Source organism: Xiphias gladius, chromosome 18 (genome assembly GCF_016859285.1).
Source record: "Xiphias gladius isolate SHS-SW01 ecotype Sanya breed wild chromosome 18, ASM1685928v1, whole genome shotgun sequence".
Lineage (NCBI taxonomy): Eukaryota > Metazoa > Chordata > Actinopteri > Istiophoriformes > Xiphiidae > Xiphias > Xiphias gladius.
The window spans coordinates 1,027,674-1,129,049 of NC_053417.1; the positions used below are offsets into that span (position 1 = coordinate 1,027,674).

Below are 101,376 nucleotides of genomic sequence, written 5' to 3' on the forward strand. Positions count from 1 at the left end.
ACAGACTGGGTTCATAATAATACTTACTCATTTTGGCTGGATATCGAAGCTATTCTGTCTAATTGTAATCTCCCAAATCTACTCTTTCTAGGAAATCTGAAATCAGTAAAATACTGTTGAAATAATCCAGTAACAATTAATACAGTTAAGGCTTAAAGGGAAGTATAAGCTATTGAAGGATGATCTGGGTTAACATCCACTTTTACTCCAGTCATTACTAACCCTGACTTTCTGCCAGGTTTCTTAGTCTCAAGGTTCAAGCCTTGGGATTTGAAGGGTATCTCTACTTAGTCTTCATGACATTTAATCAGATAGTAAAAAAAATAATATATATCTGGAAATTACCTCTTTCGTTTCTTTCAGATAAGAGATTATATTAAGAAAAAAATCTCTTTGGTTGCTGATTTTAATGGCTGATATTGAAAAGCAGATGTTTTTTACTGGATGAGATACATCAATCAGTGGCTTATATAATATTCTGAGAAATTGTTCTGGCATTGGTCCAAGACAGACCTGGGAGGGGGAACTGGGTGTAGAGATTACAAGAGATATGTGGGAGGATATCTGGAACAATGTTTAACCGAAATAGGGCATTACAACTTAAAATATTACACATAGCATTTATCATCTGACCAACTCTCCAAATTTAAGCCCCTCCCCCAATAAATACTGGCATTCTTACACGTTGTCTTTGGTCCTGCCCCAAATTACAAAAATAATGGGAAGCTGTCCTGTATGAAATGCAGAATATTGGAATTGAGCTTGAACTGGATCCAGTATCACTTCTCCTTTGTCTCCCTAGTGTGCACATTACTAATGTACATCACAGAAAACTGTTTAATGTCCTGACATTCTATGCACAGAAAAACATATTACTTCAGTGGATTTCCTGTAAGGCTCCCACGATCTCTGGCTGGAATAGGATAATAATGGTGCATATCCAGCTCGACCTTCAACTTGCCCAAACTTTAGATTGTTATTATCCCTTTCTATCTTTTGTATGTTCATTGGATAATGAGAAAGTCAATAAAACATATTTTTAATAAGGGGAAGATGTGAGGGAAAATTCATAAGGACTTAGGAAAAAACAACCGCGGCCTAACTGCACTTACACATAAGTATGCAACGATGTTATTGAAATGCACCATTTTAAATCTCCTTTCCTTTTGTAAAGAGTGGTCCGGTGTATCCTATGCTTAAGGAGATAAGATAGGAAGCAGTGAAGCTCCTTTCCTTAGCATTTAGAGAATTCAACCAGCTCTTATCATGGCTGTCACTTAGATACTTCTGGGTCATTTCACTCAGTTAGGAACCTTCCTAAGTAAAAAGGACTTTTTGACAGCAGCCTTGGTTGGGATACTGTCAGATGTGTGATACTGTACTCCAGTTGATCTCATTTCCTTCTCAAGTGACACTAACGTTCTTTGTATGAACCTGGAAAAGAAACCCTATAAAACACAGAAGCATACAGAGTGTTGCCCAAACAAGCTGTATTTTATGTACATTTGCTTTTGGTTTGCTTTTATTTGCACATTCCCTTTTTCATTTCCTTTTGTATTTTTTTATTTCATGTCGTCACTTGATTACACTTTTCTGAATTTCTATGGTATGTATATTGCCTTTATGAATTTGAGAGGGTTCATCCTCTGAGGTGAATCAATAATTGTAAAGTCACATAAACCAACATCACCATCTTTAAAGCAGGGGCAGGGGGCAGTTGTGACAGTCATTTTGGCATGGCGCTTGTTATGAATGCCCTCAAAGATCTTTTTGGATTACAGGTTTACATTGATGATATCTTATTCAAAAAGGAGATCAATGTCACGGTTCTGTCTCCCTGATGAATATCTAATAGTCATAGATTAGAAAAATAACAACCAGACTGTTCCAGGCAGAGTAATTATCCATAAACATTTATGTGTGTGTCGACAAAGATACTGTCTTAACACCCAGGACATGAGAGTAAGCTACTGAATAGCAACTTTTTAGTGCAAAAATTACATTTAAGAAAAGTCAGTAGTTTTTCAAATTTTCCAATTTATTGTCTCTTTTTGTTTTCTGTTGACTTTTCAGCAAGTTTGAGATTTCACCACTATCCATCCAACCATCCACTTTTTCCAGTCCACACTAGGCAAGAGACAGGGTACATGCAAGACAGGTGGCCAATCTATCACAAGCCTGTGTATATTTACAGTTTCACTTTTATTTTCTTCTCCCTGATAGCTGGTCTTAAACAGGACATTAAATGCTGGGACATGATGTCCCTTTCTCTGAGTGGAAGGATCATTTACCATCAAGATGAATGTATTACTTACGCTCCTTTATCTGTTTCAAAATATTCCTATATTTCTGACCAAATTCTTCTTTAGCTCCATAGATAAGCTTAAATCATCCTTTATCTGGAACAAGATCCCCCACACACACACACACACATACTGCAGAAGCTTTGTCTCCAAGGTGGTATGGCACTCCCCAATTTTTTGTTTTATTATTGGGTGGCCAAGATCAGGGCACTGATGTGCTGGGTGAGTGACATACTATAGATAACTCTGATACCTCTAAATGGTTAATCGTAGAGAATACATCCTGTGGGCTCACCACCGTGGGCTGTCCATCTATTGTGCTCTGAGCTCCCACAAGTAAAGCCCATTTCTTATTATACCATTAACCCCATTGGGGCACATTTGGTGAGAATTTGAAACCAGTTTAGACGCTCATTTGCTCTCTGCAGCCTCTCTCTCATTGCTCCAATAGTTAAAATTCACATGTTTGCCCCTTCAATATTAGACTGAGCCTTTGGTATCTGGCTTAAGACTTATGTTATAGCCTCACACTCCAATTGCTTCCCTTTATATCCCCCCACATCTCTGTTAGACTCTATTTTCAAGCTATGAAAAGATTTAAGGCAGATTATAGGTAGGATATATAACCTCAATCTGTATAAAGTTTGACAACTTTAGACCATCTCAAAAACAAATGGGAAGATGATTTAAATGAACAACTCCCAAATGCATTTTGGCAGAAAATTATACAAAGGATTTACTCATAATCCATTTGTCAACGGCATGCTGTTGAAGAATTCAAAATAGTACACCAACTTCACTGGTCAAAGGACCTTACATGTGACAGATGCAAGCAAGGTCCTGCATGTCTGTTATAAATGTTCTGGACATGTCCAAGACTAAATCAATTCTGGCAGTCAATTTTCAATACTCTATTTAAAATACTATACCAAAGGAGCTATCCCCTCTTGCCTTTTTTGGTGCTCCACCACAGGGTGTGCATCTAAGCAATTATGAGTGCAACAAGCTGGCTCTCTGCACTTTATTGGCCAGGTGACTCACTGTTAAGATGGAAAGACCCTCTCCCCCCAACATATACTCATTGAATCAAAGAGAGGACGCAATATCTCAAGATAGAGAAGATAAAATACTCTCTCCAAGGGTCTGTTTTCAGATTCCATGCAACTTGGTTGGAAGTAGAGAATGCTATAATAATACGTATAAATGTCTGACTTGCTCTGTTACCGTGTGTTCGTCTGTCTGTTTGTTTTTGTTTTGTTTGTTCAGTTGTATCTCCGCTCTGGCGAGTATGTAAAATGACTGACTTTAATTCAGTGGTTCAGGTCTGGTGGGTGGGTCAGTGGTTGGGTTGGTGGATGGGTAGGGGGCAGGCTGGGCGGATACTTTGGATTAGATTGGATACAGTGTACTGTTTGCATTTTGAATATTGTGAAAATCTTCAATTAGCAGACCTTGATCAATTTTCTTTTCTTTTGACACCCATAATGAATCTGGAAAATTCAGTATTAAATGAACTTAACAACTCTGTTTTGACACAGGAATTTAAACGATGATAGAAAAACTACAGCAGCAGTGATGTTGACATTATGTTGTGTATATATCTAACGATAAAAATACACATTTCTGGGCCCTCTATTTTGGTAGCAGCTTACAACTTCATTTCCAAACGTTGACGGCAGGTTTTAAAGGGGACCTCAACAAATGAAGTTCAGTTTACTAGTCGCAAGAGTACTTTTCTGGATGTGAAAACTTTCCCGTCTTCTGTGGCTCTGGAAGACTTTTGTCAGGTCCAAGAAAATAACCCAGATAATATCATCAGGGTTGCACATGGAGACTATACATTTTTAACAGAAAGCCTGCATCTAACAAAGTGCTGCTGTTGGATGTATTGTGGGAAATGTAGGATTCCGTGTTTTTGGCTTTTGACCCATACCAGGGACTGAAAGTCATGATATCTCAGTCTCTCCTGGTTTGACTTGGACCTTTCTTTCTTTCTTTCTTTCTTTCTTTCTTTCTTTCTTTCTTTTCTTCTTTCTGTTTTTCTTTCCTTCTTTCTTTCTTTCTTTTCTGTAAGCTGTCTCTAGTGAGTCCTCCAACTTTCTGGAACTAAAGCACAAATGTTAAATGAAATGCATTTTGTAATTACAAAGCAAAAGGCTTTGCATAGCTCAGTAAAATTAACTGACAACAATGGCTGTCTTGGAAGTAAAAAATAATTCTAAAAACGTGGAAAATGATCAGCAGTGATATAAAGCACTAGCTACTGGTATTTGTGTTATGTACGGTGGAAAGTAACTAAGTAAATTTACTCAAGTATTGTACTAATACAATTTTGAGATTTTGAGATCAGATTACATTTAAAAAAAAAACATAGATCAGTTTATAATGGATTGTTGTAGATTAAACTACCCAACAGTATGGGCATGAGTTAAAATGACACTGGCTGTGCACCGGTATGGCCCTTTGAGGTTTAATGAGGTCATGATAAAGGTGTATCCAGTAGATGGCGGTAATGCAGCTGTAAACCCTCTAAAATCAAAGCAGAAGAAGAATCGCGAACTAGAGGAACTCGAACAGTGCTTTCCCCCATCATGTTATTTATCACCATGTCGGCGTAGAAGGAAAACAAAACTCAGAACAATCATTCTGTTCCGACACGGAGTCTTTAAAATGGCAAGCGAGGAGGAGAGGGGGGTGGTTCGTGTCAAAGTCAAGGTAGGATGATCAAGGTGTGAGCAACTAATAGTCTGCCAACGTCAGCTAGTTAGCTAGCAACCTTGTTGCCCTGTTTATTGGATTGTCTGCTTTAATGTTTGCTGGCTGGCTGTCAAACACACATTCTAGTGTTACAAATCGACATAATCACCCGAAACACTGTCTGTAGAACAGTGTGTTCGACGGGAACGAGGCCACCTGCGAATTTATCGTTTTGTTTATCACCAGCATTGTGTGTTTCGCTGAATTTTGGGACAGCTTGGGGTGCTAATCACTTCTTACTATCATGTTATTTGAACCTACTGCAAGACCTACTTATAATTGACACTTATCAATCAAAACATTACTAATATTCAACCTAATGCTAAATCCAAATCGGTGAACCCTCACAGAGTTGAGCTGACGTCACCCGCCTGCTCAGCAAATCCTTGTGTGTATACACGGACAGCACTTCGTGACGTCAAACGTTACCTAGAGTGGAGGCATTTTGTGGTTAATAAAAAGAGGCTCATAATTGCTATTTATTTGTTTCACTATATGTTGCAAAATGGCAGAACAGAGCGTCAAACCAGATGAGAATATTTTTTTAACTTATCATAAGACGAACTACATACAGCGCTTTCTAAATAGCTATGTGTATTGCATACTGTACACTAGATTTGGGCAGTGACTATGAGCTGTCTCGTGCAATGGATAACCGTAGAACACAGATAATTACTCCGAACATTTGTTCGGTGATTTCATATGTAGTTTTGTATATGTTTACCATATCCTGATATATATTGATATACCCTGATATATATCTTTCTTAATATAATAATAACTATTATTTCAACCAAATAACCCAGCCTTACTATAAAAAGCATTAAGCATGTGGGTCATTCCATGTCAAATCAATAGATTTTAGAAAATTTTCCTGACTGACCACCCTGGATTTGCTTAATACTTAAATAATAAAAAATAAATAAATAATGTCATTGTACCCAACAATTAGTGAGCAAAATTTTCTTCTTGTATCCTCTTAGTTTCTGAGATATGGAGGCTTGATCCTGAAGATCATTGATGCCCCACTTACAACAGCTGGCAGGCAGTTCTCACTTCCACCGGGTTTGGAAAAGGACGTCATTGCATTGTTCAGAATATTAAAGTAGACACTATTTCCTCAAAGCTTTTAATTTCCTGATATTGCCTTAGTTACATAGTGGAACTGTTTTTTGCAGAATGTCCATTTGTAGTACACCATGGTGTGTTTGATACCTCAATAAATATAGTTGGGTTCAAGTTACACACTTCATATTTTCTGCATTGTGCTCTTTACAGTGGTATGATTGTTTTCTGTCTTGCATGGGCAACATGCTCTTGAAATACAGGTGTGAAATCATTTTTTCATTTTAAATGCCTCATAAACCAGAATTTTTTATTTTGATTTTTGAGAAAAATTTAAAAGATCTGAAGTGGTTGAGTGTGAAGAAATGGTGGGCTCCAAATCTCACAAGAGTTTTTGAATACAGTAAGCCATAACTTGGCAAATATGCAACTTTAGGCCAACCGTTTTTGAAGTTAAAGACATGTAATAGTGTAGAACCATCCCTGAAAATTTCAAGCATGTGGCATGAATAGTTCAAAAGTAATGACTCATGGAACTTTGCAGTTTTTTTAGCAACACTCGTTTATTAGGGCCATGACCCCTTTTATTAAATCCTCCATATCTCAGAAATTAAAGAAGATATAAGCAGAAGGTTTTGCACACTAGTTGTTGGTACAATGACATTATTTACATAAAGTATGACGTAAATCCAAGATGGTCAGTCGTGAAAATTTTCTAAAGTCTTGATTTGACATGGAATGACCCAATTGAGACTCTGTTGAGACGCTGATACAACAGTATCAGGTTTTTTTGTTTTTTGTTTTGTTTTTAAAAAAAATTGTCATTGATAATATTTTAGAGATTGTGATGTAATGCATTTCAGAAATGTGATGGGGTGCTTCCTGTGGAGTTTCGCTCCTTTGCTGTTGATCCCCAGATAACATCACTGGAGGTTCTGCAGCACATACTTATCAAAGCCTTTGATTTGAACGGGTAGGAGTGATCATCCTGGCTAAACTGTTGTAATGACACAGAAATTATCAGAGTTTTTCCTAACAAGAGTTGTAATATGTGTGTCAGCATTTCCTTTTGTTTCTCTTTCAAAATAGGAAGCGGAATTTTGGGATCAGTTACCTGTCTCGGGATCGGAGTGGTGCTGAAATATATTTGTCTCTGATGTCTGACTGGGATTTGGATGTTGCATTTGTCAGTGCAGCCAAACCATATCTACAGCTCAAGATGGACATAAAACCTTCAGAAGACAGTGAGAACAACAGTGTATCTTTATACCAACTAACAAAACCTAAAAGTTTAAAGGAAAAAATGCAAAACTTTGAAGGTCTTAATATATTAAAGAGAAGTGTGGCGCCTGCAGACACTTATAGCAAAATGTGACATCTGCAGACAATTTTTATTATGTACACCATGTATTAACTTAAACTGTAAAAGACTTTCATATATGAGTGAAATCAAATGTCCCTTAAAGGGTTCACATTTAAAGAAGACAACACATAGTTAAGACAATAGTTAAGCAGGAAAATTGGGAGATAAAGTGGTAATACACCACCTGATAAGACATCGTGGCATATATGCCATGGCATATACGAAAGACCAGGGGAACGTATAGTAGATCTTTTTTTATATACTGGAGTGAAGCTAGAGCAGCTTAGAGCTTAAAGTGTTATTGAAAGTTTTTAAGAGAGGAAGGAACCACTGAATTGTCAGTGTATTGGGGGTGTTTTAGAATAGGAGAATGTATTGCCATAAAGAGGGATCAGGAACAGGAAAGGGGACTCTAGATAGCATCAAGAGACATTTGGATTGTGGATCCAGGAGAATTGTATCTGAATATTAGCTGCTCAATAGCTGCTCAATAGATGCTCAAAATGATATTTTTTGTAATGCAAACCCTCCAGCAAGTTTACATTTTCCAACTGGGATTTACACTGTTTAGAATGAAAAACAAACTGTGAGGACTGTGACGGCAAATCCAAAAGCTTTAGTCTGTATTTAATTAAGTAGTTTATGGTGGATTATGAGGTTTGCACAAAAGAAGGAGTGTGGATTATGTTCCCCATCACTTCCACAGGAAGTGCATTAGCAAGAGATCTTTTAATGAACAGGAGGAATGATTACAGCGAGCAAAACCTGTTTCATTGTACTTATGGACACCTGACCATTGTTTTAAAACAGATTCGAAAAATTGTGAACCTGTCCTGTAAGTCGGGAGTATAAAATAGAGGTAGAACGAAAAGAGATGATTAAGTCTCTTGGTCAACTGCAGGTCCTGTTATGGAGGACTGGGACATCATAAGCCCCAAAGATGTGATTGGCTCTGAGCAGCTCCTTGCAGAGAGGACTAGGTCTTTGGCATCTGCAGCTCTTCCCTTCACCCAGTCTCTACTGTCCCAGGTTCCTTCACCTTCTTTAACCTTCCTCATATAGTCTCTTTTACAAGCTACCCTTTATGAGTCAGGGTCTTTGCTTATGTGCTTGTTTCACTTGTGTTCAGGTGGGCCGGACCTTGTCTAGAGTCCAGCAAGCCTTCAGCTGGTCTTATGGGGAGGAGATCAAGCCTTTCAAGCCTCCTCTGAGCGACGCTGAGTTTCACAGTTACCTCAATGGACAGGGCCAGTTAACACGACCTGAGGAACTCAGACTGCGAATCTACCATGGTGGTGTGGAGCCTTCACTGCGCAAGGTGTAGCCCCTGAGTTTTATTAGAATTACATACCATTCCCATTTACTGCCGACTTTCCCAAATAATCAGGGTTGCGCGTCAGTTAAATTTAATTGATTATGATTCTGATTCCGCTTGTCAATTCAGGTTCTTACTGAATCCTAGTTGTGACTCTTGATATAGTATATCAGCAAGAAAAGAAACCAACATATTTTGTAAGCAGAAATCACCTTTATTTTCCGCTAATTAAGGCCACTATAACTAGTCATCTATCATAAATGATTATGTAGTTTGCGATTATTCACAGGGTTTCCCTCTCTATCACCCAAAGAACAAAAACAGTACTGTTTTCTGCCTGTGTCTCATGCACACGTAAAATGTGCAAATTGAAATTATATAATGAAATGAAAAATCATGCATTCATATATTAAATGACATAATTAGTATTTTATGACTGTGAATCAATTAAGAATTAAGTTATGCATTGTCTGCTGTTGTGTTAGGTTGTTTGGCGGTACCTCTTGAATGTCTACCCTGATGGACTGAGTGGCCAGGAAAGAATGGACTACATGAAGAGGAAGACGAGGGAGTATGACCAGTTGAAGAGAGAGTGGACAGCTCGGGTCAGTAACGACGACCTTGAATTTATCCGTGGGAATGTTCTCAAAGACGTCCTGAGGACGGACCGGGCTCATCCATACTATGCAGGCTCAGAAGACAGTCCACATTTGACTGCCCTTACAGACCTGCTCACCACATTTGCCATCACACATCCACAGGTTTGTAGAGATGTTACAATCAGTTGGCTTGTATCTGTGTTAGGGTTGGGATCGGGCAGGCACACTTCTCTTGATTTTGTCTTGGGAGGGCCCACAGTGTGCAACATTAAAAACCCCTGCCTTAACCTTCAACATTTACAAAAGATAAGTTTAAAATTACATTGTTATTGTAGGTGTTTGATAACATTATGGAAAGGATTCCTACAGAGATAGACGTGTGTCTAACACATAACAGAAGTCTCACTTAAGGAGAAGTCTCGCACTGAAATATCACGGGAGGTGATTCGACAGTGTAAACGTGAGAGAGAGTTAGAAAGAGGCGTCTGGAGTACAGAAAGCGTAGCTTACTGTTATCTAAAATATTTTAAAAAACAGTGGTTCATGTTCGCGCATTTCCAATTGTGGCAACAAAATGTTGCGCCACACTTTGCAAAGCTTTCATTGAATACCTTTGGGGGACAGGGAAACGCTGAAGTTGTGGCTAGTTTTGCTACAAATTGATGAAAACACTCCTGTCAGTACAGTGCGCCTTGCAGACCATTGTGTTTGCAGTGACCATTTTGACCAAGATGACTACTGCCAGACAAATAGGATGATTAATCCTACACCAAAGCACTGTTTCCGGAAGATAAGTGCTGTCCCAGGAGCAGAGGGACCTGCTGCAGACAGAGTGCAGGTAATTATTAGTAGCTAAAGTTATAGTGTTAACCTGGCCTCAGTACAAATGAGAGCATGTCAGGATAACAGCAAAAACAATCACTCAATAAGTCAGTAGTTTGTACAAAATATCCATTGAGTCATGACTAATTAGAAAGTAATTGTATAGATTAATTATAAGTGATATAAGATTAATAAATGATATGAACAAGCTTACATGATCAGGGTAATATTGTTGCCAAAGTATGTGTACATTGTTTAAAAAAAAGTCATATTTATGCTTACCTATTAAATGACCTGACCGTTTTTATGCCAACTTGCTGGCAATGAATGATGATGGTAGTTATTACTGATAATTATTATGATTATTATTGATAAGATGCGGTGTAACTTCTCCTTTTTTAAACATTAGAAAACACATTCCCCTGCACAAATAATGTAGGCACTGGGAATTTTACAACAGAGACCATAAGAAGCGACACGTTAACAAAAAGGTCTGTCTTTGTAGGGATCCTATCCATAATGTCCGACATTTATAATAATGATCCTAGCCTGTCAGTGGCAAAAACAAGCACCTTTAGTAGACATACTTTGGCACAGACAAATGCCCCTTTGGATTACATTGCAGCCATTTCACAGTTGCCAGTTATAGCGTTCTCGCTCAATATTGGACCAATTCCAAAGATTTTGTCCCTGTTATTATTCATTTAGACCCAACAAGATGGGGAAATAAGGCCCAGGTTTAAAAATACCTGAATTATCCTTTAAAGGTTTGATAAGAGATTCATCGGCCTCAGACCTTAGTGATTCTAGGTATTTTGCCATCTAGGAACCAGATCCAAAATGGAACCGGCAATTTGAACCTAACACAAAAAAGACACTGGCCGACAGCAGGGCACACAGCTAAAATCCCTGGGCCTCATTTAACAAATGATGTGCGGAGAAAGTTCTCAATGTGTGTGTAGGAACTGTCTGTAGAAACTGTCTGTAGGAACACAAAAGCCAGTATTATCGAACATGTGCATACACAGCTTCTCACAATGAGCAACGATAAACCTTGCCTTGCCTTCCTGTGACTAACCAGCACCTGATTGCTAATGCTGGCTGCGCATGGGGAGTTCTGTTCACTGATAAATCTTACCTGTTCTGCATCCATCTGTTTTTGCACATACATGCTCATTTAATGCAGATGCCCTCAGAATGCCAAATATGGTCAACACTTCCGTTTGAAAGTCCTAGTAGTCTATATGCAGTTACTTGTTGTGGACAAAAGCAGCAAACACGAAAGATAAAGACAAAAATTATCACAGACAATGATATTAAGATACTGTAGCATTAAAGATCCTTTTTTAAGGATAATCCTTGGACCAGGCGTGTGGGAAAACTTTCCAGCATGCATGGGGGCAACAGAGTTATGGACATAAGTCTCATTCTACATGTGTTCCTGTGTTGTTATTGGTGTTACTTTATTTCACAGTATGTTCCACAATGTTTTCAGCATTTTTACACTTTATTTCTCACATTACAATTAGTTATTACAAGTGAATGTGGTGAGACCACCAGTGGTTGTCTGATAAATAGGATTCTCTTTGAAGAGATGAGTCTATGGATGATAAATGAGCCCCTGGTTTACCCTTGAACTAAAAGACTGAATAATGAATACTGTTTCTTTGAATCTTCCTGTAATCTACAATCTAATTTTATTCATAAAAGCATATGTATACCTACATGATTTAAATTCTGTCTTTGTTTGTAAACTGTAGACTTTTGTAACTTTGTGTGGATTTGTTGTTTTTCAGATATCATACTGTCAAGGCATGAGTGATATTGCCTCCCCTATACTTGCAGTAATGGACAATGAGGCACATGCCTTCATTTGCTTTTGTGGTATCATGAAACGTTTGGAGGGGAACTTCCGGCCAGATGGGCAACTCATGTCTGTTAAGTTTCAGCATCTAAAGCTGCTTCTGCAGTACTCTGATCCTGAATTCTACTCTTACCTGGTGTCCAGAGGAGCTGACGACCTTTTCTTCTGTTACCGCTGGCTGCTTCTGGAGCTCAAGCGAGAATTTGCGTTTGACGATGCTTTGAGGATGCTTGAGGTCACCTGGAGCTCCCTACCCCCGGATCCTCCTGAAACAGAAGTGGAGCTTCTTGGACCACCACTGGAGACCGATGAAACAATGACCTACAGAGACAAAGACAAGACACTTGAGAACTGCTTCAAAGATGATAAGGAACAAAAGGAGAAGCAACGTAGGCGACATATGCTGAGGCCGTCAAGAGAAGAACCAGATGTGAGCAGGAATGCCGTCGTAGAAGAAAAAGACAGGCAAAATCCAGGTGCTGGAAAGGGAAGTCAGGGCTGTGATTGTGATATTCATAAAGTGAGCATGGAAAAGGCAGATTTGCAGACTCCTCCTTTTGAGAGGCAAACTAGTTTTGGAGAGTTTAAATACTATACTGCCCGAAATGAAGATAGTTTGGATATGGAAGCTGCTGAGCAACCAAAGGGTTTGGTGGCTTCAAAGTCAGTACCAAGCATCCCAAAGCGCCAGTCCACAGTTGACAGTGAGGAGGACCCAGGAGAGAGAACACCTCTCATAAAAAACTGTGACAACAGTTTCTCTCTAATATCATCACCTCCCCTCTTTCCTAGTCGCCTACCAATCTGGAAAAGTGGCTCCTCTGTCTCTCCCACATCTTCAGCTTCACCCTCCAGCTGGCCAGGAGCTTCTCCAGACTCTCCTTCAAAATCCACATCCCCATCCACAACCAATGGAAGAGAGGCCTTACCAATAACTGTCCCAAAAGTATTGACTTCTTCTGCCCAAGTGCTCAGCAGTACAGGGATCAACTCACCCACAACTCCCACTGTAAAATCATCAGTTGTGTCTCCCTCCCACACTCAAAATCAATCCCTACACTCTTCACCTATTTTGTCCTTTGGACGAGGCACCTTGCTGTCTGGCAGCAGGTCTTCCTCCAACAATCTCCCTTCACCTGGCAACAAATCCCCCAGCACCACAGCTATTATGGCCAGTACTTTGAAAGCTGAGACCACCAGCATCAAACCGTGTTCCCTACCGCCGCCTCAAGAGTTCGGCAAAGGCAATCCTTTCATGCTGTTTCTGTGCCTGTCCATCCTGCTGGAGCACCGAGACCACATCATCAAGAACAGCTTGGATTACAATGAGCTAGCCATGCACTTTGATCGCCTTGTGCGGCGTCACAACCTGAGCAGGGTGCTGCAGCGAGCAAAGGCCTTATTTGCAGACTACTTGCAGAGTGAAGTGTGGGACTCAGAAGAAGGGGATGAGGTTAGCTCGGACTCCCCGACAACAGTTACAGCTGCTCAACACTCACCTTCTTCAGCCATCTCCGCCAGGCCTGTTTATAGCCCTTTAGCATCGCCTCAGTCATCATCTCTGAACTCAACCTATAACCTCGCAACCACCATTCCCTCCCCAGCAGCTCAAGTTTCCCTTTCCCCCACTTCCTGATCCAATCATGCACCATTGGCTTCCCATCCTCAGTGAACAGAAGAATAACTGTGGCCCGTTGGAGGTGTCAATCTTTTTTAGTCAGCTACCACATTTGGCTGTTAATAGTCTTCTCATTCTGTATATGCTAAAATATATAGTTATATTCCTTATGTCAGTTGTTGTTATGTCATTGTAATGTTTTATTTTTTCATCAACCTTCCAGTTGATGGAACGGTCCTTGAATAGGGTATTGAAGAGCTTAATTTCTCGTCGTGTCCTGAGGTTGCTGATGCATGACATGTTAAACCCTGTGATTCAGGCATTTGACAGTCAGGCTGTCTGAGTTTTGTCAAAGCCAAAAACAGTTCAGCCAATTGGTGCATTTAGCCTGTGTTGCCCTCTTTATTAACTTTGTTTACAAGTTCATGTTATGTCCAATAAGCCACAAACGTGTCTTAACTAAAGCACTCAAATTATATTTGTTAAAAACATAAGGGAAAATCCAGACTCTGATTTGTTGAAACTCAAAGCTTAAATGGCTCTTGTTCATACCGACTTTTACAGAAATAACTGAACTTGTTAACCAAGATCTAAGCAGTTAGTCAGTCACAAAATAAACTGATGACAAAGCCAGCACACATACTGACATAATCTTCCTGACCTAGCCTTTCACCCTTTCACCTTAAAGGGTAATTCAACAATAATTTTTAATTGAGTAAAAAACTGCTGCTGCGGTGCTGTCTAAAAGTGTGTTCAGACAGAACACAAGTTGAATTTTAGATGTGGCACAGTTGCATACAGATTTGATTAAAAGATGCATGAGGGTTAGAATTCATGTGAAAAATTAGTGCTTATTCTGGGGCTTTATGAATCAACTTCATAAACATAAAAGCTGCAATGAAAAAAACAAGAAACTGGAGCTCCTGGTGAGTTCTGAGATCAGTCAAAGGCTGAACTGTCACATAAACACAGTCCAGACACACTATTGCTGCAGACTTTCCCAAATAATGTTGCTATCCAGCTAAAGCTAACATCTGTAACATAACTGTCTTATTGAGACCAATAAACACAGACTGCACAGTCTAGTGTTCAAGTTCCTGTGAACAATATGAGGAAAAAATGTTGCTTTGCCTTCGGTCAAAACACACTTTAAAGGCCCAATTACACCAGCATTTGTAACATTTTAATTTTAGAACAAAATCAGTTGATTTCAAAGGGATGAGTGGATTTGATTTGGAGGGGAGCTTTTGTGTAGTTTATCTTTGGTGAATTTGATACACAAATTCACAATGTTAACCAATTCAAACTGCCTTTATATTGCTGACTTTGGAGAAAACAGAGAGCTGGAGATTCTGAAATAGAGGAAGCTATCATGTAAGCAGTATCTTGCCATCCAGCTTTGTGTAACCATGTTTAGCTAGAGTATAAGCTGCACCACTAAAGAGATACAGTCATTCGTTGCCAACCATGAACCTCAATGTCCCTATTTTGAGTCCAGCCAGGAAGCCTTGTTGCATGTCATTCCCCTTCCCTCTCTCCACTGATATCCAGTTCTTCTATAGGCATAAAATGGCCAAAAACATATTATTTTAAGAATCCAAGATGTCCAAGGCCCTGCCCAGGCATGCCGAAGATAGCACAGCTGAGTAAAAGAGCAGAGCACGAGAGTCTGTGGAAATTTTGGATTTAAAATGTAGGTGTCATCATTTTATCACTCTGGGCAGACTGTAGACCTTTATGATATCATAAAAATACCTTTTTCAGACTTAACAAGCTGCAAGACAAATTTGTTTTGCCCAAAATAGCAAAAATTCCTGTTTATCCCAGTTCTATAAATCTGCTTTATAAACATACAGAGTTGAGAGGAAAAAGGAAAGTGGAAGGCAATAAAAGAAATAATGAGTCCCTGCTGAGGTCTGAGTTCAGTCAGAGGCTCAGTCCCACACACAAGGGTGGTGCGTCTGTTGTTACCTTCCAGGTAACATTTGTGCCATCTGCACAGTGGCTGTTTGGGGAGTATAAGCACACGCTGCACAAATGGCCCATCACCCGAATTCATGCGAATGACTTGAGGCAAAATTTTGGTTTTCTTTCTGTCTGAACACATTTTTGAGAAAATAACCCTGATGATGTCAGAGTGATGTCATCAGGGTGATCTCAGCTTTGGCTTGGAGTATACAAATTTGTAATAGAGAGCCTTCATCACACCCTTGGGTCCACAGTTTGAAAGACATGGGCATTTACCAGGCAAAGAGGGTCTAACAAAGAGATTCTATTGAATTGCATTATGGGAAATGGAGGATACATTGTTTTTGGAGTGTAACACAATATGTGGCTAATAGTCACAGCTGCCTCTGCTGCTTTAACTTTGACCATTCTTTTTTAATGTTTCTCACAGGTCCCTCAACTTTATGAAAGTGTGACACTAAATCAGTAGAGTACTCTTTTTAGCCCACAAATTCAAGACACGTTGCTGTTGTCTGTTGGATTTTTCCTTTTACTCTTCAGAATTGCTGTTGCATCTGGATCTGAACTTGATGGCATAGTAAGACACCCAGAGACCTGGGTCTAAACAAAATAATGTTGCGGGGGCCCATACATTCCACCACTTAAAGATTCCCATTCATACCATATATTTTTTATGCTGTAGATGAGCCAAAATTAATTGTCTTTTTTTAGCCTGTCATCTTGTTGCCATGAGCTTGATGTTTTTTTCCATTTCTGATATGGACAAAAACTAAACTTTCTAAAGGTTTAATGTTACTTACATGGCTTACTGCTTCAGTTTAAAAAAAGAAACAAAACAAAAAAACAAAGATTGACATTTTTCCCCAAGTGCAGTATAGGTAAAGTGAAGTAAAGTGGAAATGTCTGACCAATGTTTTCAAAGATTTTGGATTAGTGCAATGAGTATGTATCAGTGACGTGTTCCGAAGGGGGTTTAACATTAGCTTAACAATTCTTACACAGTCACAGGTGTGTTTTTGTTAGTTTTTCATTGTTTTTTGTTTTGGTTTTTACAATTAGAATGTCACTCAGCCAATCACAAAGTCTCAAATGCGACTTTGTTACATAGCTGGGGTCTCTGTAGTTAGAGCAGGACACAGCGCCTGATCCTTTTTGTACTGATCACATCACACAAAATAGTGACATCCTGTCACGTGGTCATGTTACACTATGAAGATATGTGGATGCAGTACTGTAGGGAGCAGTCGGGTGTTGATCTACATGTACAAATACCATTATGTTGATACACCGTATGTGCTGGACTCATACAAAACTACAAACTACAATAGTGAAGTAAGTACTGTACATTATTTAATGCTTTGGTGGATCATTTTTCAGAGATGTATCATTTTAGCACTTTGGTTATTGCTGTTTCCCAAAGACTGTCTTTTTGCTCTGTTTATTATGATTTCGACAAAACCATCGAAATATTTGTCTAAATAAGGATAATTTAATGCACGATTGCAGGTATCACATATGACAGTCTTTGCTTTTTGTAGTTGCTGAAGGTAGAGAGAAAGTATTAACTTAGTCCCGGCTGTATATTCAATATCTTTACAACTGATTCTTCAGTGTCATAGACATTATAAAGGGGAATATGATGTGATGCCACTTGTCATGGCCAATGGCAAAAATATTAGTTTGTGTGCAGCCTTCTGACAGAGAAGTGCCTCACTTGTTTGAATCAGTAACCTTGATTTATCTTTTGTGGTCTCAACAACTGTCTACATTGTGTCATCATCCTATATACTGATGTAAAACCTAGTTTCAAGGCTGAGGGATATTTAAATTAAATGATGTCACTGGATTGTATCAATGATTGCTTTCATGCATGGTGTTCACTACAGAAGAAAAGTCAGTTTTAACCATTTAAAATCTACATTACAACAGTATCTAACCATATTTCACTGACTCTACATATTTCTACATGATCCTTATCTTAATGTGTCATTGACTTTTTCTGGAAGCCCATTTCTACCAGGACAAGAGAAGTTTGTATGCATATTTTTATTTTTTAAATGTCTTTGTCAAAAAATAAAGTACATGACGACATTAGGTGACTAGTAGAGTAAAAATTATGATATACTAAATCTAAATTAAACATTTTTACATTGTCTAAATTTGGACTTGAATCAAAATTATAAGATAGTCAAAAATACAATGCATAAGGTCAAGAAGAACTAAATTAAAAATTATTTTTAAGTCAAAACTGAGACACAAAGTCTATATTTTGTCTTAGTATTTGAATTTGGACCTGTAAGTATTTTTATTCTTGTAATTCCTATCTTTTCATCTTCTTTGTGTGAAAGGAATGTGCTCCCATACTTGAAAATGTCTCTTACATCGTAACTTGAAGGAGCTGGAGATGTTCCAAGCACCTCAGGAATATATTTAAAATTATTTTATTCCAAACAAAGTAGATCTGTAAAAAGATTTTTCAGTACAGTGAGATGTAAGGCAAGATGTAATTGAACTCGCCACTGTAGTGGACATCATCCATCCAAAGGGTTGATCCTGTGTTTCAATTTGGTCCAAAAATGGACCAAATGCAACTAAAACTGTGATGTAATTTTTCATTTGCATAATTGAAAGGGCTGAGGAGCTATTTTAAATGTTAAAATTCCTAGATATTCAAATTGTAACACAAGAAAGCCACCAGTCAGCAACACTATGCTAATGTGTCATGGAATCATAATATTAGTTTGTGTTTGACTATTTGTGACAAGATACGAAAATGCTTACAAGGCTCAGCCTTGGTGTGCACTTTGATGTGGATTCAATTAATGCCACAATGGCTTTAGCATCACAGAGAGAATGGGAAATCAGTCAAAGAGAGTTATGGGTTAACACATCCTAAGAAGTGCCCGTCCTGATTTTGTGGTAAATCCCCAAAATCTTCTCCCAGTTCATTATTAATATTTTGGACCTCAACATAATTCAGTATTGAGGAAAGTGGAGATATATACACACCAGAACAAAGTCAGGAAGTGTATATCTCCAAATTGTCTTGAATTGTCTGTTCTCAGCATTGTTTACCTTTAATACTTTATTCTTGGTTTTAAGTGGCCTATATTATGTATTCTCAGTAGTCTGTAATGCCGAAGGCCGAACAGGAAGTGTGATGGCTCCACCTGCTAAAGGGAAATCCCTCTCTGACGAATGCTTCAGTTTTAAGCAGAAACTAAAGTAATTTCATGTCTCTAGACAGACCCTTGTGATTATTGTGATTATTACTCTTACACTTGGTTTGGCCTCCTTTTGTATATCAGTATTTAATAGAATATTCAAAAAGAACTGAAGTAACTGGACTAGCTGGACTATGGGCTAGCAATATGTGCATTTGTTACAAAAAAAAAAAAAAGATTTGTTTATCTCATTAAATAATATATGTGCACAAAGATAAACTTTTTAATCATACAACACACAACAGTGTTACTGATTGTATACTGGACACAAATAAATAATAATCAGTGCAACTGATTGGGTGAAGGATGGTTGTGTTTTTGAGTTGATTGAAAATTCCTACGAATGCCTGAAAGGTCAACTAAAATGTATACATTTGGAGTATAATACTTTGTTGCTAGAAATCCTCTTTATTCACACAGGTTGAAAATACCTGGAATTCTTTGGTGATTGCAGTAGTGATCAGACAGCACATCAGCAGCATGTGCTAAGTACTCTTTAGAGCTGAACATTTAGTAATGTTTGTTACGTTGTCCTTATACAAGACTTCCTGTAAGGCTCACAAAACAATATGTAAAGTGAGACTGTAACTTGTGAAGGAAGAATTACAACAAAAAAAGTTGAATCAATGAGCAATAAAAAACACTTGTTCAGTTCAGTACATTCAGAGTTTCCTGCTGCAGTCTTACTTGGCCTGGTCTGACCTGTAGCTTCTGGAGTCTAATATTAACTAATGGTAGCAAAACTTCAATAGATATTGCTGTGCAACTAATATTACTGAGTCAGTTCATGACGTTATGTCTTTACTTGTTCCACTACTTAACTAGATTTTAACATTTCCCATAATCCAATATTTATCATTTGTAGCCACAGTGGCAGCTGTTCATCCAAAGATACACATGCTCTCTAAATCCCCTCAAATGCTTCCAAAAGGCTGCAGTGTTCACTATACCCCACAATATAAGCTTGTTAAGATGGCACTAATGATGATTTTATTGTTCTTAGAGCCATGCAAGTGGTGAGGGTGAAAATGTAGTTTGTCCTGTGGGTTGTGCTAGAGGAAAGGCCATGGAGTCATTAAAATCACAAGGCTTCTTCCTCTGGGGAGCCCGAATGTGTTCAGTACATTTCAGGACAGTCTACCCCTTCCTCCCCAAAATTAGGGATCATCCTCTGGGGACCATGAATATCCTCAGCAAATTTTATGGCAATTTGCCAGTCCTTCTTAAGATAATTTTGCTCTGAACCAAAGTTAAAAACATTACAGCATGATACAGTCACGAAAGAGCACATCGCACTGTCATTAATTTATAATAGAGAAGACCTTAAATATGTGTAATGCTGTCAAAACACTAGATGATTTAAAATTACACAGCTGAGACAGTTAGGTCTGTTCACACAGACTAAAAATCAGTACCTGGACTTGTGCAGTCCTCTACTGATCAACAAGGAGGACATTAAAAACCTGACTCAAGACAGGATTTTCGTTTGTAGCCTACTGTACACATATACACTATAATATGTGGACTTGATTTCACCACATGTACAACAAATTTAAATGGCACAAAGGAGGCCTTACTTAGCAAACTTAGAATACATGAATGATACAACACAGACCAGTTACTTGTATTACAGGGTTTGCAACCGCACACGTGCTGCTGTATCATCAGGTGCATTACCATCGTTTAACTTGTGGTGGCGATCATGCCGCCTTTAACCTCAAGGAAATTAAGAAGAAGAAGTGGTAAATGGTCCTGTCTCCAGTTCCGGTTCCAGGTCAACAATTTCTTTTCCAAGCAGTCGAAATGTTGACTCGACTGTCACGGTTCGGGCCCGCTTTGCCTCGGTTACTCTCTCATCCACCGTCCCGGTTCGTCTCCCAGTCAAAACCGACTGGTGCCGCTGGTTCGACCGCTGTGACGGAGCTGCACCCCGCTGCGGACAAGGCTGGACACGGTGAGGTCAGCCAGTATGTCAAGGTGAGTTCCTCTCCATGATACGGTAACGTTACGCTTTACAAACGTCTACTAACCAAACAAACGTTTGGTTTCAAATACGCAGACATACAGACAGTGGTTTCCTAGTTGACAATCAACATTTGCTGAAATACAGTTCAAAGCGGGTCTATGCATCAGCTAGGTAAAGTTAGCTAACTAAAGCTACAGACACTGGAGTGTATTCTGGTTATTGACAAGTTCAGCTTTGGTTGGTTTACAACAGTCACAGTGGTTGTGTCTGTGCTTTTTGACACTGATCAGCATAAGACTCAGAAAGCAATATTAAATATTTACTAAGGGTTGTAAATGGAAACACACAGTCTTGTCCAGGTGCTGAGGAACCTGAAACCTGCTTTTCTTAATATAACAAAAAGACTTTTTGAATGGATCAGATGACAGTGACATTACCAAACGGAGTACACACATTAAGTTAAGTACAAACATAATAGTATTCACTGTCTCCCTGTCAATATGTAGTTCAGGTACAGTTTGCAGCAGTTACAGCCTCCAGTCTGTATCAGCTGGTGCTGATGGTGCTGTCTTGTTTCTGCACTGCCATAGTGTACAGAGTGCCAATGACTTTTGTCTGCAAAACGGCATACTTTCCACTATGAGCAACTTAAACGCACATAACAATACATCTTACGCAACCAAGGCCATACAAGTTCGTTAAATGTAGATGAAACTGCATACTCTGTATGTGTACAATATCAAACTACATCACTACATCTTAGGCCTGCAACCAATGACTATTTGAATTATTGATTATTTTCTCGGTTAATTAAATGGTTGTTTGGCCTATAAAACGTCACATAACTGTGAAAAATGCCCGGTGGAGTTTCCCGAAGGCTGGGAATCAATGAATCGATTAATCGTTTCAGCTCTACTACTTCTATAAATGTATATATCAAGAAAGGAAAACAAATAGAGGTATTTCTGCTATTACTATTGCTATTATTGTTAATTAGTTCCTTTTACTTTGTCACATCAATGTCGCTGTAAATTATGTGTAGTCTGCACTCCAAGTGGTCTCTGGAACTTTGCAGAAAGTCTGCTTGAGGCCCATTATGGACTTGGTGAATTTGGAATATGGGACAGCCTTTGGCACTCTCAAGAATGGACTTGTTTGAGTCAAAGAGGGTGTAACTGCGGGAAAGTCTTTTGGATCAAGGCACTATGTTCCATCTCTGCCTTAGAAAATTGTAGCTCCTTCAAAGTATCCTCGGGGCTCTGGATGGACTGCCTCACTACTGCTTCTCTCATACAGGCACACTGCCTGCACTGTACTACTCTGAGGATATTCAGCGCATTGGAAATGTTCTTGTCTCCTTCTGTAAATGGTACTTCTCAATAAACTAGTTTGGAATATTCCTTTGTTGCGGTAAGTAGGTATTGCCGGGAAATTGACTGACTAGCTGTTGGATTTTCTAGATACAGCTGTGTATTAGATAGCACACAGATGAACTTTGTTCAAATTATGATGTCACTTCTGAGGACAAGTGACTTTGCTTTGGAGTAAAAGGGGTGACTTCTTAAGCAATAATTTCTTATTGTCTTCCATCATAGACTGGAAGGGAGGTCAGGAGGAAGCGGAGTGAAAGAGTCAGCCTATTGGAGAGCATATCTCATTTTATTATTCAATCAAGGGATTCAAATGTTGCTGTTTAAAGCACAGTTGTAATAGTTTATTTTGTCTGAGCCTGAAAAAATTTCCATGTCCCGTTTTGATCCAAGGTGACATAACCAATAAAAACTGAAGACTTAAAAACATGTCAGTGAAACCAGTTGAAGGTCTGTACTGTGTCTGATGAATCATGTATATAATTTGTTCCTCTTTGTGTTTTATCAGAATCCAGATTATCATGGCTTCTCCAGTGATCCTGTGGTGGATGAGTGGAACATGAGAGTGGGCTTCTTCTTTGGCATCTCATTGGCTCTTGTTCTCGGAGCAACATTTATCCACTACTTACCAGACCATGGGTGAGGTCCCAGTTCCTTATATTCTCATATCTGCTGTCAAATATGAGATGACAGTGGTCAAGACATCTTGTCTAATGCCATAGTGAAGGTTCTACCTAGCCATGGTTTTATCTCAAGGGACAGAGTAAAAGTCTCATGCTTTTCTTTGTGATATTTTTTGCTTTTCTTTATAAAGAAAATACTTGACTACATCACCTAACTACATATTTCAAAGCCGACTTGTATTACTTTCTTGACCAAAATAAAGTTAAAAAACATTAGTCATGTGGCGAAGATTCAGTATCATACCCAATTTATAGCAGTGAGGATAGAATAAATATTAGAAACATGAAATACAATTTGACATCAGCACAGACTGCAGCCTCCAAATTGACCTTAGATTCAAATCAACCCATCTCTAAAACAGCTCATTATTCAATCATTTTAAAACCCAAACAATCTGATGCTTGACAGTCTCTTAGACCGCACTCACTTTACTAGACAGAAACAAGGGTTGCTATTTCTTGAGACAAATTTAATAAGAGATCCAGTTTCACATTAGCAAAACAATATAGGTGTGCCAGTTAAACAAATATAAGGCAGAGTTATCCACTTGTTGGGGCTTAACAATTCAAACACACATTTTCATTCAATTACTGCTTAAATCTGCTCATTGAGGAGAGCTTTGGTAGCTGAATGGTCACAGCGTATGCTGCACCCACAGCGTCCATGTTTTGAGTCCAGCCTGTTGCATGTCATACCCCTCTCTCCTCCCTTGTGGCCTGCCTTCCACTTTACTATCAAAGGCAAAAAATAATCTTAAAAAACAAATAAACAACTGAAGGATCAATGACTGTATAATGTGAAAGGTGTCACTCATTACCCCATTTCTGTTCTGTTGCTGCTGCCCCTTTTGTGGGCACAAAAAGAAAAAGGGAATCTTTTGGGACTTCATGGGCTCCATACTGCTCATCTTAGTTTTTTTTACTTTGATTGTTGTTTGTTTATTCATGAATATCTGATTTTATAGAGAAATACTTTTATATTTCTTTTATTTATATTTGAAGGCAAGTTTCGAGGGACTTGGTGACCCCTTGATCAGCAAGTGTGATTGGCTGGCCAGCAAATGATTTGGCTGGACATACAAATTAGGGAGAATTACATGTTCTGAAAGTTTTTGTGGTCTATTATTAATGTTAAGTATTAAATGTTTATTTTGCTGTCTTTCTCTCTGACTCCTTCTCTCTCTCCTACTCTGTCTTCTCTCGTGTGTGTGTGTGTGTTTTTGTTTTTGTGTTTTTGTGTTTGTGTTTTTGCGTTTGTGTTTTTGTGTTTGCGTTCGTGTTCGTGTTCCAGTATGCGGCAGTGGGCCAGGAGGGAGGCGGAGCATATGATCCAGCAGAGAGAGAAGGAGGGTCTTCCTCTCATAGAGGAAAGCTACTACGACCCAAACAAGATTGTTCTGCCCTCAGCTGCACAGGAATAGGATGTCCAACATCCACTTACTGTAGTTCATGATTATTATATTCCACTGTAATAGAATAACATATGTACTTGTTGGATTGTGTAACTGTTATGTGTGGACAATGACTCCTTGAAACAGAAATTTGATTGTCTCCTAATCATTAAATAAAAGGAAATCTGCAGTGACATTTTTTTGGACCCTTTTGATGCCAACTTTCTGTGTTTGACAGTTCCCAGTGCTCAGAGCTACAGACACATTTTGATCAGTACCAAAAAAGAACTGAGGTTTGATACCCAGCCCTACAAATAACTAACAGTCAAATTTCTTATCGATCCCACTCATTGTTTAACATTCATGATGTTCAATTCAATTTTATTTATATAGTGCCAAATCATAACAGAAATTATCTCAGGGCACTTTTCATATAGAGCAGGTCTAGACCATACTCTTCATAGTTATTTTTACAGAGTCCCAACATTCCCCCATGTGCAAGCGCGTGGGGACAGTGGCAATTAAAAACTGCCTTTTAACAGGTAGAAACCTTGAACAGAACCCAGATCACGGAGGGCTGCCGTCTGCCCTGACTGGCTGGGTTGAGAGAGGGAGAGAGAAGTTCCACATAAAGATGTATGATAACAATAATGAGACTAATTATAAAACTAATTATAATAGGGTGAGTAATAATACTAATAAAACTAAATATAATAATAGTAATGATATTCATAATAACCGAAGCAGTGGGTGTTGAGCAGGATCATGGTGGTTTGCAGTCACAGATCCAGAGGAGGAGAGAGGAGCTCGGTGCATCATGGGAAGTCCCCTGGCAGTCTAGGCCTATAGCAACATAACTAGGAGATTGGTTCAAGACAAGCCTGAGCCAACCCTAACTATAAGCTTTATCAAAACGGAAGGTTTTAAGCCTACTCTTAAACGTGGAGAGGGTGTCTGCCTGGACCCGAACTGGAAGATGGTTCCACAGTAGAGGAGCCCGATAACTGAAGGCTCTGCCTCCTATTCTACTTTTGGAGAGTCTAGGAACCACAAGCAAGCCTGTGTTCTGGGAGCGCAGTGTTCTACTGGGGTAATAGGGTACTATGAGTTCTTTCAGATATGATGGTGCCTGACCATTGAGGACTTTGTAGGTGAGGAGGAAGATTTTAAATTTATTCTGGATTTTATAGGGAGCCAATGCCGAGAAGCTAACAAAGGATAAATATGATCTCTTGTCCTAGTTCCTGTCAGTACTCGTGCTGCAGCATTCTGGATCAGCTGGAGAGTATTAAAAGATTTATCGGGACAGCCTGATAATAAGGAATTACGATAATCTAGCCTAGAAGTAACAAAAGCATGGACTAGTTTTTCTGAGTCTTTTTGAGAAAGGATGTGCCTGAATTTTGCAATGTATGTAGGCGAAAAAAGGCAGTCCTTAAAGTTTGTTTTATGTGGGAGTTAAAGGACATATCCTGATCAAAGATAACTCAGAGATCCCTAACAGTGGTGCTGGAGGCCAGGGCAAAGCCATCCAGAGTAACTTTATCATTCGATAATGTGTTTCTGTGGTGTTTGGGGCCAAGTACAATAACTTCAGTTTTGTCTGAGTTCAACAGCAGAAAGTTGCTGGTCATCCACGTCTTTATGTCCTTAAGGCATGCTTGAAGTTTAGCTAACTGATTGGTTTCATTGAGCTTCATTGACAAGTACAACTTGGTATCATCAGCATAGCAATGGAAGTTTATGGAGTGTTTCCTAATAATGTTGCCTAAAGGAAGCATATATAAGGTGAATAGAACTGGTCCAGGCACAGAACCTTGTGGAATTCCATGACTAACTTTTGAATATATAGAGGATTTATCATTAACGTGCACAAACTGAAATCGATCTCATAAATAGGATTTAAACCAGTTTAGAGCGATTCCTTTAATCCCAATCAAATGTTCCAGTCTCTGTAATAGGATATGATGGTCAGTGGTATCAAATGCAGCACTAAGGTCTAACAAGACAAGTATAGAGACAAGTCCTTTGTCTGATGCAGTTAGAAGGTCATTTGTAACTTTCTCCAGTGCTGACTGTGCTGTGATGCACTCTAAATCCTGACTAAAAATCCTCAAATAAACTATTATCATAGTAAAAAGTCACACAACTCTTTGGCGACAGATTTTTCTCAAGGAGCTCAGAGAGAAAGGGAAGGTTAGATATGGGTCTATAGTTGGTTAAAACATCTGGATCAAGAGTAAAAGAGGTTTAATTACAGCTATTTTAAAGGACTATGGCACAAAGCCTGTTAATAAAGACAGATTGATTATATCTAGTAAAGAGGCGCTAACTAAGGGTAAAACTTCCTTAAGCAGCCTAGTTGGGAAGGGGTCTAAGAGAGAGGTTGGTGGTTTAGATGAAGACATTATATAAGTTAGTTGGCGAAGGTCGATGAGAGAAAAACTGTCTAAATATATATCAGGTTTTACAGCTGTTTCTAAGGTTCCTGGGTTTGAAGATAAATCGTTGCCTGTTTTGGGCAGGAGGTGGTGAATTTTGTCTCTAATAGTTAGAATTTTATCATTAAAGAAGCTCATGAAATCGTCACTACTGAGAACTATAAGAATAAATGGATCAGTAGAGCTATGACTCTCTGTCAGCCTGGCTACATTGCTGAAACGAAAGTTGTTTCTATTTTTTTCTTTTAAAGATGAGTATTAGGCTGCTCTGGCATTACAGAGGGCCTTCCTATATGTTTTAAGACTATCATGCCAGGCTAAGTGGGATTCTTCAGTTTGGCAGAATGCCATATCCTTTCAAGTTTTCATGTAGTTTCCTTTAGTATATGCGGGTGTGAGAGTTAAACCATGGAGCTAACCTCCTTTGTTTTATTATCTTCTTCTTTTTTAGAGGGGCTATAGAGTCAAGTGTCATTCTCATTGAGCCTACCGCACTATCAACAAGATGGTCAATTTAGGAGGGACTAAAGTTAGCATAGGAAGTGCGATGGAATCACTTCCTTAAATTTAGCTAGAGCACTATCAGATAGACATCTAGCAAAGACATTTTGACCTAATGGTGTGTTGTTCAGTAATAGGAATTCAATTCAAAGTTTCCAAACAATGGTCCGATAAAAGAAGATTCTGTGGAAAGACTATAAAATTTTCCATTTCTATGCCATAAGTCAGAACAAGGTCCAGGGTGTGGTTAAAACAGTGAGATGGTTTATTTACACCCTGAGCGAAGACAATTGAGTCTAATAATGAGAGAAACGCAGTGCTAAGGCTATCATTATCAACGTCCACATGAATATTGAAATCACCTATTAAAATTACTTAATCTGCACTAAGGACTAAACTTGATAAAAACTCTGAGAATTCAGACAAAAATTCAGAGTATGGTTCCACTAATAAATATTAAGCAATGATAAATAAGTGACACACTGATACCCTAACTCTTCTGAATGTGAAATCCAACCTAATAATATAATTTTCAGAAATGTGATTTTGCTCTGTCACATGTCCAAGTCCAAGAAGCCAGTACTGTAAAGAATTCTGATCAATTGATTTGTAAAATGCATTAATTAAGCAATAAATTATAATTAACCACTAAGAAACCTTGCAATTATTACAGTGGTACAATATTAACACTGTCAATCCAGTAGAATAAAAGAGGAGGGGAAGTAAATACATGAGCCTGAATGGAAAAATGGACATTAAACACAACCCATACCATGTTTCATATATACTGTGTCTAAATCATGTTACCATTTGCAGTCACAGGATACTTGAACCTTCAGAGGATTATAATATCACTGTGTGTTTTTCTGTTCAGGTATTCTCTGTGTGAACCTAAAGGAAGTGTCTGTGTAAGAGCTTTTGGGGCCTGTTGGCCTTTTTGCAAAGTTGATTAATCCATCCTTGCCACAGTGAAACACAGTTGAAGTAAGGATTGGTTTAAACAGCTAGCAAAAATTATACATTTTGAAGTGAAGAAATCTTCACAAACTGACTTCAGTTAATCATCTATAAAATGAAAATAATTGCACAAGTATTCTTTTTATATTACTATGCTGACCTACAAAGCCAAAACACACTCATATTAAGCACATATTTGGTCAAAATTGAGTTAAGACCAGAATCTGACTTTTTTGTTACTCCTAAGTTACTCCTAAATAAACAAATCCACAGCTTTGCCCCAGAAAGACAGCTTAAACAAGAGAGCTAGCTTTGATCAAATGTAGTTTTTCCCCAAGGCCTTCTCAAATAAAACATATCTGATTTGATGAACAGACATCTTGGTAATAAAGTTTGTTATCCTACGCAACTAATGGGACAGACGCTAAATATCAGAATTAATTATAAAAAACAGTTAAACCATGGCTCCTAACCTCCTAGGGGGGCCCACACTGTACATGGCAGTTTCATTATTTACCCAGGCACCCAGACTCCGACCAGTGCTCTAGACCTGAAAGGATCAGTTGATAAATCAGCTAATCGACTGACAGAAAATTAATTTGCAACAATTGTTAAAGAGAATAATTGTAAGATGTAATGATAATGAAAGCAGTTGTTTGCTGCAGCCTTACAGAACTTCTATGTAGGGGTTAAAGTGGGCCGACACGAACTGGAGCGGTGTCCCATTAATAGGTAAATTAATCTGATTGACAGTTTCATACATATTATTCTCCAGTGGAAATAATGTGATTTCGTGTGGTTAAGCTGCTTTAAAGTGCATAAAATGAAGGTGTTACAGCCTTTCTATCTGCTACATGGGCTGTTGGCTAGAGTGAAAGTTGTAAAACACTTTTTTCTCATATGCACTATTTCTGCACTAACTGCTCTTTGCCATTGTGTGGCAGTGTGCGTATAATCTGCGGGTGTTTTATAAATGTTATACCTTTTCCATCACTTTCACCACCACTTATCTGCATTTTAGAGCGTTAGAGACGGCCAACAGAAGCCCACCCTCTGCAGTCACGCTGGTATTTACGCTTGATGTGTTCACTATTCCGTGTGCACATGAACGCAGCAGATGTACGTCATCCTGTGCATGAGCACGGGGCTGGAAGTGGAAAGCTGGCGCCAAACGCAGACATGTTGAAAGTAGTTCTGAATCTGCTGTAACTACTGTTCACTGCGGCTAAAGCAGTCTGTATTAAATGTTAACTTTACCGCTGTTCACCCATTCAAAGTGTCTGACAGTGGAATCGGAGCTAAGAGGAATTTTCTCCAGTGTGCATTTTTAACACCGCGCTAGTTAATGTTGCTAACTTGAGTTAGCGGAAACATAATGCCTTCACTGAGTCTGCATGGAGTGACGGTGAATTTCCCTTTTCCTCCATATGACTGTCAGAAAGACTACATGGTCAAAGTGATTGAATGTCTTCAGAAGGTAAGTAGTTAGTTAACGTTACTAATGAAAACAAACTGCAACAAAACCGTAACACGGTAGCCAACTGAGCTGCCATAGGTTATCAGTTTTTGTAATGTTTCATACCTGAACAGTCAGTATACAGTTATTAAAAAAACTTAATTCTTCTCTATCAGAAAACAGCGCCCCATCATCTTTTACAGTCCACTGTGTGATAGACGTTCGATGATGTGTGTAAACCTCAGTGTTTACTACCATAATGATTTTCCACCAAATCACACTTCAAAACACAAGAGCTGCTTGACCTATATGCGAGGCTTGGGATTTTATATTAATAACAGCTGCTTGGTGGATCATCAGATACTGAAAGGAGCGGAATAATGAATTTGAGAAAAATCATATTCCTCATTCTGTCACGAGTAAACATCTGCTGATTATACAGAAAACATCACAGAGTTCGGCAGAAGCTCCCTCCAAAGATGCAAACAGTGTACATGTCTGCCTGTCTGTTCCAGAAGGTGAATGGGGTTCTTGAGAGTCCAACGGGCACTGGTAAAACCCTGTGCCTGCTGTGTGCCACCTTGGCCTGGAGGGAGCACTTCAAGGACACCATTTCTGCCCGCAAGATAGCAGAGAGGCTGGGCAGGGAGGAGATGTTCCCAAACACACCACTGTCATCCTGGGGAACAGCTGCTACAGAGGGTGACACACCAAGTATGTTCATATCATATCACCAGACGGCTCGGTGCAATTTAAGGTGTTTGAGTGGCTTTGTTCTGCAGGACACTGTATTAGGTTAAAACTAGAGCGTGACCCATACAAGATTTTTAAGGCTGATGCTGATATCAACATTTGAAGGTTTAAAAATATCTTTTAGCCATGTATTGGCTGAATTTTTTATTTATTTAGTTTTTAACAGAATACATAACAAAGATTTTTGATAAGGATCCCCTATATTTATAAATGAGGGGGGCATAAGGAGTGTCTGAATCAGCTTTCAGCGTCATTTACTTCTCTGAATGTACACACTCTTATATCTAGTGTTTTTCTACTCAGCTTTAAACTTTTGAGAAAAACTACTGGTATGATACCTTTTAGTGAAAATCCGATATTCAGATATGTTTCCAATGCACCAGCTGCAATGGTACTGACATGGAGTTTCAAATTCATTTACCATTACGTCATTTAGCTAGAATGAGTATAATGCTATACAGTAATGGCTCTGTCTTCCACTGACAAGCAATGGCATTAGCTAGTTTTGTGGCTACAATTTAGCAACAATGTTTTATGACGAGGGAGAAAATGATCAGGCTGTTGTACATTTACTCGCTAGAACTGCTTCACTGACTGTTTCACAAATAAAGGTAAAATCAAGTTTGTCAAAACACTATAGCCTGCATGGCTGACAGACAGCTGTCAGGTTTATTTAGGTTATACTAAAGGAGAAGCGAGGGGGCATGGTTTATTATAATTCAAGTAATGTATTACATGTGAAAATGAGCGCCTTACCATGAAAACACAGATTAACAACCACTGACTCCGTTCTGCTCTGCAGCAGTCAGTTGAGTTGTGGGATTAGAGTGTTGCCAACAAGGGAGTTGCATTGCTCTCATGTGGACAAACTACATAATATCAACGCTGGTAATAAAATAGCTCAAACACCAATCTTTGGCTTTCTATTACTTTAATTTCCTTTTACTTATCAGCCGTCATAAACGTCAGTACTGATTTATTTGCAGTTATCTTAAATTGGCCAGTAAAATTGGTCTGCTGATGTATCAGTCTGGCCATCACCTGACACCCTCAGCGCACAGTAATATCAACTCTAAGTGCAAATGACACATACAGAGAGCGGATGCTAGTACCAGCTAGTACAACAGCACTGCATAAATACTACCTGTGAAGATAAAATTTATTTTACAGAGACTGTCTGGGAGGTGTTCTTCAAAGGTCATTGTTTTCTGAGCACTTAACTGTATAATGCAATACAGTACAACAATACTTAAAACTATAGTGTCTCTCAGACCTGCAGCTCGTTACATAAATGTTCTACCCATTCAACATGTCAGTCTCATGTCTGAGTAAGCACCCTAGTCACAACTGTGATGTTGCAGCTCCTCAGTCTGAAAGAAATGTAAAATCTATTTTACATTAGATTTTTAAGTTATTTTACTTATTTTAATTTAAGTTTAATTTGAATTTAATTTGAATGTATAATTGAATTTGATTTAATAGTCTCTCACAAAGGTAATAAAATCAGTTTAACAAACCAGGAAACACTGAAAGTGAGCCCTTTTGAAGTTGTTGAGACAATTCCTCTCCTGTCAGATCAGCCTATAGAAATAATTTTCTCCCTACATGGTGCAGGGGACGAAGTTTTTAAAAAAACAAAAACAGAAACCTCCGACTACAGTAATATTCTGACCAGCAACTCCCTCTCTGTATTTTCAGTTTCATATTAGGCAGAAGAATTATTATTTGAGTTGTCAGTGGCAAAATAGGTTTTGATATCCATCCGACTCACTGCTGCACCAGGTACCAAATATATCCAGTTATTTTAAACAATCTGTCTGCAAATGTTGATACGCTGTCATGTCTGAGTAAAGCAATAATGAACATCTGTGTAACAGACACCTGTTTCTGGCAAAAACATGTTTCAGAAATGTGAAGCCAGTGATGTTACATCATCCCAAGTCATTTTTGAATTCCATAATAAATCGGAGTGTATGCTTAAAAATCAAATGAAGCAGCTGGTCTGTAGGAGATGCAGTTAAATGGAAAAGTCAATAACCATGTATCAGCCTATCCCTGTTTCATAGGAACGGAATTGGTTATTCTCTTATACTCTTTGGAGAGAAACAGTAACTGACCAACTACAACATTGCTTCAATATTTTAAATGACATCTAACTGTATGAAATATAATGTAAGTATTGTGTGTTCTCATTGTCTTCCAGCCTACTATACTGATGTCCCAAAGATCATATATGCATCCAGGACACACTCTCAGCTTGCACAGGTTATCAGTGAGTTAAAGAACACTTCATACAGGTAAATAATTGTATCTAATCAGTAGGAGATGTTAGAAATATTCTTCTATGTATGATGAATACTGATGTGTATGGCAGATGGGATCACACATGTTTCTCATGGAATTTTACTGTTGTCAGCGTCAGATCGGATAACGTCAGAAAATTTGAGACATTTAAAAATTGAAAATCAGGATACCAATACTGCTGTTATTTGGATGTTCTAGTGATCTTTAAAAACCTTTTAAAATGTCAGACATTAACATACAGTCTTTAAAGTGTTTCTGCAGATTCTGCTAAATATTCAAAGGCCTTTTCTCAGTGCAGTATATTTCTCTGATCTCGTCACAGATAAGCTGAGCTCTCTGTATGATGTCTTTTCTGGTAAATACATACAGCTCCGGAAAAAATTAAGAGACCACTGCAAAATTATCAGTTTCTCTGATTTTACTATTTATAGGTATGTGTTTGAGTAAAATGACCATTTTTGTTTTATTCTATAAACTACTGACAACATTTCTCCCAAATTCCAAATAAAAATATTGTTATTTGCAGAAAATGACAAATGGTCAAAATAACAAAAAAGATGCAGTGTTTTCAGACCTCAAATAATGCAAAGAAAACAAGTTCATATTCATTTTAAACAACACAATACTAATGTTTTAACTAAGGAAGCGTTCAGAAATCAATATTTGGAGGAATAAGCCTGATTTTCAATCACAGCTTTCATGCGTCTTGGCATGCTCTCCACCAATCTAGAATAACCTTGTACGTGGCTTGATTCATGAGTCCTTCGCAAAGACGCATCTGCCCGATTCCAGCCTTGCTGAAGCACCCCCAGATCATCACCGATCCTCCACCAGATTTCACAGTGGGTGCGAGAAACTGTGGCTTGTAGGCCTCTCCAGGTCTCCATCGAACCATTAGACGACCAGGTGTTGGGCAAAGCTGAAAATTGGACTCATCAGAGAAGATGACCTTACTCCAGTCCTCTATGGTCCAATCCTCATGGTCTTTTGCAAACCACAGCCTGGCTCTTCTTTGCTTCTCATGATAAGGGGCTTTTTTTCTAGCTTAACAAGACTTGAGCCCTGCTCCTAGGAGCCTGTTTCCAACCGTTCTCGCCGTGCACTTCGCCCCAGCTGCCATTTGTTTTTGTAGGTCACTTGATGTCATCTTACGGTTGCTGAGTGACATTCGAATGAGTTGACGGTCCTCCTGGTCAGTGATTTTCGCCCTCTGCCGGTCTGTAGCTTTGTTGTCCCCAATGTCTGCTGCTTGACCTTGTCCTTATGAACCGACGTCTTAGAAATTTTAAGGATGAAAGCAAGCTGATGCTCACTGTATCCCTCTGCCAGTAAAGCCAGAATTGAACCCTTCTTTTCCCAACTCAAAACTTTTCTTTTGGCATGGTCAATAGTTATATTTTGATTCCAATTACTTTTGAGGTACTACTAGCACTGTTTTTGCCATCCAGCTGGTCCTATTGCAAGAGGATAGTGATGACCACAGCAGTGGTTTTTATACTTTTCCTCGTTAAATAAGATTTGGTTCAGGTGATCACATAATCAGTACCTCATTAAGTAGAATGAGGTGTGCTTGTGTTTGGAATTCAACAGACACTGGAATGGAAGGGCTGTTATTACATGTAGAGATGCTGATTTCAGAAAAATTTGCAGTGGTCTCTTAATTTTTTCCAGAGCTGTATATCAATGTAGCCCTTATGTCTCTGGTGATTCAGGCCAAAGGTGTGTGTGCTGGGGTCAAGAGAACAACTGTGTATCAACCAGGAAGTGATGCGTCAGGAGAGCAACCACGTCAAGGTAAGCAAACTACACTGTTGCTTTGTTCATACTGTAAATTCTCAGGAGAATGTTTCTGTTCCCATGTCAGATGAATTGTCTAACAAATGCAGATACACCCCTAGGAAGTAGTTGGGGTCTGTAACAAAATCACACAGTCCATACTGGGTGAGTTATGTGTTGCTACTTCTCATTAAAGAAGCAGCAGATAAGACAAAAAAAGTTGTAGTTCTGGTGCTGGAGATGGAAAGATGGTACTGAACCAGTGTTCACAGATTTCAATATAATTTGCCGTGGATTCCATGGAATCACCTGTTTTTCAGGTCCATATGTGCAGAGGAAAAGTTTCCACCAGGTCATGTGTCTACTACAATAATGTTGAAGGTAATGGTTCAACACTTGGAAGAGCTACATACAGTACTTATCAATGACTTTTAAAAGGGTAGTGCAAAATGAGTCTATTTAGCAAAAGTTTTATGTTTTCTTCTTTAGAGAAGAGCACTGACAGAGACTTGGTGAACTCTATCCTTGACGTGGAAGACCTAGTCAAATTCGGCAACAAACAGAGGTGGGATTTATGTATTCATTTTCACCTTCTTGTCTGTTATATTAGCAGATTTCTGTTCTGCTTCATTTTAAGTCTGGTGAGAGAGCTGCTGTTTGCCAAATAGTTAAGTGTGGAGTGTAGGGCTACAGGTAATGATTATTTTCATTATTGCTTAATGCGACGATTATGTTCTCAACCAGTTGTCAGAAAATACTTCAAGTGTAACAGTTCTTCACAATCACAGTTTCCGAAAGCAAATGATAACGACATCATTAAATCCCTTGTTTTATCCAACCAACACCCTAAAACCCAAAGATATTCAGTTTATCACATAAGATAAAGAAAAGCAGCAAAGCTTCAAAGCTGAGGAGCAGGAACCAGAAAATATTTGTCATTTTTGCATGAAAAATTACTGAACCAATTATTGATTATCACAATAGTTGCTGACAAATTTTCTGTCATTTGACTAATTGATTATAAGACCAAATGTTTCAGCCCTAGTGGAATGGCAACACAAAGTGAAAGCAGGAGAGCAGCTCTTATTCTTAAAACAGTACTCCTAGATCTGTTTTATAGAGCCCGACCGGCTGATAGTGGTTTATAACCGATTTATCAATGTTGGCACTAATGTTGGCCTCTAAGTTATATTTGCAAGAATTAGAGATGTGTTGACATGACAGGTTTATTTTTACACAGTGAAATGTCATGCTAAGTACATGTGTCAGTGTCATGATTCTTTAATAACCAAACTAAGGGACCTTAATCCAAAATGTTTGTTTTAAAAGAAGAAAAAAAAAAACCTAATATGAACCCTATGACGTTATCAGATTTTTTTTAAACTCTCAAAAATCCAGTACCAATTGGGCTATACATGTGTACACAAACTGCATTTTAAAGAGGTGATCATTCTCTGGAAGGAAAAAAAGAATATATTTTGAAATGTAACAGAAAAGCCCTTTAACCTGAGAGGGTGGGAAGCTGTACATGTTTGCCTGACAGCTGAGCCACTGAGTTACCGCAGTGCATTAACCACTAACAATATTGTCAATACAGACACTTTGTTTGTGTTGGTATTGAAAGGAAACCTGAAAAAAAGTATGTGTATTTGTGTAAAGACCTGTTCATGGTCAGGCTTTGGAAACCAGACCAGACCACCAAACCAAACCAGAAAATTAAAAAAAAAAAAAAAGATAATTAATTGCCACTTTTAGTTCCATAGCTAACTATTTAATTAGCTGTCTTACCGGTAATATGAGATGCAAAAATCATCATGGCAATCACCTTTCACACCCTAGCAACCACCTAGCAATACCCCATCAATCACCCCAGATACCTTTGTAGTCATCTAGCATATCCCTAGCTACCAGCAACGACACATGAGCTATGGCAGCAACCTAAACACTGTAGCAATCATTTAGCAAACCTTATTAACCTCTGTGAATGACTTAGTAACCACTCCACAAACACACAAACGACTTAGTTCTGAATTGGAGCTGGTTCTAAATTATTAAGAACCTGGGATATTTTTAAGGTGTTTTTCGTTCGTTTGTTTGTTTTTTAGTCAACTCTTGAAGAAACCAGAGAATGACATGACCAGATCAGTAAAAATGATTTTGGTGTCATTTGTGGTCATGGGTGCAGCCCTGTCTTTCTCTCCTCTGCACTTTGTGTTGGTGTTTGTCCAAGGGTAGGGCTGAGTTCCTCCACACACAGAGTGGACAGCAGAGCAGAGGCCAATGAGGAGAGGATGAACCCTTGTGAAGGGACAGATACTTTTTGAGTTAATGACAACTACAGTATGATTGGTACTGTAAGTGCAGTAGAAAGCCAATGAAACCTATCAAAACATGTGTTCAACAAACATAAACATGCAAAAAAGCCGTTTCAATTGTTTTGTCCACCGTCTCCCATTCAATGCTCGTATGTCTTAGCCATAGCACATTCATTAGGCTAATAGGTAATGGTTATGAACAAGCTTCAACCAAAGCTGACTGTATTTAGCTGAACTGTTTAACCTAATTAGCCACATATCTTAAAATTGAGCGAATTCGTGTAGACTTTCAGCTGAGACAGCAGCCCCTCCTCCCTCTGCCAGCAGTACATGCCAGGCAGTGACTCCCCATCAGCAGTAAGAAAAAGGACAGAGGACAGGATGAATGAATGATAGTGACTGATTTCTATGTTTTCCATTCTTTTAAACTTCACTCAATGTTTTGATATCAGGAATGTTATTTTTTATTTTTTTTATATTTAGATTTTACATTTATTCCCTATGAGATTTTGAGTTAATATAGTGACTTTGCTGCTAGAAATATTACTGTTGCTGCTCTAGACACAATATCTTGGTATTATGTCCTTTGTGCTGCAGGTTTCTTTTAAAGACCAGTTTCCCTTCAAGGATAATAAGATTAATCTTTTTTAATCTTGTCCTTTTTTCAAAATATTTTCTTCAGGGTCTGTCCTTACTACCTTTCCCGTTCCTTGAAGCAGCAAGCAGATGTCATTTTTATGCCGTACAACTACCTGCTGGATCCAAAGGTGAGCTGACTCAAAAAAACAAACATTTTCTCAGTTACATCTGTTGGTACCTCAGTTATTCAATGCCTCTCCATGTTTACTTCTTTTGGGAAGGGGACATTTTGGAGCATAGTGAATTTATTTCAACAATGAGTTGATTTTCTTAAGAGGGTCGAGAAAATTTGTACAAATCTTTCATGTTCAGTTCAACTTTGATACACAAAGCTCCGCTGATAACCAAAAAAGTCCAAAACAGAGGAAGCTGTCATAGCCTATTAGCTCTATGGCACCTTCCACTTTTATATAACCCTGCTCTCCTGGAGTATAAACTGTTCCACGAAAGAGGCATGGTTCATACACAGTTAGGAGATGGATGTCCATGGTACAAATATAGTATGTATCTTGAATAAGCTATGTTACAGTAACTTATTGTCTAGATAGTGACCAGGCTAAGTATCAGTGACAATCATTTCTAATTAGACCACCTTTTTAGCACCACCTTTTTTACAAGGATAACGAATTAACTTTACTCTAAGTGTCCCAAACTGGAACTTGTAGTGCTATCTATCAGCACTAAACCGCAAGAATTAGAAGGGTTTGCTTAAAAATGCTTTGTATTGCATTATACACTCAGGGAGCACTTTATTAGGAAATCCATATTAATACTGGGTAGAGCCTTCCTTTGCTCTCAAACAGCCTCAGTTCTTCGTGTCATGGATCCACAAGATGTTGAGACTGTGGTCCATGTTAACATGATTGCATCAAATCATTACTGCAGATTTGTCAGCTGCACATTCATGCTGCCAATCTCCCTTTCTACCGCATCCCAGAGGTGTTCTACCGGATTCCGATCTGGTGACTGGGGAGGCCGCTGAAATTCACTGAACTCACTGTCATGTTCATGAAACCAGTTTGAGACGACTTTTGCTTTGTGACATGAAGCATTATCATGCTGAAAGTAGCATTACAAGGTGGTAAACTGTGGCCATAAAGGGAAGCACATGGTCAGCAACAATACTCACATAGGCTGTGGCTTTCAAACGATGATTGATTGGTATTAAGAGGCCCAAAGTGTGTATCAAATGCAGAACTCAAATCAAGCAGAATTAAAATTGAGCAAGCCCCAGAATCAGCGGCGAGCAGTAAATTATTTGTAACCTTAATTAGAGCTGTTTCTGTACTGAGCACAGAATCCTGATTAATTGCTCAAAAATATTGTTATTCACGTGAGAGATTAATTGAGAGGCAACAGACTTTTCCAAAATTTTAGATAAAAAAGGAAAGTTTGAAATATGTCTACAATGGTTTAAAACAAGAGGGTCAAGTGTAGGTTTTTTTATTATTTTTTTAAAACTGGAAGGAACGGGGCAGTAGACAAAGAGGATTTGATAATAGAGAGGATATGTGGTCCAACAGTGTGAAATACCTCTTTCAGAAATCTAGCGGGGATAATGTGTAGTTGACAGGTGGAGGAATTTAAGAGGGAGAAACCCCTTTATTCTAGCTTTGAGGTCTGCTTTAAGTGAGTGAGTACAGATGAAAAGATTTCTGGTCATAGGTGTGATCTGGAGCCTAATGTAATGTATTTTATTTAAGTTGTGGTGGAGAAATTGCTCACATACCTCAGTGGGTGCTCATATGCTGGCTAGGAGGAGGATTAACCACTGAGTTGATTGCCTGAAATAAAACCCTGTGATTGTGGCAGCTATTAGCAATCAAATTGGAAAGATAAGAATACTTGGCTTCTTTAACTGCTCGCTGATAGGCCAACATCAAGCTTTTTAGGATATCAAGAGATACCTTGAGTTTTTCTTTCTTCCATTCATGCCCAGCTCTTCCACATTGCCTCTTTAAATCCCTTGTATGGTCATTAAGCCCGGGAAGGGGGTTATGTTTTGCAAATATCATGTTGATAGTTGTGATGTCATCAAGAATAGTCTGACATGTTCTATCAGAATTATCCAGCAGATCATTGACAGAGAGGCCCTTCTGATTAAGGGTATTACAGGTGGAGGCAGCTAAGAACTTTTCACAGAAACTGCTAGCTGACTTAGAAGTTAAAAGACTAAGGGGATACAGGTACGTGGCCTATAAGCAGGCGGTGGGAGCAAGGTATGGAAAATCATAGCCTTGTGATCAGACACAATAAAATCTAGCAATTCAATATTATTTAGAGAAACACCATAGGAGAGCACAAGGTCAAGGCTATGTCCCTTATTATGAGTTGGGTTTTTAAAAGACTGTTCAAGATTAAAGGCTCAAAGAGCTTAATAAAATCAGCTGTAAAAGAGGACATGGAGGGGCAACAAAAGTGTATATTAAATCACCAAGGATAAGAACTCTATCATATTTGGCCATAATAAATGAGAGAAGCACAGAAATTTTTTTAATAAAAAGTGTTAGCCCTAGGTGGCTTATAAATTAAAAATCACAGTATCGGATGCCGGATGCTATTTAAAAGAAAACCCAGACACTCAAAAGAAGAAAAATTATTAAGAGAGACATGGGAACATTTGCAGTTGTTAAAAATGATAGTCCTGACAGCCGAGGTTTATTAAAACACGAGTAGTTAGAGGGACGTACCTCAGTCCATGGGACAGAGTATCCAGGGCTTAACCATGACTCAGTGATGAATAGGAAATCAGTATTGTTAGTTATAATAATATCTTGGCACATAAAAGAATTGTTTGCAAGGGACCCCCCCCCCCCCCCATTTAGTAGACTAAACACAGCTGAAATACTGGAGATGCAATCAGCAACAGTGACGCAATTTTCTTAATTTTGCCTCCGTACACCACAATGATGAATTTGAAACGAAGCCCTCATGTTGTGATTGAAGTGTAGACTTTCAGCTTTAATTCAAGGGGTTTAATGAAAATATCGCATTAACCGTTTAGGAATGACATTTTTATACATAGTCCCTTGGGGACTATTACGTGTTGAATTTGCATTTGGTAGCTGTTCATGGGAACTCTCAATATGCAGTCCAAAGAGGTGTTGATGCAAATGAAGGGGGCCATGATTTGCTGAACAAACAAAACAAACTTTAGGAGTGGCCAAATCAACAATTTGGTACATTATTAAAAAGCAAGGATGCACTGGCGAGCTCAGCAAAACCAAAAGGCCTGGAAGACCACAGAAGACAACTAAAGTGGAGGATCGAACAATTCTTTCCTTGGTGAAGAAAAAACCCTTCACAACATCTAGCCAGGTCAAGAACACTCTTGAGGAGGTAGGCGTATCATTGTCAAAGTTTACAATCAAGAGACTCCTTCCACAAGGTTTACCACAAGGTGCAAACCACTGGTAACACTCAAAAACAGAGACCAGATTCGACTTGGCCAGAAAACATCTAAAAAAGCCGGCTCAGTTCTCGAACAAGATTCTTTGGACAGATGAAACCAAGATTAACTTGTACCAGAATGATAGGAAGAGAAAACAACGGAGAAGTAAAGGAACGGCTCATGATCCAAAGCGTACCACGAGATCATCTGTCAAACATGGTGGAATGCTGCAACACTGACAGGACGGTGCTTCACATTACAGATGGATAATGACCCAAAACATACAGCGAAAGCAACCCAAGAGTTACTCAAGTCAAAGAAATTGAATATTCTTCAATGGCCCAGTCAGTCACCTGACCTTAACTCAACTGAGCATGTTTCTCACTTACTGAAGACAAAACTGAAGGCAGAAAGACCCACAAACAAGCAGTAACTGAAGGCACCTGCAGTAAAGGCCTGGCAAAGCATCTCAAGAGAGGAAACCCTTGAGGAAACATTTGGTGATGTCCATGGGTTCCAGACTTCAGGCAGTCATTGTTTGCAAAGGATTGTCATCCAAGTATTTATCACAATCCTTATATTTATAATTATGTTAGTTTGTCCAGTTACTCTCTGAAAATGAGGGACTATGTATAGAAATGGCTGTAATTCCTAAACGGTTAATGTGATATTTTTGTTAAACCCTTTAAAGCTGAAAGTCTACACTTCAATAACATCTTGATGGCTTTGTATCAAATCCATTGTGGTGGTGTACAGAGACAAAATTATGAAAATTGTGTCACTGTCCAAATACATATGGACCTAACTGTACATTTGAGGGGTGTAATTGATGTTGAATTGTTGTTGGAGTAGGTGGAATGAGATTGCTCTTATTGTAAACTTAGCACAGCAGCTGGGTCTATAGGTGGCACCGTTTATGTGAACCGATAAGGTATAGTGTTTGTGGAGTGTTCAACAGGGACCCGGTTCTGGAAATTCTAAGAATAAAGACTTAGAAAAGAGAAGTTGTCTTTCTGAACGTTTATTGCAAACTCTTACATATGCATATGGGTCAGTCTATTCAGATAGAGACAAGAGATGCACATGGTCTGCATCAACAGAAGACAATTCAGCAAAGTCAGGTGGCAGCTTTTCTAGAGCAATATCATTGTTGTTTGAACCAGTTCTACAAGTACATCATGTTCCCATGGCTTGGCCTCTTCTTACAAATAGTAAGTTTTCTTTGTATTGTTCCTATCTCGCGTGAGCAGTGTCAGCAATCATTAGACAACCCCAGCATTTTTAAACCTAAGTTTCAGAAAAATAATATTGTGTTATATTAGGGCCAATATGGTAACCTTTCTCCCAAGAGTGGTAGAGAACTCTCAGCATAGTTTTTTTTTCTGTTCATTCAGTTTAGGCACTGAGCAAAAATGCTTAGATGCTGCGCCTAAGTCTTACAAGGGTAGGAAAAACCCTGTGCATGATTTTATACATTGCACTGCTGCCATGTGATTGGCTAATTGGTTAACTGCATGAATAAGCATGTGTACAGGTTTTTCTTATAAAGTGCGTGGTGAGGGTTAAGTGCATTAACATTGACTTTAGTATAATGATTGGCCCTCTCAAATAAATGCAGGTATTCTTTTCTCTCCTTTTTTTCCTTAGAGTCGCAGGGCGCACAATATTGAGCTGCATGGAGCTGTGGTCATTTTTGATGAAGCTCATAATGTGGTAAGACTCTGCTCTGGAAGTATTTACTCTCTGTGAATGTCATAATTGATTAATTTACACTTCACTTAAGATTGCATTGTAGTGCCAATATTGATTGGTTGGTTGGTTGTTGGTTCTTAACCATGAGCTGTTGAAACTGAGTGATTGTTTTTAGCTGCCCCTTCCTTGATGCATCTCACTGCCTCCCTGATCTCTCACTAACAACTACGTCTTTAACATGTCTTTGTGGTCTGGACATGATGAATCGTACAAATTTGAGATAACAGCACACACTTTCATACAGTCTCAAAGTCATGCATTATGTTGCACTCAATTGTACACGCAAAAAGTGAAAGAATTAGTTTATGTGGAGAATGGAAAAAAGAGCGCTTGAGTCAAAAGTTTAAAGCTCGCCTACTTTCACATCTGGCCCAATCACCATGTGAAGTGGGCCTAATAGTCAGATTGTCTGTTTGAAAAGTTACAAATTATGTGTGATGCTTCCATCATTGGAAAGGGAGATTCAGACACTGTTAGACAATCAAACAAGCACTTTGTTTGAAGCACACAAGAGTCTGCACACTTGCATTCCAGTCAAAGTCTGCAACAGCAAATTTGACTTAAGTGCATACCGACCAGAGTCGTGGTGCAGACTAAAAAAATCAGATAATCATAATCAGATAATCATAATGTTTAATTTTACTGAAAGTTTGCGACTCTTGAACCCCTATTTGACTAGTGATTCAGGATCATGAAGACGGACATGACTGCTGTCTTTTCTGTGGTAAAAGAGTCCTCATAGAGGGCAGAATATCCCACAAGATGATGTTTCTGTTGTCTCCAGGAAAAGACATGTGAAGAGTCAACATCATTTGACCTGACCCCCTATGATGTAGCCTCAGCCATTAATGCTGTAGACAGGCTGCTGGTGGAGCAGGCTAAAGAAGCCAGCCATGGAGACTCTGTCACTGAAGACTTCAATGTAGAGTCCATCAACTCTGGTCAGAATGCTTATTTGTCTCAACCATTGAGGTTACATACATAGAGGGTGGGATTTATGGCATTTGATTGACAAAAAATTGAAAACATATTTAAATGTTACAAGCATATCTATCCATACAATATATGTTATTTAATTTCAGCTGGTAACTTTTTTTTGTTTCAGGTTTAAAAATAGAAATAGCCACCATTGCTAAAATCAAACGTAAGTATTCTTTAAGGTAAAAATATAAGTAGTTCTAAGCATAATTATCTTATTAACTACATTTGGCCATTCATCAGTGCTCTGCAGTGTGGGATTTCTCAAAACTGCTTTTGCCCACTTTGACAGAGATTCTACTGGATCTGGAAGCCGTCATTGATTCCTATGATGTTCCAAGTGACAAAGGAATCACAAAACCTGGAATGTACGTGCAAGTGTGGTACTAGATAGTAAGCAGATCGTAACATTTTTGCGGTACTAACAGCTTCAAGTACAGCAATGTCTGTCAATGGATCAGTCCTTTTATCTAGCACTTGCTCTCATCTACTGGTCAGATTGCCATAACATCTAATATGGAGATCCACACACACCTTTCTATTTCTATTTTGACACCACTTCCCAGGTGTGAGATTCTGTATATCCGCATGTTCACATCTTGATTTATGACTCTAATGACTCTCACATGACTGGCATGTAAGCTAGATTAGTCTCAATTAATTGTCACATTTACCTCAGTAACAATTAATGAAACAGTGTGTTATTAAATACAGCTTCGCACAAGATTCTCTGTCCTCACAGTGTAGCCTGCCTCCTATTAATTCTTTGTACTGTACAATAAACAGAAAGTTATGGATTATGATGTGAAATAAGGACATAAAATGAATTAAAGAAAGGCTCTATAAAAAGTTGTATATTAAAAGTTATATTGTAATAAGATTTGAATAACACATTTATGGTGTCCCATTCCATCTGTGGGATATTAGGGCATGGAGTGACATCATTTTACATAGTTGTTTAAGAGACTGCTAGGTGTGAAACAAGCTGCTTCAGGCTCGAAATTGTGGTCTGGAAGCACGGGAGACTCACTGACTGGTCCAGGTCCAAGTTGTAGCTCTTGACTCTTGTCACTGGACTCAGCTGCCTGTAAAAGCAAAAAACAACAAAAGAGAAAAATGGAATCAGAATCAACAAAAATCTAAGTAATAGACAACAGTGAGAGAAACATATTAACCATTACAATAACACTCCAGTGGATATCTTCCTTTTGACTTTTCACTGATTTTTAGTTGAATATGAATTTTGAAATGAAGTGTCTTCTGTCCATCTTCTCTGCCGGTCTCAGCTTCATCTATGAGATGTTAGAGAGAGCACACCTGACCTACAACAGCAAGACGGCTGTCTATGAAGCTCTGGAGCAGATCAATGGATACTTAGCAGGGCGTCAGTATGGCTTGATTTCTTAATATTATTGTTTATAAAACAACATATCACTTGATTTATGATCTGGGGGGCTGTGGCTCAGGAGGTACAGCGGGTCATCCATTAACCAGAAGGTCAGTGGTTCGATCCCGGGCTCCTCCAGTCCGCATGTTCTTGGGCAAGATACTGAACTGATACTGAACACCAAATTGCCTCCTAACATTGGTATGTGAATGTGTAATAGCGCTGTTCGTTTAGAGAATCGCTGTGTGTGTGTGTGTGTGTGAATGGGTGAATGTGGCAGTAGTGTAAAGACCTTTGAGTGGTTGATAACTATTAAAACGCTGTATAAGTGCAGTCCATTTAGCATCTGTTACATTTTCTGCTTACCACGTAGAGATGCGTCTTTTGCCCATGGAGTCTTATTCCCCTCATACCTACATTTAAGTAAGAACTGTGTAAACCAATAGCTGTATTATGCTTTGGTCCTGGTCCTTACTCATGTCATACAGGGGCTCGCTGACAGCTGGATATATCATACACACAATGTTTCAGTACAAAATCGTATGTTATTAATATAATTTGTTAATTTATATAATTAACAAATGAGTTGTCTGACCTGTTTTGTCATCAGAGACAGGAATATTCCTGAACACAAGTGGACTGCAGAAGCTGGCTGATATCATACAGGTATGCTACATGGTGAAGTTAAAGGAATGGTTGTACATTTTTGGAATGCATTTATTCTCTTTTTTCACAGAGTAAGATGTTAAGATGATCTCAACCTTAAGTCTGTTGTCTGTTAAGCACAGACAACAGACATAACTGGATATCCTGGAGTCAGGATGTGGTTAGCCTAGATTTGCTTGAAGACTTGATGCAGAGGGAAACAGCTGGCCTGGCTCTGCCCAAAGTTCAAAACTACATCTACTAAAACCTCTAAAGCGCACTGAATAAAATGCTGTATTTTGTTTGTTTTAATCTGCAAAGATACAGATACAGTCGAGTTCACCTACTGTGTCTGGTAACCTGCACTATAGCCAGAGATGCTGCACAAAGGTGCTGGGTGGATGAATACATTGTTGTTTCTTTAGATATAGCGCCAGTTTGCACAGTAACTCCTGCTAAAACCACAAAGCATTGTTCTTACAAGATTAATTCATGAGATTGATATTGCCTTCTCATCTCACTTTTTGGGAGAAAGCAAATAAATTTTCTAATAAGTATATTGCCAGGTTTGCTGCTGTACATTGCATTGGACAAATTTGATCAATATGGTACAACACATCATTGATCTATTGCATATACAGCAATTAGTTTTCTGTCGAATGCGGCAAGAATAATTCTTCCTTTCTTTCCTTGTCTTGTAGCTGGTGTTCTGTGGTGAACCATCAGAAAAGGACAGACAACAGCAGATGCAGTCCAACACAGCTTGTTTTAAGGTGTGTGTTCATCAAAAGCCATGAACAGCCATATGATGGTGATTATACATCTCCAGACACTTGTTAGCTATGAATACAATGGCATCAGCTATTAGATCCATCTGTTTGGTTCAGGTCCATATCCACAGAGACACCGGCTTTCACAGGAAAAAACAGAGCACCGATGTGTGGGCTTCATCCTCATCAAAGAAACAAGGTGATGCTTTTGAGATGCTGGATTATAGTATTCACACAGTTACAGCTGTGGAAGCATTTAGCCTTATGCAACACTTATTAAACACTGAATTAGAAAAGTTAGATACTAAATGTCTTTATTTTTATTAGCTGTGTAGTCTAAGTTCAGAATGGCAAGTTCAAATAATGTCAAATTTGGTGAAGCAGTGAGGAGTTTTAGCTTCATGCCTCAAAAGCACTCAAACTTCAAAATCTACCCTGAGCCTAGACCAGGTTTTCCATAGTTGCCTCTCTTTAACTTATTTCAAAATTAATTAATGGCCATATTGTTATGAAATTTTCTGTGTGGATATCCAACCCAGAGGATAACCCCTGTTGAAAGTTTTCATTTAGTTAGTCATTAGTTTGTTTGACTGACCTGTCTCTACTCTGAGTAAACTTGGTAAAATTTATTTTATGTGTTTCTTGGCACCTTGTAGGCAACATTCTGAGTTACTGGTGCTTCTCTCCTGGCTTCAGCATGCAGGATCTGGTGAATCAAGGTGTTCGCTGCATCATTCTGACCAGTGGTACCCTCTCTCCCCTGTCCTCATTCACCTCTGAGATGAGGATGTAAGTTACCTGTTGCTCCTCAAAATTCTTTTTGCACACAGAGATGCACAATTGTGCAATTAACACTATGGACTGAGGCCTGAATCAACAGCCAGTATAATAAGGGGAATGTGCATATAATTTACAAACGCAACAAAGTGGATTTAGTGTTAAATTACTCATGCCAACTACAGATCATTGTAGTTTTTAGCTCTGCTAACTCTTGGTATGGTGATGTTGGTCTGCCCAGCTGTCCTCCTGTCTGTTTGTTTGGCAGTCCATCATATTGGTCTAGACTGACATAACTCAGGAGACAGTAGACATGGAACTGTCTACAAGCACTTTATTTGTCAAACCCCGGTCATTATTCCTTTTTTTATATTACCAGCAGGTAAACCTTGATCTTGATCCCAATGTGTTTTTGTCCTTGCTGTTGGTGTAGAGAATTCCCAGTATGTCTGGAGAACAGCCATGTGATTGAGCGGGACCAGATCTTTGTTAGCATTATTGAACGAGGCCCAGATGGAGTGCATTTGAGTTCAGCGTTTGATAGAAGGTTAGTATTCTATTCTACAGACAAGCTTCTACACTTTAATCAGGTTTTTTAAGTTATTGTGTTGGTGTGTCTGCCCAAATACAAGGAACATCACATGACTGACACCTGGCTCATTTATTGCACAGAGTCCCACATGGTTTTGTAATCAGTCCTCTTATGAAGTTTGACATTCTGGTATGAAAAGTCCACATAACAATTTTCTTCTCATCTTTTGCTGAGCTTTCTAAATTCAAGCTGTTTTTGCATAGAAATATTCATCTCTTTATATAGCAGCCGTATCTTATGTGTTGGGTTTATCTTATTTCCTCATGGTTTATTCTTACATCTGACATAATTGCCTGATGTGACTCGGCCTTTGGAGCACTTAGTTTAATACTAAAACAGTTTACCTTTGACTTGTTCTGATGATGCAAATAAAACTTAAAATCTTTCCTTCTGTGACAGGTTTGTTCCTGAAAACATGGCATCTTTAGGCAACACTGTTGGTAAGATCAAATAGTATATGCATTGTATAGAATTTTTTTTTTTTTAATTTAGCTGACAGGAGCACGTCATTGTATGTAGGTAAATAAGTAGCGTACATTATTATTATGAGATTTTTTTTATAATTTCTGTCATTATTATCTCATGAATGTGTCTCTTGTTGTGTTCTCTCCTCAGCCAACCTGAGCCGTGTGGTTCCTCATGGTCTGTTAGTGTTTTTTCCCTCCTTCCCTTTAATGGAAAAAACTCTGGACTTCTGGAGAGTAAGTGGAAATTGGGTGAAAAGGAAAACATATTGCTGCATTAAATTGTATTTTTGTTGATTTATTTATTTTGGGATGTTCCAAATGATTTATGAATTGAATGTTGTCATATAGAATCGGCTACACTGTGTGTTCTCTTGTCAGGCTAATGGACATGCAGATCGTATTGACAACATGAAGCCCATGTTTGTTGAACCTAAAGGCAAGGGCACCTTTACTGAGGCGAGTGTGGTTTTAATAAATATCTGTATGCATGGCTATGAAACCTCCCTTTAGACAATTTCCAGGTTTCTATAAAGGTCTCTCACTATTTCATAAGCCGAACATGGTGTGAGTTGGTAACATTTCCTTAAAGGACTTGTCAGTAGCCATGTTTCCATCAACATATTTTTATGGGCATTCTGAATTATCGCATTAGAAATGGCAAAATTCAAGATAAGTTCTCACATAGCGAACATTTAACTCTCATGACTTGATCAGCTGTTTCCGCTTCTAGAGGAGGAGAAGAGGAAAGGAATAAGACAAAGCTGTTTCCGGCGTCTTTTTTTTTTTTTTTTTTTTTTTGTGACATTTCAAAAGTTTACTTCAAATTCGCTTGACAGTTATAAAGAAACATGACTAGTGTGATGACAACAACTGATCTTGTCTCTTTGGATGTTCTTAGGTTATTGACAGCTACTACAACAAAGTCAGTGATCCAGCATCCAAAGGGGGAACCTTCTTTGCTGTGTGTCGAGGGAAGGTGAGATTACTGTGTGTCCTTTGAGTCTGGAAAAGTCCTAAAATGTTTCACAGTATACTCTTTTTACCTTGGCAGCTCAGTCTCCAAAACGGTCAGATGGAACATTTTACATAAATAGAGCATATTGCTGTGAAATGTATTATGGATTTTTACTATATCCATAGGAAATATCATATCTGTAGTGGCCCCATCACCTTTCCTCTAGTGTCACCATCAGGCTAAACATTTCTATTTTTGCTTCATTACTTGAAAGTTTTCAAGCCTTTCCAGCCAGATTTCACTGTGATTTTTTTCATCCAACAATGAAAAATTGTTGGGTGTCATGGTGATCGTTATGGTTAGGGAATGCTATTGTTTGTGTAAAATTGTTTTTGGCTACACCACAAAGCATTAAATACAATAGAGGACAAAGATAAGGATAAACCGAAACAGTATCAGTTATATGATTTTAAAATGCATAAATACATTCAAAATAAAACATATAGTAAATTAAAATCAAAATTGGGAGAAAGGCAAGATAAAAGTAGACAATACATTTGGTATCATAATTGCATTTAGCAAGTAATTTTTGGTGGCTCTTATTTGTCTCTAGCACCTCCCTAAGGGTAAAAGCTCAAAGTGCAAGGGTGAGAAGGGTCACTTGTGAACTGAAAAGCTTTAATATTTATATATAATTCATATTTCTCATTTGGGTACAAATGGGGCTTTCCTATAATTTTACTAGCTATATTTAATATTCTCTGCAACTTCAAATTTTTTTAGCATTCAGATTTCCACACCACATGATTATATAGAAGAACAAAATACTTACCACCACATTCTTATACACCATATCCAGATTTTGTTTACTAACATTAAAATCATTTTGAGCATAAATGTACATTACTGCCTACAGTGCTTCAGATATTTCGTTTTATTGTTCTAAGGTAGGAAAATGCTTGAAAGCTGCACACTAAGCTCTTTGTGTCCATCTTTTTCCTCGTTCATGCCATTTAGCTTTAAGTACTCCTTAGACTTTTCAGCTTGTCCTGTGTATTATTCTTTTTTTGTCTTTGGGCATCTCTTGCCAGATTGGTTTATCAGGGTGGTCTTTGCACTTTATCAATTACAGATTACAAAGCTGTAATCTCTTAGCTAGTCTACTAGTGTGAATGATACGGTTCAGTCAGTTATTCAACTTAATTTAAAAAATCTAAAATCTTAAAAGCATGCTACTGTCCCATCTAATCTTTCCACTGCCAGATGTTTTGTATGTTACAATAACAACATCTAAATGTAATATGATTATTAAGGTAGTCATAGATTTCAGCGTAATGACATGAAGTTGTAATTTCTTTCATATTAAATGTAACGTTACACAGACGCGTCCCTTTCACAGTATTTCTATAAATGTATTCCTGTGTCAGGCTAGCGAGGGTCTGGATTTTGCAGACACCTTTGGTCGGGGTGTCATCATCACTGGCCTTCCCTTCCCTCCAAAGATGGACCCTCGAGTCCTCCTGAAGATGCAGTTCTTGGATGAGATGAGCTGGAAGAAAGCTCCTGGGCAAAAGGTGAGGGGAAACTGCTTACTGAGTTTTACTGAAAAGACTTAAGGATGTTTTAGTGGTTCAGTCTTATCATGGTTGTTGTTATATTTCCTCTGTGTTTTTGCGCGTGCGTGTGTGTGGACAGTACCTGTCTGGGCAGGAGTGGTACAGACAGCAGGCTTTCAGAGCTGTGAACCAGGCCATCGGTAGAGTCATTCGCCATAAAGAGGACTATGGAGCCATCTTCCTGTGTGATCAAAGGTCAGACATGGAACTGTCAGTCATTAGTAACAAGTCATATCATTGCTTATTCTGAAACACTTCATAGAACTTTGAACCTCATGCAAGAGCCAGTAGTACAAACATTCATCCTTAAAGGAAGAGTAAGTGATTCTGGAGAAAGACTGTTGATAGTTGAACTCAACAGCAAAACAAATACTCCCCTCCCTTAAGTGCTCCTTAAGAAGTGCCACCCCTCAAATTAACAGATGTGCATTGCCAAGGCATTTACACAATGGTGGAATACAGAGCATTTTATACGGCGTGGAAGTGGATACTCTTTCTCATAGCTGAAGCAAAACAAACCTTATAAAATGTCATCAAACGAAACGCAGACAAACACAGCATATAAAACACAACAGTAAAAACTAGCGAGAGTTAGTTGTTTAAGTGGATTTTACAAAACTACAGTGACAGAGGACAGTAGGTTTGTAGCTAAACTAACAAAGAAAGTAAGGTTACTTGGAATAGCTTTTCGAATTATACATCAATCCAAATAATCCCACTTTTCCTGCAAACTTCTGTTTTTAGGTCATCATGGCTATGAAAGCCTTCACATGTTTATGGACAAATATCATGATTATAGAGCAAACAACGAGACAGCAAGCAGTTTTTACTGGCCCCCTCAACCTCTTTACCGGCCCTCTGTTTGTGCCTGTCATTTGGGGTGTGGGCTGGTCCCAGCAGATAAATCCAGGGCTGAATTTCTTTCCCCAGTCTGACCGTGCAGTCTCCAACCGTTGGAAAGCCTCACCAATGTTAACACACGTCTTCCCCTTGCCTGATCAAAGCCCTTCTTTTCAACTTTTGTTCCTCAGACATTGTCTTCTCAGGCTGTTTCTTGGCCATCTCTCCTTATCTGTTGTGTAGCACGTTAGCATGCGCCGGAATTACCGTCTTTCTCACTTCCCACTGCCCCCTTCTATCCCCTTCCCCCTCCTGTGCACGAGCATGATTGTCCCCAGGGTACTGATTGGCTGGAATTGTCAGTCTGACCCACTTTGTTTATACCCAATATACAGAACCAGGACTGTGTAGAACCACCAGATTTTTTTCAGCATACACAAGACAGACAGCTAGCAGACCATGAGGAGATATTTTCTGAATTTGACAAAAAATGTGTTACATTTGTAACACAGAGAAGATGTGGCATTCACCAGTTTTCTCAAACATGGAATTTTCTTTTAGGTACAAATTAAATTTACGAGTGGTCCTGTTGTACAAGTCATGCACAGCTTTTCAGTCTTTCTCCACAGGATAAAAAAAACACATGATGCCTTAATCTAAATGACTTTTTAGTTTAAATAACCTATATTAGAGAAATCAATCAAAATAAACTACATAACTATAAAAAAAAAAATATTCTGTTCACCATATCATCATTATCACAGAGTGCCAATTTATTGAGAGGTTTGAAATCATTTTTCTTTCCTTTTTTTAATTTTATGATTTTTTTTTTTGGCACATTAGTGTCTAACTTCATGTTAAATCATTCCCTCCTTATGTCTATCGCAGTACACCTCTGCTCTGTTGGCCTGTCGTTTATGCTGTACTATTAATATTTTGTAATTGTTTTAGGCCCTCTAATATGAAGCCCATTGTCTGGATTGGGATGGTGCTGCAGTGTTATTAAGAGATGTCATAGTCATTACAAGCCCCCAAAATGAATCTTTCTCCCACAACAGCTTGCAGCTGAATGTAGGGCTGTGTTTGGAGATGCTTTAATATTTTAAATCCTACAAAAGCTGCAGTTTTTACAGTAACAGTTTTTAACATTTTGAATATCCTGGAATAATGACGTCAAGTGAAACATCATAAACAAAACAGCTTGTTGCAACTGTATGTACGGTAACTTATTGAAAAACAGGTCACTTCTTGAAAACAAAGTGTGAATCATGTTTTTTATTACACCAGTTCTGGCACAGTCTCACCTAACACAGTTCTGATTGAAGCATTCTTCAGCTTTAAATCCATTTTTACTGATGCTTTTATAGCCACAAAGACCAACAGGTTTTGCTGCCCACATCCAAGTTCCTTTTAAAAAAAAAAAAATCCATAACAGAAGTAGTACTTGCCCATACATTTCCAATTAAAGGCAGAATTGAAAATTTCCCAAAAATTAAAACTATGAAAATCATCTGTGAAATGAAAAATCAAAACTGAAATAAAGTAATCAGTCTCAAGGAATACTGATGTTGAAAGATACATCCTAGTATGCACTGGAACACATCATCAGTGATGTTTCCTGAGGTGATTGGGTGTTTGGGGTCTTTAAACATCATACACCCTTGCTCAGGCAATACAGCCAGGGATTGTGTCCCATCAGCATTGGCCCACGGATCATTCTTCCTGATCCAAAGTAATCTGGAGGCCCTCTCTGCAGCTCCAGTGATGCCAAGTAGGGTGAAGGCCTTGCACAGTCTGCGGCCAGCAAAGCCTCTACATCCCACTTCGACCGGCTCACAGTGAGCATCTCAACCGCAATGCTCCACCAGCTCCTGGTACTTGGACCACTACTGCTCATTTGCCTCCTCTATGAGGCCCTCCCAGGGAACTGTCAGATCTATCAGAAGCACCTGCTTTGTAGAGGCTGACGTTAGCACCACGTCTGGCCTCAGCAAAGTTGTTATAATGTGGTCTGAGAGCTTGAGCTGCCTCCCCAAGTCCACTCGCAGCTCCCAGTCTGATAAAGAGGTGAGCAGATTGACTGCTGAACTGGGCTGTGCCTTGGCTGCTCTCCAGCCCTGACAAAGGCGATGTTCCTCTGGCTGCGCACATGCTTGATGTTAGCCACGGCTTTGGAGATGGCCTCTGCAACCGGCTTCAGCATTTGGTCATGTCTCCAGTGGTAGCGGCCCTCCCCGAGGGCTGTTGGGCAGCTGCTGAGGATGTGCTCCAGGGAACCTTTTCCGGGGCACAGAGGACATGCTGGGGTATCACTCTTGCTCCAGACGTGGAGATTTGCTGGGCTGGGTAGGAAATCATACACAGCTTTAGACCATGAACTTGATTCGCTGGGGTTCTGCCTACCAGGTTATCTTCCGCTCCAGCTCACCCTCCCACCTAGTCCATGCTGCCTGCTGCCGCATGCCCACCATCTGGCTGGTCTTTTCCTCTTCAACTTCTGCCCACACCTCTTTCAGGACCAGAAAGCGTCTGTCCTTGCCATGGGCCTTGTCATAGCGAGACTCAGCCGAGACTCAGTGATCTTCAGGCCTTCATGGGCACTCCACTTCCTGCCTGTTTGCACAACAATGCCTGCTAAAGACACTCTGGAGTCCCTGGAATCCCGATAAAGCAGTGCCTCTCTTGTGCATGAAACCCTGAAGTCCTCGTCAGGGCTTCTGATCGGGAGCTGGACTTGATTGGTCCTCCCATACAGTGCTGCACTGCTGAAGCTACGTGGCAGACCCAGCCATCTGCAGAGGTAGCTGCTGGTCTTCCTATCCAGGGTCTCGACTGTTGACAGTGTTACTTCATAAACCAGCAGAGGCCAGAGGACTTGAAGTAGGATGCCATGTTGGTAGAGACACACCTTGAACCTGCCAGGTAAGCCAGACTTGCCAAGTCTCCAAGCTCCTTTATGGTTGCTTGGACTGCAGTTGCATCCCTGAGGCTACAGTCAAAGTCACCTTGCCTAGGCTCTTGACTCGTCTCTTGGTGATGGATGGGATTGCAACGCTATCCAAAAAGAAGCAAAATTTACCAACCACTTTCCCTTTCTTCAACACCAAGGCCCTGGATTTGATTGCATGAAACTCATCTTTGCCCACGATAGAGCTTTTCCAGGCCGTGGAGGATCCACCTACCACCTGGCACTGATGTTGTGGTAACAGTAAGGTTGTCCATGAAAACTCTGATGGGGGGCTGCCAAATGCCAGACTTGGACAGGGGGCCTCTACACTCCAATTCAGCTGCCTTGACCACCATATTAGGGGCAAGGGCGAAGAGAGTAACTGAGATGGCGCATCCCGTTATCATCCCCTTTTCAAGCAGGGGACAGTCTGATGTTATGTCCCCAGAAGTGACTCTGAGCCTGAGGTTCCCGTAGTAGTTCAGGATGAGGTCCTTGATCTTGCTGGGCACATGGTGTCGGTCCAGACTAGTCTCCAACAGAGCTAGCTCTGGCTGCAGTAACCACCTCTTGGAATTCCTTCAAGGTGGGGTCTCTCGTGTTGAATTCCACAGTAGGAGGTGGTATGTCCAAGAGGGCTTTGAGGGGCACTAGCTACTGCTTTCTATTAGGGTCACTCAGGGTGTTGTGCAGGAAGTGGTTAATCTCATCTTTGGAGCAGGCAAGACAGAAAATGCGATTCTTCCATAGCAGCTGCTAAGTGAATCCGAATGGATTGGCTTTAAAGGCAGTTTGTTTCCATGCTCTCTTTCTTCCTTCTCCTGTGCCATTCTGCTCTGCGCAGGGTCGTGAGTTTCTTCCTGATGATGTTCCGGAGCTCGGCCAGTGGTGGTTTCTCCTCCTCTGTTGCTACCTTGAACTGTCTTGCCAGAGTATGAAGCTCTTGCCACAGTTGGTGGATCTTGTCTGCCCTTCGGTTAATGGTGTAGTTGGCTCTGGTGCTCTTGCACTCTTCAACGCCGAACCTCTCTGCCGCAAAACTGGAAATGATGGTGGTCATTGCCGGAAGCCGTTTGTCTGCGTCTCCCCTTGCTGTGGATTTGATGATTCTGGCTGCATCCTCATCGAACTGGTGCCACACTCTATGTTGGCTTGCTGGAGGCCACTTGATCCGACGCTGCTGAACTACTATGCTCGGAGCTGGAGAGTTTAGCGCTTGGAGGTTCTGGGCTCTGTGGGGTGTCTCTGGGCCGGGCTCCTGTGTCTTACCAGAAATGGATCCTGTGCGCTGCGCTGGTCTCACATGCACCAAGCATTTCATTTGGGTCTGATGGATATTAAGGCCATGCTTGTTCTTGTAGACCTTGCAGCAAATGCATCTCTCTGTTGTCATCATTAGTAATCTGTTTGCCAAGGTTGTCACCCTTAAATCCATCCTATTGGGGTCCCCCCCGCCGGGGTTCCCTGAGGGTATGTTTCTTTAGATCGATCAGTAGCTTAGTTTGGTTCTTCCTCACAGAAGATGCAGGTTGGGCTGCTACCCCTTCCTGCCCGAGTTGCCGTCTTTCTGAACTGTCTACTGTCACTCCAGTTGTCACCAAACTGTTCTCGGTTGTCACCCAACCTATTTCTGGGCGTCATTGTCTAAGGCAGTCTCAGTGATTGAAAGATACATCCTAAGACGCACTGGAACACATCATCAGTGAAGTTTTCCTGAGGTCATCAGGTATTTCGGGTCTTTCAACATTGTACACCCTCGCTCAGGCGACCCAACGAAGGGCTGATAAGACCCCAGCGTGTGTCCCAGCAGCATTGGACCACAGATCGTTCCTCCTGTTCCAAAGCAATCTGGAGGCCCACTTTGCAGCTTCCATGGTGGACTTGATGGCCTTCCTCTTTGCAGCTCCAGTGATGCCAAGTAGGGTGAAGACCTTGCACAGTGAGCGCAGTGTTAAGGAATATGGAAACAGCAGAAAATGACTTGAATCAATACGTCATGTTCAGTAAATATTACAGATATATTTAAATCAAAAAAGGAATGCCAGGACACCCCGTGGCCAAACTGAGGTAACCCTGATGACATTATTGTGACTACTTTATTAGACTTTGGAATGCTTCTCCAGAGCCATTTAAGATACTGTACAATAGTTTTCATAGGCTGATGGTACTGTGACAAGTTAACTCAACTTCATATGAAAAATCTGTCGAGATCCTCCTTAATAAGTAAACCAACTTTTAAAATAGTGTGTGACTGTTTCAACAGGTTTAAGAACTCTGAGGCCCGGGCTCAGCTTCCATCGTGGGTTAGGCCTTATGTGCGCCTGTATGATGGCTTCGGGAATGTGGTCCGTGACGTCTCTCAGTTCTTCAGGGTTGCACAGAAAATGGTGGGTCCTAGCATGCACACAGTTCACAAAAATGCTATGATTCTTTGCATGTATAAATTGAATCACTGTTCTGGTGTAATTTGGGTCAGTTGGCCAAAACCATAAAACAAGCTGATAGTTTTGGCGTGATTTGGCAAGGGTTGGTTATGTATGCTGTGACACAAGTGCACTTTGGTTAAATTATGTTTGGTTTTTGGTGCTATATATTTTAAACTATATATTTGGAAAGAATCAGCAACAACATCAATTCCCAAAAATCATGATATTGTTACAGTAGTATGCAGACTACAATGTTCTAAGTTTTTTTTTGTCAAAGTACACCCATCAAATGTCTTATCTCTCTACACAAAAATACATGTGCTAGTTACTCCAACTCAGGCCTCAAGTTCTTGAGGGCAAGTTGAAGAACAAGTCTCTGGTCTTTATATGCAATTGCAATTTGAGATACAAGTCTGTAATTTATCTGAATGCTGACAATGGGCACGAGGGTCCTAGATGTGACCTGAAGTGACATATGTTTCATATTTTTCTTGAACAGGACAAATACCCCTTAAATGAAGTATAGACCTCTCCCACTGGAGACGTCTGTCCTGCAGATAAGTTTAACCATAGCAACCATAACAGATATCGAAAATCAGTGCTTCATTATACATTGAGGGCCAGATTCACTAAATTCAATTCAATTCAATTCAATTCAATTCAATTTTATTTATATAGTGCCAAATCATAACAGAGGTTATCTCAGGCCACTTTTAATATAGAGCAGGTCTAGACCGTACTCTTTATAGTTAAATTTACAGAGACCCAACATTCCCCCATGGGCAAGCACTTGGCGACAGTGGCAAGGAAAAACTCACTGTTAACAGGTAGAAACCTCGAGCAGAACCCGGCTCATGGTGGGCGGCTGTCTGCCCTGACTGCCTGGGTTGAGGGAGAAAGGGGGGGGCACAGTAGATGTATAACACAAAGATGTGTAACAATAATGAGACTAATAATAAAAGTATTAATTATAATAACAGGGTGAATAATGGTACTAATAAAGCTAAATATAATAATAGATGATAATCATAATATTTGAAGCAGTAGTTGTTGAGCAGGATCATTGGAGAGAGGAGCTTGGTGCATCATGGGAAGTCACCCGGCAGTCTAGGCCTATAGCAAATAACTAAGGGATGGTTATAGACAATCCTGAGCCAGCCCTAACTGTAAGCTTTGTCAAAAAGGAAGGTTTTAAGCCTACTCTTAAATGTGGAGAGGGTTTCTGCCTCCTGGACCAAAACTGGAAGATGTAGAGGAGCCTGATAACTGAAGGCTCTGCCTCCTATTCTACTTTTGGAGAATCTAGGAACCACAAGCAAGCCTGAGTTCTGGGAGCACAGTGTTCTAATGGGTAGTAAGGTACTATGAGCTCTTTAAGATATGATGGTGCCTGACCATTAAGGACTTTGTAGGTGATGAGAAGTATTTTAAATTCTATTCTGCATTTTACAGGGAGCCAATGCAGAGAAGCTAACACCGGAGAAATATGATCTCTTTTCTTAGTTACTCTCAGTACTCGCGCTGCAGCATTCTGGATGAGCTGGAGAGTATTTACAGATTTGTTGGGGCAGCCTGATAATAAGGAATTACAATAATCCAGCCTAAAGGTAACAAAAGCATGAACTACTTTTTCTGCATCTTTTTGAGAAAGGATGTGCCTGATTTTTGCAGGTGGTGAAAAAAAGTAGGTGAAAACAAGCAGCCCAGTAAAGTTGTTTTATATGAGAGTTAAAGGACATATCTTGATCACGGAGAACTCAGAGATTCCTAACACTGGTGCTGAAGGCCAGGGCAAAGCCCTCCAGAGAAAGATTATCATTAAGATAATGTGTTTCTGAGGTGTTTGGGTCCAAACAGAATAACTTCAGTTTTGTCTGAGTTTAACAGCAGAAAGTTGCTGGTCATCCACAGTTCTTTAAGGCATACTTGAAGTTTAGCTAACTGATTGGTTTTATCAGTCTTCATTGACAAATACAGTTGGGTATCATCAGTACAGCATTGGACGTTTATGGAGTGTTTCCTAATAATATTGCCTAAAGCAAGCATATATAAGGTGAAAAGAACTGGTCCAAGCGCAGAACCTTGTTGAACTCCATGACTAACTTTTGAGTATATGGAAGATTCATCATTAATGTGCACAAACTGAAATCGATCTGATAAATAGGACTTAAACCAACTTAGAGCGGTTCCTTTTCTCAAGGATCTTAGAGAGAAAGGGAAGGTTATATATGGATCTATAGTTGGTTGAAACATCTGGATCAAGAGTAGGATTTTTAAGAAGAGGTTTAATTACAGCTATTTTAAAGGACTGTGTTACTTAGCCTGTTAATAAATACAGATTGATTATATCTAGTAAAGAGGTGCTAACTAAGGGTAAACCTTCCTTAAGCAGCCTAGTTGGAATGGGGTCTAAGAGACAAGTTAATGGTTTAGATGAAGACATTATTGAAGTTAGTTGGCAAAGGTCATTGGGAGAGAAACTGTCTAATTATACATCAGGTTTCACAGCTGTTTCTAAGATGCTTGTGTTTGAAGATAAGTTGGTGCCAGTTGAGGGCAGGAGTCGGTGAAAATTGTCTCTAATAGTTAAAATTTTATCATAAATGAATTTGCAGCCACAGTCTGTGTACTCAGCTCCTGATTTACTAGGACAGGAGCCTATTTTTCAGTCAACTCCTGAACTGAGTGTGGGACTGAAACTCGTGGTACATTCTGCCAAGTGAAGGAGAACTAAGTAGGTGCAGTTCAGAGGTGGGATTTTCTATGACTCAGCCAAGTTCAGAAAATAAATGATAACCAAGCACAGAGTTACAGTGGGGGATGGGGAATCACGCCCTCCCCAACATTTGTAATGACAGTCATCAAATATCTCCAAAAGCTAAAAGAAAGAACTACACTAAAGATGAGCTCCTGAATACATCTCAAACTTGGACCTAAAAAAGTGGGATATTTTGCTGAATAACCTTCAAATAATCTTCAGAAAGGACTCTAAAGAAGAGGACACAGCATTAATTACCAAAAACAGCAGAATAAATATCTTTGGATATATATTTATAATCAAAACAACTACCTAACTGTCAAGCTAGCTAGCTGTCAACTGCTACCTGCCACTGTTACCAATATTCCAAAAGAGAAACTGCACCAAAGAAACTAACAAAAGACCAGAAGAAAAATTCAAAGGATCCTTGTTGGTAAGCTAACAAAGTAAATAGTTAGCCTAGATCCACCTGAAGTAAACCTGGAAATAGGTTAGCAGGAGGTCCTCTTCACTGACTACACCCAACAAAAAGAAGGCAAGAAAAACCACCTCATATTCTTCACTGTTGCCATCTACTCTGTGCAACAATTACACATATGTATCCAACGAGGACATTGGCTCAGGCCGCAGATATAAGATCTGTAAAGATGAACACCTTGGCGAGGATGACTCTCTTCTCACCATCACATATTACCCCAAAGGAAAGATCATGGTCAAAGGTAATGAAGCTAACCTGGAGTCCTTTGAAGAGGCATTCTCCCTATTGAAAGCTTAGGTGGACACCAAGAGAATCAATGTCCCCCCTGACAGTGAGGATGCTGAGAGCCCAATAGAGAACCCCACCACCTTGTCAATCTCTGCCCCTCCCACACCTGTCTGCTTCATCAACCAGCTGACGGAGAGTATGGACCTGCTAGAGCTGGACTTTGCTGATTTCAAAAAGCTGACCGAGGCCAGGCTGTCTGACCGCTCCCCAGACAAAACTCGCAGCAGCTTAAAGAGGAACAAACAGGCCCTGGAATCTGACCTCAGAAGAAGTCTAGTGGCACTCAAACAGGAGAACTGTGTGCTCTATGCTCAGTTAGCCAAGTGATAGAGGATGCTGAGAACAGAGAAAGGAGCTTCACCAGGCAAGTCCAACACCTTACAGACATCCTCTCATCAATCCCCACAATGACAAGTACAGAGACATAGACTCCTCCTGCCAGTGTCCCAAACCTCTGCCCTGTCCCTGTCCCACCCTCTCTGCTCTTCACCCAGCACACCACCACCCTGGCACTTCCGGATACATCCACACAGTCAGCTGCCTACGGCCAGCTCTGCCCATCCCAGGCTTCCCTCCACTCAGCCTGAAGAGCAGGCTCCACAAGTGGTTCTGCTGGCTGAGTCCAATGGGAAATTCCTGGACACAAACAAGATATTTCCTGGTAAGAAACTGCTGTCTAAACACTGCAGTACCACAGGCCAGGCAATGAAGCTGTTAGAAAAGGAGACCCTCAGAAGCCGCCAATACCTGGTGATCACAGGAACAAATGACCTGCACAGCATTTGTGAGGACACTGCTTAGGCAATGTGGAAGATGGCAGAGCAAGCCAGGGAGTTGCTGTGGTCTCCACCCTACTGCCAAGGACAGACACCTTTCCTCGTGTCATCTATGTGATTAATATGGAGATCAGAATAGGATGTGCCACCTTACCCACGGTCCACCTGGACCACCACCCACCCAATCGACACCTGGGAACTCTATGATGGACTCTATCTATGCAAAGAGGAGACACAACAGTCCTGCCTGGACCCCACACTACCCACAGCCCCACCACCTCACCACTATGAAGCACAACCAAAAAAAGCTACCTTCTCCCTCTTCAAGACCTGCCCACCAACCCCCTTTACACCATCAGCAGCAGAGACACGCAGCAGCACCCGACCCATATCTTCCACCCCACCCACAGAAGGAGAAACATGCAACAGCACCTGCCCCATGTCCACCCTCCCCACCCACAGCAGCAGAGCTATGCTGCAGTTTTAGCCCAGCCTACTGCTACAGTCCTTCCCCCTGCTACCTCTGAGCTGGAAGACATCAAGGAATTGCTGCACACCCTGTGCACCTGGCTCCTGTTCAGCTAAGATACATATTCTCAGAACACTTTTTCACTTTTCTTAGGGGCGGCTATGGCTCAGGAGGTAGAATGGCTCATCCACTAACTGGAAGGTCTGTGGTCTGATCCCGAGCTCCTCCCATTCCACATGTTGAAGTGTCCCTGGGCAAGATACTAAACCCCAAATTGCTCCCGATGTATCATTGGTGTGTGTGTGTGTGTGTGTCTCTAGAAAGTGCCGTATGTATAGAAAAAAGAGCGCTGTATGAATGTGTGTGTGAACGGGTGAATGTGGCAGTAGTGTAAAGTGCTTTGATTGCTCCATAAGACTAGAAAACGCTATGTAAGTGAAGTCCATTTACTTGAGTAACAGAACAATGTGGAAATGTATTGTTAGTAGTAGTAATAATAGCAATAGTAATGATAAAAGTATAATGATAATATTAGTGAAGATAATACATGCCTCCATGGAATACATATCAAATTACTATTCTGTATTATAAATGTATAGATAGTTTGTAGGTGTTTTCATATTTGTCTCACTACAGATTTATTTTTCATTCTTTTAATTTGTTCACTTCATATAAGCTGTATAGAATATTCTCAATTCCTCAACCTTTGAGCTGAAGAGTGACAACCCTGATTTTGTGAAATCTATCAAAAACGTTGACATAATTGTGTTGACAGAAACATGGTATCAAAATGATCTGCTCACTCACTGTCCTTCAGGATATAATGAAGTCATGGTGCCCTCTATAAAAATAAAGAACATAAAAACATACACAAGGGCAGAACACTGAGAGGAACTTGGTGTGGTATAAAAGAGATCTTTGCAATCAGATCTCATCAGTAAAACAGGTTAAATCACACATTTGATTAAGGTTAGATCAAACCCTGTGCATAAATGATAGGAGTCTATACCTCTGTGTTATTTATATATCCCCAGTAGATTCTCCTTATTTTAAAGAAGACATTTTTGAAACTCTCCATTCAGAAATCCCCTAGATCCAACAGTCTCAGCCGTTGGATCTAGTGTAATAGACTATACAATCACTGACATGGACCCCTCCACTACCAGTGCATTCTCTATCAGACAGTAGTCCCCCCCTTTCAGACCACAATCAAATAAATGTGTTCTTTAAACTCTCAGCTAAAAACAGTGAAAAAAGGGAGCCAAAGAACTCTAAATGCAATTAAGAGAAAATTTTCCAAATTCCAATTAAAATCTGTCTTAAAATATTTGATAGTGTTTTCCTACTGGTTGTGCTGTTTGGTAGTGAAGTATGGGGTCCACTCAGTCATTGTAGTTATACCCGTCGGGAAAAACACCCAACAATAACTCTACATGTGGAATTCTGCAGATACATTTTACATGTATAAAGAAAAACAGCAACAAATGCCTGTTGAGCAGAATTAGGTAGATACCCACTAATGATTAACATTCAAAAGGGAGCATTCACATTTTTTAAGCACCTTAAATCCAGCCCCCTAGACACCCTTCATTCCAAAGCCCTCCAAACCCAAGAGCTGAGCCCAGAAAAGAATCCCCTACGTCAACTGGTGCTGAGACTAACTGCCCAATTAAATTTTGTAATTCCAAATTTCAATGAACTAAATGACCTTTTAAAAATTAAAAAAAACTCCTAGGAGAAGGAGACAGGGCATATCTTGCTGCCCAGTATATATCAACATGCCACAACCTGTGGGACAGTGAATGACCTAGACACACACACACACACACGTATATAATATACTGTAAATACATGATTAATATATACATGTATATCAATCTTCGTGTCATTTTTCTTTCTTCTAAAATGTATTTTGATGCTTTGGCAACATTGTTTTTGAAATTTTTGTGCTAATTTAGCACCTTTGAATTTGAATATATAGTACACTTTTTTCTTTTTTTTAAATTCTATATATATTTTTTTTTTTTAGAAAAACTATTATCTTTAGATAAATGTCGTTAAGATTTCCATAGAATAAATTTAAAGTCATACCACCCACCACAACTTTCCTTATTGTTCATGTGTATTTACTTTATGCCATTAGTAGTGCCTGCTTTTCAGAGGTGGAGAATTTTTCCAATACAGTTGACTGTCACAAATTGACTTTAAGAAATCCAGTGGATTACATAATTAGCCTCCATTAACACGTCTTCTTTTATTTGCACAATCCTCCCTTAAATGCATATGCAATGTGAGAGAGACACCCTCAAATACTCACTAAACTGTGACTCCGACCCGCTGCACCTGTTTGAATAAATATAGCATATGTGTCTGTGGCAGAATGCGTCACATGTGCACCTGAAAAGCAATTACAAAAGCCTCCATAAATCTGACCTGACTGTATGTTGGCACTGCATTATGGAAGTTGATTCCAGTTTAATTTGTCAGTTTGTACTTACTGTTTGTGGTTGTGTTTGAATGTACCAGCGGCCTGTGGTAGAGAAGAAGACTGCTGCAGAGGGTTGTGGGATGATGTGTTCACCAGGCACTCAGTCTTCTAGCTTCACTTCCTGCTCATCCTCCCAAAGCTCCCACACCCAGAAGGCGAAGATGTTGGATGCCCACCTTCCAAGCCTGAAGAGGAGGAGGCTCAGTGAGTGCTAACATAAAAAGGGAGGCTATCCATGACTCCTTAAAATACTGAATCATTTCACAGACGAAAAGTTAGTCCTTCATGTTTTGTTACTTCTTGTCTGGTCTTTGTGATCAGATGAACACACTGGAGCCAATGGCATGGCCAGGATCTGTATTGAGTATGAGTGGGAGGTGCAGGAGAGTCTGAGGAGACCAGCCAACCTGTTGGATGCTCTGGAGCAAGGTGACCATCGCAGTGGAAAGGACATTGATGCTACTGTGGGAGAGGACAAGGTAGCTTGTTTTCTGTGAGACACCTTGGTCTGTCCTACAAGTCAAAAGTCTTTTTCTGACATTTACTGGTTTATATGCGTCAAGAGAGAGGCTTGGTGAGAAAATAAGACCTGTATAAAAGTGCCAGTTTCAATGTCAGTTGTATAGTACAGCTATTACTGATGTATGTTAAGCCAACTATTTGTGACTTTATTTCAAAGAGGACGATGTTTATATGTTTAATTTTGCATTTTTCCTTTGAAGGCAAACCGTTTGTCCACACTCTCTCTTCAATATGACAAGAGGATGGATGATGAATTGCGGGGAGGAAAGCGTAAAATCAAATTGGTCCAAGAGCAGGTACATGTTGCACTAAACAACACAAGGTTTTGTTGGTTAGATTTTCAGTTTTTTAGATTCTCTACAGCCCTAGAAGCAGAGACAATTGCCTCTCAGCAGCAGCTGCAGTCATAGTCTCCACTGGATCTGTTCAGCCACAATGCTGCTGAGCACATAGAGCCGAAAGCCCAATGCACAACCATTTAAGTCTAGTAAACTGGAAAATTGTGTGACAAGTGAAAATCATGGGTGAATTGCGTCTTTTTTAAACTAGGGTATAAAGATGATGACGTACATCTGTGTTTCCCACTGCCATCCCATGGTCTTGACAGCTATTAGGCAGCAATTTTCCATCAGGCCAATATTTCTCTCTTATATTAGACATCTTCAATTCTGAAAAAATTCATATATTTATTTCAAATATCCGCAGACATTTTGACTTTTGAAACGTAGTTATTAAATTAATAACAACTGGGTCAGTGATCTGACTCAACACATAACAGCTAGCCAATCATAGCTCCTTCTGCTGCTTACTGGGTTAGACATATTTCATATTTACCGTAGGTGGCACACTGTTTACCCACCTTTAAATGACAGAGAGCTATGTATCTTTTAATGAAAGTGCACCAGATGGAAACTCTAAATGTTAAAACAAGAAACAAATGAAGTGTGGGATGGAATATGGTAGGCAGACAAATTAATTTTATAATTCCATTTTAAGATTCAATCATTAATTCATAATGATTAATAATTGACACATTTAATAATCTTTTATCACTGCTCAGTGACATCCCAGGCCAGAGAAAAATGGAGAGTCAAAGAATCACAAGGCACCTATGCTAGAGGGCTCTCTGGAGATGGAGGTCCTTTCCCTTCCAGAATCCCCATAAGCAGAAATTACTGTGGTGGAGGACCATGTGGGTCCCGAGCTATATCCTGAGTAATGCCCGTAGCAAGAGTTCTCAGAACCAAAAATGTAATTAGAATAGACTCCCATCTCTGATAAGAGGGCGTTAACAATCTTTTTTTTTCTTTTTTCTTTTTTTTCAAAATAAATCTAATGGCGTAAAGAAGTCCAAAACGGCTGGCTCTGTCAGCATTGGCCTTACAAGGTTCAGGATGATTTAAAACAGTAGATGGCATGTTGAGCCATTTTCAGCCCTTGAAATGCCAATTTTTTATAACTTTGGTAAGAAATGTAAAAATCAACACCAGCCCTGATGTGTTTCATCACAGTACAGTCATATCATTTAGTTTACAGCTCAACAAACATGTTTAAGTGTGCTGTACCTCTTTGATACATTTAATTATATCATAGAATTTAATAATATATTATGTAAAGCAGATACATACTTTACAATCACGCAAATGATGATGACTTTATCACACAGCCAAACACAAGTAGAGGAGGTTGCACATAAACACAACAAACCAGCACAAGCTTTTCAGGCTTCCTTAACACACAATTAAAGTTAGGCCTGCAGAAAATGGCAAAGAATAACATCCATGAAAAGATGCAAACAGTAATAAAAGGCTCCTTCATTTTCTAGGATTCTGTGTCTGGAGAGTTAACCCAAACAACAATGCATGTTTTACAGTATACATATCAAATGAAGTCACAAAAAAACTCCATGATTGTATGTTGTTAAACCATGTGTAATTTTAGCTAAGCTGACTTGACATGACATCTGTTTCAGTTGAGTTATGAATATAATAATTTTATATAATAAATTTTAACCTGGCTTCAGTGTATTTAGGTTTTACAGGTGATTATCATATGCATGATATTTTCCATTTTATTCAATTTTTTTAGATATTTCTTTTCCAAATATGCTGTAGATACCTTTTTGATTGATTTTCTATTTCTGTCAAAAGTTTTTCCAATGTACATTGCTAATTTAAGCGGTGTATTTTTTTTTTCCATCGTTGTTGAAGAAAATTAGCATGTCGGAGGATGTGTCTGAAGAAGGTAAAGCCAGCAGGGCTAAGACGTTCCTGGCAGAGATGAAGAAGTCACTGAGCCAGGTCAACTTTGACCGCATCGTACAGGCTCTGCAGACCTACAAGAAGACTGACAACCTGGATGTCCTGCTTACTGAGACAGCTGTCTTAACTGAGGACACTAATACTCACAGTCTCCTCCGCGGTAAGTCTTGTGCTGTAATGACCAGTAAGGCATCTTATGAATCCCACACATTTACACTGCGATTTATAAGCACCTCGTTCAACAGGAGGAACTGTAATACATTAAATCCTCTGACTTTTAATCTAACTCCATCATCAGGTCAAAATGTTAATTTTGTCCAATACTTTGACCAAATACCTGCAAAACTAGTGACGTTCCCATTAGCCTCAGCTTTATTTAGTGTTAAGTGCTGTTTTTAAAGGGATTTGAGAGTTCCTGCTCACACACTCAGTTCATCTAGGTTAACAAATAGATGCAGACAGAAACTAAACCAAAACACTTAAGGGATGAGGGTCATCATTCACTCTTCATCATAGTCTCAACTAAGGAGTTCTTCAGCAGCATGCCACTCATGTGTTTGTATCTCTGCTCACACTTCCCAGCCCTCAGACCAGTTCATCTTTTGTAAGAGCCACCTTCTTGAGGCTGGCAACCAATCAAAACACAAATGACAACCTGTGACTATGACATCAGTCAAATTACACACACAATTAATGACATCTTTTCTTCAGTACACGTTACCTATGATTATGGTAAAGATATGAATCATGGCCTCCATCCAGTTACATTCCAGATTACCTGCAGAAAAGCCATCCTATTGCACTCCTATAACAGCCTACATGTCAAGTTTCAGGCTTCACCTACAAGACTCTCGTTTTAATGCCTTTGTTCATCAACTGTGCTTCTAAAACATCAGAATTTCACACAGTTGGAGAAATAAAGTGTGCATTCTGGTCATATTTTAGTAATAAAATAAAATCCTTGTTGTTGTTGTTATTATTATAACCTTTATTTAAACAGGGAGGGTCATTGAGAGCAAGCTCTCTTTTACAAGGACGCCCTGATTACAGTGCATACAAAACAATATAGAACATATAAAACAATAAAAGTGCACAAAAGTTATAGTGTAAATCAACAAATTATTCAACAAACGGGGAAAAGGACATCAACATAAGGGACAACATAAAGTCAAAGAAAACGCATGCATTCACAGTGCTCAGTCAAAACAGATTTAAATTGATTAAAAGGGGTTAGCTTGTCTAGTTCAATTCAATGCAGAGATATCAGAAGCATCAGTTAACCAATTTACATTCATATCACGCAGGATAAGAAGTTCTGAATTATCTTAGTTGGATATCAAATCAAATTAATCATCTATCGCACCCGCAAGTGCAGAGGGTGAGCAATAAAACCTAATAAAAAGTACTTTGTATTTTTTTACCTCAGACAAACAGTTACAGCCAAGATTTCAAAACATTTCAGCTTAGATATAGAGGTAACAACAGAGACAGAAACCACTTTTCACAAAAATGGCAAAACCTCCAGCCTTACTGGGACAATCGCGTCAAAAAATACTATGATTATCAAGACAAAAATAATCATTTTTAACTTAGTTCGACAAAAATTTTTCAGAAAATACAAAAAAGTCAGGGTCAGTTTGTTGTGTCCAGACTTTTATATAGTCCATTTTTGATACTATACTATGCACACGTAAGCCCTTTTCATCCTAGAGGCTTTGCATTCTAAAATCAGCATTTTGAGTCTCCTCTGTGTCTGAGTCTTGACCTCCGATGGTGCAATTGCTAAGCGGAGAGCATAGTAGCGGGTTATGTTTTGAATCCGGGTTCATGACCCTGTTAGCTACTTCTTTCTGTGGCAAGCAAACAGTTCAAATCATGATCAAGTTATTTAAATCCACAGTCCTGTGTTTAGTCCTTTGATAGTTAAGCTGGTTATTGCTCATTATTACCAGAATATTAAAACCAAGAGTGTCATAAAAATCGTCTGGACTCAAGTTGAATGGACTTTAAGCCAAGTTCCATGTTGTGAAGCTGATGAGTGTGACTAAACTTGATGTCACTAAGTTGGGGTGAAGGAAGAGTTCCAGACATGACATATACGATCTCTAGAGCCAGGAAAGTGTCAATAAGAGATATAAAATCATTCTCAAGCCCCTCGGACTGCTGGAATTTAATATAATTAAAAGCAACATGTACCACTAGTGTTCTTATCATCGGGTGTTGCTTAATGAGCGATGGAATTTTGGTAGTGACATCTTGCACTTGTGCACCCAGATAACAGTACGTGGCTGCTGTAGGATTTCTAACATCCCTGTCCATCAATGAACCCAGAATTAGCCCCGTAGTAAGCAATGATGACTGGGAATGCTTATCTCGATGTCCGTGGCCAGGGACTGGTTCACTAGCAGCAGCAAACATGGGTGCGTGCTGGTTCCAAGCCCAGTAGTCCTGCTGCTGCTTCGGTGGCCAGTTTTTGCTGGTAGTCTGAGGGCTGCTGGATAGGGACATCCTAGATGGTGGAAGAGCACAAGGTGAGGCGGTGAAGCACTTATAGATAAGCAGAGCCTCGGATCTGGTCCTTGGACTGGGCGCGTGGTGTGGGAGTCAGGGCGACCCTCAATGGTGTAGTCAGGCTCTGAAGGTTTTGATGGTCATGATTGGCTGCTGAGAGGTCTGTCAGCTGAAGACCCAAATACAGTGGATGGCAGTACACGAGGTTGTACCAGAGTCTGGTTCAAAAGTAATTTAGCCAATTTCACTAACATTCAGCAGTGGAGCAGTGACAGCATCTGAGCAGCCAACAGAAATTAGTTGCACTGCCTTCTATTTTCATCACTGCAAACTCTGTTTGCATTAGTTAGTTTGTTGGTTTGATCATTTTGAGACAAAACTCGGCCTGCCATGCTGTTATCCTGCGTTGCTATGTGTATTATTACACAGCTAAAAATAAGGTGCAGGGATTTGACTGACAGAGGTTTGACTCAGAGGTTTCTTGACTGATAATTAAAATGATCAACATTTAGGAGGAAGGCCTAGTATGCAGTGTATTTAATGGGAGGTGACAGGGTTCAACACAATATACAAAGGGTGGGAGGGGTTTGAGGTCTCTAAAGAAGCCCAACATTCATTCATTCATTCATTTATTTATTGATTTATTTATTTAGCTGTTGGGCCTTCTAACAAGTTAATCCAGCCATGCTGATCAGCAATTCACAGTATTGATACTGTAGTTGATCAAGGTTTTTTATACTTTGGTATTGGCTATATAAAGTCTTATTCACTTTCAGTCCTTTGTTTGTTCCCTCTGGATAAACAGAAATGGCCCTGCACACTGTTAAAACACACAGTTCTTTGAGCTAGAACAGCTACCAAACCAAGGAGTGTACAAAGTGTGCGTCAGAGTGATGTAAGCAGAGCCACCTTGAGTTTCTAAGAGGTCATTATTATTTTAACAATTTATACATTCAATTTTCAGTACAGTTTGAAGTCAATTCAGTTTACTGTCTGTTTCAAATGTTGTAAGTTTGATAAACCCATTTTGTTTATCATGATACACAAATAGTCAAGATATAAATCTGAGCAAAATAATAGTGATATGTACAATATGGTGTATTTGTTTTTGCCTGAGTCTAGACAGGGCATGTTTGTATTTTCAAGTTTGTCACTAGTTGATTCTAAGTGCAGCCACTGTGTCACAGGCTTCTACCAGTTTGTTCGCCCACATCACAAAAAGAGGTTTGATAAGAAATGCCAGGAGATCACTGGGCAGGGCTGTGGCTACAAACCGGATCACTCACTGTCTAAGGATAAGAAGAAAGAACTGATGCTGCAGAATGGTATGAAACATTCATCGTAACTTTTTTGAAAAATCATTGGATTATTTTTTTCAATTCATGTATTGATAATTTGCTCTATAACATTTCAGAAATTTTTGAAAGATGACAATTACTCCGTCAAGTCCATGGTGACAGATCATCAGATTGTCTGTTTTGTGCGATCATGAGTCCAAACCCAAAAGATATTCAGTTTATAATGATAATATTCTGTTTACAATGATAAAACAGTTAAAACATTGGAGAGATTGGAACCAAAGACTGTTTGGCATTTTTGCTTTTAAAACACAATTGATTGATTACCAAAACAGGTGGTGATTTGTTTTCTGCACAAATTGACACTAAAAAATGTTGAAAATGATGAAAATGTTATATGACAAATCGGGGCTAGAATGGTCTTACGTTATCAGTTAAATTGAAACTGTAAAGCAGCCTTAAAGCAAGATATGTAACTTTGAAGGAAGAAATGGAACATAAAGCAATAAAATATACCTTTGTTCAGTTCAGCACAGGTTTTCCCGCCACAGCCTTACTTGGTCTGGTATAACCAGTTATTTATGGTTGTTAAGTTAGGTAACTTCAGATAGATGTTTTGCTGTGCAACTTACAGTACTGAGTCAGTCTAATGACTTTCTCTTCTCTACTCACTCGCTTACAATGTTTTAGCCTTTAAGTTGAATCCAAATATTACCACAACCATAAAAAAGATATTTAGTTGTGCCGAAATATTGATTATTCTTGATTATTATTTTTTAATTCAATATTACATTTCAATATTTCTCCGAGCCCTAGTTTCTGCGTGCATTATAAATAAGGAATGTTCAGTCTTTTTTTTCTGGTCACTAGTTTTGGGACAGTTTTCCAACATGACAAAGAGGATTCAGTTTAAGAGGGCAGAGACTGGCCTTACTCTTTCTTTCTTCTTGATATTTGTGTTTTTGAGCCATTCTTAATCATTAAAATCAGAACAGATCTGTGTCTTTGCATTGATTTTTGATTTTTTTTTTCTTCTTCTTCTTCGAACGAACATGGCAAAAGATGGAGGGCAGTACAGTAGGAAAGGAAAGCAAAATCTGTAACTTTTATGTTTTGTTTTCTTAAAACTACAGCCAGACAGCCTGCTGTTGGTCTAACCCCCTCCAGTGGGACATCTACCTGCACTCAGCTCAATACACAGCAGCTCAACAAAGGAGGACACCACCTCAACCAGCAAGGATTAAGAAAACCTCAGACTGGTAGGATATTACATCCTTGTACCTGATGCAGCGTACACTTAAATTATTATTTAATCTCTGTATTCTCCAGAAGAGAATAACCACAGTATACATGACATTAAAAAGATTCAGTAATAAATAAATGAAATATCAAATCTGTGGTGAGTATTAAAGCTTAAAAATAAATTATTTTCACCATTAAGTTCTACATTGCAAGAGGTGCAATATGCTGATTAATAAAGCTGGTCTTTCCTGCTTCTTGTATGACTATACTTTCTTGGTACTATAATGAAGTCCGTTCCTGGACTGTAGTGTTTTCGAACTCACCCTTCAGCAGAAAACCAAAAAGCAAATGTAGAACTATGCCACACTCCTCTGTGTATGTTGTGTGCCTAGGGATTTGATTTAATCTATATCCGATTCCAAATCTGCATATCGAATCTGAATCTTTTTGAATTCCATATACAGTCTTTTTAGGTAGTTTCTTAAAACATATCTTAGTTTAAAAATCTTTATTTCACTGAGATTCTACTGTGCTGCAAGGGTCAACCCTTCAGACTAACTATTTGATCTTGCAGCGCTTGCACCTGCTAAACTCAAAATTCTGGTCGCATAAGCAGACTTTGGTAGTGCAACCAAAAGTTCTTCTCTTATAAATATACAATTGGGTCCATAAGTATTTGGACATTGACATGATTTTTGTAAGTTTGCCTCTGTACACCACCACGTTGGATTTGAAAGGAACGAATCAAGATGTGATTGAAGTGCAGACTTTCAGCTTTAATTCAAGGGGTTTAACAAAAATATCACATTAGCCGTTTAGGAATTACAGCCATTTTTATACGTAGTCCCTCATTCTTAGAAACCCAAACGTAATAGGACAAACCAACATATTTACAAATATAAGGATTATTTTTAATACTTGGATGAATATGCTTTGCAGTCAATGACTGCCTGAAGTCTGGAACCCATGGACATCACCAAATGCTGAGTTTCCTCCTTTGAGATGCTTTGCCAGACCTTTACTGCAGCCACCTTTAGTTGCTTCAGTTTCTTGTCTGTGGGACTTTCTTCCCTCAGTTTTGTCTTCAGGAAGTGAAAAGCATGCTCACTTGGGTTGAGGTCAGGTGACTGAGTTGGCCTTTGAAGAATATTCCATTTCTGTGCCTTGAGGAGCTCTTGGGTTGCTTTTGCAGTATGTTTTGGTTCATTATCCATCTGTAATGTGAAGCACCGCCCTATCAGTTTTGCAGCATTTGGCTGAATCTTAGCAGATAGTATAGCCCTATCCACTTCAGAATTCATTCTGCTATTTCTATCTATTCTACTATCCTCCACTTTAGTTGTCTGTGGTCTTCCAGGCCTTTTGGTGTTGCTGAGCTCACCAGTGCATTCCCTCTTTTGAGGAATGTACCAGATTGTTAATTTGGCCCCTTCTAAAGATTCTTCCATCTGTCTGATAGGTTTGTTTAGTTTTTTCAGCCTAATGATGGCCGCCTTCATCTGCATCAACACCTCTTTGGAGCGCGTATTAAGAGTTCCCATGAACAACTACCAAATGCAAATTCAACACTTGGAATCAACTCCGGACCTTTTAATCTGCTTAGTTTGTCATGAAATAACGAGGGAACAGGCCACAGCTGACCATGAAACTGTTGAAACTGTCAGTCAGTTGTCCAATTACTTTTGAGCCTCTGAAAATGAGTGACTATGTATAAAAATGGCTGGAATTCCAAATTAGTTAATGTGATACTTTTGTTAAACCCCTTGAATTAAAGCTGAAAGTCTACACTTCAATCACATCTTGATGGCTTTTTTTTTTTTTTCCCAAATCCATTGCGGTAGTGTACAGAGGAAAAATTATGAAAATTGTGTTACTGTCCAAATACTTATTGACCCAACTGTATAATGAGGGAAAATCACACCAAAAAAGATGTTTGAACTGACAAATTATATTGTCAAAGTATTGAGGTTAAAAAAAAAATCTGTCAACTTGCTGTTTTAATGTCTATGTTTACTCTATTCATTTGTAAAATATGATTCCTCACAGTGAAAATTTATATATTTCCTAACAACTCTCTAGATTGGAATGAAATGAAAATTTACTAGATATGCTTCCTCAGTCATTAGGAAAGTGAACTTTGACCCAAGCTTTGCCGACCTTTATGGACACAGCCTATCACTGTTCACAACTGTTCGAATGGGCGGAAAACTATTTAGCCTGAATGTGTTTCTGAATTTCCAGAACTGTACAATAACAAATTAGCATCATATCAAGACCAGACAAAAAAGATGTCTGTTCACTTAATGAAATATCAGTGTATCAAACACTGAAAACATAGTGATCTACTGCTCGTGACATTTACATTGTAGGTATGGTGACACTGTTAAGTACAGTGCCACTGGCAGTTTTGGAATGGTAAGTACTGCGCCGACCAATGCAGAATATGCACCACAGGACTGTAACGTGAACGTGCCATTAATTGGCCATTACTTTTAATATTTGGCCAAACACTCATCTTTCTCCAGTTATCAAAAATAGCACAAGTTCTGACTTTTACATTAATGACAGTAGGTAACTATTTAAGCAGGGACTTATCATTCTTCTCTTTGTTGTTGGACCCTCCCACAAATTCACACACATTTGTAGTTGTTTACTTTGGTGAAGTGTATCCACACTCTGGAGCAGTCCATCACTTTCAGTCAGTCATTATTGTTAACTGTGTCGCTGAACTAGCACAGGTTTGTATACATCAACAGCTGTTTTTCTTCACAGTTGCCTGTAGTGCCAGAAAGAGGCTAAAGAGAGAACCTTAATAGTAAATAAAAGATTCAATAAGGGATTTGTTGGCCGCAGAAATTAATGAATCTGGGTTTTTTCCCAACTGGAAACTCGATCCAAAATGTAACTGGCTGTCAAAACCCATCCCTTTGTGTGCCTGCAGCTTCTGCTCTGTAAAAGTCGTGTTTGAAGCAATGAGGCATCTATAGAAAGATTTTACTGTGGAGCAGCTACTGGTAAGACTAGATAAATCTATGTTTATGGGTTGAAAAAGAGACCACAGACTGACCTAGCCAGTCCAAATCAAAACTTTACAGTGCCAGTTTAAGCTTTTTATCGTATAAATTCTAAAGGATGTGTGACAAAATAATCTTAAATCAGTCCGCAGTTAGTCTTCATCAGGGAATGGCGGTAACTCAGGTCTCAGCTAGTGTCATTAGTATGGAATCTCAGTGACATAAGGGAGATGGTAACCCCTGTCTCTGATTGATAACCTTTGACCTCTTCCCAGTGGATGCTGTGTTTATTGGTCTGGTGTTTGTGGACAGCTGATGCTGTGTGTTTCTGGTGTACATTTAGTCACTAGTCGAGTCTTTGCGGTTTCACCGAAGTAGTGTTCTCAACAGCTGTCACATGTGATGTCATGATATGTCATACATCACTCCGGTCTTCCAGTCAAGGGGGTCAGAAATATTAAGTTGTTGAATGGTTTGTGTTAAGAGTGGAAATTATGACTAGTAAAAGTAAAAAATTCAAGATATCTTCAATATAGTAATGACTAATTGTAATTTCAATTGAAGATACAGTATCTATAATTCAGCACATTTAAAAATACTTTAATTATCTTTGTTGACATTTCAGACTAAGAGTTCAGATTTTGGATAGGCAAAATTGAATTGTAGATAGCTCTAATTAGAATTTCCGTACAAGTCAGTGCTTAATTCTTACTAACCACAATGTTGTTAGAGGTATTTCAAAATTGAATTTTGACAAGTTAAAATGTAATTAGAGATAACTTAAATTAAAGTGTGATAAGTAATTGCACTGTGGATATCTGTAATGTGAATCCCACCAGTCCAACAAATGAAAAACTGGCATGATGATTTCTGTGGTGTCATAGATATTTTAAAAGGATTTCTGACTAGTCAAAATCTGTTTGGAAATGTCTGGAGTCATTGTTCTTACTAGCCAGAATGCAATTTCACATATCTTGAAGTGTAGTAATAGTCAAATTCTAATTATGACTTGTCAAAATGCATTTTTAGATGTTTAAAATTTCATTAATTAAACATTAAACTTTTAAATGGCTTGCTATAGTACTCTGTGTAGGAGGCTCCTTATGCTCCTGCAAGGGTGCAGTTTTACTAATGGAAAATAAAATGTGTTGTTATGTATAGACCATGAATGTATTAAGTGAGTTGGATACAGTGCCACCACTCAGCCATGCTACCAAAGGTCATGAGTATCATAAGCAAACATGTTAATAATTTGACCACTGCTTGGCTTTCAGCTTATTTTTTGCTTCTTTGTGTAATTTTGTTTTCTTTTTTTGAGTGAGGTGGCTGGAAAGATAGTGTTTGATACACTGGATGTAAATACCTTGAAAAATCTTAAAGCAAAAGTATGTAACTCTTCTGTAACATTTTTTAGTTGAAACATGCTCCAAAACATATCTTAATGTGGAGATGTGCTGTCAAAGGCTTCTGTGGCCCAGACTCTTTGAACAGCCTGGCAGCAGTGCAGATATTCCCTTCTAAACTTGAATGAGCCTCGCCCCTGTAACCAATCAGAAGACAAAAGTTTGGCCTGGGACTTGTGTTGCATGTCATACCCATGAATGTATTTAGAGAGCTGGATTACAGCACCAACCAGCCTTGCTGCCAATTTGCCACAGTGGCCACTCATGATATTGCAACGAAAAAATCCCCTACAGCTCAAAAAGCCTTTTCCCCATAGACCCCCATTATAAAAGAGATGTCTGTAAAACTGTTGACAGGACTCCTTCAACTGCAAACAATTTTCAACCCATGGAGGTTTTATATTTGTAAACCTTTCCTGCAGCATAGAAAAGTAGGTTTTATTTTCCTGACGTCATCACAATGTAAAGTCTATGGGCTGAGCGGGAATGCGTGGGCAGAGCCAGCAGGGGGAAACACTCATGCACATGTACAGTGGGCTGCACAACACGGAAGCAAACCTGGAAGCTAATCATGTACCATGGGTTTCCTATCCGCTTCTTCACTATGGACTGTCCAATAAAGGCAAACAATGCAAAAGTCTTTAAGGAAAAAGAAAAAATAAACTTTCATCCTCATGTTCCAAATGAGTATACTGATCACACAAAAAGGCTGTTTGAAAGATTCATAGCGGCATTTAGTTTGTGTTGACCTTTGGAGAACAGACAACAGATACAGACTGCTGGCTAGCTGTTCCCTTCATGCAGGCATGATAGACACAGCCAACAAATGTGTCACACTTGCCATATTGTCTGCATATTATGCAGGATTAATAAGTCTATAAAAAATTTTATGAACTAGTGAATTTGGCCATATTTTGGATGAAGAATAAATTTTAGTTGGAAGCATACCAATACAAAGTGTATTAAATGTGTTGAACGAATGGGTCATTAAGCATGTAATAAGCTCCGGTACTGTCCTCCTATGTTAATCAGGTTCTGCTCCAAAGAATGAGGTCCACGCTGCTTTTCTGGCTGATGTGAAAAAAGCTCTTGGAACAGAAAAATCAGCTCAACTCTTTCAGACCATTCACAGCTACAAGAGGACAGACAACTATGAAAACCTGGTGACCACAGTGGTGAGCTTATTTACAGAGAGAGATAAGGACTTCAACCTCCTTGTCAGTAAGTTTTTTCAAACCCCGTCATATATTTACATTCATGTAAATTTTTGAGGTTTCAACAAGAATTTCTTGTCATTGGTTCTTGCTATTCACTCTATCTTTCATATTTCTTTTCTTAAGGATTTGGCATGTTTCTTCGTCCTCACCATAAGAAGCAGTACAAAGAGATGTTGGATGCTTTAATAGGTCAGTCAGCATCTGCTGCTTATGTTCCTGTTGTGAGTGAAGACCAGCAAAGCAAAGGTGAAGGACAACCCAGTGTATCATAGTATAACATAGACAGGTGTTTTTTTTATTTCCTATACTTTTGTATCTTCCTGTAGTGTTGGAGAAGAGCTCAGTGGTCTACTGATACCTGTAACCAACCTTTTGGCAGACTAGATAGTAGATGTAAGTGGTTGATAGTTATAGGTAGTTGCACAGTACCACAGTGCTGTACTAGCCTTCCAATCTGAAGTTAAAATGGCTAAAGGAATACCCTACCAAGATTTAGATGTGAAGATCAGTCAGTACTTTTGGCAGAGGCTACCAATTTCCCCCGTTTCCAGTCCTTATTCTTAGCTAAACACACCAGTTAGATAACACTGTTTTGAACCCACCAAGAACAATGATGACAAAGTTCTTGCAAACCAGAAGCTCTTATGGAAAGGTGCATTGGATCAAAAAACTCTTGACTGTGAAGAAACCAATGAATTCTGTACATTGTAGGTGACTTGTATTCACTTTCTTAACAAAGTTTCGGGAGATCTGAGGTCTGTGTTTTCTGGGATTGAGTCAAAATAAACTAAACTGTGTGTGTTCATGGTACTGAAGAAACATGTCCCTCAGTGCAACAGTAAGGCTCATTGATGTGTTTTTAATAGTTTTTGGACAACAACCTGCATTAAACCTGCATTACTGCCGGCCACTGTCTTTTTTTACACTGTTACTTGGAGGCAAAGGTTGGACATTTTCAATGTTGTGAACACATTGCAGATATTTCATTGTTTTCTTACAGGTTTCATTTCACAAATACTCAACACAATAGTGTTATTATTTACAGAACAAAATTGTCTATCATATGAAGCCTTACTCCCTTTTTATGTTTTTTCAGCTTCATCATCACCTCCTTTGAGGACACAGCGCAAGATTTCCAGTTTTTTTCAAGCAGCCAAAGAAAGTATAATCTGAGATACTGCTGACAAAACCATAAACTAGCCAAGCTCTGTTCTGTGTCAGTAATCTGACTGTGTAGGTATCTGAAAACTGAAGCTGGATTTGTTGTGGTTGGGAAGTACTCTAGCAGACTGAATTGAGGAACCAGAATTACTGTTGTACTCAAAAGTTTCTCAAAGCCAATTACAGTGATATCTGTAACTCCACATAACACTCAATACTCTACAACAGTACCCAAAACATGATCCTGTGTTTTTCTCTATCTACTCAACATTGAAGTAGAGTAGATCACTAATTTAAGATGCATTTTGGGACAAGGACTGTAATGAGATTGTAATGTAACTGCAGGTAAAGCACAGTGCCTGCTCTCTCTTACATCAATGTCATGAAAAGTCAATGTAATGAGAAATAAAACATGTTTTTTTTTAAATTCTTAAAATCTACCCATGGCTCAAGTTTCTTCTGTAACTCCCGAAGCTGCTCAGTGTCTAATGTAGCATGTTCATTTGTAGATGAAGGGCATCTTCTATTGTCTCAGATCATACTTTACCTGCTTCACTTTTCACCTGACAAATTGCTATTTGTACATCTCGCCTTCAGGCAAGCAGACGATATTTTCATGTGCTTTTGGTTTTGATCGATGGGGGAAAAAGACAAAACATAGAAAAACCTGGCTGAACAAAGCAAGTTTTACTTGGAATCTGATGTATTCTGGTGAGATCACCTAAATTCCTAACTACGTGTCACCACAGGGATGGATGATGACGTTAGGAAAATAAAACCCACTACGAGGCACCAGGGCAAAAATGAGCTGTTGGCAGTTGCTTGTTTGCCTGGTTTGGTAAGTCCTGCTTTGTCCCACTGCAAACAGTGCTAAAATGGAGAACTCAACAAGCAGTGGCATAGTGGTAAAATATATCACCACCAATTATAGCATAAGAACATACAACTAGAGTTGGGCCTTTCTCATTTGGTACAGGACAGACTCCACTGACAGTGCCGTCAATAAATCCTTGAATTGTTAGAAATCCACTGAGTTGCTTTCAGTTTTCACTTGATAAGGAATTTGAACGTTTCAGTTCTTTTAACATTTCACTGAATGTCTGTGGGATTTTCCAAAATAGTCCATATAAACCCAATAAATCATTTTACTATGTGCAGCCAGAAATAGACCACGAGGTTGCCATTTAGATATCGCGATAGTTCCTTTACCACAGGACTTCCAACATGGCAGGCAGTAAGTTGGTACTAGAAGGAAGAGTAAGTGTAAAAGGCTTTATTTTAGGGCTCAGCGTGGTTGTAATCCCATTGATCAGAACCTGGTTTGGACATCTTGACTGGGTCTTTGATTATCTGACGGAAACTCCTGGGAAAATAGCGATTTGCATCCACATTGCAGTTATCAACGGCCTCTTGCTAATCATATACAGGGGACCTCTATACAAGGTAAGCTTTCACGTTAGGTAGCAACTTCCTGGCTTCATTCTGATTTTATATCACTTTGAGTGAAAGACACATACGTTTTGAGTGATGTCAAGCAGTAAAGTATTTTATCTACCGCAAGGTAATGTTGCGGACATAACTCACATCGCCATTTAAATTTTAATGTTGGCTGGGTTAACTAAATCATATAGCTAGCTAACATTAGCTACTATTTAGTTAATCCTATTATCTTAAGAGGAACGAGACAGCTGGAGTTTATGTGCTCAAGATAGAAACCTAAGTCAGGCAAAGCTGCAGTGGCTTACTCTCTACTTGCCTCTTGGTATGTTTAATTTTATTTCATAAATAGCCTTGTCACGTTCTTGATATGCCGTGTAAAGAATGTGACAGAGCCCAATCCATCAATAAAATATGCTAATTCAATGTATTGGTTTTGGTCGAAATTAGTTTGCTTCTATAACATGACGAGGTTTTTGATGAATAACCTCTCTCCTGGTTCAAAGTGGGCGTAATCCATTAAATAATTATATATTATTGTAAATAGTATATTGGCTAAAATCTGGCTAAACTTTTAGAATTGTTTTGCTACTGTAAATAGTTGTTTCTAGATGGTGGGAAAAGCAGCCGACCTTAAGAGTGTACTCTATTGACTGGTAAAATATCTTCTTCCTGATAATGCATACTTAAAATGCTAAACATGAGCTTCGTGCGCTCTTCCGGACAGGGAGTCCGCAGGGTTGCCCTCTAAAATCTGCTGTTAATCTTAATTAGCAATTGGGCCAACTGGATTTGGGGATTGCAAGAAAGATATTGGATTTTGTTTGAGTAGGTAAAGCTAGCTGTTATTAACCTGAGTGTTCTAAATCATTCTAGGTCGCTGTGAGAGCCTGCTTTTTGGGAGTTACTTTTGGCTGTGGCTTAATTATAAGCTTCTCTGAAAACACTTGGACACATTTTGGCTGGTATGTAGATATGTTCAAATGTCACTGGTCATTTAGTACGGTCAGCCATGGTCAGTCAGGACGCTACTGTGTAGAAATGTAGTTCATTGATTCATATTTTTTATTAAAATTAATATTTAAATGTGTTTATAAAACAGTACCCACCCCGTAATATCCCCCAGATCTATTTATTTTCTATTGTCTTACACCATTGAATCACAGTGAATTAAATTTGACTGAAAACCTTAATTGTGATAATTCCTTGATTAATTGTTCAGTTCTACAGAGATACATGGTGGACCAGGCCATGTACCATATTTCGACAGCAAGATGTTTATTTTATAATCCAGACATGTGGCAGTTGAACATGTGTAGTAATAGTGCCTCCCTGCAGGTATATGTGCTCTCTTTCATTCTTCCATTACTCTGAGTACCTGGTGACGGCCATCATCAACCCTCGCAGCCTTTCACTGGACTCCTTCCTGCTCAACCATAGCATGGAGTACACCCTGGCTGCTGTCTCATCATGGGTGGAGTTCACTGTGGAGAAGCTGACAGTTCCAGGTTGGTCTGTCATCAGTCTCATTGTCACTGCACTCCGTTTACTCAGAACTATCATATGTATTTTGTTTATGGCAAACTAAAGGTGTACCTGTCAGTATTCCAGTATATCAGTGTTGCTCCAACCTGAAAATGAGATGAGCAACAGAAAAAATTTAATATTTATCTGACAAACTGGTTTAAAAGTTGGGGCATACTGACTTAACATCTTATTTTTTTTATAGGGTACTGAATTCAAATCATGAATGTTATGATGCACAGCAGTAAACTGTTAGGCTTCAAACAGTGATTTAAATGGAGATGACTCCTCAATCTGTTGGTTGCCCTGAAATACAGAAACACGCAGTCCACTTGGGGTCATGCAGTGGTGTTATAGCTTGGACTTTTCCTCACTAACCATCTATGGCTCAGTACAGGGATACAATAGGCAGACTGTAACCACATGTTTTATTTTTGCCAGGCATAAATTTACTAAATTAACCTTAAGTAGCTAGAGCTGATATAATCAGCCGCCAATCATCGTCTCTCAACAGGTGAAAGTGCTAGCTACAGTGAGAATCCTGCTAATGTTACCTGAATGGTTTATACATTATTTCTTCATTTAAAAAAAAGGACAGAGAGATAAAAAGGATCAACAAGAGATTTGTAAGCATCAGACCTTAATGCATGAGGGTATTTTGCCAACTGGAAACCAGATCCAAAATTGAACCCCAACTCTGGTTGCCTGGGAGACACAACTGTCATCAAAATCTAATCAGACCCACTATGTAGTAGAATGTTCATTGCATTGGGCTATGTCGAGTATGCTATTTCTGTATGCCCTATTTTCATCTCATTGTTTTCATAGTTACTGTATTTTATGCAACTAGGTTAAACATTTCATGCTTGGAAACACTCAAATGCAGTTTGATTTATGCAGTCTTATGACTTGTAAGCTTTCTTTGCTTTTATATCATTGTTTACTGGGCCATCTGCTACAGCATTTAAATCCCATTTAGAGAGTAAAATTTTTTTGTAAGATTTCTCTTTGGACATAAAGATGGCAGTCAGTATATACCTATAACTCAGTTGGAGCAAAATCACTCTGAAGACCTCGGGACACGTCATGTGGACCATGGTTCTGGCGGTTGGAATGAGAGGGGGGCATAAATGGGGGCCTTGTTACGAGGGTTTTTTTTTTTTTATCAGCAAGGGGAGGGAATGCCACTGGTCTTGTTCATGTTCTGTTCTGCACTGTGTTAGAGCTTTACAGTTTTAAAGTGACCAGTTCTGGAATCGCATCCCTGATGATCATACACAGCTAGGTAGTCATTTATACTAGAGTAAATAAGATTTCATCTTGGAATGCAAATTGGTTGGGCTCATATGTTAAAATGTTAAAGGAATTAAGCTACCTGAAACAAAGGAACTCAGATGTTTTGATGCTTCAGGAAACACATCTTTTGGAAGAAGATACTCTTAGAATCCAAAACAGATGTATTGGCTGGCCCTACCGCAATTTTAACCAAGAAAAAGAAGGGGGTATCTATACTATTTTTAAAAAAAGGTTAGTGTTAAGATAGACAGATAATTTAGAGACAAAAACGGATTAATAATACTTTTGTTTAATTTATCAGGACAAAATATAATTTTAGGCTACCTATATATGGAGGATCCAAGCTTCTTCCTTCAACTTAAGATAATCATTTTGGACTTCAGGGACTTTGCTGTTGTTTTGGGAGGTGACTACAATCAAGTGCTTGATGTGTTCTTAGACAGTCTGGGTCTGGCATTGTTAGACTGTCCAGTTCTCAGGATTCTATAAGGCCCTTATGTAAAGGTATGGGACTATACGATGCATGGAGACTTTTAAATCCGACCGCTAGAGACTACGTATTCTTTTCAAATAGACATTCTGTCTATTCTCGTGTAGATTGTGTTTTGATCTTGCACTCTTTGATTGAAAGCATTGGAGCCTGTGGTATAGGCACAATAGCTATGACAGATCATGCCCCCATCGACCTAGTCATTGCGTTTGGAGTGTCACAAGAAAGATCTAAAGGTTGGCAGATGAATAGTAGCATTCTGCAGAATGAGGAGTCCTGTCAAAACCAAACTGCTGAACAGGTTAATGTTTTGGATGCTTTTAAAGCTTACATAGAAAGGTTTGATACAGCATTAATTTGAAAAAACAGGATAAATTAAAAATCTCTTCATATGAAAAAGAACATAAAAGGTTGGAAAAGGAATATTGGGGAAATCCTAATGATGCATGCCTAGCCAGGTTAGTTAAGGCTAAATTTGAACTAAATACTATTTTCACAAAAAAGCATGGAAAAGATGGAAATAAAAATGGTAGGAGTCAGGTGACAAAGCTATTAAACTGCTAGTAAGCCAACTGAAAGTCAGAGAAGCTGCCCATCAAATGGGAGGATTAGAGACAAAAATGGAAATCTGGTCACCAATCATAAAGAAATTAACAATGTGTTTAAGAAGTTTTATGATGGACTAGAAATCAGAGGGTCAGATGAACATAAACAAAGCAAGAAATCTTTTGAATACCTACTTGTAAATCTCCCTAAACTCTCAGAAGAGAATATGAGGGATGTAGAGCACGCAAAAACTATTGAGGACCTGAAATAAACAATTATACTGTTGCCTAATGGGAAGACCCCAGATATAGATGGAATACCTAGTGAATTCTATTTGACGTTTGCAGAAGAGCTTCATTGCTAATGACACAGGGCAACTCCCACTCTCCATTAAAGAGTCAATTATCACCCTTATATTAAAAAAAGGGTAAAAACCCTTTAGAATGTAGAAGTTACCCATTTGTTTTGTTCTGTGTTCTGTGAAAGAAAAATTTTTTTTTTTTTTTTTTTCATTGAGAGTAAATAATGTAATAAAGACAATTTTTACAGAGAGACCAGGGTTGGGGGACTGAGAGCAGGACTCCTGCTGGCCTCAGACACCTCTTCTTTTTAATCTGGAGACAAAGACACAAAAGACACCCCAAAATAAAAAAATTTAAAAGCATTTCATCGCTTTAGCTGGAGTTATCTTATTTAAACTCTAAAAGAATTTGGATTTCAGCCTGTGTTGCAGAATATTATAAAGCTTATATACCATCAGCCTTAATCTTTGGTAGTAACCATTGGTCTGAGGTCATATGTGTGTGTATATGTATGTGTGTGTATATGTGTGTGTGTGTGTGTGTGTGTGTGTGTGTGTGTGTATGTGTGTCTGTATTTATACTTGTCTGTTTTTTTTTTTTCATTAAGAGCCATATGTTATTTCTTACTGACAATGGTTGAAAATATGTTAAGAAAAGTGTTTGGTGCAAAATCAGTCAGTTTTTTTTTTTGTGTGTGCTGACAAAAAATACACAAACACACACCAAAACTATAACCTTTCATTAAGTAATAAAATAAAAAAAAAAATGATATACACCCTATACTGTCTACCTTTTTATTTTTTAGGAAAACGGAAGCGTAAACTAAGTTAACTCATACATAATTTAAAACCAAAAACCAAACCTATGTTGCATGTTTGTTTGGCAGTACAGAACCGCCTAACCCCTAATACTAGTTTTATTTCAACATTTTTTTTTTTTTTTTTAATTCTTCCTTTGGTAAAAGTGGTGCTGCAGCATACACCATAAAAGTTATGTAAGCACTATAATCAAGGTAAGGGCGTTTTGGCTAGTAACTCCCAAATTGTACATAGTACATTCAGAAACATTACTTGCATAAATTCCCTAAATTTAGATGAATCTCGGGATATAGGTCACGCCTATTTCCCCTATAATTTTGTTTTCCGCAAAATTGCTAAATATGCGAATTTTGATAATCTACAGAATGCAAAAGTTATAAAGGAACAACTGCCTATAGGTTGCAGTGAAAACAGGAAGTGTTGCTTATCTTGGCAGCAATCACAACTATTAAGACAAAACGTGGTCCAGTACTTTCTCATGCCACAGTAAGGCTCTGTGCAAAATTCGGTGCCCGTCGGCCACTAAGTGGCCTTTTTGATGGTAAATGGTAAATGGACTGCACTTTATATAGCGCTTTTCTAGTCTTAGCGACCACTCAAAGCGCTTTACACTACAGCCACAATGACACAATTCACACACACATTCATACAGAACTCATTTCTATACATACTGCGCTTTCTACACACAGTCATGAAATATCCTAAAATTATTTTTCAAAACTGCTCTTAGGCTGTAAGTGCATCTACGTACTCTCATGATCACAAGTCATTAAAAGAGTTTTGATACTCCAAAAAATACGCCAAAAGGAAGGGAAAAAAAAAAAGAAAAACTCATGAAGGAAATGATGTTGTATCTTTTACATGGATCAGTCCAGTTAACACAAAACTTGGGACAGTAGTTTGCCATGCCACACTGAGGTAATGTAAAAAATGTATCAAAAGTAGTCCAAAAGATGCAAAAGTTATAAAAGAATATTTTCCTCTGGGTAATGAGAAATGATCTTATATCTTGGCAACAGTCAGTCTGATGAACATAAAACTTGGGCATGTAGTTTTCCATGCCCAACTGAGGCTCATTGTTCAAATCAGTTGGAATAACATGAAACATGCAGAATAATTAATTTTTTTTCAAAGTACATAAATAGATAAATAGAATGATTTATCTAAGGCATGGAACAAGCAGCAGGATCAGTTCAATACAGAGGATTTTGCAGGATGGATTTATAACATCACTAAAAGAAGAATGGACTTTTTTGGGCTTAGTTAGTTATTTTTTAAAACCACATAAGTAAATAAGTAAGCTATAAATAAATAAGTGAATAAAATAAAATAAATAATATAATTAATATAAGGCTTGGAACAAGCAGCAGGATCAGGTGAATGCAGAGGATTTTGCAGGATGAATCTACAAGACACTAAGAGCGGGATTGCTTATGCATATTTTTTTGGACTGAAGACTGAGACTTGCATTGCGCTCATGGCCTGCAGGTCCGACTTGCATCACCTTGACAGTCCGCCGGGTGCAAATTGCACTGGGGGCTTGGACCCCGTTAATACCTGCTGTTTTTGTGTGTGTGAATACCCATCTGTAAAACACTTTACACTGCCTTATTGGATGTCTTTGAGGGAAACATAAAAAATAATAATTGAACAAAAAAATCTGATCAGACCACAGCCCTGAGTAGCTAAGTTGTTTTTTTAGTGTTTAACGCTCAATAAATAAATGAATTTTAAAGTTAACTTTGACTGTCATTCAGTTATGAATATTTAACATTATAGATAAGATTTTCAACCAAATTCTCAAGTGCTTTGAAACTCCATGTGATTTCATGCTGTGCATGGTGCAAGTACTTTTCGACACAACAGCAGGATACAGTAAAAGAAGCTGTTACCTTTCAGTGAAATAGGAGATATCTTGTGTCCAGTCTTGTCACCTACATCTGGACACACCATGATGAAGTGTGTAGAAATTTGTGGTCTTGCACATTTTGTCCACCAGTATTTTACTAGCCTGTTCTCTTTTTCAGAGCTGAAGCAGCAGAGCTTGTTGAGCTTTGTCGGTCTGCTCATGGTGCTGTGTGGTGAGGGCCTGCGTAAGGCGGCCATGTTAACTGCTGGCTCCAACTTCAACCATATCGTCCAGAATGAGAAGGCCCAAAGCCACGTGCTGGTCACTGGTGGGGTCTACTCCTACTTCAGACACCCCTCTTACGTGGGCTGGTTCTACTGGAGCATAGGAACACAGGTGAGCTACAACAGCACTGCTCAGCCCTCAGTGCTCACTTCATTCTATCATCATAATGATTTTAATGAATCCTGCCAAATATGACCACAGGGATTCAATACAAACTGGGTTTTAGCAACAGCGCCCTATATACAGTTAGCTTTCTTTTTTCAATCAAATTTAAATTTGGTGTACTTTGTAAAGTCAGTTTGCTGTCATTTAATTTGTGTTTACATGCAGTCCAACATACAGTTATTACTGCAAACTGCAAAAGAAATATTGAATGCATCGGTTCGAGATTATTATTATTTTTCCTAATTTTAATTCATGGTCTCTGCTTTGACATTTGTTGAGGTGTTAGTTTAAAATCAAAACCAACATGCTAGGACAGGAATTCTCGGAACGCTCTGCTACAGGGACAAGTAGAGACCTGTCCCAAATTCACAGCTGGTTAGCTGCTCCCCACAAGTTAGAGCCAAGTCATGTAATAATAAATGTAATCATTTTTTCAAAAATGTGAAACATTGTCAGATTTTAGCAAAGCAATACAGGAGGAATAACTGGATATGGATACCAAATCTGGTGGTATTTGAACAATGTAATCTTGAGATAACAGGAATAGTGTTTTTCAGTGGTGCCTGTTTGCATTTCTGGATATACAAAATATAGTGTCATTTGGAGAGTCTGTTGGTGATATGAAGTGTTTTCTGAAAACTACACTGTATCATCAAAGTCACGTAGTTAGCAAACAAAGTGCAGCATAAAAAAATCTGTATCAGATTCCAGAGAATGTCTGTGTCTACCATGAACTGCAGCACTCTGCTTCATGTCCGGCTGCTGGGTTTTCTTATTTCATGAAAAACAATTAGGTATAAATAGGTATGGTCTAAATCACTAATGACAAGCCTGTTGATATAGGGCATCCCCCTTGTGACTGACATGGTTCATTTTTGTGGTTGGCAACTTTTCCTCCCCTACGCGGTACCTTTCAGATGTCATATTTGTACCTTTGATGTTTTGGTCCACTTTATGCTGAAATTTGGCAGAAAACTAAAAATCACAGCAAAACTGTTTTCCAAATCTGGTGCTTGGACCCCTAATAACCGATAGATGAAATGATAATAGTGATGACTTGCTGTCCTGGGGGTGTGAAGAGACATTTCCCGCATGTTCTGTTTCGTTGACTTATGACACTGTCTAACTGTTGCAGGTAATGCTGTGTAACCCGGTGTGTATATTGGGCTACTCAATAGCAAGCTGGCGATTCTTCCGGGAGCGGATCGAGGAGGAGGAGCTCTCTCTCATTCATTTCTTTGCTGAGGACTATGTGGAGTACAAGAAGAAGGTTCCCACCGGGCTGCCTTTCATCTCAGGCATCCGAGTCAACTAGTCACAGGAGCTGGACGCTGGACGTAACAGACTTACAGCACTAAAGCAGGTCAGACCTGGTGGGTTAGTGGCCTCTGCCATGACGGCTACCCTCCAGGGGCGAAACCCTTCAGCTGGGTGAGAGCCTGTACCTCACAGACAGAGACTGTGACAGCTGGGATGGCGGCAGGCAGCTGGGCTGCTGTTTTTCTACCAACCTCAAAAATCCAGTTAAAGACCAGACAACCTCCACTGTACTACATGTATTCCAATAACACCAAACTTGTTTGTTTCAATTTAGTTTCTGTTTGCATGCTTTTGCCATGCCTAGTGTTTTCAGTGATGAACTGTTGGGTTGAAGAATGACACGTCCACTGGGCCCTCTGGAATCATACATCAGCAGAGACTGAAATGACCGTTGTCTTAAGTTTAAATGGCAATGTTTGGAGATGTGTGATGTTTCACAGGAAAACCACCAGGTTGAATACTTCTTTTTTCTTTAAATGATAGGGTTATCGATATTTTCAGCAAGTTATCATTATCCCTAGTATAGTCATGGTTCATTAGTTAAATTTTGCAAATTTTAAACCAAAAAAATGCTCGAAAGAATAGTCCACGGTCACCTACTTCACTGGTCTTCTCAATATCTATATATCTAGTATCCAAGATTATTCCCTGGACAAGAAGCAAATCAGGTCAAAGGGTTGTTCAGGCAAATCAGATTTGGTAGGGTCCTGTTGTATTGCTGCAGGTCTCAAATCTGTGGGTATCAAAACATTACGAGGCTTGTCGTGGATTTGAAGTTCTAACTTTAGCCACAAATCACCAAGAAACAAGGGTTGCAATCAGTTGTCCTGTTTATTTATCCAGAGAATGATGTGAATGGTAATTGCTATATTTCTAAACAAAGAAAGAAAAACATTAAAATATCTTCCCCAAACCAATCCTAAATCTGGCTTTTAAATCATATTTAATACTGCACATTAAAGTATCATAAATATTTCATATATTAATTAGCCAAACATGTACTTCATGATATTATTTAACAAATTGGATCAAAGATTATCCATTATCCAGGCACCTTCATATCAGTTCTGAAACACACCAAAATCCCAGTTAATAGAAACTGCTACTTACATAGAGGGTTATTCAAAAAATGCGTGACAAACACCTACAGTCCTGGTCAAAATTATTGGCACCCGTAAATTTCGAGTACATAACTCAGAATATCTTCAGAAATTGATGCAAATGAACCAATTTTGTGAAACCAAAATATTTTTATTTTATTTATTGGCAGCCATTGATGAATTTAAATTAGTTCCTCAAACAAAATAATGAAATACAAATAAGTGTCACCTTTGCTTAATTTTCAGTGTTCACATGACCTAAATTAACCCATGAATGATGATGTTACTTCATAAAAAGGGGCTGGCTGTTTCCAGTGATGTAGTTAAACACATTGCTTGTTACAGTAGCCTAATTATCTGGCTTGAGATGGGCAAATGCCAAGCACACAGAAAAATTACTGCTGTAGCCTCTTTTGTTTTTTTTGTTTTTTTGTCACTGTTTAATATATACATCACTAGTTATTTTTTGTGTGTGATAAATCACCATACTTGAACACCACTGTGTCGTGTCATTTCGATCAGCATCAGTCTATTACTGTGTTTCTCCTGATGACTTGTCAAGCTCACTTTGTGTTAGAAACCAACCAAACGAATGAGTCGTTTATTGGTGAAAGGGTTGAGAAAGACCGAATCTGCAGCACTCTCTCTTTTTGATCTGTCTGAGGGGCCTCACAGTACTGCTATCCATCCCCGAAACCCGGATCTCATTGTGTTTGCACTTAAGTGCCGTGTTTGGATGTGTAAACCTGGGTGTTGTAATGATTAAAAATTTATCAGGGTAACATTTAAGAAAGAATCTATTTATTCAGAATGTTTAGGGATACACCATGTTTTTGGAAGATTGTCCCACTGGTCAACTCATGTACAAACATGAAAAACATCAACATTGAAATGATTATTTCCCAGGGTAGAATAGAACTGTGGGGACAAAATAAAATATAACCATTGTTTTAAAAAAAAAAAAAAAAAGAGGGAGAAAGAGATGTGATAGTTACACAACCAAGCACGTGCCATGGAAAAAGCAAAATTAATTTGTGCACATGCTAATATTTTGTCAAATAAATACTGCATAATTTGTACTTTTAAAATGTATTATTTGTACCCACAAATTAACAGAACAAAACATTAAACAAGGCTAACATTTTAATATGTTTAAGCGCTGTCTTCCAATATAACAGGGTTGGGTGTCCTAGTGGCCAGGGGTAAGGTGACCATGTAATTACAATGTCCCGGCTTTGATTGCTGCTGGGAACCTTTGTTGCATGTCATGCAGAAAACAGGCTCAACCCAATGTTCTTTCTATCCACACCAGGGGTTTGCCTGTTTAACAACAATGCACTACCCTCAAGCATATCTTAAAATGTCAATAATACTGTTTAATGCTATGATCTGTTAAATCATACGTACTAACTATTTATTCAAGAGCACTTATTAACATTTGTTAACAATTTGTTAATTTATGAGAACAAATTAGTTTATTTGCACAAACTAGCAGGACAGTGTGTGTGGGACTGAGTTAAAATAAACTAAAGTGTGTGTGTTCATGGTGATGAAAGAACATGTCACCCAGTGCAATTGTGTGGTTCACTGATGTTTTCAATAGTTTCTGGATAACAATGGAGCTCTATGGCTCAGACGAATAAGAGATCAGGTTTTGATACACACACAACACTTGTTAGTAGAAGACATTCACTGTTGGCCTTGCACTTTGCAGTTTTTGATAAAATGAGACTATCAGCACTTATCCTCTTAATGACAGGGTCAGAATGTATTTATTTCAAGTTACTGCCCATAACTGCAGTGTAACTTCATAAAAGCACCAAGCATCATAATCTAAACAAGAGCATTGTAATTACTACTATATGCCAAAATTTTCGCTTGTTACCTTCACTCAACATGGTGTCTGATCATTGTAGCTTTGTATCTTCTGATTTACTACATAAAATTTAGTATGCTGCAGGGTAGCATGATAACTACTATCACTTCACAGTTTGTGCTAAGGTATAGAGCCTTCTAATTTTGTCTAATCCCAACACTCATGACTATGTGCTCGGAAGACACAAGATAAATTCAACCAATTCATTAAATTAGTTTTAATTTTGACCAGTGGCACAATCAACTGAAAAACTGAATTTTTTGAATGCAGTCAAAGAATACATGTGTGTGTATGTATGTGTGTTTTGGGGTGAACAGTGTTTGCTGTCTGAGTTTAAAGTGACACACTTGTAGCATAACTGAAGTGCACTGCATAAGATTAGATAATGAAACAACTGTGTGCAAGGTGTTAAGATAACGAGTTAGCTGTTGCTGCATGGCTCCTGAGTTGAGTTTTGGATATGTTGCACTTTTACTGTATAGAATACCATTTATCGTAGGCCTGTATTAAACGGTTTGTCACTCTGACTGAAAACTGTTGGCTGATTACTGTGCATTTATTCACAAAGCAGATTTTCTCAATACCACGTGTGAAATAAAATCAAAGCAATTACTATTAAGGCTCTGTCTTTATTATTGTCGTTATGCTGAACAGTTTTGTTTAACTAGCGGTCCTTTTTAATGGTTAGGTCTTCTTATACAATGAGATGAACAAAGTAGACTTGGTGTTTTGGGTTTGTTGAGGACCTGATTACATGTAATGGATTTACAGTAATGATTACTATAAAATGTAATACACAAGCAATGCATTTGGTGCATTACACTAAAATTAAGGATGATTATGGTGTCAATTTTGTCTAATGTGTTATAGTTACAGCAGTAAAGAGTGGAATTTCCAAATGCAAAAGCTGACTCGTATTTCTTCTCATGTTGGGTATGTTTACAAAGACTTTATGCTTACAATATAAACTATATGTTTTTATAGCTTCCCCATGAAGGGAGGAATATCTGTGTAAATATTCATATAATTTTAAAAAGCAGGTAGACAGTTTGAAATTGGTGAATTTGGATTTATGTATGTAGTGTTTTGCATACAGAATAGATAGACTGATTAGACAATATGCATTAGCATTTAAGTTACTGTAGTACGTGAAGCTAAAAGTCATGTTTTCAAATCTGCGAGTAAAGTTTGGCAGTAAGTATTAATAAAATTGCATAAAACTTTCCAGAATGTAAGACTAACTTCACATTACAGAATCCAATGAGAAATATTTTCTAAATGATTGTTACAAAATGTATAGTTTATATTAACCAAGTTCCCATATTTTCCATGATAGTGTTTGGAGGACTAACATTTATGAATGATTTTGTATGACACTTCTTTAACTTGAGTAACAAAAAAAAAAAAGATTCCTAACAGAAACCAGACATTTTCCCCTTCACAAATGTAACATTAGGTACAGATGTATTTTAAAAAGAGCTAAAAATAAAGGATCAATCCTGTCTCTGCATCAGGGTTTTATCTTCCTCATCACAATCACACATGCAGCTAATGTTTGTTTTGAACAACACATGTGGCTCTTATTAGTTATTACTAGTTTATATGTCTCTAGTCACTAATCTAACGCAAATCCATTTTAAATTTCATATAATCAAAATTTTGCAGCCAAGAGATATGTGTCTGCTCTATCAAACATCTTCTCCATCAACAGCAGCACTCACAGGGCGCAGGCTGGACCTTTCATACGAAAATTATCAGTCCAGTTATCATCCAGACCTGTAGCTTTCACAACACAACACTATAAAACTAATAATTTCTACCATTTATAACGCACAAAGAAATGAAATTGTTTACCAAATTTGAGGAAACTTAAAAAAAAAGAGCTTGTTTCAAAGAGAGAATTTGTTTCCTTTATCTAAACTTTGTTACTGTTGTCATTTTACTCATAATGTTAATGCTGTGACTCAGCCTTACGTTTTTATTACAAATTTGAATCTTAAAATTCATACAAGGTGCTATATGTAAGTTTTTGCTAATGATAGATAGCAAACGTTATCATTAACAGCTGTTTACTCACCAGTCTAGAAGAAACATTGCAAGTTCAGCCTCAAACTTCATCCTTTTACTCACCAAGAGCTGCCTCCAGCAGTGGAGAGCAACGGCAATATTAACTCTTGTTTTACTTCTATTTCTATCACTTCTCTTCTTCTACTGAGTGGAAAATAAACTTGTTTTGAAGGCATAAAGTGTTTATGATAATATTCCATATAAACATTATTACTTTGGCATTTAAAGACTTGTTAGTGTGCTTCAATGTTTTGATGACAAAAATCCCTTTGTGAAGCCATTTCAGAGAAAATTCATAAATAACTAGGTATTTACAGTACAGGGCGTAAAAGATATGAAAATTTTATATATGTAAGTGTTCAACAAGAAATGAACCGACTAAAGCTAATTTTTCAATTTTTCAGATACTATGTGAGAAACGCAGATACTGTTTACAAATTTGGATAAAGTGAAATAAAATAAATAAATAAATGAACTTTAAGTTTAGTTGATATTTCAAAATGTAGTAAAGTCAAGTAAAACATAGACACAGACCCATAAAGAGCTGTTGGTGTTAATTAGAGACTGAAATCAAAGCCTATTTGATGAAATGTTCCGGCTAAATAAATGGGTCTGCAATACTGTAAAGTACTTACATAAATGACACATACACACATTAACTACCTACAGAGTGAGAAGATAATGATTTGTTTGTTGTGGTTTAAAATGTTCTTCAGTAGCTTTCCCAGTTTGCTGTTGCTGTTGTTGGGCTGGTCAGGATATCTCCAATTAAAGGACTCCATACCCAGGGCTGTGTCCATGCACCTCTGAGTCTCATTAATACCCTGACGAAAACCCCCTCCCATAAATCAATGATGGTCAAAGGTAATGCAAACCTCACACAAATGTTAAAACAAGTCCAACTGAGTCCAGTTCAAACCAAATCCTTTCGCTAGTTCAATTAAAAACAAATTAGAAGTTTATTTTTTGGACAAAATTGGACTTAAACATGTTGAAGGCTTAATAAATACAGCTTTAACTAACCATGTTTGGCTGCACCATTACTTGGCTGTCACCTTCTTTAAGCAAGTTTCTTGCTTCAGTTGTTTACACGGTATTCAGATCTGCTAGTTACTTTAGCTTAGCAGTTAGCAATGGCTTCTTTCTCCCCCTCTCACTCTCCTGCTCTCTCATGCTTTGTGTGTCTTATGTTTAGTTACAACTCTGCCTCCTTTAGCGATGATGGTACATGTAATAAATATAGTTCATTTGCAGCGACAGAGGCAAGGCTCCGCACCATGGAAACCAAATCATTAGCTGCTGTAGTTAGCCAGCCCCCAATAGCCAGTGCGAGCCATCCCAGCATAGCTCCTATTCTCACGCCGGCAGCTCCAAAGCAGCCGGGAAGACAGGACAACTGGGTGACTGTCCATAACAAGAAGCCCATAGTTCACCACCAACCAGTTCAAGTTTCAAACAGATATTCCCCACTCAGCGACACACCTGATGAGAAACCAACTCCGGTTATTGGCAGCTCTATCCTGAGAAACGTGAAGTTAGCAACACCAGCAACCATAGTGAAATGTATTCCTGGGGCCACTGTGGGAAACGTAGAATCTTATTTGAAACTGCTGGTTAAGGATAAACGTAAATACATTAAGATTGTTATTCACTGGCAGTAATGACACCTGAATTATGCCAATCGGAGGTTACAAAAATAAATGGTGAGTTGATGTTTACATATGCAAATGTTGGACCCAAATGTTGGTTTTCCCTGGGCCCCTGCCTAATCTGACCAGTGATGACATGTATAGCTGCATGTCATCATTCAACCGCAGGATGTTGAGGTGATGTCCAGCAAACAACGTGGGCTTTATAGATAACTTGCAGACTTTCTGGGGAAGACCTGGTCTGAATAGGAGAGACGGCATACATACCATGTTGGAGCAGCTCTCATATCTAAAAATCTGACTGAGTTTGTTAGTAGATCAAAAACCATTATAACTCAGAGTTGAGACCAGGAGGAAGAGTTGCAGTCTTACATGCTTCTTTGTGCTTCCATTACAGCAGTCACCCACCCAAAACCCTGTAGAGACTGTCTGCCCCCAGACCACCTAAACTAATTAACTCAAAAACAAGCAGAAGAGGAGTTGTACGCAGAAACCTCATAAAAATTAAGACCACCTCTACAGCAGTACAACAAAATAGACAAATTAAATGTGGACTCTTAATTATTACATCGCTCCAATTTAAACCTGTATCAGTAAACAAGCTAATGTCAGATCATTATATTGATTTATTTAGTCTCACTGAACCTGGCTGTGTCATGATGAATATGGTAGCCTAAATGAATCCATTCCCCCCAGTCATGTTAATACTCACATTACTCGAGGCACCATCAGATGAGGTGGAGTTGCAGCCATTTAAAACTCAAGCCTCAACCCTAAACCTGAATTCATTTATAACTCATTTGAAAGCATGGTTGTTAGTTTTACACATCCAACCTGGAAAACATTAAAGCGTATTCTGTTTGTTATAGTGTTGACTGTACTCTGAATTTTTATCAGAATTCTTAATTCACTATCATGTTACATTATAACAGAAGACTTGTATGCTAACTTTAGTCCCTCCCAAATTGGTCATCTTGTTGATAGTGCTGCAGGCTCAATGAGAGTGACACTCAATTCTATTGCCTTTGTTAAAAAAGAAGATAATAAAACAAAGGAGGTTGGCTCCATGGTTTAAACCCCAAACCCATTTATTAAAGCAAACTACAAGAAAACTTGAAAGGATATGGTGTTGTACCAAATTGGAAGAATCCTGCTTAGCCCGGCATGATAGTCTTTAAACATATAGGAAGGCGCTCTGTAATACCAGAGTAGCCTATTACTCATCTTTAAAAGAGGAAAATAAAAACAACCCTAGGTTTCGTTTCAGCACTGTGAGAGTCATAGCTCTATTGATCCATGTATTCCCATAGCTCTCAGTAGTGTGGATTTCATGAGTTTCTTTAATGATAAAATTCTAACTATTACAGGCAAAATTCACCACCTAATGTGCTCGACCAGCACCGACTTATCTTCAAAAACAGGAACCTTAGAAACAGCTGTGCAAGCTGATGTATACTTAGACAGTTTCTCTCCCATCGACCTTCGCTAACTAACTTCAATAATATCTTCATCTACACCATCAACCTGTCTCTTAGACCCCATCCCAACTAGGCTGCTTGAGGAAGTTTTACCTGTAGTTAGCGCCTCTTTACTAAATATAATCAATATGTCTTTATTATCAGGCTATGTACTGCAGTCCTTTAAAATAGCTGTAATTAAAGCTCTTCTTAAAAAGCCTACTCTTGATTAATATGTTTTAACCAACTATAGACCCATATCTAACCTTCCCTTTCTCTCTAAGATACTTGAGAAAGCGGACGCCAAAGAGTTGTGTGACTTTTTAGATTATAATATTTTATTTGAGGATTTTCAGTCAGGATTTAGAGTGCATCATAGCACAGAGACAGCAATGGAGAAACTTACAAATTACCTTCTTTCTGCATCAGACAGAGGACTCGTCTCTGTACTTGTCTTGTTAGACCTTAGTGCTGCATTTGATACCACTGACCATCATATCCTATTAGAGAGACTGGAACATTTAATTGGCATTAAAGGAACCACTCTAAGCTGGTTTAGGTCCTATTTATCAGATCGATTTCAGTTTGTGCACATTAACGATAAATCCTCAATATACTCAAAAGTTAGTCACAGAGTTCCACGAGGTTCTGTGCTTGGACCAGTTCTATTCACCTTATATATGCTTCCTTTAGGCAACATTATTCGGAAACACTCCATAAACTTCCATTGCTATGCTGATGATACCAAGTTGTACTTGTCAATGAAGCTCAATGAAACCAATCAGTTAGCTAAACTTCAAGCTTGCCTTAAGGACTTAAAGACCTGGATGACCAGCAACTTCCTGCTGTTAAACTCAGACAAAACTGACGTTATTGTACTTGGCCCCCAACACGTCAGAAACAGCTTATCGAATGAAAAGTTACTCTGGATGGCTTTGCCCTGGCCTCCAGCACCATTGTTAGGGATCTCTGAGTTATCTTTGATCAGGATATGTCCTTTAACTTTCACATAAAACAAACTTAAAGGACTGCCTTTTTTCACCTACATAACATTGCAAAAAATCAGGCACATCCTTTCTCAAAAAGATGCCGAAAAACTAGTCCATGTTTATGTTACTTCTAGGCTGGATTACTGCAACTCCTTATTATCAAGCTGTCCCAACAAATCTTTAAATACTCTCCAGCTGATCCAGAAGGCTAAAGCACGAGTACTGACAGGAACTAGGACAAGAGATCACATTTCTCCTGTTAGCTTCTCGGCATTGGCTCGCTGTAAAATTCAGAATAGAATTTAAAATCTTCCTCCTCACCTACAAAGTCCTCAATGGTCAGGCACCATCATATCTGAAAGAACTCATAGTGCCCTATTACCCCAGTAGAAAACTGCGCTCCCAGAACACAGGCTTGCTTGTGGTTCCTAGACTCTCCAAAAGTAGAATGAGAGGCAGAGCCTTCAGCTATCAGGCTCCTCTACTGTGGAACCATCTTCCTGTTTTGGTCCAGGAGGCAGAAACCCTCTCCACATTTAAGAGTAGGCTTAACCTTCGTTTTTGGTAAAGCTTACAGTTAGGGCTAGCTCAGGCTTGAACCATCCCTTAGTTATTTGCTATAGGCCTAGACTGCCGGGTGACTTCCCATGATGCACCAAGCTCCTCTCTCCTCCTCTTCCTCTCCAACTGCACGCGTTTATATCGCATCAGTGCTCGTTACTAACTTGACTTCTTCTCTCTCCCGTAGTTTTGTACTTTCTCATCTCTATCCTCTCTCCTCCTGTCGCTTTCTGCAGGTATTTCTGCCCCTGGTGCTAAAGAGTCTGGATCTGTGACTGCAAACCACCTACTGCGCCCATGATCCTGCTCAACAAACACTGTTTCAAGTATTATGATTATCATCTATTACTATATTTAGTTTTATTAGTGTTATTACCCTAGTAATACTAGTACTAGGAATACTAATAACCAGTACCCTAGTATTATAATTATTAGTTTTATTATTAGTCTCATTATTGTTACACGTCTTTATGTGTAACGTCTACTATGCCCCCCCCCCTCTCTTTTTTCCCTCTCTCTCTCTTTCTCTCTCAACCCAGCCAGTCTGGCCAGACGGCCGCCCACCTTGAGCCAGGTTCTGTTCAAGGTTTCTACCTGTTAAAAGGCAGTTTTTCCTTGCCGCTGTCGCCAAATGCTTGCTCATGGGGGAATGTTGTGTTTCTGTAAATATAACTATAAAGAGTACGGTCTAGACCTGCTCTTAATGAAAAGTGGCCTGAGGTGGATGATGCAAACTGTCCTTCTATGTTTAGGTCTTCAGTAGAAATTAGACCCTTCTCCCTGCAGGCATGGTAGGTTTTGTCTGACCATGAGGGTAAAAAGGAGTGGTTGAAATAAATGAGTATTTTTACAGAGGTCTCTGGTAGTCTCAGAACACTCCTAACCTGGTTGAGAATTCTGACTGAGTTTTTCAATAAAAAACGAATTAACAACACAGCTAGCCTCTATATGTACCCACAAGGGGCCACAAGAGGCCAAGTTACCTGGAGCCCCATGTTGCCAGAACATTAGAGCCCTAACGTTGGCAGCCCAGTAATAATGTCTGAATACAGGTAAACCCAGCCCTCCTTCAGACTTGGCCTTTTGTGAGTAGATTTTCAAAATTCTGTGGTTCTTGTAATTCCAGATAAAGGACAAATATGGAGTCCAATTCTTTAAAGAAGGCTGATAGGAGAAAAATGGGGACGTTTTGGCAAAGATAGAGAAAAGTGGGAAGAGAAACCATTTTAACTGAATTTATACAGCCAATCAGTGACAGAGGTAGGATTTTCCAACTTTCCATGCTCTGCTTGAGTTTTGAGATAAACTCTGCAAGATATGTTTTAAAATTAGTTTAGGATCTTTGGGTATTGTTAGGCCAAGATAGGTAAGGTGATCTTTAACTATTTTGAACGGGATACTCTCCAGGAGAACCTGCGTGGGATGAACCCTGACTGATCAGGATGAATGATAGATGACGTGCTTATTTAACTGGTTAGCCAGCATTTTAGTGATTACCTTTCTATCAAGCTTCTGGAGTGGAATGGGCCTGCAGCTGTTCAGTTCTGTTTCCTCTTTACCTTGCTTTAAAATGAGAGAAATGTTGGCCTCATACGGTGTTTTTGGAGAGGCTTTGTCTCTCTTAGGGCTACATATCATTCTGAGGAGGAGTGGGGTGAGCATGTCGCAGAATTTCTTATAAAAATTTTCAGCTTTACAACAGTCATTTATTTCCTCGGGATTAGTTAACAGGGTGCCTGCCCTCGATCAGATGCATTGGATTGACCTTGACGCCTGGGCGCCCCTAAAATGCCACACCAAGAGCCACCCGGGCTTGTCTCCCATTTTGAAATGCTTTTGTCTTAATGCAAGAGGAGATTTGTTTTTTTGACCACCCAGGATGCAGGTGTAATTGTGTTTATGATTCATTATCTTATTACAGTCTTCATACGATTTTGAGGCTTGGTATGTCATTTCAAGGACGGGAAGAGTGTTCTCAATATTTAATAATTGACCCTCTCGCTCCCTCTTAGCAGCGGATTCATATGAAATTATATACCCATGAATGACAACTTCTAATGTTTCCGAGAAATAGAATCTTACAACTCGCCGTTATTGATAATTTCTACAAAATCTTTTAATGTTGTGGTGATGTTTTCTGTAACTATCTTGTCAGTAAGTAGGGAAGGGTTGAGATGCCAGGAATACGTTTGTTTAGGAAGGGAGAGATTTAGGGACATTGTCATGGGGTAATGGTCAGAGATTAATATGTTGTGATATTTTGTATTAGTGATGTGAGAAATTAAATGAGAATCAACCAAAAAGTAGTCTATCTCATATAGGATTTGTGGACATGAAAATAATAAGAGCAGTCCTTGTTGGTGGGATGTTCAATTCAGTTCAATACAATTCAATTTTATTTATATATAGCTGGGTGGCAGGAGGGAGTACCGCATAGTCTTATTATTATAATAATGAGACTAATAATAAAAAAATATATAATAATAAGACTAAATATAATAATAACAATGATTATCATAATAATTAAAACAGTGGGTGTTGAGCAGGATCATGGGGGCAGTAGGTGGTTTATATTCACAGGGAGCCAATGCAGAGAAGCTAACACGGGAGAAATATGATCCTCTTTTCCTAGTTCCTGTCAGTACTCGAGCTGCAGCATTCGAGATCAGCTGGAGAATATTGAGAGATTTGTTGGGACAGCCTTTCTGCTTTTTTTTTTTTTTTTTTTTTGGGAAGAATGTGCCTGATTTTAACAATGTTACGTAG

The 101,376-nt window shown here is 38.9% G+C and overlaps 4 protein-coding genes across 6 annotated transcripts; all 4 read left to right on the forward strand.

Moving 5' to 3' along the window:
* The first annotated feature begins 4,809 nt into the window (after positions 1–4,809).
* Positions 4,810–19,478, forward strand: tbc1d25 (TBC1 domain family, member 25). The gene is made up of 7 exons (XM_040152618.1): positions 4,810–5,018; positions 6,989–7,098; positions 7,215–7,369; positions 8,390–8,517; positions 8,618–8,806; positions 9,289–9,564; positions 12,021–19,478. Exons 1-7 carry the CDS (start codon positions 4,974–4,976, stop codon positions 13,722–13,724), a joined length of 2,607 nt encoding a protein of 868 aa, XP_040008552.1. The 5' UTR covers positions 4,810–4,973; the 3' UTR covers positions 13,725–19,478.
* Positions 19,479–20,629: 1,151 nt separating this feature from the next.
* ndufb11 (NADH:ubiquinone oxidoreductase subunit B11) lies at positions 20,630–24,502 on the forward strand. The gene is made up of 3 exons (XM_040151917.1): positions 20,630–20,875; positions 22,743–22,873; positions 24,209–24,502. The coding sequence occupies exons 1-3, from the start codon at positions 20,645–20,647 to the stop codon at positions 24,336–24,338; spliced, it is 492 nt and encodes a 163-aa protein (XP_040007851.1). The 5' UTR covers positions 20,630–20,644; the 3' UTR covers positions 24,339–24,502.
* A 4,820-nt stretch (positions 24,503–29,322) lies between these two features.
* On the forward strand, positions 29,323–79,310 carry rtel1 (regulator of telomere elongation helicase 1). Of its 2 annotated transcripts, none has more exons than XM_040153415.1 (33): positions 29,323–29,684; positions 30,179–30,377; positions 32,620–32,713; positions 34,433–34,514; positions 34,817–34,877; positions 34,986–35,061; positions 37,494–37,578; positions 42,489–42,554; positions 43,378–43,534; positions 43,699–43,737; positions 43,864–43,939; positions 44,858–44,955; positions 45,569–45,624; positions 46,305–46,376; positions 46,491–46,572; positions 47,030–47,162; positions 47,584–47,697; positions 48,142–48,182; positions 48,358–48,443; positions 48,588–48,665; positions 49,108–49,185; positions 50,592–50,738; positions 50,860–50,975; positions 56,831–56,954; positions 64,289–64,454; positions 64,572–64,729; positions 64,973–65,068; positions 66,983–67,193; positions 70,732–70,869; positions 71,976–72,101; positions 77,534–77,722; positions 77,842–77,964; positions 78,815–79,310. In XM_040153415.1, the coding sequence occupies exons 1-33, from the start codon at positions 29,583–29,585 to the stop codon at positions 78,889–78,891; spliced, it is 3,546 nt and encodes a 1,181-aa protein (XP_040009349.1). In that variant the 5' UTR covers positions 29,323–29,582; the 3' UTR covers positions 78,892–79,310. The 2 variants fall into 2 exon arrangements, with proteins under 2 accessions (XP_040009349.1, XP_040009350.1); XM_040153416.1 differs by having other exon boundaries at positions 50,667–50,738.
* Positions 79,311–79,714: 404 nt separating this feature from the next.
* icmt (isoprenylcysteine carboxyl methyltransferase) lies at positions 79,715–90,992 on the forward strand. Of its 2 annotated transcripts, none has more exons than XM_040153231.1 (5): positions 79,715–80,322; positions 81,193–81,281; positions 81,724–81,824; positions 87,320–87,537; positions 88,727–90,992. In XM_040153231.1, the coding sequence occupies exons 1-5, from the start codon at positions 80,104–80,106 to the stop codon at positions 88,904–88,906; spliced, it is 807 nt and encodes a 268-aa protein (XP_040009165.1). In that variant the 5' UTR covers positions 79,715–80,103; the 3' UTR covers positions 88,907–90,992. The 2 variants fall into 2 exon arrangements, with proteins under 2 accessions (XP_040009165.1, XP_040009164.1); XM_040153230.1 differs by having other exon boundaries at positions 79,857–80,322; positions 81,655–81,824.
* The last annotated feature ends 10,384 nt before the right edge of the window (positions 90,993–101,376 follow it).

Coding starts and splice junctions, on each gene's coding strand:
- tbc1d25 (XM_040152618.1), top strand. CDS start 4,974: ATGGCAAGCGAGGAGGAGAGGGGGGTGGTTCGTGTCAAAGTCAAG. Junction 7,099..7,214: donor AAAGCCTTTGATTTGAACGG/GTAGGAGTGATC, acceptor CTTTCAAAATAG/GAAGCGGAATTTTGGGATCA. Junction 8,518..8,617: donor CCCAGTCTCTACTGTCCCAG/GTTCCTTCACCT, acceptor ACTTGTGTTCAG/GTGGGCCGGACCTTGTCTAG.
- ndufb11 (XM_040151917.1), top strand. CDS start 20,645: ATGGTCCTGTCTCCAGTTCCGGTTCCAGGTCAACAATTTCTTTTCCAA. Junction 20,876..22,742: donor AGGTCAGCCAGTATGTCAAG/GTGAGTTCCTCT, acceptor GTGTTTTATCAG/AATCCAGATTATCATGGCTT. Junction 22,874..24,208: donor CACTACTTACCAGACCATGG/GTGAGGTCCCAG, acceptor TTCGTGTTCCAG/TATGCGGCAGTGGGCCAGGA.
- rtel1 (XM_040153415.1), top strand. CDS start 29,583: ATGCCTTCACTGAGTCTGCATGGAGTGACGGTGAATTTCCCTTTTCCT. Junction 46,377..46,490: donor CCAACACAGCTTGTTTTAAG/GTGTGTGTTCAT, acceptor TGTTTGGTTCAG/GTCCATATCCACAGAGACAC. Junction 64,455..64,571: donor CCTGAAGAGGAGGAGGCTCA/GTGAGTGCTAAC, acceptor CTTTGTGATCAG/ATGAACACACTGGAGCCAAT.
- icmt (XM_040153230.1), top strand. CDS start 80,104: ATGGCAGGCAGTAAGTTGGTACTAGAAGGAAGAGTAAGTGTAAAAGGC. Junction 80,323..81,192: donor ACAGGGGACCTCTATACAAG/GTAAGCTTTCAC, acceptor AAATCATTCTAG/GTCGCTGTGAGAGCCTGCTT. Junction 81,825..87,319: donor GGAGAAGCTGACAGTTCCAG/GTTGGTCTGTCA, acceptor TCTCTTTTTCAG/AGCTGAAGCAGCAGAGCTTG.